This window comes from Ornithorhynchus anatinus, unplaced genomic scaffold (genome assembly GCF_004115215.2).
Source record: "Ornithorhynchus anatinus isolate Pmale09 unplaced genomic scaffold, mOrnAna1.pri.v4 scaffold_77_arrow_ctg1, whole genome shotgun sequence".
In the NCBI taxonomy this organism is placed as follows: Eukaryota; Metazoa; Chordata; class Mammalia; order Monotremata; family Ornithorhynchidae; genus Ornithorhynchus; species Ornithorhynchus anatinus.
In genome coordinates, this window is record NW_024396934.1 from 851,600 (window position 1) to 985,268 (window position 133,669).

General features: G+C 46.8%; 3 protein-coding genes and 4 pseudogenes across 3 annotated transcripts; 2 read left to right on the forward strand and 5 right to left on the reverse strand.

The window, feature by feature from the left end:
- Window positions 1–2,001: 2,001 nt before the first annotated feature.
- LOC114808958 (olfactory receptor 14A16-like) lies at window positions 2,002–2,976 on the reverse strand. Its single transcript, XM_029057267.2, has one exon. The coding sequence runs from the start codon at window positions 2,974–2,976 to the stop codon at window positions 2,050–2,052; it is 927 nt and encodes a 308-aa protein (XP_028913100.1). The 3' UTR covers window positions 2,002–2,049.
- Window positions 2,977–26,151: 23,175 nt separating this feature from the next.
- Window positions 26,152–32,084, forward strand: LOC100085008 (annotated as a pseudogene).
- Window positions 32,085–35,481: 3,397 nt separating this feature from the next.
- LOC114808954 (olfactory receptor 14A16-like) lies at window positions 35,482–45,906 on the reverse strand. The gene is made up of 4 exons (XM_029057263.1): window positions 45,895–45,906; window positions 42,660–43,574; window positions 35,792–35,855; window positions 35,482–35,588 (listed from the first exon to the last, which is right to left on the reverse strand). Exons 1-4 carry the CDS (start codon window positions 45,904–45,906, stop codon window positions 35,482–35,484), a joined length of 1,098 nt encoding a protein of 365 aa, XP_028913096.1.
- Window positions 45,907–57,407: 11,501 nt separating this feature from the next.
- ORNANAV1R-PS3217 lies at window positions 57,408–63,529 on the reverse strand (annotated as a pseudogene).
- ORNANAV1R-PS3216 (vomeronasal 1 receptor ornAnaV1R-ps3216 pseudogene) lies at window positions 67,058–67,914 on the reverse strand (annotated as a pseudogene).
- Window positions 82,720–83,676, forward strand: ORNANAV1R-PS3114 (annotated as a pseudogene).
- A 10,209-nt stretch (window positions 83,677–93,885) lies between these two features.
- On the reverse strand, window positions 93,886–113,513 carry LOC114808955 (vomeronasal type-2 receptor 26-like). Its single transcript, XM_029057264.1, has 3 exons — window positions 112,785–113,513; window positions 106,429–106,530; window positions 93,886–93,972 (listed from the first exon to the last, which is right to left on the reverse strand). The coding sequence occupies exons 1-3, from the start codon at window positions 113,511–113,513 to the stop codon at window positions 93,886–93,888; spliced, it is 918 nt and encodes a 305-aa protein (XP_028913097.1).
- Between the last annotated feature and the right edge of the window lie 20,156 nt (window positions 113,514–133,669).

Here is a 133,669-nt window from a genome sequence, read left to right on the forward strand (position 1 = left end):
CCTACTTAGACTGTAAGCCCCATTCATTCATAATTCATATCTACCCTAATGTTTAGAACAGTGTTTGACACATAACAATTGCCTACCAAATACCATAAAGGAACAATTGATGCTCAAGAGTTGATCCACACTTCTGCTTTCTTTTCCTCTTCAGGGAGAGATTCAGATCTCCAAGGAAATGAGCAATCACACGACAGTGACGGAATTCCTCCTTCTGGGGTTCTTGGAGGTCCGGGAGCTGCAGCTGGTCCATGCCACCCTGTTCCTCCTGAACTACCTGGTGGCCCTGATGGGAAATCTCCTCATCATCACCGTCACTGCCATTGACCAGCACCTCCACACCCCCATGTACTTCTTCCTCAGGAACCTGTCCGTCCTCGATCTCATCATCATTCATTCATTCATTCAATAGTATTTATTGAGCGCTTACTATGTGCAGAGCACTGTACTAAGCACTTGGGATGAACAAGTCGTCAACAGATAGAGACGGTCCCTGCCATTTGACGGGCTTACGGTCTAATCGGGGGAGACGGACAGACAAGAACAATGGCAATAAACAGAGTCAAGGGGAAGAACATCTCGTAAAAACAATGGCAACTAAATAGAATCAAGGCGATGTATAATTCATTAACAAAATAAATAGGGTAACGAAAATATATACAGTTGAGCAGACGAGTACAGTGCTGTGGGGATGGGAAGGGAGAGGTGGAGGAGCAGAGGGAAAAGGGGAAAAAGAGGGTTAAGCTGCGGAGAGGTAAAGGGGGGGTGGCAGAGGGAGTAGAGGGAGAAGAGGAGCTCAGTCTGGGAACGCCTCTTGGAGGAGGTGAGTTTTAAGTAGGGTTTTGAAGAGGGAAAGAGAATCAGTTTGGCGGAGGTGAGGAGGGAGGGCATTCCAGGACCGCGGGAGGACGTGACCCAGGGGTCGACGGCGGGATGAGCGAGACCGAGGGACGGTGAGGAGGTGGGCGGCGGAGGAGCGGAGCGTGCGGGGTGGGCGGTAGAAAGAGAGAAGGGAGGAGAGGTAGGAAGGGGCAAGGTGATGGAGAGCCTTGAAGCCTAGAGTGAGGAGTTTTTGTTTGGAGCGGAGGTTGATAGGCAACCACTGGAGTTGTTTAAGAAGGGGAGTGACATGCCCAGATCGTTTCTGCAGGAAGATGAGCCGGGCAGCGGAGTGAAGAATAGACTGGAGCGGGGCGAGAGAGGAGGAAGGGAGGTCAGAGAGGAAGGGAGGTCAGAGAGAATGTCCTGAATGTTTTTGTAGAAAAATGATCCAGCAGAGTGAACTATGGACTGGAGTGGGGAGGGACAGGAGATTGGGAGGTCAGCAAGGAGACTGATGCAGTAATCCAGGCATGATAGGATGAGTGATTGTATTAATGTGGTAGTGGTTTTGGATGGGGAGGAAAACGTGGATTTTAGGGATGTTGTGAAGGTGGGAGCTCGTTGCGGACAGGGATTGTCACTGTTTATTGTTGTATCGTACTTTCCCAAGTGCTTAGTAGAGCGCTCTGGAGATAAATATGATTGAATGAATGAATGAATGAATGAATGAATGAATGACAGGATTTAGTGATGGATTGAATATGTGGGTTGAGTGAGAAAGAGGAGTCAAGGATAATGACAAGGGTATGGGCTTGTGAGACAGGAAGGATGGTGGTGCCATCTACAATGATGAGGAAGTCATGGGGAGGACAGGGTTTGGGTGGGAAGATGAGTTCAGTTTAGGACATGTTAAGCTTGAGGTGACAGGAGGACATCCAAGTAGAGATCTCTTAAAGGCAAGAGGAAGAAGTTACAATGTGTCAACCACTGATCTAAGTGCTGGGGTAGACACAAGTTAATCAGGTCAGACAGAGTCCCTACCCCACATGGGACTCACAGTCTAAGTAGGAGGGAGAACAGGTATGGAATCCCCATTTTACAGTTGAGGAAACTGAGGCCCTGAGAAATGTCCAAGGTCACACAGCAAGCAGTTGGCAGAGCTGGGATTAGAATCCCAGGTCCTCTGACACCCAGGTCTGAGTTCTATCCATTAGGCCACCTTGCTTTTCAGGGAAGTTTCCCCTTGAGGACCCTGCCCAGGGCGGCCTTCATGTCTTTGTTCCTCAGGCTGTAGATGAGGGGGTTCAGGGCAGGGGGCAATACCGTGTAGAACACGGATACAAGCAGGTCCAGCTCTGAAGGAGAGTCAGAGGGCATTTTTAAGTGGGCAATAAATCCACAGGAGAAAAATATGGCTATCACAGCGAGATGGGGCAGGCAGGTGGAGAAGGCTTTGGTTCTGGCCTGCACAGACGGGATCCTCAGTACAGTGGACAAGATGTGGAAATAGGAAACCCCCATGAACAGGAAGCAGCCGAAATCCAACATGATGCTAACGCCTATCAGAACCAACTCCGGCACAATGGAGGGTGAGCAGGACAGGGTTAATAGCTGGGGGATGTCACAGAAGTACTGGTGGATCACGTTGGAGTCACAAAAAGGCAAGAGAAAGATGTTGACGGTATGCACGAGACCAGAGAGAGCTCCGCTGAGCCAGGAGGTGGCGGCCATCTTCCCACAGGCCCCTCCGTCCATAATGATGTCATAGCGCAGCGGGTGGCAAATGGCCACGTAGCGATCGTAGGACATCACCGTGAGCAGGGCGATCTCCAGTGAAGCAAAACAAGCAAAGAAATAGAGTTGGGCAGCACAGCCCAGGAAGGAGATGGATCTACGGTCAGTCAGGGAATTGTGGATGGAGTGGGGGACAGTGACGGAGATGTAGCAGAGGTCAAGGATGGACAGGTGCCTGAGGAAGAAGTACATGGGGGTGTGGAGGCGTCGGTCGAGGACGGTGATGGCAACGATGAGGAGATTCCCCAACAGGGCCGCCAAGTAGACCAGGAGGAACAGCGCGGCGTGGACCAGCTGTAGCTCCCGAACCTCCGAGAACCCCAGCAGGAAGAATTCCATCACAAATGTATGATTGGCCATTTCTCTAGAGGTTCCGTCGCTTGCCTAGAGAAGAAGAAACAATGGAAGAAAATGGAGGCAATGTTGACACTAAGGAGGAGGATGAAAGAGGCGTCCACATTTCCAGCATTGCCTGAGGGCAGTCACCCCCAGCATAGGGGAGAAGCAGTGTGGCCCATTGGCTAGAGCTCAGTCCTGGGAGTCAGAAAGACCTGGGTTCTAATCCTGCCTCTGCACCTTTCCTGCTATGTGACATTAGGCAACTCACTCAACATCTCTGGGCCTCAGTTACCTCATCGGTAAAATAAGGATTAAGACTGTGAGCTGCATGTGGGATATAGACTGTGTCCAACCTGATTATCTTGTATCAACCTCCTCGCTTAATACAGTGCCTGGCACATAGTCAGTGTTTAACAAATACTACAATTTTCATTATTATCATCATTAGTACATGGGATATCCCGCTCCTTTGAAATGAAAGGAAAGAGAGTACGTACAGGGGAAGAAAGAAAGCCATCATATAATGGAATAAACATATGGTCCTGGGATTTAGGAGAGCCACAGTCTAATCCCAGCTTTGCCAATGGCCTGCTGTGTGCTCTTGGATAGAACCTCTCTGGGCCTCAGTTTTCTCATCCTTAAAATGGGGATAAGAAACCTGTTCTCCCATCATCTTAGCCTGGCATCCCCATGTGATACAGGGACTGTGTCAGATAGGAGTATCTTGCAACTAATCCAATGCTCTGGCACTTATTCAGAATTTTAATAAATGCCATCATTACTGGAGCTGTGATTGGACCATGGGTGCAGTGAAGAGCGGTATGACCTAGTGGAAAGAGCTCAGCCCTGGGAGCCAAGGTCTTGGGTTCTAGTCCCGGCCCCACTTCTTGCCTGCTGTGAGCTTGGGCATGTCACTTCCCTTCTCTCTGCCTCAGTTCCCTCATCTGTAAAATAGGGATTCAATGGCTGTTCTCCCTTCTACTTAGACTGTGAGCCCCTTGTGGGACCTGATTAGCTTGTATCTACCCCAGTACTTAGTTCAGTGCTTGGAACATAGTAAACACTTAAAAATATCACAATTATTATTATTATCATTCTTACAGGGGACATATACAAGACGTGGGGGGGGGGGGCATAGGGAGGATCAGGAGTAACCAGAATGGTCTCTGGAAAATTGATTTGACACTTGCCCTTTTGTGGTCAGGGCTTCTAATCCCGGCTCCACCACTTGTCTGCTGTGTGACCTTGGGCAAGTTACTTAACTTCTCTGGGCCTCTGTTATCTCATATGTAAAATGGGGATTGAAACTGTGAGCCCCCTGTGAGACAGGGACTGTGTCCAACCCGATTTGCTTGTGTCCACCCCAGCACTTAGTATAATGCCTGGCATATAGTAAGTGCTTAACCAATACCTTTATTATTATTATCATTATTATTATCATTATTATTATCATTATTCTCTCTCTCACTGCAAAATAGAGAGGCTGGTGCAAGAAAGGTATATGGAAGGGCACTGTCTTATGCTCCAGATGGCACCCTGCTCACACTGCCCAGTTCCCAGGGAATTGGCATGGTGGAGAGGGTGAAGGGGTACCAAGATGCCATCATGCCTATCACGACCCAGGTAGCAAGAAGGCAGAGCAGGAGATGGAGAGGAGGCACAGTGGCATTAAACAGGTCTACCATCTCTTTTGTAATGTAATCTCTGAGGTGCTTAGTACGGTGCTCTGCATGCAGTAACTGCTCAACAGATGCCATTAATGATGATGATTTACTGTATGCCTATTGAGGGCTTCTCACTGAAATAAATACTTGATATATACAGCAGTAACAAGATACACATTTTCTGCCCTCAAGGAACTTACCATCTAACAGAGAAGATGCACAGACAAAAATAATTCACAACAGTGAAAGCTGGACAAAAAACAAAGATGAGGCGGGAGGCAGCCCCCCAAAAAACTTCAAGAGGAAACAGCTGATGCATTCAGATTAATAGATACATAAAATATTCAAAAAATAAATATGTATGTAGAAAAGTGTTGAATCTTGTCTCTTTCTCTTTTCTTTCCTTGCATCCTCATTTTCCTACACACTCACCTCCCCTCCTCTCATCGTTCTTGCCCTCTCCTCTCTTCTTCTTAGCTCCTTGCCTTCTCTCCCCTCTTCTTCCCTTCCTTCCCTGGCTTCTGTCCCCTTCACTCCACAGAAACTGCCCTCTCAAAGGTCTCCAATGACCTCCTTCTTGCCAAATCCAATGTCCACTACTCTATTCTAATCCTCCTCTACGTCTAGGCTGCCTTAGACACTGTGGACCATCCCCTTCTCCTGGAAATGTTATCCAACCTTAACTTCACTGACTCTGTTCTCTCCTGGTTCTCCTCATCTCTCTGGCTGTTCATTCTCGGTCTTTGTGGGCTCCTCCTCTGCCTCCCACCCCCTTACTATAGGGGTCCCTACTATAGGGGTCCCTCATGGTTCAATTCTGGAACCTCTTCTCTTCTCCATCCACACCCACTTTCTTGGAAAACTCATTCTCTCTCATGGCTTCAACTACCACCTCAATGCAGATGATGCCCCAGTCTACATCCCAAGCCCTGATCTACCTCCCTCTCTTCAGTCTGGCATTTCCTCTTGCCTTCAAGACATCTCTACTTGGATGTCCTCCCATCACCTCAAGCTTAACATATCCCAAACAGAACTCCTTATCTTCCCACCCATACCCTGTTCTCCCTGTGACTCATCATTGTAGATGGCACCCCCATCCTTCCTGTCTCACAAGCCCATACCCTTGGCATTATCCTTTACTCCTCTTTCTCACTCAACTTACATATTCAATTCACTAAATCCTGTCGGTCCCACCTTCACAACATCGCTAAAATCCACTCTTTCCTCTCCATCCATACTGCTACCATATTAATACAATCACTCATCCTATACTGCCTGGATTACTGCTTTAGCCTCCTTGCTGACCTCCCAACCTCCTATCTTTCCACACCCCAGACCCTACTTTACTCTGCTGCCCAAATCATTTTTCTGCAAAAACATTCAGGACATGCCACCTCATTCCTCAGAGAACACCAGTGGTTGTCCATCCATCTCTGCATCAAACAAAAAGTCCTCACCATTGGCTTTAAAGCACTCAGTCACCATGCTCCCTCCTACCTCACCTTGCTACTCTCCTACTACTACCCAGCCCACACGTATAGCTCCTCTAATTCTAACTTTCTCACTGTACCTCAATCTCATCTATTTTGCCACTAATCCCTCGCCCTCATCCTGCCTCTGGCCTGGAACGCCCTCCCTCCTCAAATCCAACAGACAATTACTCTCCTCGCCTTGAAAGCCTTATTGAAGGCACATCTCCTCCAAGAGGCCTTCCCTGACTAAGCACTCCCCACTTCATCTTCTGCCACTCCCTTCTGCATCATCCTGACTTTCTCCCTTTATTCTTCCCCCTTCCCAGCCCCCACAGCACTTTTGCACATATATGTAATTCATTTATTTATATTAATGTCTGTCCCCATTCTAGACTGTAAGCTTGTTATGGGCAGGGAATGTGTCTGTTTATTGTTGTACTCTCCCAAGAGCTTAGAAAAGTGCTCTGCACACAGTAAGTGCTCAATAAATACGATTGAACTGAATTGAATTCCATCTCCTCCCCTTCTCTCCTTTCCTCTTCCCTCCCCTCTCCTCTCTCCTCTTATCCTTGCCTTCTCTCCTCTTCTCCCCTTCCCTCTCCTCCCCTATTCTCTCTTTTTTCTTCTCTCCCCTCTCCTCTTCTTTCCTCTCCCCTCTCCTTTCCTCCCTTCCTTTCCTCTCCTCTCCTCTTCCCTCCTTCTCTACTCTCTTCTCCTCACCTCCTCTCCTATCTTCTCCCCTCTCCTGCCTCCACTCCCCCACCCCTCTTCTCTCCTCCTCTTCTGCCCTCATTTCCTCTCCTCTTATCCTTACCTCTTCTCCTCTTTCCCCTTCCCTCTCTCCTCTCCTCTTTCCTCCTCTCTCCTCTTGTCCCCTCCCTTCCCATCTCCTCCCCTTCTCTTCTTTCCTCCCTCTCCTCCCCCGATTTCCCTTCTTTCCTCTCCTCCTCTCCTTGGTTCTCATTCATTCATTTATTCAATCATATTTACTGAACACTTACTGTGTTCAGAGCACTGTACTAAGTGCTTGGAAAGTACAATTCGGCAACAAATAACAATTCTCCTCAACTCCTCTCCTATCTTCTCCTCTCCCCTCTCCTTCACTCTGCCCTCCTCTTCTCCCCTCCTGTCCTCTCCTCTCTCCTCTCCTCCTCTTCTCTTTTCCTCTCTCTGCCCCTCACCTCCATTTACTCTCCTCCTCTTTCCTCTCCTCTCCTCGTTTTCCCTCCTCTCCCCTCTCCCCATTGACACCTTCTTCCACAGCTAAAACAAAACTGTGCCTCTGCCCAGGTAGTGTTACCTCCCCACACCATCCCCTCTCCCCCCACGCTGCTCTTGGGCCTTGACCCCAGCCTCATGCCTCTAGCCAGTCCAGGGGGAAAGCTCCAGTCAGTGACCCTGTCCACAGACCTCTCCTGGATGGCAAGGGCAGACCTGAAGGTCATGCATGCAGTGATGTAGCTGCAGCAACAGCAGCTGCAGGAACTGGTCAAAGGGATGGCATCTAGCTCTGGACATTCCTCTCTGGCTGGTCTTGCTGCTGTCTCCCACCCAGGACTCCTGGACACCCTGCAGAGATGGGGCTGGAGTTCCAGAGGCAGGCGAGGATGTTGTCTGGGAGCCGGAAAGCCAAGCTGCACCCCAGATAAGATAAGGTAACTGAGGCACAGAGAAGTTAAGTGACTTACCCAAGGTCACACAACTGACAAGTGGCGGAGTTGGGATTAGAACCCACGACTTCTGACTCCCAACCCCGTGCTCTTTCCACTAAGCCACATGTCAAGCACTGTTTTAAGCACTGGGGAAGATACAAGTTTATCAGGTCGGATACAGTTCCTGTCCCACATGGGGCTCACAGTCTAAGCGTTTCACCCCCTTTTTAGGGTTGAGGAAATTGAGACACAGAGAAGTTACATGATTCATCCAAGGTAACCCAGCAGACAAATGAAAGACCTGGGTTAAGAACCCAGGTCCTTCTGACTCCCACGCCTATGCTCTATCAACTAGGCCACACTGCTTGGTAGATACATTCTCTGCCCACTAAACTAGAGTAATCAGTCAAACAATTAAGGTATTTATTGAGCACCTGCTCTGTGCAGAGCACTGTACTAAGTGCTTGGGAGAGTACAGTATAACAGAACTGGGAGACACGTTCCCTTCCACAAGGAGCTTACAGTCTGGAGGAGGAGATAGCCATCAATCCAGCAATCAATCAGTGGTATTTATTGAGTGCTTACTGTATGCAGGGCCCTGTATTTAGCACTCCTGAATACTCAGTACTCATAAGCTTGTTGCGGGCAGGAAATGTGTCTGTTTATTGTTATATTAGTACTCAGTATAGTGCTCTGCACATAGGAAGGGCTCAATAAATACAATTGAATGCTTGAATGACATACCATAAAAATGCAGTAGTAATATAGTAGCAGCAGCAGCAGTAGTAATAGTGATAGCCTAGTAGTAGCAACAGTAGAACAGCAGTAGTAGCGACAGTATTAGTAGTATACTACTAGTAGTAGCAGCAGTAGTGGTAGTGATAGTAGTAGTAATCAATCAATTGTATTTATTGCTCTCTTACTGTGTGTTCAGAACAATGTTTGGGAGAGTACTGTATATAACAGAGCTCCCTGCCCACAAGGAGCTTACAGTCCAGAAGAGAGGACAGACATTAATATGAATAAATTGTGGATATGTACATTACTGTTTCGGGGCTAAGGGTGGGGTCAATAAAAGGTGCAAATCCAAGTAATAATAGTAGTAATAATGATAGTAATAGTTGTAGTAGTAATAGTATAGTAGTAATAGTAGTAGTAGTAATAGCAGCAGCAGTAGCAGTAGTAGTCATAGAAATGGTAGTAGTAGTAGCAGAATTCTTCTTCAATAGTTGTCAAATTGTTTCTGACCCAAAGAGACTCCTTGGACACACCTGCTCCAAAGCATCCCACCTTCTGCCATAAAGGTAACATGTATCCATAGAATTTTATTGGTAAAGATACGGAAGTGGTTTACCATTTCCTTCTTCTACACAGTTAAAGCTTCAGTCTCTGCCGTCAACTTTGTTCAACGTTCTGATAACTCGATCATCTGCTTTTGACTCTTTCCCATGCCACTGCTGCCCAGCACAGGTGACTTGACTTTGATGCCCCGGCTCCAACTTTTCCATTATGGGTAACCTCCTATGGCATAGCTCTAAGCTTCATCAGCTCACGCAAACTCTTCTGCCACCATAAGGTGTCTAGTCAGAGGAGAGAGTAGTAGCAGCAGCAACATTTATTAAGTGTGGATTTGGTGTGGGGAAATGCATTATGCACTTGGGAAGTAGAAGAAAAAAGTGGTGCCCTTCCTGCCGACAGGAAGGTTACATTTTGAAAGTTGAGATTAATATAAGAATACTTACAGCAATGTTAAAATAAAATGAATTCTTATGAATATAAGAATATTTACAGCAATCTAATCGGGGGAGACAGAAAGACAAGAACAATAGCAATAAATAGGATCAAGGGGATGAACATCTCATTAAAACAATAGCAAATAGGTAGAATCAAGGTGATGTACATCTCATTAACAAAATAAATAGGGTAATGAAAATATACACAGTTGAGCGGACGAGTACAGTGCTGAGGGGATGGGAAAGGAGAGGGGGAGGAGCAGAGGGAAAGGGGGGGAAAGAGGGCTTAGCTGAGAAGCGGTGAAGGGAGGTGTAATAATAATAATTATTATTATTATTATTATTAGAGGGAGCAGAGGTCAGGGAACGGGTCTACCATGTCTGTTGTACTGTACCCTCCCTGAGCACTTAGTACAGTGCTCTGCACAAAGTCAGCGCTCCATAAATACCACTGATGAAGAGGATGAAATAACCACCTCAAAGAAAAGGTCTTAGATTTTCCTTAGAAGAGATCTCTTTACCTTGGAGATAGCATGGGTTAGTTGTAAGACTAAAGGACCTGGGTTCTGGTCCCAGCTCTGCCAGTGGCAGTCTTTGGATGACTCACTTAACTCTCTGGGCCTCAATTTCCTTCTCTGTAGAATGGGGATAGAGCCCCTGCTCTTTCCCTTTCACTTAGCTCTTGAGCCCTGATTGGCACAAGGTCTGTTCTGATGATCCTGTATCTGCCCCAACCATTGGCTCATAGTAAACCCTTAATAAATGTGCCAACAAAAATATCACTTTGAGGTGAAGAAATTGGACAGATTAATTTTCTCATCTGTTTTTGCCGCCAGTCTCCCCGCTTCAACTCACTGGAACCATCTAGGGTTAGGGGTCCCTACTGATTCTGGATGCTTACCTCTCCTTGTCTTCTCTTGCACAGTGGTGGCTGTGACAGGAAAAGCACTTTGAGGTAACCTGTCCTTAATGGTCCCCCGATGACCCCGCAGTGCCCTTAAAGCAGCCACTGTTCCAGGCAGGGTGGGGGTGGGGGGAGGACCAACTCTGAACTCTGCCTGAGAGATCTCGTTACCTGGAGACTCCGGAGCCTGTTGGTGACATCATCCCTGAAATTCTTCTGGGCTCAGACTGTACCACTTGTGATACCTCTGCACCCATGTGGTCCTAGAGGATGATTTGACACTGAACAGTCTGGGTTTCCCCTAGTCTGTGTGCAGTCTGGTGTTTTTATTTTGAATGCCAGGCTCCCCTCTCTGCTCCAAACTTGGTAACTGCTGATGGGGGACATTGCCCAGAAGCCACATGTGTGCTTAGGGGAAGCATACCAGTTTTGGAGGAATGGAGGTGGTCAGAGACCTCAATGGGAATATGTTTTGATTTGGGGTCCTTAAGTTATGTTGCATTCTGATTATATAACACACTCGGTCACATATGTTTGTGTATCCAGTAATTATGTGTGCCCTTGGTTGGCCAACCTGAATTTGCCTGAACACTGTTCTATACCAGCATAAATACCCCAGGGTATGACCTAGGCTTTGGTCATTGGTTTTATTGTTCGTTTTTTTGCTTATTCCGTATTTCCTTTACCCAAAGCAAAGATAGCCTGATTTTTATCTCAAAGATCCACTTTTAATCCACTCCCAGAAAGTAAGAATGCAAGAGTCAGTCACTCCTGTTGACTAATGCTCAGTGTTGTCCACAACCATCAGCCCTCCTTCAGCCCCACTCTTTTCTACCCCTTGTTTTGCTCTCTGCTGCCTCGAGCACTTTCATCCACCTCTCAAAGCCCTTTGCTTCACCATCCAATCGCCCTGACTCCCCAGACAGGGCTAGATTCAGGTGGTTGGGGTCAGTGTTAGAGTGGGTCGGGGAGCCACACAAAGGAGGAAATTGTGGTATTTGTTAAGCACTTACTGTGTGGCTCATTGGAAAGAGCACGGGCTTGGGAGTCGGAGATCATGGGTTCAAATCCAGCTGTGTGGCTTAGGGCAAGTCACTTAACTTCTCGGTGCTTCAGTTACCACATCTGTAAAATGGGGATTAAGTCTGTGAGTCCCACGTGGGACAACCTGATCACCTTGTATCCTCTCCAGTGCTTAGAACAGTGCTTTGCACATAGTAAACATTTAACAAGTTCCATTGTTATTATTATTATTACTATGTGCCAAGAACTACTCTAAGTACTGGGGTAAACATAAGGTAATCAAGTTGTCCCACGTGCGGCTCACAGTCCTAATCCCCATTTTACAGTTGAGGTAACTGAGGCATAGAGAAGTTAAGTGGTTTGCCCAAGGTCACACGATGATGGGGTGTTTGATAAGGAACAGTCTTCCTTGGTCTGGTGGCTTACAATCTCCCTCTCCAATATCCCAGGTCCTCTCTCTTGCCCATCCCCATTAAGACATCTCCATCTCCCTCACCATTGTCTCCGCACCAGACAGGGGCTGGACTAGACTGTAAAATCATTTCTAGATTGTAAATTCGTTGTGGGCAGGGAGTTAGGAAGGCAACATGGCTTAGTGGAAAGAGCATGGACTTGGGAGACAGGACGTGGGTTCTAATCCTGACTCTGTCACTTGTCTGCTATTTAACCTTGGGCAAGCTACTTAACTTATCTGTGACTCAGTTACCTCGTCTGTAAAATGGGGATTAAGACTATTAGTCCTATATGGGACAACCTGATTGTCTTGTATCTACTCCATTGTTCAGAACAGTGCTTGGCACATAGTAAGCATTTAACAAAAACCACCATAATAATTGTTATTATCATTGTCAACACTCTTTTATGGTACTCTTCCAAGAACTTCAAAAAATGTTCTGCACACAGTTAGTGCTCAACAAATACCACTGATTGATTAATAAATTAATGCCTGTCTCCCTCTCTACCACAAGCTCGCTATTGGCAGGGAATGTGTCTACCAACTCTGTTGTATTGTACTCTTCTAAGCTCTTTATACAGTGTTCTGCACACAGTAAGCCCCCAATAAATGCCATTGATTGATAATATATGTCTCCCCCAACTCTCCTATCTTATTGTGGCAGGAGAGTTTGTGTTGGCTGATGAAGCTTAGAGCTATGCCATATAGGGTTATCCATAATGGAAAGGTCTAAGACAAAGCAACAAAGTCGCTTCACCTGTGCTAAGCAGCAGTGACGTGGGAAAGAGTCAAAGGCGGATGATCAAGTGATTAAAGCGTTGATCAAAGACAACGCAGAGACTCAAGCTTTTACTGTGTGCTAGAAGGCAATTGGAAACCACTTCCATATCTTCACCAAGTTAACTCTAGGGATAGATGTAACCAGAATGATCTTATGACAGACAATTCCATGGAATTTGAAGAGAAGTTTCCCCCTATAGACTGTAAGCTCACTGTAGGCAGGAGTGTATCTACCAACTCTGTTGTATTGTACTCTTCCAAGTGCTTCATACAGTGCTCTGCGCACAGTAAGCACTCATTGAATACCATTGATGATAGTAATGATAACTGCATGAGATCCACACTGTTCAGTTGGAAATAGGACAGATGGCCAGCATAGTCAGGGAAGTCGGTGGAGGGGAAATGAGAGAAAGGAAAGGGAAGACTGGCCACCAGGGAAGGCAAAAAAAAATCACCTAATCAATCACTGGTCTTTATGGGGCACTTACTGGGTGCAGAACACTGTACTAAGCCCTTGAGGGAGTACAGTATACCAGAGTTGGGGAGAGTGATCATATGTCATATATGAAGGTAGAGGACATTCCAGGCCAGAGGCAGGATGTGTGTGTGCAAGGCGTCAGCAGAGAGAACCCAGGTCCTTCTGACTCCCAAGCCCATGCAGCATGAGAATTAGCATAGCCTAGTGGAAAAAGAGCGTGGGCCTGGGAACCAGAAGGACCTGGGTTCTAATTCCGACTCCATCACTTGTCTGCTGTATGACCTTGGGTAAGTCACATAACTTCTCTGTGCCTTAGTTCCCTCATCTGTAAAAAGAGGATTAAGACCGTGAGCCCTATGTGGGACGGGGACTATGTCCATCCCGATTATCTTGTCTCTACCCCAGTGCTTAGTACAGTGCCTTGCACATAGTAAGCACTTAACAAATACCATTATTATTATTAATAAATTGAGAAGCAGTGTGGCCTTGTCCCTAGAGCCTGGGCCTGGGAGTCAGAATGAACTAGGTTCTAATCTGGATCTGCCATTTGTCTATTGTGTGACCCTGGGCAAGTCACTTCACTTCTCTGGGCCTCAGTTCCCTCATCTGTAAAAATGGGGATTAAGACTGTGAGCCCTATGTGGGACAGGGACTATGTCCAACCTGAGTAGCTTATATTTACCCTAGTGTTTAGAACAGTGCCTGGCACATTATAAATGTTCAACAAACATTATTGTTATTATTATACAGTGCCTGGCATGTAGGGAAAGCTAAACAAAGATTATTATTATTATCGTGATTACTAGTAATGATAATAATAATAAATGCCATTGATTGATTGAAATGGAGGTTCAGAGACATTAAGTGAGTTGCTCAAGGTCCCCAAGGCAACAAAAGGCAGAGGTGGGACTAGAACAGTTCTGCCTCTTGACATTAGGCCATTATGTCAGCTCACTGGGGTGGATTAGCAGACCCCAGGAGGAAATCACTTGGGGAAGAACAATTATTCCATGTGGAGCCTCAGGAGACACAGGGCAAGAAAGCACTGGAGACACCGGGGTACTCAGCTCATTCTGCAACACAATGACTGCTTTTCTTTAGGGAAAAATGGAGATATCTTGGCAAGGTATCCTGGGAAACTTGTCCTCATGAAGAAGCTTTTCCAGCTTCTCCTGGAACTCCAACACATTGATGAGCAAAAGGAGGCATCCTAGACGAGTGGAGGTTGTCCCCTTCAAACCTGGGACTGATGCAGTTCATCTTGATGTTGCAGGGGTTTGGAGGAGAGATGGTTAACTGGGTCCAGGGAATCCAGAGAAAGAGGAGGAAAATAGTTCCAGTCCTGGCATCACTACTTGCTGCATAAATCTCTCCCCCGCAAGCTTCTCTGCCTTGCTTGATGAAGAAATCCAGCAAGATATTTATTGAATTGAATGTTCTCTGTGTGCAGAGAACTGTACTGAGTGCCTGGGAGACTACAACAATGTAGAGTGGGTGGATAAGATCCTTGCCCACAGTGAGCCTGCAGTCTTTTCTGGCTGTTTCATTTATTTATTTATTTTTGGTTGGGAGGTGGTTATGGCATTTGTTAAGCTCTTACTATGTGCAAGGAACTGTACTAAGCTCTGGGGCAGATACAAGCTAGTCCTAAACGAGGCACACAGCTTTAACTGAGTCCCAGAGAAGTTAAGTGGTTTGCCCGAGGTTACACAACAGACAAGTGGTGGAGCTGGGATTAGAGCCCAGGTCCTTTGTTTCTTAGACTCGTAATCTATCCACTAGACCATGCTGCTTCTCAAGTTCAAGAAGCCATGGAATGAGGAAGCTGGGAGCGCTAGGAAAGATGGTCAGGGGATGAGAGAGAGAGGGAAACAAGCTAGAAGAACTGAGAGGACCAGAAAAGCAATAGTTCAGTTATTTAGTTAGATATTGTATTTATTAACCACTTACTCTGCACCAGTGTTAAGTGCTGAAGTAGATTTGAGATTATGTCAGGAAACAGTCAGATATGGAAGTAGGGTGGCTAAAGATGAGCTTACAGTCTAGATGGTTGATCAATCAATCAATCAATCAGTGAATGGTATTTATCGAGAACTTACTGTGTGCAGAGCATGGTACTAAGCTCTTGGGAGAGTACAATACAACAGTCAGCCAGTCCATCATATTTATTGAGTGCTTACTGTGTGCAGAGCACTGTACTGTACTGGGAACAGTACAATATAACAATAAACAGATACATTTCTTTCCCACAAGGAGCTTACACTCTACAGAAGGAGGCAGATATTAATATGAATAAATTACGATTATGAACATAATTCATGTGGGGCTGAAGGTGGGGTGTATACAGGGTACAAATCCAAGTGCGAGGGTGACTCAAAAGGGAGTGGAAATCAGGTGAAAGAGGGCTTAATTGGACTAGGCCTTTTGGAGGAGATGTGTTCTTAAATAAGACTTTGAAATTGGGGAGAATAGTGGTGAGGTGTATATGCAGGAGAAGCAGCATGGTGTAGTGAATAGAGCACGAGCCTGGGAGTCAAAAGGTCATAGGTGTTAATCTGGCTCCACCACTTGTCTGCTGTGTGACCTTGGGCAAATCACTTCACTTCTCTGTTCCTCAGTTACCTCATCTGTAAAAATTGGGGATTAAGAGTGTGAACCTCTGGGGGACAGGGATTGTGTCCAACCTTGTTAATTTGTTAACCCCAGAGTTTAGAACAGTGCTTAGCACATAGTAAGCTCTTAACTAGTATTATTATCATTATTATTATAATTATTGAGGGGGAGGAAATTCCAAGCCAGAGAGGGAGGACAAAGGAAAGGAAAAAGAGTAGGAGAAACCAATTTAGCATAAGGGGAAAGTGACAGATAGGGAGAGAGCCCGGGAGATTTTCTGGATTGGGGAAGGAGAGTGACAAACCCTTAGACTACCTGGGTGGAAAATCCAGGATGGATCAATAATAACAGTATTGTTTCTACTGCAATGGTATTTATTCTGTGCCTTCTGAGTACACAGTAGTTCCCTCTCTTTATAGGGACAATAGGATCAGTTTGGTGAGCAGAGGACTTAACCCTACATCTGAGAGGAGAAACCAAGCAATAATAATCATAATTATTATTATCATGGTAAGTGCTCACCATGTGCACTTACAATACATGTGCATCATGTGCACTTACATGTGCACCATATGCACTTACCATGTGCACTTACAATACAGGAAAACTAGGTAGGACACAGTCCCTGTCCCACGAGGGGTTAACAGTCTAAGTAGGAGGGAGAATGGGTATTGAATCCCTATTGTATACATGAGGAAACGGAGGCACAGAAAAACTGAGTGACTTGTTCAAAGTCACAAACTAAGCAAATGGTGGAGCCAGGATTAGAACCCAGGTCCTCTGACTCCCAGGTTCATGCTCTTTCCATTGCTTCTGCTTCCTATTTCACCTGCCTAGAATGCCTTCCCCACATATATCTTTTCTCCCTGCCTTCAGAGCCTTCCTCAAATCCTACTTTTTTTTAAAAAAAGGATTTTGTTAAGCACTTACTCTATGTCAAGCACAGTTCTAAGCATTGGAGTAGATTCAACTTTATCAGGTTGGACTCAATCCCCATCCCAAGTCATTTCACTTTTCTGTGCCTCAGTTACCTCACCTGTAAAATGGGGATTAAGAGTAGCAGAGCTGGGCATTTAGTAAAGGCTTAACAAATACCATTAAAAAAAGAAGAAACTGAACTCCTCATCTTCCCTCCCAGATCATCTCCTCCACCCAGCTTTCCCAGCACAGTTGACAACAATCCCTTCCTTCCTGTCTCAGAAGACTGCAACCTTGACATTATATTTGATTTCTCCCTCTTCAAATCTCGCATCCCAGCCACTGTCATAACCAGTAGGTTTTTCCTCCCCAATATTTCCTAGATCCACCCCTTACTTCCCATCCAAATGGTCACCACCCAGATCTGGACACTAGCCATACCCCAGCGAGAATACTGTATCAGTTTTCTACTTAGTCTGAAATTGTTCAATCTCCCCTGTTACTGCGTAACTCAGCTGCTCAGATCATCTTTTTATAGCATCTTTCTGCATATATTGCACCTCCTCCTTAATGGTGACTCACACACCTCCAAATCCAGCAGAAATTCCTGACTTTTGATTTAAGTTACTCCATCATTCTTTTCCCTCTTACCTATCCACCCTGTTCTCCCACCTCACCTTAATTAATACTCCCAAGTGCTTAGTAGAGTGTTCAGCACAAAATAAGTACTTTATAACTAATGTGGAATAGTGGTAAGAGCACGGGCTTGGGAGTCAGAGGAACTGGATTCTATTCCTCACCCGCCCCCCCAGCATTCCCTTATTACCCACCTCTAGACCCTAAGCTCATTGTGGGCAGGGAATGTGTCTGTTACACTGTTATATTGTACTCTCCCAAGTGCTTAGTACAGTGTTCTGCACACAGTAAGTGCTCAATAAATATGATTGACTGATGGACTACTCCTGGCTCTGCCACTTACCTGCTCTGTGATGTTGGGCAAGTCACTTCACTTCCTCTGTGCCTCAGTTCCCTTATTGGCGAAATGGGGATTCAATATCTATACTCCATCCTACTTAAAATGTGAGCCCCATATGGGACCTGATTATCTTGTTTGGAATCATCATGGCCTAGTGGAAAGAGCATGGTCCTGGGAGTAAGGGGATCTACGTTCTACTCTGAGCTCCACCACTTGTCTGCTGTGTGTCCTTGGGTAAGTCACTTAAATTCTCTGTTCCTCATTTACCTCACCTGTAAAATGGGGATTAAGAATGTGAGCCCCATGTGGAACCATATTCCATATTCCACTGAGTCCAATCTGATTAGCTTGTATCTACCCCAGAGAATTGTACAGTGCCTAGCACATAGAAAGTGCTTAACAAATGCCATAAAAAATAAAAGTAAAAATAAATACCACTGATTGATTGATTGATTGATTGATCCCACTACCTCCAGGAGTCTTTCCCCAATTAATCTCTAATCTTCCCATCTTGTATCAGTGCCTGCAACCTCAGCCCTTCCACTCCACCTAAGGAATTGCCACAGGTCCCGCGAAACTTATTCATATCTTATATACCCTATTACTCCTGCTATCTGTAATTGATTTAGGCATTTGTCTTCTCTGCTAGACTTCAAGATCAGGGACCATATCTTAAAACGTTTTGCATTCTTCCAAGAGCTTAATAGAATGTTCTGAATGAAGTGTTTGCCCAATACATGTTATTAATGATGATGATGATGAAGTGAGGGAAGGTGTAAAACAGCTGTCCTGGTAAATATCTCAAAGTGGGAGCAAACCATCGAGTCTGTGATTTTTCATAGGAAGCATGGGACTGGGAGTCAGGGGATCTAGGTTCCAAACCGACCTCTGCCACTTACTTTCTGAGTGACCTTCTGAGCAAGTCGCTTCTCTGTACCTCAGTTCTCTCATCTGCAAAAATGGAAATTCAATATTTATTCTCTCTACTACTTAGACTGTGAGCCCCATGTGGGATTGAATCATCTTTTATATAACCCAACGCTCAATACATTGCTCAGCACATAGTAAGCGCTTTACAAGTACCACAGTTATTATTAGTGGGTAGACCAGATATGTGAGAGTGAGGTATATTCTATGGTTCTCAGAGATCCCATCTTGTGAGATGTTCTGATGGAGATGGTTCCCTTCTCTGTGTCTGGGTAACATTGGCAGATCATGGTCAACCACACCACAGTGATGGAATTCCTTCTCCTGGGGTTCTCAGAGGTCCGGGAGCTGCAGCTGGTCCATGCCGTGCTGTTCCTCCTGCTCTACCTGGTTGCCCTGACGGGGAATGTCCTCATCGTTGCCATCACCATCCTTGACTGGCACCTCCACACCCCCATGTACTTTTTCCTCAGGCACCTGTCCATCCTGGACCTCATCTCCGTCACCCTCCCCAAGTCCATCCTGGTCTCTCTGACCACCTGCCACTCCATCTCCTTCCTGGATTGTTGTTTGCAAGTCCTTCTGGTGCTTTTGTTTGCCACTTCAGAGCTGTTCATCCTCACGGCCATGTCCTACGACCGTTACACCACCATCTGCCACCCTCTGCGCTAAGAGGTCATCATGGCCCAAGGAGCCTGTGGGAAGATGGCGGCCACTTCCTGGCTCAGCAGATGCCTCCTTGGAGCATCCCTCTCAGCTGGTGCATTATCTTTGCCTATCTGTGGGCCCCGTGAGATCCAACAGATCTTCTGTGACATCCCCTCCTTGCTGAAGATCTCTTGTTCGGAAGAACACACAACCCTCGATTTAACTGTAGCCATTGGATTCTGTTTGACTTTGTTCTGCTTTGTTTCCATAGTTGTCTCTTATATGCACATCTTCTCCACTCTGCTGAGTATCCAGTCTGCAGAGGGACAGTCCAAAACCTTCTCCACCTGCCTGCCCCATCTCACCATTACCTCTGCTTTTTTCACTACTGGTTCCTTCCCTTATTTAGCACCCACCTCAGATTCCCCCTTGGCCCTGGACCTGTTGGTATCCGTGTTTTACATGATGGTGCCCCCAGCCCTGAACCCCCTCATCTACATCCTGAGGAACAGGGACATAAAGACCTCCCTGGGGAGGGTCCTACAGGGGTAAATTAATCTCTGAGAAGAGGAGGACCCTCCTCTTTGCATGATTTACCACAACCTCACAACCGATGAGTTTCATTCAGTCGATCACTGGCATTTATAGAGTGCTTATTATGTGCAGAAAACTGTACTAAGCACTTGGAAGATTACAACAGAGTTGAACTTAGATTTGCTCCCTCAGACCACAACACTTATGTCGATATTTGTAATTTATTTATTTATATTAACATCTGTCTCCCCCTATATATTTTAAGCTCATTGTAGGCAGGGAACATGTCTACCAACTCTATGATATTGTCCTCTCCCAAGCACTTAGTATGGTGCTCTGCACACAGTAAACACTCAAAAAATACAATTGATTGATTGATTGGTAGACACCATTCCTTCCCACAAGGACCTTACAGTCCACAGGGAGATCTCCAGCGAAGGTCATTCTGTTCTCTTCCAGTCTCTTTACCCCCAGTTTTTACTGGCTGAATAGATTCCCAACCCAATTCCCCACCATACGCACTAGAGCCTCTACTCTTTCTATTCTGATAATGTCCATAAATGACAAATCAATTGTGTGGTACTCCACTCTTATGATATAGCTCCTCTGTCCGATTTTCACTTACTCTAATTCCAGCACTAATGATCTTTGGAAGGACAAGGCTCAACATGCCCACTCTTCCCCATTGGTTTGGCCCTTAGCCCTTCACGATCTCATACCACTAACCCAGAGCCCTGGGTCACCGGCACAGTCTGCCTCCTTTGCTCTTGCGAACGAGAAGCAGAGAGCTACAGTGGGAAATCTAAATATCAGGCCGGTTTCGTCCACTTCAAGTTTATCCTTGAGTGCTTTAACACTGCCCTCTTCTCCACCCATACTGACACCTGTGTCCATCACCCTCTCCAGTTGTTCCAGACATTTCACTCCCTCTTCTGGCCCCCGACCCCCTGCCTCCCCCATCCCTTGCCCCCAAAGACCTGGCCACCTACTTTATTAAGAAAATTGACATTATCTGGTGTGATCTCCCTAAAATCTCCCCTGTCCCTCCTTAGTCCCTCCAACCTCCTGCCCCCTCTTCAACTCTCCCATCTTTTTCAGCAGTATCTCTAGAGGAAATCTCCTGCCTTCTCTCAAATCCACCTCCACCTGCACATCTGACACCATTTCTTTGCACCTTATCAAAACTCATCTTCTCTCCCTTCCTCCATCCCTAACAGCCATCTTCATCTGTTTGCTGTAAAATGGCTTTGTCCCTTGACTTTGGGCAAGTCACTTAACTTCTCGGTGCCTCAGTTACCTCATCTGTAAAATGGGGATTAAGACTGTGAGCCCCGCGTGGGACAACCTGATTCCCCTGTGTCTACCCCAGCGCTTAGAACAGTGCTCGGCACATAGTAAGCGCTTAACAAATACCAACATTATTATTATTATTATTATGAAAGTAGTAATAATAATAATAATAATGTTGGTATTTGTTAAGCGCTTACTATGTGCCGAGCACTGTTCTAAGCGCTTTCAAATATGCCCAAGTCTCCCCTATCCTAAAAAACCACAGCTCCCTCATTATCGCCACATCTCCTTCCTACCATTGCTTTCCAAACTCCAAGAGCAAGTTGTCTAAACCCAATCTCTCAAATTCCTCTCCTCCAATTCTCTCCTCAGCCCCCTCCACTCCACGGAAACCTTCCATCCCCTTCACTTCACAGAAACTGCCCTCTCAAAGGTCACCAGTGATGTCCTTCTTGCCATATCCAGCAGCCTCTAATCCATCCTAATCCTCCTCGACCTCTCGGCTGCCTTCAGCACTGTCGACCACGCCCTACCCCTGGAAACATTATCCAACCTTGGCTTCACTGACACTGTCCTCTCCTGGTTCCCCTCTTGTCTTTCTGGCCACTCAGTCTCAGTCTCCTTTATGGGCTCCTCCTCAGCCTCCCACCCCCTACCTGTGGTGGTCCCTCAGGTTTTAGGTCTGGGTCCCCTTCTATTCTCCACCTACACCCACTCCCTTGGAGAACTCATTTGCTCCTATAGCTCCAAATACCACCTCTATAAGGATGATACCCAAATCTACATCTCCAGCCCCTATCTGAGTCCCTCTCTGCAGTATCACATTTACTCCAGCCTTCAAGACATCTCTACTTGGATGTCTTCCCATTACCTCAAACTTAACATGTCCAAGGCAGAACTCCTTATCATCCCACCCAAACCCCTTCCTCCCAATGATTTTCCCATCACTGTAGATGGCACCACCATCCTTCCTGTCTCACAAGCCCAAAACATTGGCATTATCCTTGACTCCGTTTTTTTATTCAACCCACATATTCAATCCATCACTAAATCCTGTCGGTCCCACCTTCATAACATTGCTAAAATTGACCCTTTCCACTCCATCTAAACTGCTACCACGTTAATGCAATCATTCATCCAATCCCACCCGGATTTCTGCATCAGCCTCCTTGCTGACCTCCCAGCCTCCTGTCTGTCCCCACTCCAGTCCGTACATCACTCTGCTGCCTGGATCATTTTTCTACAGAAACGTTCAGAACATGTTTCTGCACTCCTCAAAAAACTCCAGTGGTTCCCCATCCACCTCTGCATCACACAAAAACTCCACACAATTGTCTTTAAAAGACTCAGTCACCTTGCCTTCTCCTACCTCACCTTGCTACTCTCCTACTACAACCCAGCCCACACACTTTGCTCCTCTAAAGCCAACCTTCTCACTGTACCTTGATCTCATTTAACTTTCTGCCAGCCCGTCATACACATCCTACCTCTGGCCTGGGATGCCCTCCTTCGTCAAATCCAACAGCCAGTTACTCTCCCCCCATTCAAAGCCTTATTGAAGGCACCTCTCCTCCAAAAGGTCTTAACCAGACTAAGCCCTGCTTTCTGCTTCTCCTACTCTCTTCTACGTCACCCTGACTTTGTTCATCTGCCCACCCAGACCTTACAGTACTTATGTGCATATATGTGATTTATTTGCTTATATTAATGCCTGTCTCTCCCGATTAGACTGTAAGGTTGTTGTAGGCATAGTATGTATTAGTTCATTCTTGTACTGTACTCTCCCAAGTGCTCTGTACATGGTAAGCATTCAATAAATACGATTTAATTAATTAATTAATTAATTAATTTGAGAGAGCTCTCCAGTAGACAGTCCTCAACTTTTTTTTCCAAATGGTATTTCATTCATTCATTCATTCATTCATTCATTCAATCGTATTTATTGAGCACTTACTGTGCGCAGAGCACTGTACTAAGCATTTAGAAAGTACAATTAGCATTTGTTTAAGTACTTATTTTGTGCCAGGTACTATACTAACTGTTGGGGTAGATACAACTTACTCAGGTTGGAGACAGTCCCTGTTGCACCCAGGGCTCACATTTATATTTAATCCTCATTTTATGTGAAAGAAATGTATCAGAATACATTTGGACCAAGATGGGAAATCAAAGGTGGGGGGAGCAAACCTGGAATGAGAAGGGCTTGGGGCCTGGGCCTGGAAGGCAAAGGCGGAGAGGGGTCCAACCTGCCAGACAAAGGCAGGTGGGCCCAACCTGGAATGCAAAGGCCTCGGTGCCAGGCCAGGATGGCATAGGTTAGGCAAGATAGGTTAGGCAGGAGAGGAAGGATGTGGTGAGCAGGGGTCCTGAAGGCACTGAAAAGTTTAGGCACTGTACTAAGCATGTGAGAGAGTCCAATACAACAGACTTAGTAGCCACATTCCCTACACACAATCAATCTGTGGCATTTACCGAGTGTTTACTGTGTGCGGAGCACTGTATTAAGCACTGGGGAAAGTACAGTACAACAGAATTGGTTGACCCGTTCCCTGTCCACAATGAATCCATGGTATTTATTGAGTGTTTGCTGCCTGCAGAGCACTCTACTAAGTACCTGGGAGAAAACAATTCAACAGAGTTGGTAAACACTTTCCCTGCCCATAAGAAGTTTGCAGTCCAGTGGAATTGGTTAATCAATGACATTTATTGAACACATCATATGCAGAACACTGTACTAAGTGTTTGGGACAGTACAACAAAACGGAGTAGGGAGGTACATTTCCACTTGTTTGTCCAGTGATCATGAGTACACAGGTGCAGCAAACAAGGTTGCTATTCCTCAGTGATGGTGATTTCACCCTCTCTGGGAGTGGGGTAGAGGCCAGGAGAGAGAGGAGGAAGAGGATTCTCAGGTCACTTACACCACCGAAAACAAAGATCATAAGTGCCACCTAAGTGCCAGGCACTATACTAAGCACTGGAGTTGAGTCAAGTTAATCAGGTTGGACACAATTCATGTCCCCCAAGGGGCTCACAGTCTTAATCCCCATTTCACAGATGAGGGAACTGAGGCACAGAGACATGAAGTGACTCGTTCAGGGTCACACAGCAGGCAAGTGGTGGTGGCGGGATTAGAACTCAGGTCCTTCCAACCCCCAGGCCTGAGCTCTTTTTGCTATGCCCCTTTGATTCTGTGCCATCTCCCTTCCTTCCCATTACACATACTTCACCAAACACTACCAGCATCTCATGGCCCTGGTGTTTGCTGTGGAGGGGATCAACAAGGACCCCATCCTGTTACCCAATATTTCCCTGGGCTTCCACCTCTTCAACGTCCACTTCCTGGACATGATCACGGCTCAGAGTTCCATGGCTCTGATCTCAGGAAGAGCCACAACTGGCTCCAGCTATAGCTGTGACCCGGAGCAGCGGGACAAACTGCTGGCTGTCATAGGAGGGGCTATCGTTGGCAGTGTCCACTACTGGCTCCTGGCTGCTGGGACTCTATAAGCTCCCCCAGGTGAGGACTCGCAACGGCAAGGGGTAGACAAGCATTAGTTTGTTGTTGCTGTCATTGTTGTTGTCACTGTTGTTGTTTTATGGTATTTGTTAAGCACTTATTATGTGCCAGGCCCTGCGCAAGGGCTGTCCCATGGACAGTCCAAGACTAAGAAATTCCCCCTTTTTCTCTGCTCCTCCTCCCCTCCCCATCGCCCTGACTCCCTCTGTTCTACCCCATCCCTGCCCCACAGGGCTTGTGTATATATGTGCATATTTATTACTCTATTCATTTTATGAATGATGTGTATGTATCTGTAATTCTATTTATTTATAGTGATGCTATTGATGCCTGTCTTCTTGTTTTGTTGTCTGTCTCCCCCCTTCTAGACTGTGAGCCCAGTGTTGAGTAGGTATTGTCTCTATTTGTTACCAAATTGTACTTTTCAAGCACTTAGTACAATGCTCTGCACACAGTAAGCATTCAATAATTATGACTGAATGAATGAATGAGCCCAAAGTCAATGTAATGGACTTGTGTCTTTGCCTGGAATGAAAGATACTGACCCCCTGGAGACTGTAAGCCTCTCGTGGGCAGTGAGCCTGTCTGCCAGCTATAATGTATTCCCCCAAGCATGTAGTACAGGTCCTCTACACCTAGAAAGTGGTCAGTAAACACCATGGACTGATTGATTGAATTGGGAATATGGCGTGATTCAGTGATTCATTGATTGATTGATTCATTCATTCAACCAATTGTATTTATGGAGTGTTTACTTTGTGCAGAGCACTTGGAAGAGGACAATGCAACAATAAACAGATACATTCCCTACACGCAACGAGCTTACAGTTAAGAGGTGGGGAGACAGACATGAATACAAATAAATAAAATTACAGCTTTGTACATAAGTGCTGTGGGGCTGGGAGGAGGGAAGAGCAAAAGGAGCAAGTCTGAGCAACACAGAAGGGAGTGGGAGATGAGGGAAGGTAGGGCTTAATTTGGGAAGGCCTTTTGGAGATGTGCCTTCAATATGACTTTGAAGTGGTCGAGAGTAATTGTCTGTGGGATTTGAGAAGGGAGGGCCTTCCAGGCCAGATGCAGGATGTGGGCTAGGGGTCGGTGGTGAGATAGCTGAGATCGAAACGCAGTGAGAAGGTTAGCACTAGAAGAGCAAAGTATGAGGGCTGGGTTGTAGAAGGAGAGAAGCGAGATGAGGTCAGAGGGGGCAAGGTGGTGGAGTGTTTTAAAGCCAATGGTGAGGAGTTGTTGTTTCATGTGGAGATGGATGGGCAACCATTCGAGTTTTTTGAGGAGCAGGGTGACATATCCTGAGTGTTTTTGTAGAAGAATGATCTGGGCAGCTGAGTGAAGTATGGACTGGAGTGGAGAGAGGACAGGAGGTTGGGAGGTCATCAAGGAGGCTGATGCAGTAATCCAGGAGGGATAGGATGAGTGATTGTATTAGTGTGGTGATGTCTGTCTGTCCATATATCCACTCTGGAGTCCCCTCTTCCCCTGCTCTGTCTCCCATGTAGATCTGCTACGACCCAGAGGACCCCACTCTCAGAGGTAAGGCCCAGTTCCATTCTCTCTATCAAATCTCTGTGAGTTCCCCACATCTGCCTTTGGGGATGATCACTCTTATGAAACATTTCCACTGGGTCTGGATCGGCCTCCTGGTTACCGATGACATTCGAGGGGAGACGTTTGCTACGGCCCTAACAGAGGAGAATGCCAAGAATGGCATCTGTGTGGCTCATGTTGAAAGAATCCATGAGTATTTTACCAAATATACATATAGGATTGGCTCTCACTACAAACAAATTATGACATCACCAGCGAATGTAGTTGCTGCCTGTGGAGATACGTACTCTTTACTGTCATTTGTTTTTAATCTGCATAACGTTCCTATTCTCGGGAAGGTTTGGGTCACCACATCCGATTTAGGATTTTACAGCAATTTCTTATATCAGAAATAACACCTTTTCCCAAGGCTCCTTGTCATTTTCAGTTCATAGGAAGGGGATTCCGGGTTTCAGGGATTTCAAACGGACCCTGAACCCTCAGAAATATCCTCAGGACATGTTTCTTCCATCATTCTGGCGGTGGACCTTTGATTCTCCATTTGTAGAAGATTTGGATAGACTTGATTCTCTGGGACTGTGTGATTTAAATGATATACTGGAGAGTAGGTCCTTGGACTTCTGAGACATGAACCTGTCTCCCCAAAGTTACAGGGTGTACAGCACTGTATAGGTCATCGCTCACACACTCCACCAAGAGATTTGGGCTGCCAAGGACATGGAGACATTGGGAGATGGACCAAACTGGATCCCTCATCCATGGCAGGTAATTCTCCCCTCCCTCTGTCCACTATGGTACTCTGCTACTTTGGTGACTTGAGTCACTGGTGTCTCCTTCTCCCTCCAGCTCCACTCGCCTCTGAAGAACGCTCGGATCCACACTGGCGCTGGTGAGTGGGTCCGTTTGGATGACCTCAGCTGGGCGACCAGTAGGTTTGATATCCTGAACTATCAGATTTTACAGAATGGAACCAAAGTCTACATCAAAGTGGGAGAGTTCATCCCCCTGGCCCCAGCTGGCCAAGATTTCATCATCAGTGAGGAGAAGATAACATGGGAATGGTCTATTTTCTCAGGTAATAAATAAGGAGGAGGAGCAGGAGGAGGAGGATGAGATGACCTGCGTGACAAACGGCCTCTGGAGTCATCTTCTCCCTGGCCATTTCCACTGTGATGGCCAAGATGGTCATCATGGTCCTGGCATTCAGGGCCACTGGGCTGAGGAGCAGAATGAGAACATGGCTGGGGCCCATGGTGCCTTCCTTCATCATCTGCATCTGCTCCCTCGTCCAAGTGGGCATCTGCACGGTCTGGTTGGGGACCTCACCTCCATTCTCCCACCTGGATGTGGCATCTGAGGTCGGGGTCATCATCATCCAATGTACTGAGGGTTTCGCCACTGCTTTCTACTGTGTCCCAGGCTACATGGGACTCCTGGCCATGGTCAAGTTAATGGTGGCCTTCCTGGCCAGGAAGCTGCTGTACAGTTTCACCCCACACTCAGTCCCACGGTCTTTCTGTCAGTCAGTTAGTCAGTCAATCGTAATCACTGAGTGCTTACAGTGGGCAGAGCGCTATACTTAGCCCTTGGGAGAGTGCAGTGTAACTGTAACAAACACATTCCGGGCCCACAACGTCCATATCCGTAGTTTACTTTAATGTCTGTCTCCTCTTCTGGCCTGGATGCTCCATGTGTACAGGGAACGTGTCTTCCAACTCTTATACTGTACTCTGCAAAGTGCTTAATACAGTGCTTTATACAGTGCAAATGCTCACTAAATGCCACTGATTGATCGGTTGATTGAGGAGGCGTTATTGGATGAGATCCCAGATTGTCATCTTGGACTGGAAGCCGGTAGAGCTGGAAAATTGGATGAAATAAAATGAGAAGACTCCTTACTACTGGCTTTAAAGCCCTCAGTCAACTCCCTCCCTCCTACCTTACCTCACTGATCTCCTATTACAGTCCGGCCCCCACACTCTGCTCCTCTAGCATCAGCTACTTGCTGTACCTCAATCTCCTCAAGTTTGCTACCTACCCCTACCCCATGTCCTCCCTCTGACCTGGAACTCCCTTCTCTTCCATAAATGCCAGACCACCACTCTCCCCACGTTCAAAGTCTTATTAAAGCCACACATCCTGCAAGAAGCCTTCCCTGATTAAACCCAATTTTCCCCTAGCATTGTCTTCCTTCTGTGTCATCTAAGTGCTTGGATCTGTGCCCTTTGGGCATTTGATATTTGTCCTACAGCACTTAAGTACATATCCACGAGTTATATATTAAAATTAATTAATTTTTTTATCTTGATGCCGGTCTCCCCATCTAGACTGTAAGCTTGTTGTGCGCAGGTAACATATACACCAACCTTGTTGCATTTTACTCTCCCAAACACTTAATACAGTGCTCTGCACACATTAAGTGCTCAATACATGCCACTGATGTTTTGATTGACTGATTGATTGCTCTCTAAAATACCTAGTGCAGCATTGAGCACAAAGTAACTGCTCAATAGATCCCACTGATGATGATGATTGTTCCCAGCTTTGATTGAACTCATAGTCTCCCACCCCTTTGTAAGGAGTAGAACGTTGCCCTGGGATTTCTATATCTTTTCCTGTCTTCCCCCATGCCTCTGAGTTCCAGGGAGGAATGGCTCAATGTCCTGCCCATTTCTCTCTTCCCATCCTCACACAGAACCTCCGCTCCATGTGTAGCGAGAGCTGCTGGCCGGAATTCAGGAAAACAGCTCAGGAAAGGAAAGCTGCCTGCTGCTACAACTGTGTTCCTTGTGTCGAGGGGGAGATCAACAATCGAACGGGTAGGTGTCTGCGGAGAATCGTGCTTCCCAGTCAAACAGCGGTGGGCTGGGCAGGACATTCCCGGAGAGCTTTCTGAGAGTGAGAAATAACATGATAATAACAACAGACTGTGATGTTCGTTAAGTGCTTCCTAGGTGTCTAGAGAAGCAACATGGCCTAGTTGATAGAGCACTAGCTGGGGCATAAGAACCTGGGTTCTAATCCCAGCTCTGCCATTTGTCTGTTGTTGTGAACTTGGATAAGTCACTTCATTTCTCTGTGCCTCAGTTCCTTCATCTGCAAAATGGGGATTCAGTACAAGTTCTCCCTCCCACCTGATGATCTTGTATCTACTCCAGGGCTTAGTACAGTGCTGAGCACATAGTAAGCACTTAACAAATACCCCGACTATTATCTGTGCCTCAGTCTCTGACAGAGGCACCAAGATGCTTAGAGGGTTTTTTTATGGTTTCTACACTAAGTGCTAGGGTAGATACAAGCTAATCAGGTTGGACACAGTTCATGTAATAATAATAATGATAACTGTAGCATTTAAGCGCTTACTATATGCCAAGCACTGTACTAAGTGCTGAGGGGAATACAAGCAAATGGGGTGAACACAGTCCCTGTCCGACACAAGGTTTATAACTCCCAATCCTCATTATACAGATGAGATAACTGAGGCACAGAGAAGTGAAGTGACTTGTCATACAGCAGACATGTGGCAGAGCCAGGATTAGAACCCATGACCTCCTTACTCCCAGGCCCATTCCCTATCCATTACACCATGCTGCTCCAAATGGGGCTTATAGTTTTCATCCTTTCTTTATGAAAAAAAACCTTTATGAAAGCTTTCTTTGCTGCTTTTCTAGAGAAGCAGCATGGCTCAGTGGAAAGAGCCCAGGCTTGGGAGTCAGAGGTCATGGGTTCTAATCTCAACTCCGCCACTTGTCAGCTGGGTGACTTGGGGCAAATCACTTCACTTCTCTGTGCCTCAGTTACCTCATCTGTACAATGGGGATTAAGACTGTGAGCCCCACGTAGGACAACCTCATCACCTTGTATCCCTCCAGTGCTTAGAACAGTGCTTTGCACTTAACAAGTGCTTAACAAATACCATCATTATTATTATTATTATTCATCCCCATTTTACAACTGAGGTAACTGAGGCAAAGAGAAGTGAACTGATTTTCCCAAGGTCATACAGCAGGCATTTAGCAGACATGTGGCCGAGCCAGGATTAGAACCCAGGTCCTTCTGACTCCTGGGCCCCAGCTCCATCCAATAGACCAGGCTGGAGGTGGGGGGTGGGGGGCAGTTGGGACCCCCAGTCTCCTCTGTGCCCTATTGTCTCATCGAGGTTGGATTCTGTGCCTGGTCCAAAGCCTTTGCAATTTGGGATGCTTCCCTCATCCACCTGTCATCAGTCAGTCAATCAGTGTTTTTAATTGAGCACCTACCATGGGTGGAGCACTGTTCTAAGCACTTGGGAGAGTACAAGACAGAGCTGTTAGACATGTTCGTCACCCTCAATCAATCACCTGAGTGCTTACTGTGTGCAGAGCACTGTACTGAGTGCTTGGGAGAGTATGATATAATAGTTGGTAGGTATCTTCCCTGCCCTCAGGGAGCTTACAGTCCAGAGGGAGAGACAGATATTAAAATAAATTAAGGGTATGGACTGTGAGGCTGAGCAGGGTGTAGGTGAATACATGATAAAAATCCAAGTGCAAATGTAACTGGGCAGACTGAACCAAACTTATCGTTCCAGTCAATCAGTGGCATTTATTGGGTGCTTATAATGTGTAGAGCACTGTATACTAAGCACTTGGAAGAGTATCGTATAACAGAGTTGGTAGACAAGTCCCAGTCCTTCGAAAGCAGCTTCTCCATTCATCTTATTCTCCTGGTTGCTCTTCTTTGCCTTCCTTTGCACCAGTATTGTGAACTTCTCTTGCCCAGGGACCAGAAATGCACGCCACATCCCAGGTGAGCAGGGAAATCCCATTTATTCCTTTAAGATACGGATCAATGCATATTGAGAAGCAGCGTGGCTCAGTGGAAAGAGCCCGGGCTTGGGAGTCAGAGGTAATGGGGTTCGAATCCCGGCTCTGCCACTTGTCAGCTGTGTGACTGTGGGCAAGTCAATTAACTTCTCTGTGCCTCAGTTACCTCATCTGTAAAATGAGAATTAACTGTGAGCATCATATGGGACAACCTGATTACCCTGTATCTATCCCAGAGCTTAGAACAGTGCTCTGCACATAGTAAGCGCTTAACAAATACAAACATTAGCATTATTATTATTATTAATGCAAGTGCCCTGAAGATGAATTTCCAAATCCTCAAAGAGATCAGTGTAACCTGAAAGCGATGATCTTCCTTTCCTACGAGGAACCTCTGGGGATGGTTCTGGTGTCCTTAGCCCTCTGTTTCTCTCTCCTAACCGCTCTGGTTTTAGGGGTCTTTATCCACCACCGGGACACCTCCATAGTGAAAGCTAACAACCACAGTCTCAGTTACACACTCCTTACTGCCCTCCTGCTCTGCTTCCTGTCCTCCTTGACCTTTGTTGGCCATCCCAGCCCGGCCACCTGCCTCCTGCAACAGATGAATTTCAGAGTCATCTTCTCAGTGGCCATTGCTACCGTGTTGGCTAAGACAGTCACTGTGATCCTGGCCTTCAAAGCTACCGGGCCGGGGAGCAGAATGAGGACGTGGCTGGGGCCCAAGGCATCTTCCTCCATCATCTGCATCTGCTCTCTCATTCAAGTGGCCATCTGCACAGTCTGGCTGGGGATCTCCCCCCGATTCCCTGACGTGGACGTGACGTCTGAAGCTGGGGTTATCATCGTCCAGTGCAACGAGGGCTCCCCCACCGCCTTCTACTGCATCCTGGGCTACATGGGGCTCCTGGCCCTAGTAAGCCAGGAAGCTGCCAGACAGCTTCAGTGAGGCCAAGTTCATCACGTTCAGCATGCTGGTGTACTGCAGGATCTGGGTCTCCTTCCTGCCCATATACTTGAGCACCAAGGGCAAGGCCATGGTGGCCGTGGAAGTCTTCTCCATCCTGTCCTCCAGCACCGGGATCCTCGGCTTTGGGCCCAAGGTCTATGTGATCCTGCTGAGGCCAGACAGGATCACCAGAGGGCAGCTTCTGGAGAGGCAGGGGAATCCATAAACGGGGCACAATCAGGCGAGACCCCCAAGGGCTAGGCTCAGGGAAGTGGGCACTCGAAGGTGAGGGTTCAAATGCAGCCCTTCCCCATGAACACAAGACGCCATGGGCATCCCCCAGAGGGTATTATTTCTCCTGAGGTGATTTCCCAGATCGGCTACCAAATCCTTCACGTTCCTCCCTTCCCTTCAGCTCCCAACCTCCCATCCATGATTGATCATGAGGGCATGAGTTCGGTGAAGCAACACACCAATCTCTGTCCCCAGGAGGAGGCCGAAGGCAGCACCTCCCACAGGCAGAGAAAGAGGAAGATCCCAACATGTCCATCCTGAGTCTCTGGGAAAGTCCTAGTTGAGTGGTATGGGGCACATCAATCCTGAATCAGTCCCCACTCTGGAACTCTGATCCTGGTCCTTCCAGCTCTGCACTCTTCCCACCTCCCTCATCCAATCAGTCAGTCAACCAATAGTATTTATTGAGCACTTATGGTGTACAGAGCATTGTACTAAGCCCTTGGGAGAGTATAACAGTATAACAGACACATTTCCTGCCCACGGTGTGTTTACAGTCTAGAGGGGAAGACAGGCATTAATTTAAATAAATAAATTACAGCTGTGTAATTCCACTCCCACTCTCTTTTGCTAGGTCGTTTGGCCTTCCATTAGCCACAGCTTGTGAACATCACTTTTCCCATTTCATTTCTCATCTTTGTGTCACCAAAGAAATGTGACAAATAAAATTATTAGAACAATCATTCAGTGGCATTTATTGAATGCTTACTATGTGCAGATCACTGAACTAAGTGGTTGAGAAAGTACTATATAACAGAATTAGTAGATGCAACCCCACGTGGGACAACCTGATTCCCCTGTGTCTACCCCAGCGCTTAGAACAGTGCTCTGCACATAATAAGCGCTTAACAAATACCAACATTATTAATACCTGCCCAGAGGGAGTTTACGGTATACAGGGGGAGGTAGAAATTGAAATAAATTATAGATAGAAAAAGTACTAGAGTATAAGGATATGCACATAAATGGTGTGAGGCTGGAGTGAATATCAAAGTGAGTAGATTTTCTCATAGAATTACATGTTATAAATTAGAATATGTGCCAGAAGCTATGGAATAAGAAAATGAAATTCCATTTTGTGCTATATTCCTTAACAATGAATGTCCTTAAACTACTGTTTAATCTTTATTAAAGTATCTCACCGTATGATGAGTTATATTATTGAGTCCCATCATGGCCTAGTGGAAAGAGTTTGGGCCTGAAAGTCAGATGTCCTGGGTTCTAATTCCTTGCTCCACCATTTATCTCCTGTCTGACTTTGGGCAGTTACTTTACCTCCTCCTCTTTTCCTTTTCCTCTCAATAAATCAACCAATCAATCAGTGGTATTTATTGAGCACTTACTGTGTATAGAGCACTGTGCTAAATGCTTGGGTAAGTACAATGTAACTGAGTTGGTAGACACATTGTCTGTCCACAGCGACCTTTCAGTCTAAAGAGTGAGGTTACAGTCTAGAACTTCCAGGCTAGAATCAACAGTGTTTTCCTCTTCTATCTATGGGGCCTACCACTCCCCGAACTTTGTTCAGGATGTAGAAATCTGGGAAAGATGATTTATGACCATCAGCTCCAAAATGATGACTTCATGTCCTCCAGCTCCCTGTTCTTTCCACCCGACAGAGCTGCAATCTCTTTAAAAATCTTAAAAAAATTTAAAAAATCTTTATTTTTTTTCATTTTTAGCATTCTGATCTGTGACCTTTCTGGAATAGTGGATGGGCAGAGCAGGAAGCAACCACAGTAACTCTCCTGGACTCCAAACTCCCCTTAGGCTCCAAACAGGTGAATGTCTAAATGAGTTTGCCCAACCCTAGGGGCATAGAGTGGGGAAGCAGAATCTCTTCAGATTCTGAGGACCTGGTTTCAAATCCCAGCTCTGCCACGCCACTTGTCTGTTGTGTGAACTTCGGCAAGTTGCTTTAACGTCTGTGCACCTCAGTTCTCTCAGCTACAAAATGGGGATTGAGCAACTTTTAATAATAATAAAATAATGATGGCATTTGTTAAGTGCTTACTATGTGCCAAGGACTGTTCTAAGTGCTTGGGGTAGATACAGAGTAATCAGGTTGTCCCACGTGGGGCTCACAATTTTACTCTCCATTTTTCAGATGAGGTAACTAAGGCATAGAGAAGTTAAGTGGCTTGCCCAAGGTCATACAGCAGACAAGGGGCAGAGCCAGGATTTTCCTCTGAACCCATTTCCTCTGACTCCTAAGCCCATGCTTTATTGTTATACTGTACTCTCCCAAACGCTTAGTACAGTGCTCTGCACACAGTAAATATGACTGACTGACAGACTGACTGAAAGAGCCATGGAGCAAACCTCCCAGTAAGGCCCTGAGGAGGGCCTGACCTAGAATGGCAGAGGGCATATCCATGTCCATGGCACATGGCTCCAGGAACATAGAGAGAGGACACTAGTAGGGGCAACCTTTAGTAGGGAGGCATCCCTTCTAGAGGTAAGAGACAGACTGAGAAGATGGGGAAAGGCAGACTGAGGAAGTTGGGGAGATGTAGGAAGGAGGAACAGAAAGAGACAGAGAGAGATGGGGGAGACAGAGGGAAACAGACCAGACCTAGGGACAAGGGGAAGGAGGCAGAGAAGAGGGAGACAAGCCAGCGGCAGAGAAGAAAAAGACAAATTGATGAGGAAACAGAGATGGGAGAGATAGACTGTAAGCTCTCTGTGGGCAGGGAATGTGTCTAATCAACTCTTCTATATTGGACCTCTTCCAAGCGCTTAGTAAATACCATTGATGATCCTTTCCTCCAACCTGAGCAAAATCACTGCATCTGTAACCTTTAACATCTTGATATTCACCCCACTCCAGGCTTTACAGCACTTATATACATCAATCAATCAATTAATCATTCAGTTGTATTATTTGAATGCTTTACTGTGTTGCAGAGCATGGACTAACTGCTGGGGTACATACAAGGATAATCAGGTTGGGAACACTCTATGTCCCAAATGGGGCCTCATGTCAATCTCCATTTTATAGATGAAATAACTGAGGAGGCACAGACGTTAAGGGGCATGCCTAAGGTCACCAGAGCAGATAAGTGCTCAGAACCAGGATCAGAGAACCCAAGGTTCTCTGACTCCCAGACCCTGTGCCTCTAACCACTAGACCACGCCATTTCTGCTTTCTGCATGAATGTATTGTATATATGTATATATGTAAGCCCACTGAAGTTTTATTTCAATTATAATTGCAACATTCTTCCCTCATCTCCACTTGGCAGGTCCAGTGAGACGCCATCTGATAAATGGGAAAACAGATATTGAAAAGCAAATCACATTCCATTCTAAGTTGAACTTCTCCCTTCCTATGATCCTTCTTCAGGGCAGCCTTCATGTTCCTTATTCCTCAGGCTGTAGATGAGGGGGTTCAGTGTAGGGGGACACCCCGTGTAGAACACGGACACCAGCAGGTCTTGAAATGAGGGAGAGTCAGAGGGCGGTTTCAGAATAAGCGAAGGAAACCGGTGGAGAAGAAGAAAGCGACAACGACGAGGTGGGGCAGACAGATGGAGAAGGCTTTGTTCTTGGCCTTCTGAGGACCGTAGCCTCAGCACAGCTGAGAAGATGCAAGACATAGGAGATGATCATGGGGACAAAACAGATTGAAGGCAAGACATGCAATGAGGGCTGAAATGTCCATCTCTGCCATGATCCAGTCAGAACCAGAGAGTTTCAGGAGCTGGGGGATATCACGAAAGAACTGGTGGATCTCATTGGACCCACGGAAGGGTAGAGAGAAGGTCACTGCTGTTTTGCATAAGTCCAGAAAGACTCCCACTGAACCAGGAAGAAGCCGCCATTCTTCCCACAGGCCCCTCGGCTAATGACAACTCGTAGCGCAGGGGGAGGCATATGGCCAACGTAAGCGGTTGAAGGACATCACAGTGAGCAAGGCCATTTTGGTAGATGCCAAAGATATGAAGACAAACACTTGGAAGACACAGCCCAGGAAAGAAATTTCTCTACAGTCACTCAGGGAGTTGACAATGGATTTGGGGGACAGTGGTGGAGATGTAACAGAGGTCGAGGATAGACAGGTGCCTGAGGAAGAAAGTACTTGGAGGTGTGGAGTCTCCAGTAGAGGGTCGTGACAGCAACGATGAGGAGATTTCCGCTCCTCTGTTGCCCACCTCCTCACCGTCCCTCGGTCTCGCCTATCCCGCCGTCGACCCTGGGCCACGTCCTCCCGCGGTCCTGGAATACCCTCCCTCCTCACCTCCGCCAAACTGATTCTCTTTCCCTCTTCAAAACCCTACTTAAAACTCACCTCCTCCAAGAGGCCTTCCCAGACTGAGCTCCTCTTCTCCTCTACTCCCTCTGCCACCCCCCTTTACCTCTCCGCAGCTAAACCCTCTTTTCCCCTTTCCCTCTGCTCCTCCACCTCTCCCTTCCCCATCCCCACAGCACTGTACTCGTCCGCTCAACTGTATATATTTCATTACCCTATTTATTTTGTTAATGAATTGTACATCGCCTTGATTCTATTTAGTTGCCATTGTTTTTACGAGATGTTCTTCCCCTTGACGCTATTTATTGCCATTGTTCTTGTCTGTCCATCGCCCCGATTAGACTGTAAGCCCGTCAAACGGCAGGGACTGTCTCTATCTGTTGCCGACTTGTTCATCCCAAGCGCTTAGTACAGTGCTCTGCACATAGTAAGCGCTCAATAAATACTATTGAATGAATGAATGAATGAAGATTTCCTGTCAAGGCCTCCAGGTACAGCAGGAGGAACAGCACGGTGTGGACCAGCTGCTGCTCCCGTACCTCCGAGAACCCAGGAGGAGGAATTCCATCATGGTGGTGACATTGGCCATTTTCTCCCCAGAGATATTTCAGGTATCCTTTGGGGACTCTGAAAGTGAAAAATGAGAAGGAAAAGGCAGTTTTCCACTGTAATGTTCTGAGGCCACTTGATACCTGATTTTTTATGGTATTTATTAAGTGCTTATTATGTGCCAGGTACTGTACTAAGCCCTGGAGTAGATACAAGCTAATCAGTTGGAGCACAGTCCCTGTATACATGGCGCTCACAGTATTAATCCCATTTTACAGATGAGGTAACTAAGGCACATAGAAGTTAAGTGACTTGCTCAAATCACTGGTGAACATATACAGAATGTTTTGTTCCTTATCGGAGAAACCTTTGACTGCAAATTCAGGATCATAACCCTGTTCAGTTTGAGTTGGCCTACGGATGGAAATGTTGGAGGCTTTGATGATTATGGTTTTTTGTTAAGCACTTATGAGTCAAGCATTGTTCTCAGCACTGAAGTAGACACAAGTTAATCAGGTTGGATACAGTCCATGTCCAACATAGGACTCACAGTCTAAGTGGGAAAGAGAATGGATATTGAATCCCCATTTTACAGTTTAGGAAACTGAAGCACGGAAAGGTTAAGTGGCATGTCCCAGCTAACACAGCAGGCAAGTGATGGAGCCGTGATTAGAACCCAGGTTCAATGACTCCCAGGCCTGTGTTCTTTCCACTAAGTCATAATACTTTGGCTCCTTTAGTTGTGAAAAAGGGAGAATCATGATTTCGTTGTATGCGTGATATGGAATTAATGTGAAAGAAATGTATCAGAATACAAAGAATTGGCTGAGTGAGTTGGGATAAAATCAGGATTTCTTAGGAAACTGGTTCAGTGAAAAAGTCTGGAATAGGATACAGTCAGGAATTCCTAGGAAAACCACAATCATTGGAAGGTCTGGTAATTTCTTCAGAGCAGGCTGCCATTTGGAATGTCTATTTGGATCTAGAATAACAAAAGAAAGGCAGTCCTGAGAAGTAGCCTTCCCTCATCCCGAGAAATCTGAATACTGCACATTCACTTTTTTTCAATTGTATTTGTTAAGTGCTTACTACATGGCAGGCACTCTACTAAGTGCTGGGAATATACAAGATAATTGGGTTGGACACAGTCGCTATCCCTCATGGGGCTCTCAGTCTTAATCTCCATTTTACAGTTGGGGTAACTAAGGCACAGAGAAGTGACTTGCCCAAGGACACGCAGCAGACAAATGGCAGAGCTGGGATTAGAAGCCGGGTTCTTCTGACTCCCAGGCCTGGACTCTAGCCTCTAGGCCACACTGCTTTTCCCTGGCAGTCCCTAGAGGGTGAACAGCATTCTTCTGGGCTTTCCTCCTGTAATTCTATAACTGGAGTAGGTACAAGTCTGATCTAATTAAGCAAGTCTGATTAATTAAGCGAGTCTAATTAAAAAAGTCTGATCTGTGAACTTGGGGCTCACAGTTGAAGTAGAAAGAAAAGCATATTTAATCCCCATTTCACAGTTGAAGAAACTGAGGCACAGAGAAGTGCAGTGACTTGCCCAAGGTGACACAGCAAGCAATTGGCAGAGCTGGAATTAGAACCCAGGTCCTCTGACTCCCAGGCCCATGTTCTTTCCACTAGGCCACTCTGCTTCTCGCAATTGAACTGGGATAATATCTGTTTAGGCCAGAGTATCACTTACCCAGACCTTGACAACATCTATTCCTCCCTTCAGTATGGCTCTCAACCCTCATTATAATAATCATGATAATCATCAATCAATCAAGCAATCAATCAGATTTATTGAGTGCTTACTGTGTGCAGAGCACTGTAATAAGCACTTAGGAAAGTACAAATACAGCAATAAAGCAAGACAATCCCTGTCTACAACGAGTCACAGTCTAGAGGACGGGAGACAGACACCAATATAAGTAGACATCAGTCTAAATAAATACAATTATAGATATATAGATGATATCATAATGATACTAGTGTTATTATGGAGAGCCTTCTGAATGTGAAGCACTACACAAATCAGTCAGTGGTATTTATCAAGCACTTACTGTGTACAGAGAACGGTACCAATTGCTTGGGAAAGTACAGTGGATTTGGTACACAAATTCCCTGCCCACAAGGAGCTTACAGTTTAGAGGAATCAGTCAATAAATCTATGGTATTTATTGAACGCTTGCTGTGTGCAGAGCACTGTACTAAGAACTTGGGAGAGTACAATAGAGTTGGTAGACAAAACCACTGCCCACAGGGAGCTTACAGTCCAGAGGGGGAAAGAGAAAAATTTCAGACAGGGGAAATTGCAGAGTGTAAGGATATGTACATAAATGCTCTGGGATTGAAGGTGGGTGATTTCAATGAAGTTGGAGTGCATGAACGATGCAGAAGAGAGAGTGGGGAGGGGAAATGAGAGCTTAGTCAGGGATGATGAAGAAAATTAATGATGTAGAGGAGTAAGAGAAGCTGTTAGAAAGCACACACTTAAATGTTTTTCAACATTCAGTTGAAAGTTCAGGGGTTCAGGAAAGCAACTATAATACTTGTTCTCCCAAGATCCTTTTGCACTACTAGAGACAAAAAACAGAGTTTTGAGATCAGCATGTCTTAGTGGAAAGAGCTCAGGCCCTGGGAGTCAGAGGACTTGGGTTCTAATCCTGCCTTTGCCAATTGCTTGTTTTGTGACCCTAGGCAAGTCATTTAACTTCTCTGTGCCTCAGTTTCCTCAAATGTAAAATGCAGAGTAAATATCTGTTCTCCTTGTACTTAAACTGTGAGCCCCATGTGGGACAGGGACTGCGTCCAGCTGGATAAACTTGTACCTAATCCAGCTCTTAGAAACAGTGCTTAACACGCAGTAAGTGCTTTAACAAATGTAGTAACAACAATAATAGTAATAATAATAATAATGATTGGGGCTGGGATGAACTACTGATGATATTACGCGTCATCTTACATATGCCTATATCTTCAAAACTGTGTCTAACTGGTCCTCCCTCTCATGCTCCTCTGGTGCTAACTTTCTCACTGTACCTTGATCTTGTCTATTCTCGCTGCTGAACCCTCACCCACATCCTCCTCTGTCCTGGAGCACCCTCCCTCCTCATATTCCAACAATTTCTCTCCCTTCAAACATCTTATCGAAGGAATACCTCCTCCAAGAGGCCTTCCCTGAGTAAACCCTCCTTTTCTCTTCTCCCACTCTCTTCTGTGTCACCTTGACTTGCTCCCTTTATTCATCCCCCTCCCAGCCCCACACACTTATGTATATTAGCTGCATTTATTTATTTTAATTCTTGTTTCCCCTCTAATAATAATAATTGTGGTATTTGGTAAGCGCTTACTGTATGCCAGGCGCTATACTAAGCTCTGGGGTAGATATAAGCAAATCAGGTTGGACGTAGTCCCTGTCCCACATGGGGCTCACACTCTTAATCCCCATTTTTACAGATGAGGAAACTGAGGCCTATAGAAGTGAAGTAATTTGCCCAAGGTTACACAGCAGACATGTGGTGGAGCCGGGATTAGAACCCACAATCTTCTGACTCCCAGGCCCGTGCTTTATCCACTAAGCCATGCTGTAAGCTCGTTATGGGTAGAGAATATGACTGTTTATTTTTATATTGTACTCTCCCAAGAGCTTAGTACAGTACTCTGTACAGTATATATATATATAACTAATAATACATTATCTACTCTAATACAGTATATATTTTTATTATCCTATTTAATTTTGTTTTGAGATGTACATCCCCTTGATTCTATTTATTGCTATTGTTTTTGTCTGTCTGTCTCCCCCGATTCGACTGTAGCCCCATCAGTGGACAGGGATTGTCTCTATCTGTTGCCGAATTGTACATTCCAAGTACTTAGTACAGTGCTCTGCACATAGTAAGCGCTCAATAAATATATTGAATGAATGAATGAATGAATGAATACTCTGCACACAGTAAGTGCTCATAAAGTACTACTGTTTGATTAACTGACTCCTGAGCATGGCATTTCCCAGAGAAAGGGTTCTACAATGCCTACTTTGCGCTCTTCCAGCCTCTAAATAACCAGTTCTGCACCAGAAAACAGCCAAGGTGAACTTACCCCACAGTAGGTACAGATGTCCGCGGATTTAGAAAACAGGTAACTGCGATAAGTCTAACCAGCTCTGTGTTGTACTCTCCCAAGTGCTTAGTACGGTGGTTTCCACACATTAAGCACTCAATAAATGCCATTGATTTATTGATTGGGTCCTTGTTTTACCAATCAATGGGTCCCTTCCCTGCCTACTAGCCCAGTGATCCCAACTGAAGAATAAGGAAAATAGATATGGAAGCCAAAAATGAATTTAAGTCTCTCTGGTGCAGGAGGGTTGAAATTCCATGGAAAGGGAGGCTACTTTCTTCCATTCTCTTACTATCATGTCAAAACACGGCTCCAGGATGCAGATCAAGCTCCATCCTTGGTCTTGGAAGCTCACTCAATAAGTAGACTGAGAATCTGATGATCAGACCTATTTCATGGTGTTTGCTGAGACTGTTGTCCCAAGCGTTCCCTGAGGAACAGATTGGGAAATTCAGAGTCTAATTAACCCCATTAGACAGGTCAGCGGAATCATTTTTTCTGCACCCTGGATTCAGGGAATGATGAAAATATGAGAAGAAAGAGTTACCATGATATTAGGGTCTGGGAGCCCAGAGGTTCAGTTAGACAGCAAAGCCAAGCAAGGGCAAAAGGAGGATGGAAATGTATTATTCATCCAGGATTTTCTCAGACATTTGATTCCATCACATAATGGTATCATATGACCAAACCCTTATACTATTGCTTCTCTTGTCTTATGCCATCGAGTCATTTCCGACCATAGCCAAGTCACGGACACATTTCTCCAGAACGCCCTCTACCTCTATTGCAATCATTCTGGTAGTGTATCCATAGAGCTACAGAAGTAGTTTACCACTGGCTCCTTCCATGCAATAAACTTGAATCTCCACCCTCGACTCTCTCCCATGCCCCTGCTGCCCAGCATGGGTGAGTGTTGATTGTAGCAGGTTGCCTTCCCTCACTAACCCTTGCCCAAGCTAGGAGTGGAATGGGTAGACCTCTGCTTGACTCTCCCTCCCATAGCCTAGACTTGGTATAGTACTGGAAACTCTCCAGGTGCAACCCTAAGAGGGGTTACTTCCCTTACCTGTAATTTATCTTCACGTCTATATTCCCCATTAGGCTGTGAGCTCCTTGAGGGTAGGTATGGTGTCTACCAACTGAACTGTACTGTACTCTCCCAAGCACACAGTAAGCACTCAATGAATACCATCGATTGAGTGACTGATTCCTCTAGACTGCAAGATCCCTGAGGTCAGGGATTGGGTTTACCAACTTTACTGTGCTGTACTCTCCCAAGTGCTTAATAAGTGCTCTACACACAATAAGCACTCAATAAATACCATTGATTGAATGACTCCTCTAGACTACAAACTCCTTGAGGATAGGGATTGTATCTTCCAACTCTAATGTACTGTGCTCTCTCATGTGCTTAGTATAGTGCTCTGCATACAAGTGCTCAGTAGGTATTATTGATGCTTAACTCTCTGCATCATGGCTGAACAACTCCACCACAAACTGCCACCTCCCCTACAGTCTAAAGGACTAATGAAAGAGCAAAGAGTTGGACACTGTCCCACATAACATCCTTTGCAGACCGACCTTCAGCTCTCTGTTCCTGAGGCTATAGATAATGGGGTTCATGGCCGGAGGCACTATGGAATAGAACATGGACAGAAACAGATCCACCCCTGAAGGACCATTTGACTTGGATTTTAGATATGCAAAGGCCCCCGCAGAGAGGAAAAGAATGACAACGACCAGGTGGGGCAGGCAGGTGGAGAAGGCTTTGGATCGGCCCTCTACCGATGGTATCTTCAGCACAATGGAGAAGATACGGATGTAAGAGATGATGATAGAAATGAAGCAAAGAAAGGAGAGGCTTGCAGTAAAGATCGTGACTTTGACTTCTCTAAGGATTACAGTGGAGCCAGCTTGGGCCAGGAGGTGGGGAGCCTCACAGAAGAAATGGTGGATCACGTGGGATCCACAGAAGGGCTCAGAGAAGGTGGTGGCCATGTGCATGAGGCCGGAGAGGCCCCCGCTGAGCCAGGAGGCGGCCGCCATCTTCCCACAAGCCCCTCTGTTCATGACGACCTCATAGCGCAAGGGGTGGCAGATGGCGGTATAGCGGTCGTGGGACATCACAGTGAGCAAGATCATTTCAGTGGATGCCAAAGATATGAAAAATAAAACTTGCAAAACACATCCCAGGAAAGAGATGGATCTGTTGTTGGTCAGGGAGTTGACGACAGACTTGGGGACTGTGACGGAGATGAGACAGAGGTCAATGAGGGCCAGGTTGCTGAGAAAGAAATACATAGGGGTGTGGAGGCGCTCATCGAGGGCAGTGACAGTGACAATGAGGAGATTCCCCATCAGGGCCGCCAGGTAGACCAGGAGGAACATCATGCCGTGGACCAGCTGCAGCTCCCGGACTTCTGAAAACCCCAGGAGGAGGAATTCCGTCCCAGTGGTGATGTTGAACATTCCTTCTCCAGTGATGCTGTAGGCACCCTGGGGAATAAGAGATTGGAAATGAGAAATGGAAAGGCAATGCTTTTCTATATGAATTCTGGAGTTACTGGACGCTGAAGAAAATAAGAAGAATGTTCATTCCCTCAGAGAACACCTCACTTGTCCTAATAATAATAATAATAATTGTGGTATTTGTAAGTGCTTTCTATGTGGTAAGCACTTTACTACATGCTGTGGTAGATACAAGATAATCAGGTCCCACACTGGGCTCACGGTCTAAGTAGGAGGGAGAATAGGTGTTTAATCCCCATTTTGCAAACGAGGGAATGGAGGCACAGAGAAGTAAAGTGACTTGGCCTAAGTCACCCAGCAGACAAGTGGTAGAGCCAGAATTAGATCCCAGGTTCCCTGAGTCCCAAACAGCATGGCTCAGTGGAAAGAGCCTGAGTTTAAGAGTCAGAGGTCATGGGTTCTAATCCTAGCTCTGCTGCTTGTCAGCTGTGTGACTTTGGGCAAGTCACTTCACTTCTCGGTGCCTCAGTTACCTCATCTGTAAAATGGGTATGAAGCCTGTGAGCTCCACGTGGGACAACCTGATTACATTGTATCCCCCAGTGCTGGAGCAGTTTTGCACATAGTAAGAGCTTAACAAATACCATTATTATTATTATTATTATTATTATTATCATACCACTATACCACTCTGCTCTCGCTTGTCCCATTCCCTTTAGACTGAAAGCTTCTTGTGTGCAGGGAGCATGTCTACCAACTCTGTTGCATTGTCCTCTCCCAAGCGTTTAGTACAGTGCTCTGCACACAGTAATTGCTCAATAAATACCATTGACTGTACATCCAATCATTAATTTTTACTGTCCTAGTTCTAAATATGTTTATGCCGCCCTCGTGATTTAGAGTGTAAGACTTTATGGACATGTCCATTCATTCATTCATTCATTCATGTATTTATTGAGCACTTACTATGCACAGAGCACTAAACTAAGTGGTTGGGGGAGTGCAATATAACAGAGTTGAGAGACACATTCCCTGCCCACAACTAGTTTACAGTCCATATGTGTGCTTTGTGGAGAATGATCTCACTTTTGCTATGAAAGAGCAAACAAATGTGAGCGTGAACCTCACAGACTACCCAGAAAGGTCAGATGAGTAGAGATGAATAATTGGAGTATTTGTTTAGCACTTACAATTTGTCAAGCATTTTTTTAAACTCTGGGGAAGATACAAGGTAATCATATCAGATTATTTTTTATAGTATTTGTTAAGCACTTACTATTTTCCAGGCACTGCATTTTTCTTTGAGATAGATGCAAGCCAATCAGAATGGACCTAATCTATATCCCACATGGGGCTCATGGTCTTAATCCCCATTTTACAGGTGAGGTAACAGGCACAGAGAATATAAATAACTGGCTCAAAGATACAGAGCAGACCAGTGGTGGAGGTGGGAGTAGAACTTAGATCCCCTGACTTTCAGGACCATGTTCTTTCAATTAGGCCATGATGATTGCAAACAAGATAATCTGGTCCCACATGGGGTTCGCAGACTATTTAGGAGGAAAAACAGGTATTACATCCCCACTTTTGCAGATGAGGGAACTGAAGCACAGAGAAGTTAAGCGACTTGCCCACAGGCACGTGGATTAGAACCCAGACCTCCAGGACCATGCTCTTTCCACTAAACCATGCTGCTCCTCATAAGTCCTGGTGTTCCTAGAAAACCCATGGAGAGTCTTATAGTACAAAGGGTCTTCCCTGGAATAGTCAGTTCTGAGCATGTCTGTTAGGATCCTGAACAAGGAAAGAAATTGGTATTGAGCAGCAACCTTGGACTCACCCAGAGGAACCCAGTACGTGCACATTTAGATGAAACAGCTTGGCACAGTGGATAGAGCATGGGCCTGGGAGTCAGACGGTCATAGGTTCTAATCCTAGCTCTGCCACTGGTCTGCTGTGTGACCTTGGGCAATTCACTTCACTTCTCTGGGCCTCAGTTACCTTATCTGTAAAATTGGGTTTGAGTCCGTGAGCTCTATGAAGAACAAAGACTGTGTCCAAACTGATTTGCTTGTATCCACCCCAGGGCTCAGTACAGTGCCTGGCACATAGTAAATGCTCAACAAATACCACAGTTATTATCAATGTTATTCACTCTTATTCTCTTGCAGCTCAGGAGGGTGAAGCAACTTCATCGTCTCTGCTTCTTTCCTTCATTCATTCAATAGTATTTATTGAGCATTTACTATGTGCAGAGCACTGTACTAAGCGCTTGGAATGTACAATTTGGCAACAGATAGAGACAATCCCTGCCCATTGATGGGCTTACATTCTAATCAGGACTTACCATATTTGTCATTTGAACTAAGCTAACACCTAGCTCAGTGTGCATAGGAGCATAGCCTAATGGGTCCTGTGAGTCAGAGATGCTGGATTCCAATCCCAGCTCCATCACTTGCCTATTGTGTGACCTTGGACAATTCACTTCACTTCTCTGTGCCTCAGATCCCTCAATTGCAAAATGGAGAGTCGATGCCTGTTCTCCCTCCTACTTAGTCTATGAGCCCTATGTGGGATAGGAACTGTGTCCAACCTGATTAATTTGTGTCTACCCCAGGATACACAGTGCTTTTCAGATAGTAAATGCCATTTAAAAAAAATGCTAAATCAGAACATCAGCCTTGAAGACACTTCTGCATAGCAAGTCTCTTGACCTATGGGGACTGGCCAAAGAAGAGTAGCAGCAACTCACCTCCTCCAAGAGGTCTTCCCAAACTGAGCTTCCCCTTTTCCCTCTGCTCCCTCTGCTGCCTCTCTGCCCCCACTTCACCTCCCCTCAGCTAAGCCCTCTTTCCCCCCTTTCCCTCTACTCCTCCCCTCTCCCTTCCCTCCCCTCAACACTGTGCTCATTTGCTCATTTGTATATATTTTTATTACCCTATTTATTTTGTTAATGAGGTGTACATCCCCTTGATTCTATTTATTGCTATTGATTTTGTCTGTCTGTCTCCCCGATTAGACTGTAAACCCATCAATGGGCAGGGATTGTCTCTATCTGTTGCTGAATTGTACATTCCAAGTGCTTAGCACAGTGCTCTGCACATAGTAAGTGCTCAATAAATACTATTGAATGAATGAATGAACTACCCTCCTGCCCTCTGGAATTACTCAGGACATAATAGTGATCAAAATGAATTCATTCATTTGATTCATTTAATCGTATTTACTGAGTGCTTACTATGTGCAGAGCACTGTACTAAGCAGTTGGGAGAGTATAATGCAACAGTAAACACATTCCTTGTTCACAGTGAGCTTATAGTAATAATAATAATAATGTTGGTATTTGTTAAGCGCTTACTATGTGCAGAGCACTGTTCTAAGCGCTGGGGTAGATACAGGGTGATCAGGTTGTCCCACGTGGGGCTCACAGTTTTAATCCCCATTTTACAGATGAGGTAACTGAGGCACAGAGAAGTTAAGTGACTTGCCCACAGTCACACAGCTGACAAGTGGCAGAGCTGGGATTAGAACCCATGACCTCTGACTCCCAAGCCCGTGCTCTTCCCACTGAGCCATGCTGCCTCTCTTAGTCTATTGGGGGTGACAGTCCTTAATATAAATAAATAAATTACATAAATTAAAGATATGTATATATGTACTGTAGGGCAGGGACAGGGGAAGAACAAAGAGAGCAAGTCAGGGTGACTCAGAAGGGAGTGGGAGAAGCGGAAAAGGGGGCTTAGTCAAGGAAAGGCCTCTTGGAGGACATGTGCCTTCAATAAGGCTTTGAAGGAGATAAGAGTAATTGCCTGTCAGATTTGAGGAGGGAGGGAATTCCAGGCCAGAGGCAGAACATGGGCTGGGGTTGGCGGTGAGATAGATGAGATGGCACCACAGTGAAAAGGTTGGCGTTAGAGTAGTGAAGTGTGTGGGCTGATTTGGAGTAGGAGAGTAGCGAGGTGATTGAATGCTTTAAAGTCATTGGTGAGGAGTGTTTGTTTGATGCAGGGGTGGATTCATTCATTCATTCATTCAATAGTATTTGTTGAGCGCTTACTAGGTGCAGAGCACTGCACTAAGCGCTTGGAATGAACAAGTCGGCAACAGATAGAGACAGTCCCTGCCGTTTGACGGGCTTACAGTCTAATCGGGGGAGACGGACAGACAAGAACAATGGCAATAAATAGAGTCAAGGGGAAGAACATCTTGTAAAAACAATGGCAACTAAATAGAATCAAGGCGATGTACATTTCATTAACAAAATAAATAGGGTAATGAAAATATATACAGTTGAGCAGAAGAGTACAGTGCTGAGGGGATGGGAAGGGAGAAGGGGAGGAGCAGAGGGAAATGGGGGGAAAAGAGGGTTAAGCTGCGGATAGGTGAAAGGGGGCCGGTAGAGGGAGAAGGGGAGCTCAGTCTGGGAAGGCCTCTTGGAGGAAGTGAGTTTTAAGTAGGGTTTTGAAGAGGGGAAGAGAATTAGTTTGGCGGGGGTGAGGAGGGAGAGCATTCCAGGACCGCGGGAGGACGTGGCCCAGAGGTCAACAGCGGGATAGGCGAGACCGAGGGACGGTGAGGAGGTGGGTGGCAGAGGAGCGGAGTGTGTGGGGTGGGCAGTAGAAAGAGAGAAGGCAGGAGAGGTAGGACGGGGCAAGGTGATGGAGAGCCTTGAAGCCTAGAGTAAGGAGTTTTTGTTTGGAGCGGAGGTTGATAGGCAACCAGTGGAGGTGTTTAAGAAGAGCAGTGACATGCCCAGATCATTTCTGCAGGAAGATGAGCCGGGCAGCGGAGTGAAGAATAGACTGGAGCGGGGCGAGAGAGGAGGAAGGGAGGTCAGAGAGAAGGCTGACACAGTAGTCTAGCCGGGATATAACAAGAGCCCGTAGCAGTAAGGTAGCCGTTTGGGTGGAGAGGAAAGGGCGGATCTTGGCGATATTGTAGAGGTGAAACCGGCAGGTCTTGGTAACAGATAGGATGTAAGGGGTGAACGAGAGAGACGAGTCAAAGATGACACCGAGATTGCGGGCCTGAGAGACGGGAAGGATGGTCGTGCCATCCACGGTGATAGGGAAGTCTGGGAGAGGACCGGGCATGGGAGGGAAGATGAGGAGCTCAGTCTTGCTCATGTTGAGTTTTAGGGGGCAGGCCAACCTCCAGGTAGAGACATCCTGGAGGCAGGAGGAGATGCAAGCCTGAAGGGAGGGGGAGAGGACAGGGGCAGAGATGTAGATCTGCGTGTCATCTGCATAGAGATGGTAGTCAAAGCCGTGAGAGCCAATGAGTTCACCAAGGGAGTGAATGTAAATGGAGAACAGAACAGGCCCAAGAACTGACCCTTGAGGAACTCCAACAGTTAAAGGATGGGAGGGGGAGGAGGCACCTGCGAAGGAGACCGAGAATGACCGGCCAGAGAGATAAGAGGAGAACCAGGAGATGACGGAGTCCGTGAAGCCAAGGTGAGATAAGGTGTGGAGGAGGAGGGGATGGTTGACAGTGTCAAAGGCAGCAGAGAGGTCAAGGAGGATTAGAATGGAGTAGGAGCCATTGGATTTGTCAAGAAGGAGGTCACGGGTGACCTTAGAGAGAGCAGTCTCAGTAGAGTGGAGGGGATGGAAGCCAGATTGGAGGGGCTCCAGGAGAGAATGGGAGTTAAGGAATTCTAAGCAGCGATTCTAGACGACTCGTTCTAGGATTTTGGAAAGGAAGGGTAGTAGGGAAATAGGACGATAACTGGAAGGGGAAGTGGGGTCGAGAGCGGGTTTTTTTAGGAAGGGGTAGACGTGGGCATGTTTGAAGGCAGAGGGGAAAGAGCCATTGGAGATTGGTTAAAAATAGAAGTTAAGGAAGGGAGGACGGCAGGGGCGATGTTTTTTATAAGGTGAGTGGGAATGGGGTCCGAGGCGCAGGTGGAGGGCGTGGCACAGGCGAGGAGGGAGGTGCTCTTCTCTGAGGATACTGCAGAGAAGGATGGGAAAGTAGGGGAGAGGGTTGGTGGGGGGGAGGGGCGAGGGGGAGGGGTGACTTTGGGGAGCTCAGACCTGATTGTTTGATTTTTGTGATGAAGTAGGTGGCCAGATCATTGGGGGTGAGAGATGGGGGAGGGGGAGGAACAGGGGGCCTAAGGAGAGAGAGTTAAAGGTCCGGAACAATCGGCGGGGGTGACGGGCATGGGTGTCGATGAGGGAGGAGAAGAAGTTTTGCCTGGCGGAGGAGAGGGCAGAGTTAAGGCAGGAAAGGATAAATTTGAAGTGTGTGAGGTCGGCTTGGTGCTTGGACTTTCGCCAGCAGCGCTCAGCAGCTCGAGCATAGGAGCGTAGGAGGCGGATAGAGGAGGTGATCCAGGGCTGTGGGTTAGTGGAGCGAGAGCGGCGGAGGGAAAGGGGGGCGAGAGAGTTGAGATGAGTAGAGAGGGTGGAGTTGAGAGCGGTAACCTGATCATAGAGAGTGGGAAGAGAGAATAGGGAGGCAAGGTGGGGAGAGATGCTTTTGGAAAGACGGATGGGATCAAGAGAGCGGAGGTCTCTGTGGAGGAGTAATACAGATGTGCAGGGGCGAGAGTGTGAGAGAGGAGGCAGGTGAGAAGGCTATGGTCTGAGAGGGATTTCAGAGTTGGTGAGGGAGGAGATAGTGCAGCGGTAGGAGATGACGAGATAGAGGATGTGACCAAGTTGGTGAGTGGGCAAGGTGTGGTGGAGCAGGAGGTTGGCAGAGTCAAGGAGGGATAGCAGGCGGGTGGCAGAGGAGTCACCGGGTACATCCATGTGGATGTTGAAGTCTCCAAGGATCAGAGTGGGCAGAGAGAAGGAGAGAAGGAAGGTGAGAAAGGGGTCAAGGTGGTTGAAGAAGTCGGAAGTGGGACCAGGAGGGTGGTAGATGACAGCTACAAGAACCTGGAGGGGGTGGTAGAGGCGAATGATATGGGCTTCAAAGGAGGGGAGGAGAGGAAAGGCGTAGAAGGGATAGTGCGGAAAGCGACACTGGAGTGAGAGAAGGAAACCGACGCCTCCTCCCTTTCCGGTGAGTCTTGGGGAGTGGAAGAAAGAGAGGCCTCCGCTGGAGAGAGCAGCGGTGGAGACAGTGTCTTCAGGAGTGAGCCAGGTCTCCGTAAGGGCGAGAAGGAGGAGAGAGTGGGAAAGGAAAAGGTCAAGGATGAAAAGTAGTTTATCCGTAATGGAGCGGGGATTCCAAAGGCCACACTTGACAGTAGCTGTAGGTGCAGCGGAGGGAGGAGAGAGGGGGCGGGGGGGAGGGGAGGGTTTGGATGGGAATGAGATGGCGGGGCCCTGGACGGTGAGCGGGGAATGAGAGGTGGCGGTGGGACAGGATGACTGGGATGGGGCGTGGGTGGGGTAGAGGGAAGAGGGGAGGGTGGGAGGAGGGGATTTGGTGGGGAGGAGCATAGGGGGCGGGGGAAGAAGGGTGGCGCTGGTAAAGTAAGGTTCTAGAGTGGAGGAGGGGAGGAGGGGAGAAGGCAGAGGAGAGAGCGGGAAAGAGCTGGGCAAGAGAGGGGAAGGGGAAGGAGAGGATTGGGAGGGGCAAATGGGAGGAGGGGGGTGGAAGGACATGGTGAGGTCAGAGAGATAGGTGGCAGCAGTGAGAACAGCTAACAATAACATGTGAAAGTGGTAATATAGAAACATGATACAATAAGATATTATTAATAAGCGGGTGATGATCAGGGTTGGGTGTTGACTAGGTGGATGGATAACCACTGGAGTTTTTTGAGGAGTGGGATGGCATGTCCTGAATGTTTTTGTAGAAAAATGATCTGGGCAGCAGAGTGAAATATGAACTGGAGTGGGGAGAGACAGGAGGTTGGGAGGTTAGCAAGGAGGCTGATGCAGTAATCCAAGCGGGGTAGGATGAGTGATTGTCTTAACATGGTAGCAGTTTGGATGGAAACAAAAGGGCAAATTTTAGCAATGCTGTGAAGTTGGGACCGACAGGATTTAGTGATGGATTGACTATGTGGGTAGAACGAGAGAGAGGAGTCGATGATAATGCCAAGGTTACAGGCTTGTGAGACAGGAAGGATGATGGTACCATCTATGGTGATGGGAAAGTCAGGGGGAGGAAGGGGTTTGGGTGGAAGATAAGGAGCTCTGTTTGGTATTTGGTTTACTAATTGCTTACTACTATGTGTCAAGCATTTAGATACAAGTTAATCAGGTCAAACACAGTCCCTGTCCCCCATGGACTCACAGTCTAAGTAGGATGATGGACGGTCAATGAATCCCCATTTTACAGATGAGAAAATTGAGGTGCAGGGAAGTTAAATGACTTGCCCAAGGTCACAGCAGATAAGTGACAGAATCAGGATTAGAACTCAGGTCCTCTGACTCCCAGGTCCTGACTTCACACTAGGCTATGCTTCTTCCACTATCCTAAGTGTAGGATAGAGGCCAGAAGGTCCACGTTCCTGTTGGTCCTCAAAGTGGGTTGTTGCTGCATCCACTGAAAGTAATGTGGTTTAGTTGAAAGACCATGGGCCTGGAACTCAGAGGCACCACTTGTCTGCTCTATGACCTTGGGCCAGCCATTTCACTTCTCTGTGCCTCAGTTACCTCTTCTGTACAATGGGGATTAAGACTGTGAGCCCATGTGGGACCTGGACTATGACCAATGTGATTTAGCTTGTGTCTACCCCAGCACTTAGTATTGGGCCTGGCACAAAGTAAGTGCTTAACAAAGGGCTCTTCACATAATAAGCACTCAATAAATACCACTGATAGATTGATTAACAAAATGCTAAAAAAAAAAAGACACATAAATCTGGGCTGGATGGGCAATCCTCTGAGTCAGTGATGTCACTTCTTATGGACTCATGTCTCCCTAGGCCTTCATCCTTGGATCTGAAAGACTCTCTGGACCACGACACAACCAAACAAATCATCGGGAAATTTATTGTTTTGTTCCCCACCTGTCTGCACATCAACAAGCCCCAACAGGAAACAAGAAGTGGTGAGCTTATCTGACAGGACATGCTGACATCTACAGCTCTAGGAAACCAGTAGCAGTGGTGAACTCAAGTCTTTTTCTTACCCCCTTTTACCTTCCTGGGTATTAAGTTCTTCAACTCACAAGTCCCTTCCTCTCCCGTTCCCTCAGTGACCCCATCAGCATCATCGAGATAATGGACGTGGAGCCTGGAAAATTTAGTTGATTCAAAGCCATCAGTGCAGGGAGGATGGATATCAATGGGAATGGAGGCCGGCCTTCTCCATCATCTTGCTAAGACAAAAACACTCCCAAGACCTGGATGACTTGTCCAGGCTACAGACAAACCTACTTGTTTGGTCTTTGAAGCCCTCTGAGAGAGAAGATTTTAGTGGCTGAGGATCAGACCTCTTACTTAGTGTTTCTGGAGACTTTAGTCCCAGGGCTCCAAGAAAATAGCCCTAGGGATGGCCTTGGGTTTTCAGAGTCTAATTAATCCCACTGGACAAGACAGTGGGATTTGCCTTTCTGGGAACTTGTTTTCAGGGAAGGATAGAGATAAGAGATAGGATGGAGGTAAGGAGAGTTAGAGTGTCAGCTCAGAGCCCAGAATCAATCAACCAATGAGATTTCTTGAGCGCTTGCTATGTGCAGAGCATTGTACTAAAGCACTTGGGAGAGTACAACACAACAGAGTTGGTAGACATGTTCCCTGCTCTCAGTGGCTTACAGTCCAGAGATGGGAGACAAACATTGATGTAAAGAAATCATTTATAACATATAATTTAAAGATATGTACAAACGTGCTGTGGGGTTGACGGTGGGACAAATGTAAAATGCCCAAAGGTAACAAATTCATGTGCATAGGGGATGAAGAAGGGAGAGGGAGCTGGGGAAAAGAAGGTTTAATAGGGAAAGGCCTCTGAAAAGCCAGGAGGTTCAATTGGGCAGCAGAGCATAGCCAGGGGAAGAGGAAGGTAAGATAATAAATAGTTCATCAAGGATTTCCTCAGCCCTTTGATTCCTCACATCCTCCCTGACAAGCTGGAAAGTTTGGCACCTTTCACTCTACTACTTAGAGGATACCCAACTGGACTGAGGACTACCATCACCAACAACTGGGCATCAACCTGAGAATTATAATGATTATAATAAAAAAAAATAATAATTTTGGTTAAGTGCTTACTGTGGGTCAAGCACTGTATTAAGTGCTGGGGAAGATAGAAACTAATCAGATCCCACATGGGGCTCACAGTTTAAGTAATAATAATGTTAATGACAATATTAACAATAATAGTTTTTTAAACACTAAGTGTTAGGTACTATACTACACACTGAGGATGATACAAGATAATCAGGTCCCACATGGGGATCACAGACTAAGTACAAGGAAAGCAGCCTAACTCAGGCTAGGGTAGTGAAGATTGATTGATATTTATGCCCCAAAGATTGGTCCTGGAGGTTGATTAATTAATAAATTGTGGTATTTGCTCAGCCTGGAAAAAGTCATTCATTCATTCATTCTATCATATTTATTGAGCACTTACTCTGTGCAGAACACTGTACTAAGTGCATGCAGAACACTGTACTAAGTGCTTTGAAAGTACACTTCAGCAGTAAAGAGACAATCCCTGTCCAAACTGGGCTTACGGTCTAGAGGAGGGGAGATAGACATCAAAACAAGTACACAGACTTCAATATGAATAAATAAATTATAGATATATACATATAGATGTATAAGTGCTGCGGGGTGGGGAGGGGGGAAAGAGCAAAGGGAGGGAGTTGAAGTGATGCGGGGGGGGATGAGGAAAAGGGGGGCTTAGTCTGGGAAGGCCTCTTGGAGGAGTGTGCCTTCAGTAGGGCTTTGAGTGATTACTTGGCAGATTTGAGGAGGGAGGGCGTTCCAGGCCGGACGTAGGATTTGGGCCAGAGGTCAATGGGGACAGGTGAGAATAAGGAACAGTGAGAAGGTAAGCACCAGAGGAGTGGAGTGTGCAGGCTGGGATGCAGAAGGAGAGACGGGAGGTGACATAAGAAGGGGTGAGGTGATGGAGAGCTTTGAAGCCAATAGTGAGGAATTTTTGTTTGATAAGTCATAAAATGTGCTGATGTAACCATTTCCACAAAAATACAAATTGTCAATTCTATGCTGTTTCCAGTGACAGTGTATGGATCTGAAAGCTGGACAGTGAAAAAACAGGATAGAAAAATCACTTCAGCCCTACCTTCCCCTGCCAACAATTTCAGCCTCACCCTGTCCTCAGTTAAGCAAGTTGGAGTCACACTTGATTGGATTCTGTTGTTGTGTGGAGAACACAATGCCCACCTTTTGGGAATGAGGTTGCATCCACTTTTTGAGGCACGGATTCAGTCTGTCCTCACCCTTACAGATCTTTATTAGATATTGCAATACCCACCCCCCCCTTTTGCTGTGTTGCTGCGGCTTGATTTTTTTTGTTAGACTGGACATCTGGGGGCTCGTCCAGGATCCACATGAGTTCATGGGAAAAGCCTGCTTGGGACCTGCTGGACCGAGGACTCTGCAACGCAACCCTGGGCAACGTAGCCTACTGGATAATGTATTAGCTGGAATAGCAAGCAAGACCCAGGTTTGAATACCACTGGCCTACTGTGTGATTTGACCAAGTCACTTAATCTCTCTGGGCCTTGGGTTCCTTATCTGTAAAATCAACTGAAAGGTTTTGTAGAAAAAAGATCCATGCAGCTGAGTGAAGTATGGACTGGTGATGAGAGAGACAGGAGGCCCGGACCTCAATGAGGAGGCTGTTGTAGTAGTCAAGGCCCGACAGAATAAGTGCTTGGTTAGATCATTGTAGTAGTAGTTTGGATGGAGAGGAAAGGGAGGATTTTAGCAATACTGTGAAGGTAGAACTGACAGGATTTCGTGACAGATTGTACATGTGGGTTGTATGAGATAGATGAATCAAGGGCAATGCCAAGGTTATAGGATTGTGAGATAGGGAGGATAGTGCGATTTCTTCAGCGACGGGATAGACAGGAGGAGGACAGGATTTGGGCAGATGAGGAGTTCTGTTTGGACATATTTAGTTTGAAATGTTGGCAGGACATCTAGGTAGCGATGTTCTGAAGGCAGGAGGAAATGTGAGATGGCAGAGGAGTGAGTTCAGGGCTGGGGATGTAGATTTGGGAATCATCCACATAGCAATGGTAGTTGAAGCCGTGGGACTGAGTAAATTCTCCTAGGGAGTGGGTAGATGGAGAATAGAAGGGGACTGAGAACTGATTCTTGCAGGACCCTCACTGTGAGAGGAAGAGAGACAGAGGAGGCCAGACTACAAAAGAAACTGAGGAGTAGCCAGAGAGAGTGGAAGAAGAGGAAATGAGGGCTTATTCAGAGAAGGCTTCTTGGAAGAGATGTGTCTTCAATAAAGCTTTGAAGGTGGAGAAAATAATTGTCCATCAGATGTTAAGAGGAAGGGGCGTTCCAGGACGGAGACAGGGTGTCAGGGAGACGTAGGTGGTGGGATAGATGAGATCGAGGTACAGTGAAAAGCTTGGGGTTAGAGGAGTGGAGTGTGCAGGCTGGGTTGTAGTAGGAGAGCAGTGAGATAAGATAGGAAGGGAGAAGGTGAGTGAGAACTTTAGAACTGATAATAAGGAGTTTTGGTTTGTTGCAGAGTGGATAGGCAACCACTGGAGCTTCTTGAGAAGTGGAGAAACATGGACTGGCGTTTCTATAGAAAAATGAGTAAAATATGGACTGGGGTGGGGAGAGACAGGAGGCAGGGAGGTCAGCAAGGAGGCTCAATCTGTCAATCAATTGAACTTAGAGTTTGGGAGAGCACAATGCAACAGGCTCATAGGCACCTTCCATGCCCACAACAAGCTTACAGTCTAGAGGAGGAGACAGACACTGATACAAATAATTAAATTATGGATATGTACTTAAGTGCAGAGGGCCTGAGGATGGAGTGATTAAGGGTGCAAATCCAAGAGCGAGGGCGATGAAGAAGGGGATGTGAGAATAGGAAATCAAGGCTCTGTCGAGAAAGTTCTCTTGGAGGGGATGGGATTTTAATATCCTATTCCTACTCCCCCCAAGACAGAATCTTTCCAAAGTTTCTGAGTTTCCCATACACAGATTACATAGGCACTTCTGCTTATGAGAAGGTAAATGGGGTTTACTTAGTAAAATATTTTAGCATTAAACAGCAATGGCATTTATTTTAAATATTATAGTATTATAGTATTATAGTAAAATATTTTAGCATTAAACAGCAACACAACAGTTACTTGTTGTGAAGTATTTATCTACATCTTAAAGAGCCCTTAACATTTAGCACAGAAGTTACCAAGAAGAGAACTGTGCACTGGAGGAAGAAAATTTTAAATGAAGAGTGGAGATATCTAGCCATCCAATATCTTGAGCTAACAACTCCCCACCAATTTATATAACATAATTACACCCTTACTTATCCTAGTGGAAAGAGCACAGGCCTTGGAGTCTGATGACATGGGTTCTAATCCCCCCTCTGCCACTTTTCTGCTGTGTGACCTTGGGTGAGCCACTTAATTTTGATATTACAGATGAGGTAAGTGGGGCACAGAGAAGTGAAGTGACTTCCCCAAGTAACTGATGAACATAAGCAGAATGTTTTTTATTTATCAGAGAAAGCTTTATTAGTAGACTGACCGGGTTTCAGAAATTCACTGTCTGTGATCTGGTCTTGCCATTTGCCACTGAACCTGGCCTGTAAGTGAAAGTGATGTAAGGTTTCAGGGAGCCGGATATGGATCCTGTTGGGTGTTTCACCAGGAGGCACCAAACAGGCAAAAAAAGAGAGGTGATTATGACCACATGGGTCAACTCGGGGCCATTCCAACTTGAAGGTGCCTCCCTTTAATCTTCCTGGAGACCCGAAGGGAAAGCATGTAGCCACCCTAGGGATCCTTGTTTAAAAAAGGAGAGTCCCTTTTCCACAATGCCCTTATTCTCCGGTCGCTGGAAATCATCAGGAACGGACTCACAGTTGAGAAGGTGACTGAAAAAGCCACATGGCTATTCACCAACCATGGAGAATTCTCTTTCCTGTTTAACAAAACACTGAACATGATCGTCTGTCGTCCATACAGCAGGACGTAGACATACCAGGATGATGACCTCTTGCTGCCCTGACCTCGGGCATCGCTCCAGGGGAAGTCCAGGTGCATGGAGGTGTCGGACCCGCCGGTGGTGTCTGTGCAGGACAATCACCATGTAGCCACTGGCCATGCTCATGACAACCACGAAGGAGAGATCTCTCAGAGAGGTAACAATTGCATTTCTAAGAGTGGTTGCTGTACTGACAGGTACTTCTGTGCAATATTTAAAATCCAGCGTGATTCGAACCCTGGAACCATTCCGGGAACCTGCCACAAACCTCAGTGCACCAAAATCTAAGAGAAGAGTGAAGATCCAGAAGAGGAGATAGAGGAGAAGATGAACTTGGATAACCTCAACTTAAGTCCCGTCCACCTGGGGTCCCGGGGCTGATGGTGATGGCCTGGTAGATGCTCAGGAAGCAGGTGCTGAAGATGGACAGGCCACGGGCCACTCGATAGAAGTACATGACCATTTTGCATTCGACATCATCTAGGAAATTTTCAAGGCTCCAAATTTCCAGTGCATTTAAGACTCCCCAGTGAGAAGGACGATGGTGTTGGCCAAGGTCAGGTGAGCAAGGATGAAGTCAGAGGAGCTTAACTGGTAGCTGCCACAGATCTTGTGGATATAAAACAGGAAGAGGAATCCATTTGCTGAAATCCCAGTGCCAACCTGTATCAGAATCACAATGCCAAAGGTGATGTCATTCACCCCAATTCTCAGGCAGAATTAGAGAAGACCTCCTGAAAGGCAGCTTTGGGAGAGAGAATGACTTAGGAGTGAGACACACAGGGAGAAAGAGAGAGTGTGTGTGTGTGTCCTACGGCATCCAGGAGACCTAAAGACATACCTGCACCCCTTAAATTTGACTGGCAGTCAAAAAAATAAAAAATAAATGAATTGTGGCATTTGTTAAGCGCTTACTATGTGCAAAGCACTGTTCTAAGCGCTGGGGGATACAGGGTGATCAGGTTGTCCCACGCGGGCTCACAGTTTTAATCCCCATTTGACAGATGAGGTAACTGAGGCACAGAGAAGTTAAGTGACTTGCCCAAGGTCACACAGCTGACCAGCGGCAGAGCCGGAATTAGAACCCGTGACCTCTGAGTCCCAAGCCCGCTCTTTCCACTGAGCCATGCTGCTTCTCTAAAAAAGAAATTTACATGCTCTTTGTTTCTTCGGTCATTGAGTCAGAAGGACTTGGGTTCTAATCCGGCTCTACACATGTCCACTTTGTGGACAAGTCATTTAACATCTCTGGGCCTCAGTTACCTCATCTGTAAAATGGGGATTAAGAGTGTGAGCCTCATGTGGGACAGAGACTGTTTCCAACCTGATTAACTTGTATCTACCCAGAGCTTAGAACAGTGTTTAGCACATAGTAATCACTTAACAAGTATAATAATAATAATGATAATTATTATTATTATCATTATTACATTGGATTTTGGATACTCTCCCCTCAACCCCACAGTGCTTACTTAGATATCTTTAAATTATGTATTATAAATGACCTATTCATTCATATGCATTCCTATAAGCTTGTTGTGGGCTGTGGACTTGTCTGCTACTTCTGTTTATGGCACTCTCCCAAGTGCTTAATGCAGTACTCTGCACATAGTAAGTGCTTAATCAATTACAATGATTCATTGATTCTTAATATTCCTGATAAAATACCATCATTATTCCCAATTCTGCCAAGAAGAGATGGAAAACACTAGTTTGAGGCTCAGCAATGAAGGCAGCTTTGTGATAAGATTGCTTCCTTCTGTGAGCCTTCTGATAGGTCGAAAGGTATTAATTCCACTAGGCAAGCAGTGTTGCCTAATGGAAAGAGCATGAGCCTGATAGTCAGAGGACCTGGTGTCTAAACCCTAGTCCGCCACTTGTCTGTTCTGTGACTTTGGCCAGTCACTTAACTTCTGTGTGTCTCATTTCCATCCTCTGCAAAATTTGGATTCAATACCTGTTCTCCCTCCAACTTAGACTGTAAGTCCCATGTGGGATCTGATTATCTGGTATGAACCCCAGCACTTAGTACGGTGCTTGGGACATAGTAAGTGCTTAACAAATACCACAACTATAAATTGTTGCCAGCTTTAAGTGTCTGTCTTCCCAGCTAGCTTGTAAGCTCTTTGAGGGTGGGATCGTGTCAATTAACTCTACTGTTCTTTTTCAAGGGCTTAAAACATTGCTCTGCACAAAGAAATCAGTAGGATTCCAATTAATCAATTGGTTTATTGATTGACAAAGGCTACAATGATCAGGCCCCTCTTAGGGTCGCATCTGTACAGTTTCCAGTACTCTACAAGTCTCTGCTATGGGAGGGAGAGTCAAGCAGAGGCCTACCCATTCCATTCTTAGCTTGGGCAGTGGCTAACAAATGGAAGGCAATCTGCTACAAGTCAAAACTCACCTGTGCTGGGCAGCAATGGCATGGGAGAGACTGAGGGCAGAGACTCAAGTTTACTGTGTGGAAGGAGGTGATGGTAAACCACTTTCATATTTTTACCAAGAAAACTCTACGGATACACTACCAGAACGATTGCAGATGGAGAGCGGGGAGTTCTGGAGAGATGTGTCAGTGGTGTCCCTGTGGGTCAGAAACAACTAGACGGCTTAAGACAAGACAATGCTCAAGACAACTGGGGTGTGTTCAAGGCTAATGTCCAGAACTTTCCAAATTTTATACCAGGCTAGGCCATCAGCCGAACTAGGCTTTTCCCGATCCGTTACCAAGACCTGCCAGTCTCACCTATACAATATCACCAAGATCCGCCCTTTCCTCTCCACCCAAACGGCTACCTTACTGCTACAGGCTCTCGTTATATCCCGGCTAGACTACTGTGTCAGCCTTCTCTATCTCCCTTCCTCCTCTCTCGCCCGCTCCAGTCTATTCTTCACTCTGCTGCCTGGCTCATCTTCCTGCAGAAATGTTCTGGGCATGTCACTCCCCTTCTTAAACACCTGCAGTGGTTGCCTATCAACCTCCGCTCCAAACAAAACTCCTCACTCTAGGCTTCAAGGTTCTCCATCACCTTGCCCTCCTACTATTTTCCTCCCTTCTCTCTTTCTACTGCCCACCCACACGCTCCGCTCCTCTGCCGCCCACCTCCTCACCGTCCCTTGGTCTCGCCTATCCTGCCGTCGACCCCTGGGCCACGTCCTCCCGCGGTCCTGGAATGCCCTCCCTCCTCACCTCCGACAATCTAATTCTTCTCCCTCTTCAAATCCCTACTTAAAGCTCACCTCCCCCAAGAGGCCTTCCCAGACTGAGCTCCCCCGTTTTTCCCTCTGCTCCCTCTACCCCCACATCACCGCTCCGCAGCTAAACCCTCTTCTCCCTCTTTCTCCTCCTCCCCCTCTCCCGTCCCATCCCAGCACTGTACTTGTCCGCTCAACTGTATATATCTTCATCACCCCATTTATTTTGTTTAGTGAGAGTACATCACCTTGATTCTATTTATTTGCCATTGTTTTTATGAGATGTTCTTCCCCTTGACTCTATTTATTGCCATTATTCTTGTCTACCTGTCTCCCCCGATTAGACTGTAAGCCCCTCAAAGGGCAGGAACTGTCTCTATCTGTTGGATTTGTACATTCCAAGCACTTAGTACAGTGCTCTGCACATAGTAAGCGCTCAATAAATACTATTGAATGAATTGAATGAATGAATTTATTGATTGACAAAGGCTACAAAGATCAGGCCCCTCTTAGGGTCGCATCTGGAGAGTTTCCAGTACTCTACAAGTCTCTGCTATGGGAGGGAGAGCCAAGCAGAGGCCTACCTTCCATTCCTAGCTTGGGCAGTGGCTTACAAGTGGAAGGCAATCTGCTACAAGTCAAAACTCACCTGTGCTGGGCAGCAATGGCATGGGAGAGAGTGGAGGGCAGAGACTCGAGTTTACTGTGTGGAAGGAGGTGATGGTAAACCACTTTCATATTTTTACCAAGAAAACTCTATGGATACACTACCGAACGATTGCAGATGGAGAGCGGGGAGTTCTGGGAGAGATGTGTCAGTGTTGTTCCTGTGGGTCAGAAACAACTAGATGGTTTAAGACAAGACAATGCTCAAGACAACTGGGGTGTGTTCAAGGCTAATGTCCAGAACTTTCCAAATTTTATACCAGGCTAGGCCATCAGCCGAACTAGCTTTTCCTCAGATTTGTAAAGAAAAATTGCTTCTACCGAAACAAAAAACCAATTTACTTCATATTGATTTTGATTCTATTTTGGACCTTTTCTAACTTGTTCATATAGCAATGTGCTTGATGCTCAGCATCTCTGATGAGATGACCTGAAGAAACAACGTGCCTTTGTTTTTAATGATATTTAATTACTTACTATATGCCAGCATTCTATTAAGTACAAGATAATCAGGTTGGACATAGTCCCTGTCCCACATGGGGCTCACAGTCCTAATCCCTATTTTACATATAACTGAGGCCCAGAGAAGTTAAGTGAATTGTCCAAGGTCTCACAGTGGACAAGTGGCAGAGCCAGGATTAGAACCCAGGTCCTTCTGACTCCTAGGCCCATACTCTATCCACTAGGTCACGCAGCTTCTCTTAGCCTTTCAAGGCTAATCATGGGCCTCATTACTGACAATGACACTGATTCCTCAGATCCCAGCATCCAGAGTCTGAGGAATCATTTCCTGGAGACAATGGGAGATGCTATCCTTTGAGAAGGCATCCTTGTGAGAGTGGACCATGGCTAGTGGAGAAGAGATGTAGTCTAGGAATATTCTTATGCCAATCATCAAGAAAGCTTGGATTAATCAATGATATTTATTGAAAGTTTACAGTGGCAGAGCACTGACTAAGTGCTTGAGAGAAAACAATACATCAGAGTTTGTATTCCCTGCCCATAAGGAGTTTACAGTCTAGAGGGTAAGGCAGACATTAAAATTACAGATATGACCATGAGTGCTGTGGGGCTGAAAGTGCTTTAAAGGTATGGATAAAAATGCATAAGTGATGCTTAAGGGAGAGGAAGTAGAGGAAAAGAAAACTTAATCAGGAAGGCCTCTTGTTTGACAATCACATGAAAAATTCCCGGATCAACCTGATTTCTTAGTCACTATCTGTGCTCTGGAGATTGCACTCTGGGGAGCTTTACTAAATATATATACACACACATATATATATATACATACACATATATACATAAATATAATGTATTTGGAAGATTGAGGTGCAAAGGGAATAGCTAGAAATTGAAGTAGAGAGGGAATCTGGAGGGGTAATGGATGTGACTGGGGACCCAAACATATAAGTTACTCCCTCAATCAAGTCAGCCTCATTGATAAAAATAATCATAATCTTGGTGTTGGTTAATAACGTAGATGCCAAGCATTGTGCTAATTGCTGGGCTAGATGCAAGACCATCTGATCAGACTAAGTCCCTCATAGGGCTCACAGTCTAAGGGGGAGAATAGGTATCAATCCTCATTTTACTGATGTGGAAAGTGAGGCAAGAGAAGTTAAGTTGCTTGATCAAGCTCACACAGCATGCAAATGTTGGAACTGAGTGGAAAACTCCAGTCTTCTGACTCGCAGTCTTTTGCTCTTTCCAATAAAGGACTACCCAGAAATTCATTAGAAAAGGGAGCTGAGGCATATGTTTTCTTGTCCTAAACCCTCCTGTTTTGTCCCTCATTCTCATCCCTCTTAACCTCTCCAAGCAATCATGGTCTGGAGACACAAAAGCCTTGCAAACCTCTGTCATTCCAATGTCCATCCTTTCTCAAACACACCAGGCCCAGCACACAGTTTCAGACACTGGGGGAATCTTTCCCTTCCAGGCTTCTGACCCAGTAACCCCATCAACAGAAAAAAAGATGATTCTGTCCTACTCACCTGCCTCCATTTCCTCCATGGATGAAGAGGCTGGCTCTCTCACAATCCGACTCCATTGCAACAAGGAGGAGGAAAGCATTTATCAACGGTTTTCCTCATCACTGCTCTCCCTCTGGAGGTGATTAGTGTGTGGGGTTCAGTGAGTTTGTCACTGAGCATTATCTGCTCTGACATTCTGCCTGGGAAATCTCTGGTGATGGTTTCCCTCCCTGCTGCCCTCCGCCACCAATCTGAAACTTGATGATCCCGGAGCTTTTTGAACAATGCAGCAAGGTTAGTTGGCCAAAATAATATAATAATAATAGTATTGGTATTTTTTAAGCACTTACTATGTGCCAAGCACTGTTCTAAGCTCTGGGGTAGATACAGGTTAATCAGATTGTCCCATGTGAGACTCACAGTCTTAATCCCCATTTTACAGATGAGGTATTGAGGCTTATGAGACACATCCTGGAAGAGACAGGACATGAATGGCCTAATCCTGCAGGACCTAGGAGTGATTTGAATTTTAAAAAATCAAAACTGCCTAACCGCTAGTAGCAGCTAGAAACAGTATGAATGTCTAGCATGATCTAGATAGTTGATTTTTGACTGACTGTCCTTGGATAGTTTGGAGAGGAGATTCATTCATTCATTCATGCAATGGTATTTATCGAGTGTTTACTCTATGCAAGCACTGTACTAAATACTTGGAAAGTACAGTACAGCAATAAAGAGAGACAATCCCTTCCCACAATGGGCTCACTCTCTAGAAGTGGGGGAGACAGACATCAATACAAGTAAACAGACATCAATATAAATAAACAGAATTATTGATGTATACACATATACATAAGTGCTGTGGGGTGGGGAGAGGAGAGAAGAGCCAAGGGAGCAAGTTGTGGTGACAGGGAAGGGAGTGGGAGCTGAGGAAAAGTGGTCTCAGTCTGGGAAGACCTCTTGGACCCCTCCTTCAAAACCTTCAAGTAGGGCTTTGAAGGGGGGAAGAGTGATTTGCTGACAGATCTGAGGAGGGAGGGTGTTCCAGGACAGAGGTATGAGATGGGCCATGGGTCGGCAGCGAGACAGGCGAGACTGAAGCGCAGTGAGAAGGTTAGCACCAGAGGAGCAGAGTGTGCAGACTGGGATGCAAAAGGAGAGAAGGGAGGTGAGGTATGAGGGGGCAAAATGGTGGAGAACTTTAAAGCCAATAGTTAGGAATTTGTGTTTGACATGGAGTTGGATAGGCAACCACTGGAAATTTTTGCCGGGGGGGTTGGGGGCAGGAGGTGACATGTCCTGAACGTTTCTGTAGAAAGATAATCCAGGCAGTGGAGTGAAGTATGGACTGAAGTGGGGAGAGGCAGGAGGTTGGGAGGTGAGAAAGGAGGCTGATGTAGTAATCCAGGTGGAGAGGATCAGTGACTGTACTAACATGATAGCAGTTTGTGCTCTTTCCCAATAAAGGGCTACCCAAAAATTCATTACAAGAAGAAGCTGAAGCATATGTTTTCCTGACCTAAACCTGACCTGATGAAGAGGAAAGGGTGGATCTTGGTGATGTTGTGGAGGGGAGATCGACAAGATATGGTGACAGATTGGATATGTGTGTTGAATGCGAGAGCAGAGTCAAGGATAACAGCAAGGTTATGGGCTTGTGAGGCGGGAAGGATGGTTGTGCCCTCTACACAGATGGGAAAGTTTGGGAGAGGACAGGGTTTGGGAGGGAAGATAAGGAGCTCTCTCTTGGACATGTTGAGTTTGAGGTGGCGGGAGGACATCCAAGTAGAGATGTCCTGAAAGCTGGAGGAGATGCAAGCCTGGAGGGGGGGGAGAGAGACAGAGGAGATGTAGTTTTGGGTATCATCTGCATAGAGATGGTATTTGAAGCTGTGGGAGAGAATGAGTTCTCCAAGGGAGTGAATGTAGGCAGAGAATAGAAGTGGACCAAGAACTGAACCTTGAGTGACCCCCTACAGTTAGGGGATGGGAGCGGGAGGAGGAGCCCACAAAGAAGACTGAGAATGAATGGCCAGAGCGATAAGAGGAGAACCAGGAGAGGACAGAGTCAGTGAAGCCAGGTTTGGATAATGTATTGACAAGGGGATGGTCCACAGTTTCAAAGGCAGAGGAGATGGCAATAAGTGTTTGTGGGTCTCACCTTACTACTGTGAGGTAGAAACAACGTAGCTTAGTAGAAAAAGCACAGACCCGGGTTCTAATCTTGGCCACTCTGCTACTTGCCTGCTGTGTGACCTTGGGTGTATGGCATTTATGAAACACTTACTATGTGCAAAGCACTGTTCTAAGCGCTGGGAGGGATACAAGGTGATCAAGATGTCCCACGTGGGGCTGACAGTCTTCATCTCCATTTTACAGATGAGGTAACTGAGGCACAGAGAAGTGAAGTGACTTGGCCAAGGTCATACAGCTGACAAGTGGCAGAGCCAGTATTAGAACCCGTGACCTCTGACTCCCAAGCCTGTGCTCTTTCCACTGAGCCATGCTACTTCACTTCTCAGAGCCTCAGTTTCCTCATCTGTAAAAAGTGGATTAGATACCTCTTCTATCTGCCCATTAAACTGTGACCCCCCCCACACGTGGGAAAGGGACTGAGTCTGGCCTGATTACCTTATAACTACCCCAGTGCTTAGTAAAGTGCTTGACACAGAATAAGCACTTAACAAATACCATAATTGTTATTATTATGTTCATGACCAACTAAATACTTCTGTGGTCCTGACCATGACCAGTTCCTTCTCTTCAGTCCTATGGATGGGCATGTGAATTAATTGATCAGACAGTCAATTTTTTTATTGAGCACCTACTGTGTGCTCTATTCTAGTGCTTGTTAGAGTACAGTGTAACAATGTAACTGTCACATTCTCTGCCCACAGTGAGCTTTCAGTCTACAGGGGGAGACAGACATTTATATAAAGAAATAAATTACAGATATGTACAAAGTGCTATGGGGCTGGGTGGGGATTAGGGGATGAAGAAAGGGAGCAAGTCAGGGCGACGCAGATTACATTGTCCTCTCTTGGTTCTATCTTTCTGGCCACTCATTCTCAGTCTCTTTTGCGGGCTCCTCCTCTGCCTCCCATCCCCTAACTGTGGGGGTTCCTCAATGTTCAGTTCTGTGTCCCCTTCTATTTTCTATCTACACCTACTCCCTTGGAGAACTCATTCACTACCATGGCTTCAACTACCACCTCTATGGGGATGATGCCTTTAAGACATCTCAACTTGGATATCCTCTCATCACCGCAAACTTAACATGTCTAAAACAGAACTCCTTATCTTCCCACACAAACCTTGTCCTCCTTGACTTTCCCATTACTGAGGATGGTTCCACCATCCTTCCTGTCTCTCAAGTCCGTAACCTTGGCTTTATCCTACACCCCTCTCTGTATCTGCCCCAGCATTTAGAACAGTGCTTGACACATTAGCGCTTAAGAAGTACCACAATTATTATTATTGGTAGTAGTAGTAATAGTAGTAGTAGTAAAATACCACAAAGTTAGTAGACATGTTCCCGGCCCACATTGAGCTTTCAGTCTAGAGGGATGCCGGGGATCCCTGGATTGAGAGGGACTTTTCACCTTCTCAAGGACACAATTGGAGCCTGGGACTTGTGGATCTCTGCTGATCAGCATCAAGGGGGCAAGTGATGGGAAACACATCATCAGGTAAGCTGTGATATTCTGAAGCTCCGTGTCATTTCCCTTTGCAAAAGACAAATTGAAAGTGATGCTGTTGTTGATCCAATAAAAGAACTCAAAGCAGCTGATGAGGCAGAGGATAATGTGAATGGCTCTGGTCTACAAGGAGGTTTTCAGGGACTTGCTGGTGCTGTGGATGTGCTGGTCTCGTTTGTGGTGTTGGTGTAATATGATCACCATGTAGTCGCTGGCCCTCATGAGAAACAGAGAGAAGGTCTTGGAGAGTTGAGGCTATTAATGAGACAAAGACAGTAACACAATTTTTCTTGGGTCTAGAATAACAATATTTGGAAATAATTGTGTGTTCTGTGAGGGTGAAATTATTGATGACTTTAGTTGTAATGAGTAAATTGATGGAGATTAACAAGTTAATGTTCCAAAAGAAGAGGAAGGAGGGATGATGTAATGGGGTGCGGGGTTCTGGGCTTGAAGGTGCTGGAACAGATGGTGATGTTCTGGAACACACTCAGGAGACAGGTGATGCAGTTAGGGCCTGGGCACTCTCTTCATGTGCAGTACAAACTTGCACTCAATGTCACTCAGGATATTCTTCGTCTTCCCAAAGGCCACCAGCACCTCTGGAATGGCCCACATGAGAAGGATCACTGTGTTGGTCACGGTCAGGTGTGAAGATTAGGTCTGCTGGAGCTGAACAACAAAGATGTGGATGTACACCAAGAACATCACTGTGTTCTCCAACACTCCAACCACAGTCTGAGAAAGGAAGGAAATTCTCATATCGGTCATTGGGTTGGTCTTGATGTCTTCAGGACTGCAGAATCCTGGTAATTCAAAAAGGGATCAACAGTGACAGAGCCTTGAAATATGGATTTCGAGAAACAAAGGACAAGTGTCAGCAGGCTTCCTCTACTCAGGAGAATGGACTCATTTCTGAGAAATTTGGCCACCAGATGAAACATCCAATGACCATGACTTTGGGGAATTGTTTATATTCCTTGTAATAATGCTGTGGATTAGATATAAATTGGAAATTGAGTGGGCTCAGCTGCTAGCCCTGCCTGACCCTTTTGGATTGGAGTTGGATTGTCCTTTCTCAAAAGGGTGAAAAAAATCCCAAGATTTTCAACTAGGAAAGCTCCTGTGATAAATTATATTTATTGAGTGCTTACTATGCACAGAGCACTGTACTAAGTGCTCAGGAGAGTGCAATACTACAGAGTTGGTAGGGGAAAGATTTTGAGTTGATTGGTGACCTTGTATGTTTCATCACTACAATCTAAAGAAAAGTCTCCCTACAATGGATAGACCCCATTAGCTTCAAGGTCATTTGACTCTTCCTCCAATGGATTTCCTGATTACCAGGGTAAACCAGTAAGGACAAATCAATCAATCAATGGTATCTATTGAGTGCATACTGTGTGCAGAATGCTGTACTAAATGCTTGGGAGAGTACAATACAGCAGAGTTGGTAGACATGTCCTTTGCCCACAAGGAGGTTACAGTCTAGAGAGAGAATCAATCAGTCAAAGATATTTACTGAGTGCTTACTGTGTGCAGAGCACTGTATTAAGGGTTTGGGCACTGATCACTCCGTAGACCAAGTTTTCGACCCATTCTAGTGTTCATTAACAATCAATCAATCAATTGTATTCACTGAGTACTTATAGTGTGGTGCATTGTACTAGCATTTGGGAGAGGACAATAAAACAAAGTTGGTAGACACATTCCTTGCCCACAGCGAGCTTACAATGTTGAGTAACCTTGGGTTTTGTTTAACTTTAGGTCTACCATAAGTTTGTCAGAAAAACAGACAATTGAAATACATTTCCTCCCCTTTGCTGGGCAGAGAAGAGGGAGAGTATTAGATTAATCATACCTTGTAACATGGGGAACAATTGGAAAAAACAGAACAAAAATAGAAATGAATAGAAAACACTACCGTAATCTAAGCCATTCATAAGTGGAGTTAAGGAAAAGGATGAGGGAGTTAGCTGGAGAAGTGCAGCAATTTTCAGGGTTAGTTGGAGTCATTTAATCAGTGGTATTTATTAAGTGCTTACTCTGTGCGGAACACTCTACTAAGCACTGGAGGACGATGTAGTCGTTAGACACAATCACTACTTTCAAAGGCTTACAGTCTGAAAAGGATAAAAGAGGATTATCCCCCTCCCAACCCCAAACACTTATGTACATATCCATAAATTATTTATTTATATTAAACCCTGCCTCCCTCTCTAGACCGTAAGCTAGTGGGGGCAGGGACTGTGCCTCTTATATTGTCATATTGTTTTCTCTCAAGTGCTCACTGCAGTACTCTACACACATTAAGAGCTCAATAAATACTACTGATTAATTGATTGATTGATTGGAAAGACCCCAGAAAGAATAAGCCTAAAAATGGGGTACTCCAAAAGACCTATGATAAACAGGGGGAATGGACCAAGCAGCCTTTCAAGAAAGATGAAGGACTTGGCGGAAAGGTGTCACCCTCTTTCTTTTGTGAATGCTGTTTTGGGAACATCTATGTAGAATGTCTGGGACTATTGAAGTCATAATTTGATATTTTGCAGAAGATAAATGATCTCCAAAGGAGACAAAATTCTAAGTTTTGTTAAAAAATCTGTTATGATGCCTAGCTACTAGAATTCTATGTGTTGGGGGCGGGAGGTGGGGGGATGGGAGAAACATTACTGGAAGCCAGAACTGGTAAAAGGAAAGAGGAATTTATTCAAGCCCCACTGCAATCCTCCTCCAAAATCAGCCCTCTGGAAGCAGGATGGCTAGTTGGACCCCTAGATGATTCCTTTGCTGTCTTGGGGAAAAGCTTTGCTGGGGGTCTCTCATCTGTGCCCCTAAAACAGGAGTATAGCCTAGTGGAAAGATTGCTGTGAGCCCATGTGGGACAGGGACTGTGTCCAACCTGATTAGCTTGTATCTACCCCAGTAGTAAGGGCTTAACAAATGCCTTTAAAAAATAAACAAAAAAAAAGAAGAAAAAAAACCTACCTAGGCAAAGAAAATAACTGAAGGAAGCAGCATGGCATAGTCAATAAAACACTAGCCTGAGAGCCAGAGCATCTGCCTCCTGTGTGATCTTGGGCAAGTCACTTAACATCTCTGTGCCTCACCTACAAAATGAGAATTTAACACCTGTTCTCTCCTCCTACTTGACTGTGAACCCCATGAGAAGCAGCATGGCTCAGTGGAAAGAGCATGGGCTTGGGAGCCAGAGGTCATGGGTTTGAATCCCAGCTCTGCCACTTGTCAGCTGTGTGGCTGTGGGCAAGTCACTTAACTTCTCTGTGCCTCAGTTACCTCATCTGTAAAATGGGGATGACGATTGTGAGCCTCATGTGGGACAACCTGATTACCTTGTATACCCCAGCACTTAGAACAGTGCTCTGCACATAGTAAGCGCTTAACAAATACCAACATTATTATGTGGAACAGGGACTGTCTCCGGCCTGATTAGCTTGTATCTACCCCAGAACTTAGAATGGTGCTTGACACATAGAAAGCACTCAACTAATAACATTTTTTTAAAGTAGGACTCCAACTATTCGTCTGTGTGTCTTGCTTCTTAAAAGTGGTTCTGAGGATTATTTTTAGACATCTGGTTAATATGGGGATGTCAGTGGGAATGGCTTCCTCTATCACTCCTTCCTTGTTATCTACCCAGAGTGCTTTTCTACATATGGGTCTTCCTTTTAAACCCAACTTTGCATGTTTTCATTTTAATAGATTTTTCTTTTACTTTCAGTCAGTCAATAGAATTTATTGAGCACGTACTTTATGCAAGAATCTGTACTGAGCTCTTGGTTGAGTACAATAGAATTAGTATTCTTGATCCCTATTCTTAAGGAACATTCAATGTAAAGGGGGCCACATAAGTGCATTGGTGGGGTGTGAATGCTTAGGGGAAACTGAAGTGGGAATTGATTGGAGAGTGGGAGGGAGATATAGGGCAAGGAATTGAGAAGTTAATCAGAGAAGCAGTGTGGCCTAGTGGAAAGGGTTTGGAAGTCAGAGGATCAGGGTTCTAATCCCAGTTCTGCCACATGATCATCTCATACCAGAGTCTCTGAACTCAGATTCTGTTCTACAAACTTTGCCAGCCAGGAAAAGGATCTATGAAACACCCTCCTGGCCTTAGAGCCAAAACCATCAGGAAAAGCAGTGTGGGATAGTTTCTCCAATGGAAAAACTAATTTTCCTCCCCACTGCAAGTTGTCTTAATTAGCAGGTTGCTGTGACTTTTGAATTAATTAAAGGAGCAATTAATCAGCAGTGTGGCCTAGTGGAAACAGCCTGTGCCTGGAACTCAGAGGACCCAGGTTCTGATCCCAGCTCTGCCAATTACTTCCTGTGTGACCCTGGGCAAGTCACTTAACTTCTCCGTGCCTCAGTTTCCTCAACTGTAAAATGGGGATTCAATTTGTGTTCTCCCTACTACTTAGACTGGGAACCACTCGTGGGACAGGGATTGTGTCCTACCTAATTAACCTAACCCAGTGGCTCAGAACAGTGTTTGACACAATAGTAAACGCTTAACAAAAAACTATAAAAAAAAGAGAAGACACTCACCTGAGCTAGTCTGTGTAGTTCTTGTGCTGCAGGGTGAAGCCCTTTTTTCATGTGAATCTGGAGGGACTGAGGGGGCACCAGTTATACTATGAAGGATGTGTGACCTCATGTCACCTAGGGCTATGATTACCATGTCTTTTGCCATTTTAGTGAATCTGAAGGGAATCTGAAATTCAATGGAGAAACTAATTTCCCTCCCCACTGCAAGTCGTCTTTATTAGTCGGTCCCTCGACTGTTAAATGAATGAAATGAACAATTAATCGGCAGCGTGTCCTAGTGGAAAGAGCACGGGCCAGAGAGTGAGAGGACCTGGGTTCTAATCCTGACTCTGCCAATTGTTAGCTGTGTGTGCGACTTGGAAAAGACATTTCACTTCTCTGTGCCTCAGTTCTCCTGATCTTCCTCCTATTTAGACTTTGAGCCCCAGCAATATAAGGGATTGTGTCCAACCTAATTAACTTGTATCTACCCCAGCACTTAGAACAGCGTTTAACACATAGTAAGCACTTAACAAGTACCATTAAAAAGGAAAAAAAATTATGTAGTGGACTCAAAGTTGCCATCTGGGAGTGAAATCTATTGAGTGTTGAGCAGTGTAACACAGATGTACCACAGACAGCCCTAAGGGGTGGGTGTTGTCTTTGAATCCGAAGAGGAAAGGAATGGCCCCAACTCAAGGAAGGAATCTCAAACAAAGGGAAGGGTCCATAGACACCAATCAACACCAGTCAACAGAAGCAGCGTGGCCTAGAGGAAAGAGCATGGACCTGGGACTCAGAGGAACTGGGTTCCAATCCCAGCTCTGCCACTTGTCAGCTGTGTGAACTTGGGCAAGTCATTTCACTTCTCTGTGCCTCAGTTCCCTTGTCTGTAAACTGGAGATTATGACTTTGAGCCCTTTGTGGGACAGGGATTGTGTGTCCAATCTGATTAGCTTGTATCTACCCCAGTTCTTAGTTCAATGCCATAATAAAAACCAAAAACACACACATACAAATGCGCACACACACACACACACACACACACACACCAAATTTTGAATGTCTCCTGGATCTCAGTTTCAACCATCAGCACTTCAAAGGAAACAATCCACCCACGCTCAGTATTTGTGGTTGGGATTGAAGCAAAAGGCTGAGGAGGGTCAAACAATGGACAACAGCAGTGGTTAATTGAGAGAGTATTGCAAAAGTACAGACAAGTTTCGTAAGAGAGGATTTTTTTTCGAATAAAGCATCTGGTGAGACAGGAGTTACTTTTTTTCATAAAGCCTTTGCAAAGAGCAGAATACCAAGAAACAGACTTATGCATGATGACTGTTTTAGCATAATGTTATCTTTATGTGGAAGTGATATAGAAAGCTTGGCAGTTTTTCCCTTTACCAAGTAGTTGAGCATCAGACCATCAGTTAGTCAAATGTATTTATTGAGCGCTTAGTGTGTGCAGAGCACTGTACCAATCGCTTGGGAGAGTACAGTGTATCAGTAAACAATAAACTCTCATTCCTCAGTGTACATGGAGGGCTATGGACAGATATTGGGTCAACTAACTCTCTTTCATTGTAGTCTCCCAAGTACTTAACAGTAAGCACTCAACAAATACCATTAATTAAATAAATAAATGATTGATTGGTTGAAAGTACCCTCAATCACAGGACCATCTTTTCACTTCCCTGCCTCCTGTCTCTCCCCACTTGAGTACATACTTCATTCACTTGCCCAGATCAATTTTCTACAAATATATTCAGTCCACATCTCCGCACTCCTCAAGAACCTCTGATGGTTGCCCCTCTACACCCACATCAAACAGAAACTCCTTACTATCTTTTTTAAAGCACTCAATTACCTTGCTCCTTCCCACCTTACCTCATTGATTTCCTACTGGTAACCAGCTCACACCTTTTGCTCTGCTAACGCCAACTTCCTCATGGTACCTAGATCCTGTCTATCTCGCCCCCCACCTCTCGCCTATGTCCTCCTGCCTCTGGCCTGGAACGCCCTCCCTCTTCATATCCAACAGATGACACTATCCCCTCTTACAGAGCCTTATTAAAATCACATCTCCTCCAAGAGGTTTTCCCTGATTAAGGCCTCATTTTCTCTCCCTTCTGCATCATCCTTGCACTTGGATTTGCACCCTGTATTCATCCCACTCTCAGCCCCACAGTACTTATGTACATATCTACAATTTATTTATTTATAGCAATGTCTGTCTCCCTCTCTATACTGTAAGCTCACTGTGGGCAGGGAGCACGGGGGCAGGGAACATGAGAAACAGCATGGCTTAGTGAAAGAGCCCGGGTTTGGGAGCCAGAGGTCGTTAGTTCTAATCCCGGCTCTGCCACTTGTCCCCTGTGTGACTTTGGGCAAGTGACAACTTCTCTGTGCCTCAGTTACCTCATATGTAAAATGGGGATGAAGACTGTGAGCCCCACATGGGACAACCCGATTACCTTGTATTTACCCCAGCACTTAGAACAGTGCTTGGCACATAGTAAGCACTTAACAAATGCCATTATTATTATTATAGTAAGCACTTAACAAATACCATTATTATTATTATGTCTACCAACTCGATTATACTGTACTCTACCAAGCCCTTACTAAAGTGCTCTGTACACAGTAAACACTAAGTAAATACAACTGATCATTTGATTCATTTTCATTCATTCATTCATTCAATAGTATTATTAAGTGCTTATTGTTTGCAAAGCACTTACTAAGCACTTGGGAGAGTACAATACAGCAATAAAGAGTGACAATCTCTGCCCAGAATGAGCTCACAGTCTAGACCGGGGAGAAAGACATCAATACAAATGAACAGACATCAATATAAATTAAATAAAATTACAGATATAATAATTATGGTATTTGTTAAGCATTTACTATGTGCCAAGCACTCTTCTAAGTGTAGGGGTAGACAAAAAGTAATCAGCTTGTCCCAAATGGGGCTAACAGTCTTAATCCCCATTTTCCAGATGAGGTAACTGAGGCACAGAGAAGTTTAGTGCCTTGACCAAGATCACACAGCACACAGGTGGCGGAGACGGGATTAGAATCCATGTCCTCTGACTCCCAAGCCTGTGCTCTTGCCACTAAGCCACGCTGCTTCTTTACATAAATGCTGGAGGGCTGGTGGCTGGAGGTGAGGGAGAGCAAAGGGAGCAAGTCACGGTGATGCAGAAGGGAGTGGGAGATGAGGAAAAGTGGGGCTTAGACTGGGAAGGCCTTTTCCCAGACATAAAATAGTTTCATAAAATAAAATATTTTAGCTATAAAGTCAGATACTACTATTGGCCTGTAGATGTGGGGCTTTGTCTGAATCTTGCTATCAGATTAACATGACCCTCGGAGACTCAGAAAGATATACAAATCATTCTAATTTGATTTCTTTTTAAATTTTAATGGTATTTGTTAAGCATTTACTACGTGCCAAGCACTGTACTAAGATAGAAACAAGTTTGCGAGGTTGGACACAGTTCTGTCCCACAGGGGGTTCACAGTCTTAATCCCATTTTACAGATGAGGGAACTGAGGCCCAGAGATGTGAAGTGACTTGGCCAAGGTCACACAGCAAACAGGTAGAGGAGACTGGATTAGTACTCAGGTGCTTCTGAGTCCCAGGCCCATGTTCTATCACTAGGACATGCTGCGACTCAACAAGATTCCTTATCAGGTTGCCTTAGTTTGCACTACTGGGCAGTGAATTCCAAATCAACACTGAGAACCTACCTTAGCTACCTCATCAGTTAAATTGGGATTAAGACTTTGAGCCCTTACTAAGGGCTCAATGGCTCAGTCTGATGGTCCACCTGGAGAGATTTGCTGATTCTGAGAAGTAGTTTGTAATCATCTGGAGTTTGCTTTCTACTTCCCTTGAAGTGGAAATTTGAGCATTTCATATTTCAAATTTCTTTGTAGCTTACAAACTCTAAATTTTGTCCTGTCTCTCCCTTTTTATTTGTGGTATTTTCTAAGTGCTTACTATGTGCCGAGAACTGTGCTAAGCACTGGGATAGATAAAAAGATCATTGAATCCCACTTGGGGCTCACTGTCTAAGTAGGAGGGAGGACAGGTATTTTGCAGAAAAGGGAACTGTGGCACAGAGAAATTAAGTGACTTGACCAAGGAAATCCCTTTCTTGGTTCAACCTACCTCTCTCTGAAATTGATACCACACACAAACTTTAATAATAATTGTGGTATTTGTTAAGTGAGTACTTGGTGCCAAGCATTGTAATAAGTGCTGGAGTAGATACAAGATAATTAGGCCAGACATAGTCCCTTTCCACATAGGGCTCACAGTTTAAGGGGAGGGAGAACAGGTATTGAATCTCCATTTTACAGATGAGGAAACTGAGGCACAAATAATTTAAATGACTTGCCCACGGTCACACAGCAGGAAAAAGGCAGAACCAGGATTAGTACTCAGGTCCTCTGTCTCCCAGGCTTAAGCTCTTTCCATTAATCAATCAATCAATCAATCAATCAAATTTATGGAGTGCTTATTGTGTGCAGAGCACTGTACTAAGCACTTGGGAGAATACAATATAACAATATAACAGATACATTCCTTGCCCATAACAAGCTTACAGTCTAGAGGACTGCCATTAAGCCATGCTGCTTCCCTGTCTTAAAATGAGATGTCCTCATTTTTAGGGTTCTCCTCATAGTACTGATTCCTCAGGATTACCATCTTTTCCATATAACCTAACCTCTTTCCCATTTCTTCTCCTTCTGCTTGTGTTGCAGGGACCAGAACTGGGTGAGGAGTTTGATCAGGTCTGAAGAGTGTTGAGAGGAAATGGTAGAAAGACTCAGTGTTTTTGCCTGCTAAACCTTTTTATGCATCCCATAACCTCAATGGAACAAAAGCAAGTCATCGACAACTGAAAAATCTAATGCTCGGTTGTTGACAACCCATTCTTTCAAGAAAAACTAATCAATGTCCTGTTCCGTGGATTTTGTTTTGGGAAATGGTGGTGGTTGAAATTGGTCATCCCAGGGACTTCCGACATTTGGTCTGTGTTGCCTGGTCCCTTCCCTTAGTTGAGATCCTGTGAGGGAGGAGCCTGGAGGTTGTAGCTCCCCTCCTTTAAATGGTAAGCTTCTTGTGGACAGGGCCTATGTCTACCAACTCTTGTAATAATAATAATTATGGTGTCTGTTAAGCACTTACTATGTGCCAGGCACTGTACTAAGTGCTGGGGAGGAGTACAAGCAAATCCGGTTACGCACAGTCCTTGTCCTACATGGGGCTCACAGTCTTAATCTCCATTTTCCAGAGGAGGTAACTGAGGCACAGAGAAGTGAAGTGACTTGCCCAAGGCCACACAGCAGGCAAGTGGCAAAGCCAGGATTAGAACCCATGAACTTCTGACTCCCAGGCCTGTGCTCTATCCACTATGCCATGCTGCTTCTCTATTTTCCCAAGCTGTCAGTGCAGTGCTCTGAACACTGTAAGCGCTCAATAAATACCACTGAATGATGGAGGACTGGAGAACTGTCTGAAAATAGTCATCGCTGAAGGGTATCTGGATTACACCACTCAAGATTTGAGAGTTTCACTCCCAGGCGGCAATTTTGCAGCCAAATTGTTGATTGAATAATTGCTCCTTTAATGCATTAAGCAGTTGCTAGATCCTAACAAGGAGGATTGGCAGTGGGAAGGTTAGGTGGCTTCTCCATTGGAGTCATCTCGAATTCTCCTTCCAGATGTCACTTGCACAGCGAGTGACATGGTAATCACAGCCTGTGGGAGATGAGGTCACAACCCCCTCAATCCTATAAACAGGTGTCTGATCAACCTCTCCAGATTCAGATGGACCAAGAGGCTTCCCTCTGCAGCCTAAGCAGCAGCCCAGATCAGCCCAGGTGAGTGTCTTCTTATACAGGCAAGGAGGGTGTGGGACACAGTTTACTCATGGAGAAGGAGGTTGGACAATGCCTGGACTCAGGAATGGACTTAGTAGAAAGAGCACATGCCTGGGGATGGAGAATCTGGCTTCTCTTCCCGGCTCCACTGCTTCTCTGCTGTGTGGACCTTGGGCAAGTCACTTTACATCTTGGTGCCTCCATTTCCTCAATGATTGTTACTTACCTAAGTATTCAGTACAGTGCACTGCACACAATAAGCACTCAATAAATACCAACTGATTGTTGATAAAAAGCATATTAAAGCTGTGAGCCCTAAGAGGGACATGGACTGTGTCCAGTTTGATTATCTTGTATCTACCCTAGCACTTAGTACAGTCCCCTGGCACGGAGGAAGCACTTAACAAATACCATTGAAAAAATGGAGTCTCCTTGTGGGCAGGGAACAAGTCTACCAACTCTCTTATAGTGTACTCTCCCAAGTGCTTAGGACAGTGCTTGGCATGCAGTAAGCATTAATAAATGCAATTAATTGATTGATTGGGTACCACTGAGTTCTCAGCATCTCTCTCTCCACTGCACCTGAACCCAAGGAAAATGTTAAGGAAACTGTTTTATTTTGGTCAGGGACTTGGTTTGACCTGATTATTGCTGATGTACCCCAGTTGCTTAGAACAGTGGCTTGACATAGTAAGCACTTAATAAATACCATAAATTATACTCATTATTCTCAGTGGTGACCCTTTGGCTGGAAATCATCTACTTACAATTTTTAAGGCCCTTTCTCTTCTCCTAGAGCAGAGTCAACTGACCCTCTATCTCCGTACATGGTTGAAGGGGGACTGAGGTAAGGTGGATAACCTGGAAAGCATGTGAAGAAGCAGCATAGTGTAGTGTAAAAGAACAAGGGCCTAGGAAATCAAGAGGACCTGGGTTAAAAATCCCAGCTCCACCTCTTCTCTGCATTATGGCACTGGGCAAGTCACTTTCACTTCTCTGTACTTCTGTTGCCTCATCTTGCAAAATGGGGATTCAATGTTTGTTCTCCCTCCTGCTTTGGACTGTGAGCCCCATGCAGGATCTACCCCAGTGGATTAGTGCTTGGCTCAGAGTAAGTGCTTCATAAATACCATAAAAAAAGGACAAAGGACAGGAATGACTCTCTGATCTCAACTCCTTCCAACTTAAACGCATCTGTGATAATGGTTGGTATGATGATGAAAACAAATTGATGATCCGGTGATCTTGATCCAAAACAGATCCAGGAGCCAGTTTGTTTCAAAACTGTCTTTCATAACTAATAATCAATCTTTTCATAACTAATGATGCAATTATGATGGACATTAATATTATAAAAATATCAGAAAGTAAGAAGAAATTTACAGACTCTAAGGTGATCTCTTGCAATACAAATTATTTGGTTATAGTAAGCAGTAATTTGCATACAATCCAGGAACATAGTAAACACAATATACCACAAAAAATATTTAGTTAAAATCTCACTACATCTGAGTTTGCTGAATCATGCTGAAATGCTAGTCAGATTTCACAGATCCATTTAGGATGAAATGATCCATACAGTTCTCACTCCAATATTATAATTATTGAGATATTTTGTTAAGTTTCTGGGGTACATACAAGATCATCAGGTCCCACCCTGGGACTCACAGTCTAAGTAGGAATAAGAAGAGGTTTTGAATTCCCCATTCGTAAATGAGGGAACTGAGACGATGAGAAGGTCACCCAGAGGGCAAGGGGTGGGGTCAGGATTAGAACCCAGGTCTTCTGACTCCCAGACCCGGCTCTTTCCTCTAGGCCATGCTGCTTCTCTAAGTCACAACCTCAAATGATTATAAATGATGGAAGTAAAAATACTAGCATTTATAAATGTTTATGATTTGTAAATCACCCCAGTTTACTATGGAGTAAAAACAAAGTAAACAAATTAGACATAGACCAACAATCCTAGATGAGAATTGTGAAACAAAGTAGCTAAACTCTAGACTGTGAGCTGGTTGAGGTCAGGCAAACGTGTCTTCCAACTCAGTTGCATTGTACTTTCCCAAGTGCCTTAGTAAAGTGCTTCTGCACACAGTAAGTGCTCAGTAAATGGTATTGATTGTTTGACTGATTGACTGTCCCATGGGAGCCAAGATTGGGCAACTGGCAAAACAGCCACTTTAAGTCAACCCATTGTCGATGCAAAACTTGCTACTTCCCCCTAGACCAATGTATGAGCCATGCCTACCTGAGACTTTTATGAAACTGGGGAGGATGTGGGGGTTTGTAAACACACACTCCACCTGGAGCCCTAAGAAGAGTGCTAGAGCACTGAACTAAGCACTGTAAGCTGGTTGTAGTCAGGTAATGTCTCTACCAACTCTGTTTTGGACTCTCCCAAAGTGCTCTACACACAATAACACTCAATAAATACCACTTCATGATTGATTGAATAAGCAGTTCTTGAGAGAATTAGTCCTCACCTCTTCTTTGGGCTCCAGGTGGAGTGTGTGTTTACAAAGCCCCACATCCTCCCCCAGTTCATAGAGGTGTCAGGTAGGCATGGGTCACCATTGGTCTAGGAGAAGGTAGCAAGTTTGCATCATGAGTTTGTTGTGGGCAGATTGTTGTTGTTTTGTATTCTTCCAAGTGTTCGGTACACTGCTTTGCACACAGTAAGCGCTCAATGAATTATAACTGAATGAAATTAAAAAGGGGTGACTTTGAGTGGGTGTTTTGCCAGTGCCCAATCTTGCTTCCACAAGGACAATCAATCAATCAATCACTGCCATTTACTGAGCAACTTACTATGTGCAGAGCACTGTAATAAGGGCTTTGGAGAGTATAATGCAACAATGTTGGTATACCCGTTCCCTGCCCACAGCTATCCATCCCATTAGTAGTCTGAGAGTGAATAGAAAAGCTGGATATAGTATATGGCCATTTGTTAAGCATTTTACTATGAGTCAAGCACTGGTCTAGATAAAAGCTGATCAGGATAAAACACAGATCCTGTTCCCACATTAGGGCTCACAGCCCAAGTATGAAGGAGAACAGGTACTTGAATCCTCATTTTACAGTTGAGGAAGCTGAAGCACAGAGGAGTTAAGTGACTCACCCAAGGTCTCATAGCAAGCATATGCAGAGCTAGATTAGAGCCCAGGTCTTCTAACTCCCAGGCCTGTGCTCTTTGCATTAGGACACTGCTTCTCATTTACTTCTTGATTTCTCTCACTTTCACTCATTTAATCAATTAATTAATTTCAGTCGATCATTTATTGAGCACTTACTGTGTGCAGAGCTTAGTTTTAAGCGCTTGGAAGAGTACAGTTATAACATAAACAGACACGCCCCTAGCTCACCCTGAACACACCCTCCTGCCTGGAATCCCTTCTCCCTTCATACATGCTCAGACCACCACACACTTCCCAATTTTCAAAGCCGTACTGTAATCACATCTCACTCCAGGAAGCCTTCCCTGACTAATTTCTCTCTCCCCTCCAAATTTTCCCTCCTCTACCTCACTCATGCATTCAGTTCATACCCCCAAGCACTTAAATAATCAATCAATCAATCAATGTATTTATTGAGTGCTCACTCTATGCAGAAGCACTGTACTAAGCACTTAGAAAAGTACAGTTAGAGTAAGTAGACCAGAGAATTGAGTGTGGCCTAGTAGGATAGAGCATGGGCCTGGGAGTCAGAAGGTCTTGGGTTCTAATCCCAGCTCTGCTACCTGTCTGCTGTGAGACATTGGGCAAGTCACTTCACTTCTTTATGGCTCCGGCACCTCATCTGTAAAATATAGATTAAGACTGTGAGCCCCATGTGGACAGGGATTGTGTCCAACCTGATACACTTGTATCTACCCCAGCGCTTAGTATAGTGCCTGGCACATAGTAAGGTCTTAACAAATACCCTAAGTAATAAGTATGCGGGACAGGGACTGTGTCAATCTGATTCCTTGTATTCACCCTAGTACTTGTATATAGTAAGTGCTTAACAAATACCAAAATTATTAAATATTATTTTTAGATATAATCCTTAAGAAGGTGATGGCACATCAGGGAAATCACACTATAAGAAATAACAGTTATGGAAGGCATCTAAACATGAGGATATGGACATAAAGGTGGAAGAGGTGGAGTGAAATGAGTATCTAAAAGTTTAGAGGGTGGAACCAAAAGATAAAGTTTTCCTTAACCAAACCATCTACATTTCATATTTTATAACATGGATGTTTAACAATTCTGCCCTAGTTATTTTCATTTTCCCTCAGTGTAATTAATAATGATAAATGTGGCATTTGGTAAGGCATTCTCTAAGTACCTAGCACTGTACTAAGTGCTGGTGTAGATTCCAAAGAATCATGTCCCACATGGGGATCACGGTCTAAGTAGGAGGGGAGAACAGTGAGAAGCAGCATAGAATAGCTGATTAACTTGTATCTAGCCCAGGGCTTGGAACTGTGCTTGGCACATAGTAACTGTTTAACAAGTACCATAATTAACTTCTCGGTGCCTCAGTTACTTCATCTGTAAAATGGGAATTAACACTATGAGCCTCATGTGGGACAACCTGATTACCCTTTATCTACCCCAGTGCTTTAGAACAGTGCTTGGCACATAGTAAGCACTTAACAAATACCGACATTATTATTATTATAATTATTAATTAGTATTATTAGATATCGAGTCCCCATTTTACAGTTGAGAAAACTGAGGCACAGTGTATTTAAGAGGTTTACCCAAGGCCACACAGGAGGTAAATGGCAGAACTGGATTAAAATGCAGGTCCTTCTGATTCTCAGGCCCATGCTCTTTCCACTAGGCCATACTGTTCCTACAGTGTTCTGGTATCCTGGAATTCCCTGTCCCTAATCTATTTCTGCATACAGTAACTGCTGAATAAATACAAAGAAAAAAACTTGTCCTATATTTCTCAGTCACTTAGTGCTTGTGAGAGAACAATACAACAGATTTGTTAGACATGTTCCCTGCCCACAAGGAGCTCGCAGTCTGGAGTTTCTCACTTTCCATCTTTCCATAAGTTGTCATTGGTGATGCCTTCTGGTTTTTATGTCAAAATTTCAGGATCCTGCTGTAATGAAGACATCAGGAGGAGTGCTTTTGAGTGACCAATTTTTGGGGCATTTCCTTCCTCTCTCAGACTGTGGTTGGTGTGCTGGGGAACACAGCAATGTTCTTGGTGTACGTCCACATCTTCATGGCTCAGCCCCAGCAGAAGAAGCCCACGGACATGAATCCTCACCCATCTGACCGTAACCAATACGGTGACCCTCCTCAATACGGTGACCCTCCTCACACGGGGCGTTCCAGAGATGATGGTGGCCTTTGGGATGAAAAATATCCTGGGTGACGTTGGGTGCAAGATTTTGATGTACCTGAGGAGAGTGGCCCGGGGCCTGTCCATCTGCACCACCTGTCTCCTGAGTGTGTTCCAGGCCATCACCATCAGTTCCAGCACCTCCTGGTGGTCCCAGTTCAAGCCCAGAGTCCCCCATTACATCCTCCCTTCCTTTGTCTTCTTCTGGAACATTAACTTGTTAATCTCCATCAATTTACTCATAACAGCTAAAGCCACCAATAACGTCACCCTCACAGAACACACCTATGTCTCCAAATACCTGTTCTACTATCCCCAAGAGCAGTGACTTCTAGTTACATCGTAACCTATAACTGCCACGGACTCTCGAGATCTCATCTTCCTATTTCTCATGAGCTGGGCCAGCGGCTACATGGTGATCTTGTTACATGGACACCGCAGATGAGTCCAGCACATCCACAGCACCAGCCGCTCCCTGAAATCCTCCACGGAGACCAGAGCCATTCACACCATCCTGCTCCTCGTCACCTGCTTCATTTGCTTTTATTGGATCGACTGCATCATAATGCTTTATCTAAGTTTTGCCAAGGGATACCATAGTGAGTTGCAGAGTGTCATCGCCTTTCTGTCCACCATGCTTTCCTTCACTCTCACCCTTGGTGCTGTTCAGTAGGGACCCCCGCGTACTTAGGCCCGCTCGAGTGTTTGAGAACATGAGAAGGTCCATTCATATGTTGTAGGAGAGCAGTGTAGTCTAGTGGATAGAGACCAGGCCTGGGCAGTCAGAAGGTATTTGTTAAGCCCTTACTATGTTCCAGGCACTGTACTAAGCACTGAGGTAGATACAAGCTAATCAGTTGAATGCAGTATGTGTCCCATGGGGCGGGGGGGTTCATGGTCTTAATCTCACGGTCTTAATTTTACAGATGAGGGAACAGAGGCCCAGAGAAGTGAAGTGACCTGCCCAAGGTCACATAGAAGATAAGTGGCAAAGTCAGGATTAGAACCCAGGTCCTTCTGATTCCCAGGGCCATGCTCTAGCCACTAGGCCATGCTGCTTCCAAAAGCCCTATGCCTTATTGTGCTGTCATGCTTAATGTTACTGAGCCTGGCCTATTTTCTTTTTTGATTCCTTGTCTCTCCTTCCTCATGAAGGTTTTGCTTGAAAAGAACTCTTCCTTCAGTACTCTGCAATAAGTGCTCAATAAATAAGATTGATTGATTGCAATTGCCTCTAGCTTTCAGATGGGTTGGAGCATTGTCTGAGGCTTTGTTTCACCATGTCCATAAAACTTACTTCTGACCTCCTTGTTTTTAGTGTCCCAATTTCAGCACCTGTTAGGGAAACCTCCTGTTGTTTATGTCCATTTCTGCTCTTTGATTTTGTCTCGCCCATCCTTTCCCTAGAATGGAGAACCTACCAGTCAAATTTGTTATTCAAGTGGACCAGGAGTTTGACACCCAGTCCTCAAAACCCCTGCCCTCTTCATTCAGTCCAGTGATTAACTCCTCCATTCTCCTCCATTACTGAAAAGAAGCATGGCTTAGTGGAGAGAGCACAGGCCTGGAGGTCAGAAGGGTGTGAAGTCTAATTCTGGCTCATGCTGTGTGACTTGGGGCATGTCATCTCACTTCTCTTGGTCCTCAGTTCCCTCATCTGTAAAATGGGATTAAAACTGTGAGCCCCATGTGGGACATGGACTGTGTCCAACCGGATTAGCTTCTATCTACCCAGTGTTTAGTACAGTAACTGAGATGTAGTAAGCACTTAACAAATGCCATTTAAAAAGTTGGTTGAATTTTAATCTGTTTCCTTGCTGACTGGATTCAATTCCTAGAGGCCTATGGGGCCTCCCTCCCCAATTTAGATTGAGATACTTAGGTCCTTCCTGAGTTTAACGGAGGCTAGATCGGAACGTAAGACCTGGAACACATTGACGTCTTGTGTAGGCAGTTCCTCAGTCCCTGATTCCATCAGCTGTTTCCTGGGCTATAAAGGATCAGTTCTAGGAGGGGTTGAGCATTAGATATACAGGAAGGAACGGAGCTGGGAGAAGAGCTGACTGGAGCCAGGAAATCCACTGGGTCCCCTGAGTCATGACCAGTTCCTTGATAGAATGAGCCATGAGAAGGTAAGCAACAGTGTGGCTGCCCTTCAGAGCACTCTTTTTTTTTTAATGGTAAACACTTACCATGTGGCAGGCACAGTACTAAGCTCTAGGGGTAGATACAAAGCAGTCAGGTTGCACCCAATTATTGTCCCACGTGGGGCACCCAGTCTTATTCCTGTTTATAGATGAGGGAACTGAGGCCCAGAGAAGTGAAGTGAGTTATCCAAAGTCACACACAGAAAAGTGAAAGAGACAGGATTAGAACCCAGGTCCTTCTGATTCCCAAGTCAATGCTCTACTCACTAGACCACGCTGCTCATTCTGTCTCGACCTCTAGAAAGAAAGCTCATTGTGTGCAGGGAACATGTCTGTACGTTGTATTCTACCAAGCACTTAGTACAGTGTTCTGCACACAGTAAGCACTCAATAAATACTATTGCCTGCCTGACAATTTGTCACCGTAATGCCCATTTGCTCTACCTTAAGCTTCAGAACTCCTAATGTGAGGAAAAGGAAAAAAAAAAAGAGAGAAATCCCCGGTGGAAAGTAAAAGTTGCCCTTTGCTTAGAAAATTTTTGCTCCAAGCTGCCATCGTGCTCTGGGGTCAGAGCCAACCAATCAGTGAATCATATTTATTGAGCGCCAACTGTGTGCACAGTGCTGTACTGAGCGCTTGGGAGAGAACAATATAGACAATTATTTGTCTAACAAAGGAGCAGCATGACTTAATGGAAAGAACACAGGCTTGGGAGTCAGAGGACATGGGTTCCAATCCCAGCTCTGCCATTTTTATCCTGTGTGACCTTGTCACACAGTCACTTCACTTCTTTGTGCCTCTTGGTAAAATCAGGATTTAATACCTGTTCCCCTTCTGTCACCCGTCACCCGGGGATGGGTTCATTGGGGAGTTGGTGCAGCAAGAGACATGGGAGACAGAAAGCCTGAGTTTTATACAAAATTTATTCTATGAGGTGAAATGAATCATTTGATTATTTTGGATGCAGCGAATTGAACTTCCCTTTTGGGAGGCCCCTATCAGGAGGAATATGATTATTTAATGATATTAGAGCTTTCCTATTGTGAGGAATATATTTATGTGTTACTCACGTGTGGCAAAACACCCAGTTCCCACCCAGGAGGAATTCACTTATGCTTTGTTCGCACATGGTGAGATGGCTAGCTCCCACCCAAGAACGATTCCCACTTGGGAGGAATCCATTTATGTGTTACCCACCCATGGCAAAGAGCCCAGCTTCCAGTGCCATGAGGGTTCAGCGGGACACTCACTCACCCATCCCACGGCTCCTCACTTGGCGGAGGCAGAGCGGGCATCCCACACTCTGGGCAGAGGTGACCTGCAGCTGGCTGCTGTGAGCCTCGATGCACTACCCAGAAGGTCAGAGGCCAGAGGTATTTAATACTTGTGCTCCTAGGCCATTCCAGCTTCCTGACTCAGTTATTTGAATCTCCACCCTCTACCCTCCTCCATACCTAATTTGATTGGCATGGGGCTAGGGACACCTTCTGTATTCCCCACTTGGCCTGTCAACATAGCAGTTTTGGTTGTGGGGCGGTATCCCACCTAAACTTCTGATTTCACCTTGCTAGCTCAGGCAGTCACAAGATAGCATTTGACCTTGAAATGGTGGATACCACGGTTCACCTTGGAACACCCTCCTTCTTAGTTTGTGAGCCCTATGTGGGAGAGGGTTATGTCTGACCTAATTACCTTGTTTCTTAACCAGCGCTTAGAACAGTGTTTGATGCCACCTTTTTTATGGTATTTTTTAAATGCTTACTATCCAGTGCTCAGCACAGTGCCTGGTACATAATAAGTGCTTAACAAATGCTATTATTATTATTATGTGCCAGGCACTGTACTAAACACTGGTGTGTATACTAGCTAATTAGGTTGGACATAGTCCCTCCCCCAAATGGGGATTACTGTCTTAATTCCCATTTTACCAATTAGGGAAGTGAGACACAGAGAAGTGAAGTGACTTGCCCAGGGTCACATAACAAAGTGGCAGAGCCGGGACTAGAATGCAGGTCCTTCTGACTCCCAGGCCCATGCTTAATCCACTAGACCACGCTTCTTCAGAATCCTTCTTCAGACTTCTTCCTCCACCACAACATCCTGGATTCCCCAACCCTTACACTCAGCTACCTGTCCTCTCCTTTCTCCTTCCTTATTTGGTGACTTCCGTTGTCCTTTTATTTTCCCCCTACCTCTTAGCAGTTCTAGCTCCTCTTAGGGAACACATACACTCTCTTGTTGTGGGCAAGAACTGTGTCTACCAACTCAGTTATGCAGTAGTCTCCCAACTGCTTAGTACAGTACTCTGAACACAGTAAGCACTCGGTAAATACCACTCGTTGCTTAACACATTGCTCAGCACACAGTAAGCATTCAGAAACAGCGTGGGCTAGTGGATGAAAAGCAGTATGGCCAAGTGGAGGAAAAACAGCTTGCTCTAGTGGATAGACCATGTGCCTGGAAGTCAGAAGGACCTGGGTTCTAATCTCACCTCCACCACTTGTGCTCTGTATGACCTTGGGCAAGTCTCTTTCTTTCTCTGTGCCTTAGTAATTTCATCTGTAAAATGACAACTTAGCCCATGGCCCACATGGAGCTCCCAGTCTGTGTCCAACCTAAATAACTTGCATCTATCCCAGCGCTTAGTGCTGTGCCTGGCACATAGCAAATAATAAATACCATAAAAAATGACATTGATTGATTGATTGATTATTGTCTTGTCTCCTCCTCTAGACTGTGAGTTGCCTGTGGGCAGGGAACATGCCTACCAATTCGGTTATATGGTACTCTTCCAAATGCTTCGTATAGTTTTCTGCACACAGGAAGTGCTCAATAAATGCCATGACTTCAGTGATTTATTGATACACTCTCCCCTTCCAACAGCAGCTCCTGTTCCAGAGTCTATTCTGTTCTGAGTACCCCTCCTTCGGACCCTAGCTCCCCACCTCACCCTTGTCACAATCCCAACCCTCGACTCTGGTTTGAAGAAGATCACCATGTTCAACCAGCCCGGGTTCCGGAGGCTCAGTGTAGAGTTTGCCTTCAAGATCCCGAACTGTGTCTTCGACAAGGCCATCTCCTCCCTGAAGATGATCAGTCAGCCCTGGCTGGGGTTCAACCACATGGCCTTTGGGGAGCAGCGTCCTGGCTTTCAAGGAGGAGCAGTACAGGAGCGTCAGCCTGGACAACCAGAGCTCCTCCCTCCAGCTGGTGAGGAAAGATTTGGAGGACCCCCAGATCACACTCTTTGATCTGTGAAGACACCGAGCTCCTCGTCCCTCTGCTTCCCATAAAGAAGGAAGACAACATCTCCCACAAGGGCTTTGGGAAGGTGTCTGGTCACTCTGTCCAGAGAGGTGCCTGGCTCCTGTGCTTCAAGGAAGAGAGGGGAGGGGGCTACTTCGTGTCCCGGGATGGAGACAAGTGTCCGGCACCCTCTCCTCTGTGGGGAGAAGTGTCCCGACTGTACCTCGACACTGTCTGGAAGACATGGCTCCAATGCATGCAGCCCCTGAGGCCCGGCCAGCCTGTGATCATCACCAAGTTCTTGCAGGAGAAGAGGAAGGTGGAGAGGGACAAGAGTCAGGTTGTGGATTGGATGGTGGGAATCAACTTCACCGCCGGTGGCACAGACGTACATCAGAACTTCAGGAAAGAGCTGGAGGTCTGCACCACACACACTTTCAACTTCAAGGACTCCGGAAGCTCACGGTGGGCCACACAGTTCCATGGTCATGGCAGAGACCTCGTTGAATGTGACCATGGAGCTGACCTTCGACTGAACGGGGAGTTGGGCTCCATGTTCAGAGTGTACCAGCAGATGTCTGGACACTGCAATCCATGCCACATTCAAGGGGAAAGAGCTGGTCCTGTTGGGCCTGAGGTGCCCGATCCTTTCCCCATCCTGGAAGCTGCTTGACCCTGCCTGTGGACAGTGTGGAGGAGAGAACCGAGGAGGGTCCTGCTGGTCACTGAGGAGACATTGGCCCTGATCCCAGCCTAGACACATATCAGTCATCCCCTCCTGCCCCACTGGAGCCTCCCTCTGGGGAGAGAGGGCTTTCCAGACTCCTGATTCCCCAAGTCCCAGAATCCAATCTCCTTAGCCTGGGAGGAAGACCAATGTCCCTGCAGGACCTCTTAGGGATGCGTGCGGCCTCACTCACTAAATAAAGGTCCAGGCGGTGTCTCCTCAGTCTCTAGGAATTGTTTTCCAGGGAATTCACCCTTGTCTCCAGCTTGACTCAATCTGTGGCGAGGAGTTAAAATAATCTGGTTGGACACAGTATGTGTTCCACTTGGAACTCCTAGTCTAAATTGCCATTTTACAGATAAGGGAACTGAGGCACAGAGAAGTGAAGTGATTTGCTCAAGGTCACAGAGAAAAAAAAGTTGTGGACCCAGGTTGAGAACCCAGGTCCTTCTGACTCCCAGGCCATGCTCTAATAGGCCAGACTGCTTGTCATACAACAGATAGTGCTTGTCAATGATAACCTCTTTCTGCTCTGGGGCCACAACCAAAGACCACTGGTGTCAGTGGGAAGTAGGAGAAGAATCAGTCAGTCAATCAATCAGTGGTTCTACTGAGCACTTCTTGTGTACAGAGTGCTATACTAAGCCCTTGGGAGAGTACAACAAGGTTGGCAACCATGGTCTCTGCCCAAAAGGAGCTTACAGTCTAGAGGATCTTTATTTTAAATTTGACAGGAAGCCTCCATTTCCCCACATTCCCATGACAACCACTCCCCGATTTCCCTGCCAAAAGAAAAAAATTATTCTCAAATGATATGACTTCTTTTCTTCCTTTCTTTAAGCTCTCCTCCTACTTCCTCGTGCCTGAGTGAGGAGGTCTGGGGTGGGCTCCCCTCACTCAGGGAAGGCAGCTGGGTTGAGGACCAAGGGCCTTGGGGACACACGGTGCAGGTGGCAGGGCCATGACAAACCCGGGCTCCCCAAAGGCAAAGCAGAATAGGCAGCCGAGGACAGGGGGAGGCAGAGATGCATTTTGTCCTCAGTGTCTGGGGCTGGGAGAAGCTGGGAGACTCAGGCCGGAGGGCACCTATGGGGCAGAGAGGACCACGCATTTCCCTACCCTGGCTCATTTTTATTTTGTCATGGTATCTGTCAGGTGTTTCCTATGTGTTAGGTGCTGTTCTGAGGGCTGGGGCTGACACAAGACCATCAGGTGGGACCTAGTTCCTGTCCCACATAGGGCTCACAGTCTTAATCCCCATTTTACAGATGAGAGAACTGAGACTCAGAGAAGAGAGGTGACTTGCCTGAGTTCACCCGACAGGCAAGTGGCAGAGCCAGAATTAGAAACTAGGCCCTCTGACTCTGATGCCGGTGCTCTTTCCATTAGACCACACTGCTTCTGATTAGGACACAGTACTTCTCAGTGCATGGGCTCCCACAGAGAGGAGTGAGGGGGTAGCCAGGAACTCAGCCTTTGCCCAGACTACTGGGACCAGAGCCCACTACCCATGTAGATTGAACTCGGCCTTTGGGCCTTTGGGCCCTGGCCAAGAGGAGTCAGAAAGGAAAGAGCAGGGCAGGAAGCTCATTGAGGGCAGGGAGTGTGTCTACCAGTTTTTACATTGTACTCTCCCAAGTGCTTAATATAGTGCTCTGCACGAAGTAAGCACTCAATTAATATGACAGATCGGTTCACTGTTCAAGACAGGGACTGAGGGAAGCTGGGAACCCAAGGAAGAAGTGGAGATGAGTGAGCTGCAGAATGCATTCACTTATTCAATAGTATTTGTTGAGCGCTTACTAGGTGCAGAGCACTGCACTAAGCGCTTGGAATGAACAAGTCGGCAACAGATAGAGACAGTCCCTGCCGTTTGACGGGCTTACAGTCTAATCGGGGGAGACGGACAGACAAGAACAATGGCAATAAATAGAGTCAAGGGGAAGAACATCTTGTAAAAACAATGGCAACTAAATAGAATCAAGGCGATGTACATTTCATTAACAAAATAAATAGGGTAATGAAAATATATACAGTTGAGCAGAAGAGTACAGTGCTGAGGGGATGGGAAGGGAGAAGGGGAGGAGCAGAGGGAAATGGGGGGAAAAGAGGGTTAAGCTGCGGACAGGTGAAAGGGGGCCGGTAGAGGGAGAAGGGGAGCTCAGTCTGGGAAGGCCTCTTGGAGGAAGTGAGTTTTAAGTAGGGTTTTGAAGAGGGGAAGAGAATTAGTTTGGCGGGGGTGAGGAGGGAGAGCATTCCAGGACCGCGGGAGGACGTGGCCCAGAGGTCAACAGCGGGATAGGCGAGACCGAGGGACGGTGAGGAGGTGGGTGGCAGAGGAGCGGAGTGTGCGGGGTGGGCAGTAGAAAGAGAGAAGGCAGGAGAGGTAGGACGGGGCAAGGTGATGGAGAGCCTTGAAGCCTAGAGTAAGGAGTTTTTATTTGGAGCGGAGGTTGATAGGCAACCAGTGGAGGTGTTTAAGAAGAGCAGTGACATGCCCAGATCATTTCTGCAGGAAGATGAGCCGGGCAGCGGAGTGAAGAATAGACTGGAGCGGGGCGAGAGAGGAGGAAGGGAGGTCAGAGAGAAGGCTGACACAGTAGTCTAGCCGGGATATAACAAGAGCCCGTAGCAGTAAGGTAGCCGTTTGGGTGGAGAGGAAAGGGCGGATCTTGGCGATATTGTAAAGGTGAAACCGGCAGGTCTTGGTAACAGATAGGATGTAGGGGTGAACGAGAGAGACGAGTCAAAGATGACACCGAGATTGCGGGCCTGAGAGACAGGAAGGATGGTCGTGCCATCCACGGTGATAGGGAAGTCTGGGAGAGGACCGGGCTTGGGAGGGAAGATGAGGAGCTCAGTCTTGCTCATGTTGAGTTTTAGGGGGCGGGCCAACCTCCAGGTAGAGACATCCTGGAGGCAGGAGGAGATGCAAGCCTGAAGCAGGGGGAGAGGACAGGGGCAGAGATGTAGATCTGCGTGTCATCTGCATAGAGATGGTAGTCAAAGCCGTGAGAGCCAATGAGTTCACCAAGGGAGTGAATGTAAATGGAGAACAGAAGAGGGACAAGAACTGACCCTTGAGGAACTCCAACAGTTAAAGGATGGGAGGGGGAGGAGGCACCTGCGAAGGAGACCAAGAATGACCGGCCAGAGAGATAAGAGGAGAACCAGGAGATGACGGAGTCCGTGAAGCCAAGGTGAGATAAGGTGTGGAGGAGGAGGGGATGGTTGACAGTGTCAAAGGCAGCAGAGAGGTCAAGGAGGATTAGAATGGAGTAGGAGCCATTGGATTTGGCAAGAAGGAGGTCATGGGTGACCTTAGAGAGAGCAGTCTCGGTAGAGTGGAGGGGATGGAAGCCAGATTGGAAGGGGTCCAGGAGAGAATGGGAGTTAAGGAATTCTAAGCAGCGATTCTAGACGACTCGTTCTAGGATTTTGGAAAGGAAGGGTAGTAGGGAAATAGGGCGATAACTGGAAGGGGAAGTGGGGTCGAGAGCGGGTTTTTTTAGGAAGGGGTAGACGTGGGCATGTTTGAAGGCAGAGGGGAAAGAGCCATTGGAGATTGAGTGGTTAAAAATAGAAGTTAAGGAAGGGAGGACGGCAGGGGCGATGTTTTTTATAAGGTGAGTGGGAATGGGGTCCGAGGCGCAGGTGGAGGGCGTGGCACAGGCGAGGAGGGAGGTGCTCTTCTCTGAGGATACTGCAGAGAAGGATGGGAAAGTAGGGGAGAGGGTTGGTGGGGGGGAAGGGCGAGGGGGAGGGGTGACTTTGGGGAGCTCAGACCTGATTGTGTTGATTTTTGTGATGAAGTAGGTGGCCAGATCATTGGGGGTGAGAGATGGGGGAGGGGGAGGAACAGGGGGCCTAAGGAGAGAGAGTTAAAGGTCCGGAACAATCGGCGGGGGTGATGGGCATGGGTGTCGATGAGGGAGGAGAAGAAGTTTTGCCTGGCGGAGGAGAGGGCAGAGTTAAGGCAGGAAAGGATAAATTTGAAGTGTGTGAGGTCGGTTTGGTGCTTGGACCTTCGCCAGCAGCGCTCGGCAGGTCGGGCGTAGGAGATGGATAGAGGCAGTGACCCAGGGCTGTGGGTTAGTGGAGCAAGAGAGGAGGAGGGAAAGGGGGGCGACAGAGTTGAGATGAGTAGAGAGGATGAAGTTGAGAGCAGTGACCTGATCATCGAGAGTGGGAAGAGAGGACGGCGGGCAAGGTGGGGAGAGATGCTTTTGGAGAGATGGATGGGATCAAGAGAGCGGAGGTCTCTGTGGGGGATTAGTACAGATTTGCAGGGGGAGAGAGTGTGAGAGAGGAGGTAGGTGAGAAGGTTATGGTCTGAGAGAGGGATTTCAGAGTTGGTGAGGAAGGAGATAGTGCAGTGGTAGGAGATGACGAGATCGAGGGTGTGACCAAGTTGGTGAGTGGGCGAGGTATGGTGGAGCAGGAGGTTGGCAGAGTCGAGGAGCGACAGCAGGCGGGCGGCAGAGGAGTCACCAGGTACATCCATGTGGATGTTGAAGTCTCCGAGGATCAGAGTGGGCAGAGAGAAGGCGAGAAGGAAGGTAAGAAAGAGGTCAAGGTGGTGGAAGAAGTTGGTGGTGGGACCAGGAGGGCAGTAGATGATGGCTACTAGTATCTGGAGGGAGTGGTAGAGGCGAATGAAATGGACTTCAAAGGAAGGGAAGGAGAGGGAAGGGGGAGGAGGGATAGTGTGGTCGTGTTGGGTGCAAAGGAGAGGGGTGAGGGAGGTAGAAAAAGGACAGAGCTGGGAGAGACAGAATAAACCTAGAATGGGGACTGATTCAGAATTGATGTTCCCCATCCCACTCAACTAGGGCTCTCCTGGAGACCCAAGGTACACCTGAAGGGATCGGCCTTTTCCTCTCCACCTGTGGGAGAGGGTATCCTCGGCCTCCATCTGGGAACAGAGAATGGAGCTCCGCTCAACCGAGTTCACACCCTTGTGACAAACCTGGGCCAGGTCTTCACATTCTGTGAAGGTAACTTGCATGAAACCCCTCTTGGATGAAATACTATATAGGAGCTTCCAGAAATACCAACTATTCAAGTCCATGCAAAATAGTAAATACGGTGAGAGAAGATGCCCACATCGATCCTTGCACTACAGTTGCACCCGTTTGCCACCCATGACGAGTTCTGTGTGATGTGTGTATCATTTTTCTTCTAGCCCACAAAGTAGACCAGTTAGATAAGAAAGTTGACTGAACATGTGTTTCTCTCTGTCCTGTCAAAACCACGTGCATTGAAAATCTGTGTGGCATGAAATGTTACATGAACTTTTCTTGGACGTTCAAATGTTCATTTCCAAGAAATGTACCAGTGAGGTAATAGATGATATCTACACTGATCCTTACCAGGCAGTGTTCATTCCATCAGGAAGTTAGGCTTCTGTATGAATCATTTTTCTTCTAGCCTTCTAAGAAAGGGTGAATGTGAGGAGTGATTGTGCCTTTTCTCCATTCTGTAAAAGCCTCTTGCTTTGAAACCCCTCTGGGATGAAATACTAAATGGGCACTTTATGAAATTTCAACTCTTCAGTTCCATGTAAAATAGTATGAACTGATAGAGAAGGTCCCTACCCCTATCCTTCCTCTGCAGTAGGCAGCCCCTTAAGAATCTCACTTTCTGCGTGATCATTTTTCTTTGCATATTTCTAGGTACGCTAACTTGCATTCAGACATTGGATTGATTTCGTTGGTCTCTCAATCCTAACAAACCACTTATGGTGAAACCAGTATGGCACGAAAAGCCGTAAGACACATATTGAAATGTCAAATGTTCAGTTCATCTATAATAGTAATACAGAAATAGAGATATCCACACTGATCCTTGGCATACAGTGCACAGCCCATCAGAAGGCTAGTCTTCTGCAGGAATCATTTTTACTTCTCACCTGCTAAGTAAGAGAGAATGAATTGAGTGAATGGGCGGTTTCCTTATTCTGTGAAAAATCACCTTAGGTTGACACCCTTCTGGCAAGGAATGCTAAAGGGGAACTTCATGAAATTTCAACTGTTCAGAGAGATGTAAAATATAAGACAGGAACCCAAAGATACCTACACCAATCCTTGCACTGCAGGATGCCAACCCATTCAAGTTTAGTGCTCTGTGTCTACCGTTTTTCTTTCCTCCAACTAAATGGCCAGTTAAATGAGAAAGTTGATGAATTAGTGTTTCTCTACATCCTAATAAAGTCACTAACGTTGAAACCTGTTTGTCACCAAATGCCATATGAACTCAACTTAGACATTTTACAAATATTCAGTTCATATTCAGAAGTAAAGTAACAGAGGACCTCAGCACGATCCTTGCACTGCATGTACAGCTGTTAAGGAGCCTGCACAATATGTCAAGCCAGCAGAGATGGGTTTGGCCAAGGTCCTGTGTAGTGGAACCTCAGGAAGGGAAGCTTCTTGCTCAGCATGGCAGGTAGAATTCATAGGGCCCCTTCCCGAGAGTTAGAAAAGGATGGAGCTCTATCTTTACCATTAATTAATTAATTAATTCAATTCAATTGTATTTAATGAGAGCCTTACTATGTGCAGAGCACTATACTAAGCACTTGGAATGTACAATTCCGCGCAACAGATAGAGACAATCCCCTGCCCAACAAACGGTTCACAGGCTAAATGGGGAAGACAGAAAACCAAACAAAACCAGTAGTCAGGCATCAATACCATCAGATAAATAGAATCATAGATATATATATATACATCTTGTTCATCCCAAGCGCTTAGTACAGTGCTCTGCACATAGTAAAGCGCTCAATAAATACTATTGAATGAATACAATCATTAATAAATAGAGTAATAAATAATATATACAAATATGCACAAGTACTGTTGGGGAGGGGAAGGGGGAAGAGAAGAGGGAGGGAATAGGAGTAATGGGGAGGGGGAGGAGGGGAGGAGGGGCAGAGGGAAAGGGAGGGCTCAGTCTGGGAAGGTCTCCTGGAGGAGGTGAGCTCTCAGTAGAGCTTTGAAGAGGGGAAGACAGCTAATTTGGGGGATGCAAGGAAGGAGGGCATTCCAGGTCAGTGGTAGGATGCGGGCCAGGGGTCAATGGTGGGTCAGGCGAGAATGAGCATCGTGAGGGAGGTGAGCAGCAGAGGAGTGGAGTGTACAGGGTGGGCTGTAGAAGGAGAGAAGGGAGGTGAGGTAGGAGGGGCCAAGGTGACGGAGAGCTCTGAAGCCAAGACTGAGGAGTTTTTGTTTTATGTGAAGGTTGATAGGCAACCACTGAAGGTTTTTGAGGAGGGGAGTGATATGCCCAGAGTGTTTCTTTAGAAAGACAATCCGGGCAGCAGAGTGAAGAATAGACTGGAGTGGGGAGAGACAGGAGGAAGGGAGATGAGAGAGAAAGCTGACACAATAATCCAGTCGGGATATTATGAGAGCTTGTTCCAGTATGATAGCCGTTTGGATGGAGAGGAAAGGGAGGGTCCTGGCGATATTGTGAAGGTGAGACCGGCAGGTGTTGGTGATGGATTGGGTGTGTGGGGTGAATGAGAGAGCAGAGTCAAGGATAACACCAAGCTTGCGGGCCTGTGAGACGGGAAGGATGGTCGTGCTGTCCGCAGTGACAGGAAAGTCACTAGATGGAGAACAGAAGGGGGCAAGAACTGACCCTTGAGGAACCCTTACAGTTAGTGGATGTGAGGGGAAGGATGAGCCCACGGAGGAGACGGAGAATGAACTGCCAGAGAGATAAGAGGAGAACCAGGAGAGGATGGAGTCTGTGAATCCTAGGTTGGATGGGAGAAGGGGTGGTCGACAGTGTCAAAGGAAGCTGACCCTTCTAAAATGTTCAAACTCAAAGCAGACAGAAAATAATAATAATGATAAACAACAATTGATGGTATGTTAAATGCTTACTTATGAGCCAAGCACTGTACTAAGCACTTGGGTTGATCCAAGATAATCAGGTCCCACGTGGGATTTAGTGTAGGTGGGAGGGAGTAGGATTGACTTCCCTTTTTACAGATTAGGAAACTAAGGCACAGAAGTGAAGGAATTTACCCAAGGTCACATAGCAGACAAGTGGCAGAGTAGAGAACATCAGTGGCTTAGGTATGGGGTACCCTTGTCCAACCGCCACCACCCGGTTGGATTTTCCCACCTACCCACGCCGAATAAAGTGTAGTCAGACAAAGGCTCACATTTGTCTAATCAGCGGTAGTAACCCAGTGAGCAGAAGATTAGGGGAATTAGGTGGGTCCTCCATGTCCCTTATCACCCTCAGTGCAATGGAATGGCGGTGGAAAGGTGGAAAGATACACTTAAAGGCAAGATGTGGGTGGAGCAGGCCAACCCCAGCAAACGGAGGTTCTGGGGACCCATTTTGCATAGAGAGGTTTGGGCACTCAGCATCCAGGAGACGCAACAGGGGAGTCCAATGTGGTCCACCTTTGAGACAGATAGTCAAAGTGATTAGTAGTAGGGTTGGGCAAGAACCACCCTGTGATGAGAGGAACCTCTCTGCAGGGTGGGGATGGGTCATCCATCCTATGGTGAAGTTTGGAGGGAGGGGGCTCTTAGTCCAGGCCCCCTCCAAGAGAACATGGAGAGTCCGGGGGAAGGTTCCCTGACCATTTGGTCAGTTCGGAATGGATTCAAACCCCAAGGGGGTGGAAGAGGGTGCGCGGGGGTTACATTGTCCAGGTCTTGTTTCTTCCCCGCAGGAATCCGATAATCTGCTGCTGAGAGAGAATGGGACCTGGGATCCCTGCTGGTATGGCTGGCCTGCCTGGGTCAGGCCATGCACGGATGGAGAAGACCGCCCAGTCACTTGCTGAGACAATTCACCTGGCATACTTACCCCAGTAACATCAACAGTGGCTCAGCATGCTGAGTCTGACCTGCACCTTCACAGTGTGCCCAGTTTTTGGCCTTTCCCTTCACGTTGGAGGAGGAGACAGTGGGGGTGGAGCAACATTACGGATATTCTCGTCGGACTTCACAGGGGATGCTTGGTGGGATTTGGAGGTAACAGAACCCCTCTAGATGTACCACTGTGTTTAACATCACAAAGGGGTAACCTTTCGCTGGGACAGTTACAAACAGGTGCCACTACACCTTTACCCAGTGTGACCTGCAGGTATACTCAAATGTTGCGGTAACCCCCTGCTGGGAGCAGGGGAGGCTGTCAGAGCCCAAGAGACTTTTGAGCCTGACCAGAACAACCTCATAGTGATGGGATGGTTTCAAAATGTGACCAGCTGTGCCTTAGAAACTCTCAAACCAACAGCCTAGTCCAAGCTAACTTGCATTAAGATATTTGATTGATTCTGTGGCGGTCTCTCAATCCTAACAGACCCACTTGCATGGAAACCCCTGTGGCACAAAAAGCCATATGAACGTATATTAAAATTTGAATGTTCAGTTCCATCTATAATAGTAATACGGAAATAGAAGATATCCACACTGATCCTCGGCCTGCAGTGTACCATCCATCAGGAGGCTGTCCTCTGAGTGAGTCATTCTACTTCTCACCTGCTAAGTGAGAGTGAATGTGTTGAGTGAATGGGGTGGTTTCTCCATTCTGTGAACAAGTCACTTAGGTTGACTCTTATGGCAAGAAATGCAAATGGGAAGCTCATGAAATTTCAACTGTTCAGAGAGATGTAAAATATAACGCAGAAACAGAAGATGCCTACATGGATCCTTGCACTGCACTATGAAGCCCATCCGTAGTCTAGTGTTTTGTTTCCACCATTGTTCTTTCTTCCTGCTAAATAGGCCACTACCCCTAACTCTAATCCTAACCCTAACTCTAGTCCCAGCCCTTATCCTACCCTAACCGCAACCCTAATCCCACCCCAAACCCTAACCCTAACCTGAATCCTAATCTTAACCCTAACCTAAACCCCCACCAAAATCTTAATCCTAACCTGAATCTTCTCTCTAAACCCAGTCCTAACCCTTGTCCTAATCGTAGTCCCATCCTTAGCACTAATCCCAGATTTAGGCCTAGACTTAAAGCCTACCTCTACCTCAGATCTTAACCACAACGCTAGCCCTACCCTTAACCCTAATCCTCATCCCAAACCTCACAAAATCCTAATCCTAACCCTAATGGTCTCTCTAACTCTAATCCTAGCACTAGTCCTAATCCTAGCCCCATCCTTAACACCAACCCCAACCCTAGGCCCGCTCTTAAACTTATCACTAAATCAAACCATAGCCCCAACCCTGACCCTAACCCCAAGCATAACCATAATCCTAAACTGCCACTATCCCTAGCTCGGGCCTTAGCCCTAAGGCTAATACTAACCCTACCTGTGAACCTAACACTAACCCTAAGCCTAACCTTAAACTTAACCCTAACGCTAAGATTAGCCCCATAGCTAGACCTAACACTAACCTTATCCCTAACCCTAGCCCTAGCAAAATTACTAACCCTATCCATAACACAAAACCTCACCATAACCCAAACCCCAATCTTAAACCCTATCTTTCCACCTAATCCTAAATTTAGCTGGGTCCTAGCCCTAACCCAGAAATCATAACTCTAGCCCTAGGCCTAGCCTCAAGTGTACAACTAACCATAACACTGCCCTTAAACCCTACCCTTATCCCTAGCTCTAACTCTAGCCCTAAATCTAGCCCTAGCCCTAGACCTAACCCTAGCCATAACCCTAGCCCTAGGCTTAACTTCAAGTCTACAACTAACCATTAACACCAACCCTGGAGCTAGCTCTAACCCTCAACATAACTTAATCCCCAAGCCTAACCCTATCTCTATACCTCATCATAGCCTTAGGCTTAGCCCAAAACCTAACCATAACCCTAGCCCTAGGGCCAGCCTCAAATCTACAACTCACCAGAACATTAACCCTAATCCTAGGCCCAAGCCTAGACCAAACCCTAAACCGAACTTTACATGTAGCCCAACTGCTAACCCTAACCCTAACCCTAGCTCTAGACCTAATCCTAAACTTAGCTCTAGGTCTAGCCCTGATTAGTGTTAGCCATAGGTCTCACCTAACCCTAACCCTAATCCTAATCCTAATCTTAGACTTAGCTCTAGGTCTAGCCCTAATCCTAAGCATAGCTCTAGCCCTAGGCCTAGCCTTAAGTCTACAACTAACCATAACACTAACGCTAACCCTAACCCTAGCCCTTACCCTGAAAGTAAGCCCAAACCCAGACCTCATGCTAACCCTATCCCTAACGTAAGAACTAACCCGCCCCCTAGCCCTAGTAACCGTAATCATAAACCTCACATTAACCCTAACATCAACCCTCTCTTGAAGACTAGCCCTAGACTAGCCTTCAGCCTGCAACTAACCATAACTCACTCTAGGCTTCAAGGCTCTCCATCAACTTGCCCCCTCCTACCTCTCCTCCCTTATCTCTTTCCACTGCCCACCCCACACGCTGCGCTCCTCTGCTGCCCACTTCCTCACCATCCCCTGTTCTCGCCTATCTCGCCGTTGACCCCTGGGCCACGTCCTCCCGTGGTCCTGGAATACAATCCCTCCTCACCTGCGCCAAACTAATTCTCTTCCCCTCTTCAAAACCCTACTTAAAGCTCACCTCCTACAAGAGGCCTTCCCAGACTGAGCTCCCCTTCTCCCTCTGCTCCCTCTACCCGCCCCGTCACCTCTCCTCAGCTAAGCCCTCTTTTCCCCCTTTCCATCTGCTCCTCCCCCTCTCCTTTCCCATCCCCTCAGCACTGTACTCGTCCGCTCAACTGCATACATTTTCATTACCCTATTTATTTTGTTAATGAGATGTACATCACCTTGATTCTATTTATTTGCTATTGTTTTAATGAGATGTTCATCTTCTTGATCCTATTTATTACTATTGTTCTTGTCTGTCTGTCTCCCCCAATTAAGCCTGTCAAAGGGCAGGAACTGTCTCTATCTGTTACCAATTTGAACATTCCAAGCACTTAGTACAGTGCTCGGCACATAGTGAGCGCTCAATAAATGCTATTGAATGAATGAATATTGAATGAATAACACTAACCCTAAACTTAACCTTAAGTTTCTGTTAACCTTAACCTTCTGTTCTCCATCTACACTCACTCCCTTGGTGAACTCATTTGCTCTCACGGCTTCAACTATCATCTCTATGCAGATGACACACAAATCTACATCTCTGCTCCTGTCCTCCCCCTCCCTTCAGGCTCGTATCTCCTCCTGCCTCCAGGAAGTCTATACCTGGATGTTTGCCCACCTAAAACTCAACATGTCCAAAACTGAGCTCCTTATCTTCCCTCCCAAGCCTGCCCTCTTCCTGACTTCCCTATCACTGTGGATGGTACGACCATCCTTCCCATCTCTCAAGCCCGCAATCTCGGTGTCGTCTTTGACTCGGCTCTCTCATTCACCCCACACATCCAATCTGTCACCGAGACCTGCCGGTCTCACCTTTACAATATCGCCAAGATCCGCCCTTTCCTCTCCACCCAAATGGCTATCTTACTGGTACAGGCTCTCATAATATCCTGGCTGGATTATTGTATCAGCTTTCTCTCTGATCTCCCTTCCTCCTGTCTCTCCCCGCTCCAGTCTATTCTTCATTCCGCTGCTCGGCTCATCTTTCTGTATAAATGCTCTGGGCATGTCACTTCCCTTCTTAAAAACCTCCAGTGGTTGCCTATCAACCTCCACACGAAACTAAAACTTCTCACTCTAGGCTACAAGGCTCTCCATCCCCTTGCCCCCTCCTACCTCTCCTCCCTTCTCTCTTTCTACTGCTCACCCGCACGCTCCGCTCCTCTGCCGCCCACCTCCTCACCATCCCCCATTCTCGCCTATCCTGCCGTCGACCCCTGGGCCACGTCCTCCCGCTGTCCTGGAATGCCCTCCCCCCTCACCTCCGCCAAACTAATTTTCTTCCCCTCTTCAAAGCCCTGCTGAGAGCTCACCTCCTCCAAGAGGCCTTCCCAGTCTGAGCTTCGCCTTTTCCCTCTGCTCCCTCTGCTCCCCCTCTAGCCCCCCTTCACCTCCCCTCAGCTAAGCCCCATTTTCCCCCCCTTTCCCTCTGCTCCTCCCCCTCTCCCTTCCCCTCACCTCAGCACTGTGCTTGTCCGCTCATTTGTATATATTTTTATTACCTTATTTATTTTGTTAATGAGATGTACATCACCTTGCTATTTTTTAATGAGATGTACATCCCCTTCATTCAATTTATTGCTATTGTTTTGTCTGTCACCCCCGATTAGACTGTAAGCCCGTCAATGGGCAGGGACTGTCTCTATCTGTTGCCGACTTTCCAAGCGCTTAGTACAGTGCTCTGAACATAGTAAGTGCTCAATAAATACTATTGAATGAATGAATGAACCTTAACCCTAACTCTAACCCTAACCCTAAATCCAGCTCTTACCCTCACTCTTACCCTGGCCCTAGCCCTAACCCTCGAGCTAACTGTAAACCTAAACCTAGCCCGTAACCTATCCCTAATGCTTGACCTAACCCTAACCCAAACCCTAATCGTAACCCTAGTTCAAGTCCTAACCATAACCCTAGAGAAAACCCTAACCCTAGCCCTAGGAGTTGCCCTAGTTCTAAACCTAACCCTAATCCTAACCTTAACCCTATCCATAGCCCTCATCCAGGCCAAAGCTCTGCAATTCATTCATTCATTTATTCATTCATTCATTCAATAGGATTTATTGAGTGCTTACTATGTGCAGAGCAATGTGCTAAGCGCTTGGAATGTACAATTTGGCAACAGATAGAGGCAATCCCTGCCCAGTGACGGGCTCACAGTCTAATCAGGGGAGACAGACGCCAGAGCAAAACAGAAGGAAACAAAAACAAGGCAACATTATCCCGATTAATAGAATCAAGGGAATGTACACCGCATTAACAAAATAAATATGGTAATAAAAATATACACAAATGAGTACAGTGCAGAGAGGAGGGAAAGGGGGGAGGGGAGGAGCAGAGGGCACAGGGGGAGCAGAGGGGGAGCAGAGGAAAAAGGGGATAGCTCAGTCTGGGAAGGCTTCTTGGAGGAGGTGAGCTCTCAGTAGGGCTTTGAAGAGGGTAAGAGAGTTAGTTTGGCGAAGGTGAGGAGGGAGGGCATTCCAGGACAGCTGTAAGACGTGGGCCACAAGTTGATGGCAGGATAGGTGTGAACAGGGGACAGTGAGGAGGTGAGCGGCAGAGGAGCGGAGTGTACGGGGTGGGCAGTAGAAAGAGAGAAGGGAGATGAGGTAGGAGGGGGCAAGGTGATGGAGATCCTTGAAGCCAAAAGTGAGGAGTTTTTGTTTTGAGTGGAGATTGATAGGCAACCACTGGAGGTTTTTAAGGAGGGGAGTGACATGCCCAGAGCGTTTCTATAGGAAGATGATCTGGGCAGCGGAATGAAGAATAGACTGGAGTGGGGAGACAGGAGGAAAGGAGATCATAGAGAAGGCTGAACACAATAATCCAGTCGGGATATTATGAGAACTTGTACCAGCACGATAGCCGTTTGGATGGAGAGGAAAGGGCGGATCTTGGCAATATTATAAAGGTGAGACCGGCAGATGTTGGTTGATGGATTGGATGTGTGGGGTGAATGAGAGAGCTGAGTCAAGGATGACACCAAGGTTGCGGGCTTGTGAGATGGGAAGGATGGTAGTGACGTCCACTGTGACAGGGAAGTCAGGAAGAGGACAGGGTTTGGGAGGGAAGATAAGGAGCTCAGTTTTGGACATGTTGAGTTTTAGGTGGTGGGCAGACATCCAGGTGGAGACATCCTGGAGGCAGGAGGAGAGAACAGGGAGGATAATTCAGAAACCTGTGTTGAGGGGGTCATTCAGCCTTTAACCCTACAACTCTCTACAGTCAAAGCATTGTTCAAATCCCAAATATAGCCCTAACCCTAATGCCCAATCTGACCCAAACCAGAACCTTTAGCTGTGACTCTAGCATGAACCTTAAACTCACTTTAGCACTAAACCCTAATCCTAACCCTAACTCTAACCCTAACCCTATCACCATTCCCCTAACCATAGCCCTTAATCCTAACCCTAAACCTAACCCTATCCTTAGCCGTAATCTTAACTCTATACTAAATTTAACCCTAACCCTAACCTTAACCTAAAACGTATCCCCAAACTTAAGTCTCACCATAAACCTCTCCATAACCCTATAACCCTAACCCAAACCCCATCTATAACCCTAACTGTAGCCACAGCCCCATCTATAGCCCTAATCCTGTCCCCAGTCCTTGCCCTAACCCTAAACCTAAGCATAACCCTAACCCTTACCCTAAGCCTGTCCTTAACCATAACCTTAAACTTAAATCTGTCTCTAAGCAAAACCTTACACTAACCCTAAGCCTAATCGTAAACCTAGTATTAACCCTAAACCTCATCATAATCCTAATGCTAACCCTAACTGTAACCCTCAACCCAAACCAAGCCTTAACTGAAAACCTAAGCCCAACCGTAAGCCTATCCCTAGCACATCCAAGAGTCCTAGCCTTACACTGACCCAAACCCTAACACGACACTTAGCCCTAACCCTAACCCTCAGACAAACATTAAACCTAAACCCAACAGTAGCCCAATTAAATTCAATCTTAACCCCAACTCTAAACCTAAACTTAAGCCTACGCCTACCATTAATGCTAACCCTAACCCTAACCTTGGCACAAACCCTCATCCTAACTTTAACCATAATGTTAAACCTAACCCTAACCTTAACCCTAACCCTAACCCTAACCCCACCCCTATCCCTACCCTTTACCCTTACCTAACCTTGACCCAAACCCTAACTTTAACTCTTCAGGAGCCATATCCTTAAACTTAACCCAAACTGTAAATTTAACTGTAACCCATTCAGGAGCCCCAGCCTTAACCCTAACCCAAACCCAAACCCAAACCCTAACCCTAATATAACCCTAACCTTAACCTGCAAGCTAACCCTAAAACTCACTCCAAATCCAAACAGAAGTCTATGGCCTAGCCTAGCCTGATCCTACCCCTAACAGTAAACCTAAACTTAAATCCAATACTAACCATAATGCCAACCTTAACTCTGCCTTTAAACCTCACTTAACCCTAACTCTAGCCCAAACACCTGCCTTTAGCCACACTTAACCCTAAAAATAGTTGGTATCTGTTAAGCGCTTACTTTGTGCAGAGCACTGTTCTAAGCGCTGGGGTAGATATAGGGTAATCAGATTGTCCCTTGTGAGGCTCATAGTCTTAATCCCGATTTTACAGATGAGGTAATTGAGGCACAGAGAAGTTAAGTGACTTGCCCACAGTAACACAGCTGACAAGTGGCGGAGCCGGGATTCAAATCCATGACCTCTGACTCCCAAGCCCATGCTCTTTCCACTGAGCCACTCTGCTTCTCTAAGAAGTAACTCTCACGCTAACCCTAGCCTGAAGCCTAGACTTGAGCCTCCCACTAACCCTAACCCTACCTAATAATAATAATAAAAAAACAACTGTGGTATTTGTTCAGTACTTTCTAGGTGTCAAGCATTGTTCTAAGCACTGGGTTAGATACAAGGTCATCAGGTTGGACACAGTCAGTGTCTCACATGGAGATCACAGTTTTGATCATATTGATGAGAGAAGCAGCGTGGCTCAGTGGAAAGAGCACGGGCTTGGGAGTCAGAGGTCATGAGTTCGAATTCCGCCTCTGTCACTTGTCAGCTGTGTGACTGTGGGCAAGTCACTTAACTTCTCTGTGCCTCAGTTACCTCATATGGAAAATGGGGATTAAGTGTGAGTCTCACGTGGGACAACCCGATTACTCTGTATCTACCCCAGCGCTTAGAACAGTGCTCTGCACATAGTAAGCGCTTAACAAATACCAACATTATTATTATTATATTGAAGATGAGGTAATTGAGGTGCAGAGACACCAATCTTATCCCTACACTGAGCCTTAACCCGTGCACTAACTGTCACCCTAAGCCTAAACCTTGCCCTAAACATGGCCCTAGCTCTGTTGCTAAACCTAAACTTAACCCTAAATTTAGCTCTCACCCTAGTCGTAACCCAAACCTTAACCGCAAATCCTAGCCTTAGCTATAACCCAAAACCTAGTTGTAACCCTGAAGCTAACCCTAGCCCTAGGCCCAGCCCTAACCCTAATCCTTACCTTAACTCTAGCCCTGACACTAGCCATAAATCTAACGATAGCCCTAAATTTAACTCCAACCCTAACTAAGCCTGGTCATTGACATTGGCCTAGCCCTCACTCTTACCCTAACACTAACATTCCCCCTAACACTAATTACTAACCTTAATGCTAAGCCCTAACCCTAAACCAAACCTTTGCCCTATCCCTAATGCTTTCCCTAACCCTAGCCATAACCCTAACCCTAACCCCAACCCTATTCCTATCCCTAGCCCTAACCATAATCTTAGACCTAAACCTAACCCTAACACTCTGGAGGCTACAGAAAACTGTCTGAATGTGTGCGCCTGGCCTCTTCCAGCCCCAAATATGCTTTTCATAGTGCAACTCTCTCAAGGGCAATATACTGTGCTAGACCAAACATTGGACCTAACCTCAACCCTAAAACTAACTGTAACCCTAAACCTAAACCTTGCCTTAGCCCTTAACCCTATCCATAAACCCTAACCCTATTCCTAAACCTAATTATAAACCTAATCTTAAACTCTAGTCCTTAACCCTAAATCTAACGCTAACATTTCACCTCACAATAACCCTGACATATTCTCTAACACTACCTCTTACCCTAACCCAAGGCTTAGCCCCAGCTCTAACCCTAACTCTAAAACCGTGGACCTAACAATAACTCTAGGCCTACCCCAACCCTAACCCGAGTGCTAATCCTAAAACTAACTCTAATCCTTACAATAAACCTGACTCTGAACCCTAGGTTTAGCCCTAGCTTTAACCTTAAATAAAAAAAAAACCCTAAGCATAAATCTCACCTTCATTCTCCAAAGTCTCGGGGGTCCATGAGGTTGAGTTCTTCCAGGTCCTAAAACTATGCCAGGGCTACCAATTGCCCTAGCCCTAGCCCGAACCCTAACCCTAATCCTAGTCCTACCAAAAATACTAAACCTAGCCCAAACCTACATGTACGTCTACACCTACACCTAAGTCTAAACCTACACCTCACTCTACAGTTAACTAAGCCTAGCCCTAATCCTACCCTAAAACCCACGCTGTAACCCTAACTCCCAGAAGTGTGTCTGTGGGTCTACGGGAGTGGAAATTTTAAGCATCGAGTATGAAAATTGCCCTAACCCCACCCTTGGTCCTAAATCAAACCCTAACTCTACCCCTAACCCTAACCCTAAACTTCATCCTAACTCTCAACCTAATTCTCACTAACTCTAACTCTAAGCCCCAAACCTTAAAACTAACCCTAAATCCTCAGGAGTGTGGGAGCATTCTGGGAGCCTGGATCTGGGATGGGAGACTTTCAGCCTCAAGAATATTGCTCACCCTATAACTCTTCCAGGGCAACAAATTGCCCTGATGCTAACCCCGGCCCTAAACCTAACTCCAACTCTACTCCTACCCCTAACCTTAACCCTAACCCTCACCCTAATCCTAAATCTAACCATAACTCTAACCCCGACCTTAACCCTAACCCTCTCCCTAACCTTAAATTTAACCATAGCTTTATCCTAACCTTAACCCTAAACCCTCACCCTAACCATAGCTTAGACCTAACCCCACCCTAGTCATAAACCTAACTCTAAACCTAACCATAACCATGACCTTAGCACTATCATTAATCCTAGGTTTAGCCCTAACTCTAAACCTAATCCTAAACCTAGCACTAACCCTAATCAAAACACTAAACCTTACTGTGAACCTAGCCCTGGGCCTAGCCCTAGCCTAACCCTAACCTTAACCCTAGCCCTAACAATAACCCTAACCCACCTTGCTCTATCCTTAACCCTTACACTAACGGTCACCTTAATCCTCAACATGTGTCTAATCCCAACCCTAAACACTAACCCTAACTGTAAATTAAATTACTCTGAGGTTTCTTGAGCGAGAAACAGTGGTTCTGTGATGTCATCAAAAGTAACGAAATTATTCACCATCACATCCAGAGAGAGAAGTCTCTGATCACCATATCTATGTCCTGGTAGTAACTTGGAACAATTCCTCTTCAAGGTGCAGAGACTGTTGACCATCGTGCACTGGACAGCACAGAGCTGGGAGAACAGGATGGTCTACAGAAGACTGAACCTCATGGCCACAGTCCTAAAACACAGAGAGAAAACTCCTCACTGGAGTGACACGCTGATCCAGAGGCTGAGCATTTGAGATGAGAGAGCCATTCGGCATTTCCGGGTCCCCCGAAGATTTGTTTACACTCCGCTGCAGCGCCCGGATGGAGACGGTCCTCGCTCCAGGACGGCGAAGGGATTGGACGAAGGGGCATATTTATAGGGATGCTTTAGCCTGATGAGAGAGTTACTGGTTCCAGCTGATGATCTTTGTTTTCGGTGGCGTCAGTGACCTGCCACTCCTCTTCCTCCCCTGTCTCCTGGCCCCTACCCTGCTCCCCAAGAGGCTGCAATCAGTGTCGCTGAGGAAAACAGCCTTGTAAGCTGCACCTGCATGCCCCTGATTCCCGGACAAACAACTGTTGGAAATGTGTCTGCCAACTCTCTTGTAGGTTACTCTCCCAAGTGCGTGGGACATTGCTCAGTGCACAGTAAGCACTCAAAAAAGAACACTGATTGAGTGTGGGCAGGGAAGGGGCCTACCAACTCGGTTGTATTGTACTCTCCCAAGAGCTTAGTAAAGTACTCTGCCACAGACAGTGCTCATTGAATTCCGTGGAGTCATTGTAGGCAGGGAATTGTTGTATTGGACTCTCCCCACTGCTTAGCACAGTGCTCTGCACACAGTAAGTGCTCAGCAAATACCGTTGAGTTGATGAAATGTAGAACATCCAGAGGGAGCCTAGGAAACCGGAACCTCAGTGGAAACAGGTCTCTAAAAAGGACTTGATTCTTCTTCAAACATCAAACACCAACGTGTCCTCAGGCTGTGTGTCCCTTTGTCAACAAGCGCTTCTGGTCTCTGGAGCATCTCCAGTGTTACAGATTGAGCGGTGTGGCCTAATGGAAAGAGCAGGAGCCTGGGAGTCAGAGATCCTAAGAATAATAATTGTGGTATTGGTTCAGCACTTACCATGGGCCAAGCACAGGGGTAGATACAAGATCATCAGATTGGATGCAGTCCCTGGCCCTCATGAGTTTCACAGTTGAAGAAGGCAGAATAGGGGATTCAATTCGAAGGAGGGAACTGAGGCCCAGAGAAGTGAAATGATTGCCCTAGGTCACCCAGGACTTTGGTGATGGAGCTGGGATGAGAACCCAGATCTTTCCTTTAGGCCATGCTGCTTCTCTTCACCTTCTATGGTCAACCCTGCTGCTTGCCTGTTGTGTGAATTTGGACTTGTTGCTTCACTTCTTGGGGCCTCAGTTTCCTCCTCTGTAAAATGGGGGTGAAATATTTTTTCTCCTTCTCCCTCAAACTGGGAGCTCCATGTGGGGCAGGGACGATCCTGATTATCCTGTGTCCATTTCAGGACTTTTTCTCAGAGCTCTTTTTCCCAGTCTCTTGATTTCCACAGCCCAGGTGGACATAGTCTTCATGTTGGCTATACCTATTCCAGATGAACAGTGGTAGTGAGTCCACTGAATGGGAACCACTTTATTAATGAACTGCCCAGGACAGATATAAGGGTTATTGCTATTATTATCATTATTATTATTATCATGAGTTTTAATTGATGGAATCCTTTACAAGCTTACTCTACGCAAGGCACCATATTTAGTGGTAGGGTAGATGCAAGTTAATATGGGTTGGACACAGTCCCTGTCTGTCGTAAAACTCACAGTCTTAATCTCCATTTTCCAGATGAGATTATTGGGCCACAGAGAAGTTAAGGACTTCCCAAGGTCACACAGCAGATGAGTAGAGAAGCAGCATGGCCTAGTGGAAAGAACCCAGGCTTGGGAGTCAGAGGTCAGTGGTTCTAACCTTGGCTCTGCCATTTGTCAGCTGTGTGACTCTGGGCAAGTCACTTCACTTCTCTGGGCCTCAGTTACCTCATCTGTAAATTGGGGATTAAGGTTGTGAGCCCCACCTGGGACAACCTGATTACCTTGTATCTCCCCCAGCACGTAGACTAGGGCTTGGCACATAGTAAGGACTTAACATATACCATCATCATAATTATTATTATTATTGTTATAAGTGGCAGAGCTGGAGTTATAACCCAGGTCTTTTGGGCTTCCAGGCCTGTGTTCCATCTGCTGGGCAATGCTGCTTTATTATTTGATCGTGGTTATAGTTTGTTTAGTGCTTACTATGTGTGTCGAGGACTGTTTGAAGCATAGGGTAGATGAAAGTTAAACAGGTCAGACCTAGCCTCTGTCCCTCATGGGGCTCACAGTCTACCTAAGAGGGATAACATTTTTTGAATCTCCACTTTATAGGTGAGAAAACTGTGGCATGGAAAAGTAAAGAGACTTTCCTTAGATCCCACAGCAGACAAGTGGCAGAGAGGGGAGTGGAACGCAAGTCCTCAGACTCCAGGCCCGCGCTCCACTCACTAGGCGACACTGCTCTGTCCCTTTTGGCTAGAATTATCAACACCTTCAGTCAGGACTGAGGAGGAGCCTGTTTCCCGAACTCATCGCTCTCTTCAACTTTCCTCAGCCCGCCTCATCTATGAGTCCATCTTTTTGAGTCCAATCCCATCTCACCACTCCTGGTTCATCTGGGAGTTTTGCATTCCCGGTGATTTTTTTTCAGTTGGTATTTGTAAAGTGCTTCCTATGGGCCAGGCACTTTACTAGATGTTATACAAGCTTCTCAGGGTGGACATGGCCCATATCCCACAAGGAGCTCACAGTCTGAGCGGGAGGGAGAACAGGTATTGAATCTTCATTTTCCAGATGAGATAGATAACTGAGGCACAGAAAGTGAAGTGGCTCACCCAAGTTCAAAATGCAGACAGGCGGCAGAGCCGGTTTTAGAACCTAGGTTCCCTGGCTCACAGACCTGGGCTCTATCTATTCATTATCATTATGATTATTCTTATTTGTTAAGTGCTTTCTATGCATACTAGGTAACTGGGGAATAGAGAAGTTAAGCGACATGCCCAAGTCACCAACAGATAACTGCTTTTTTCTGGAATAATGATTTCATTAGCTGTTTACTAATCATGAATGATTATTTATAATTCACTATTAATTTTAGTCATTTAAGTTCTTACTCTATCCTCCTCGACATCCGTGCCCAACGCCCTCACCAGTTCTTCCAGACTGGGCAGGAAGTTTCTCTCCCAAGCGCTTAATACAGTGCTTTGCTCAATCATTATGATTGAATGATTGATCCATCAGGGTAGGCCCGAGGGAAATGGGGAATCCAGGAAAGAAGGTGGGGGGGGAACGCAGGGAGGAGTGTTGTTGTTATATTGTAGTCTTCCAAGTGGCAGTACTTTGTACACAGTAAGCACTCAGTGAATACGATTGATTGAATGAATGAATGAATGAATGGATTAATGAATGAATGAATGAGTGGGCTGCAGGCCGCAGTAGTGGGTAAGGGGGTGCTAAAAAGAGAGACATACAGCACTCAAGTATGTGGCCATAGCTCATTTATTGAAATTGATGTCTGTCTGCCCCATTAAATTGTAAACTTGTTGCAGGCAGGGCTTGCGTCCACCAGATCTGGATATCATACTCTCCCGGGCAGTTAGTACCGTACTCTATACTCAGTGCTCAGTAAATTAGGATAGATTGACTGATTGAATGAAGGAGGTGGGAAGAGGGCAGAGCTAGAAGGGATGAGATCAGAAGCCCAGAGTGGGGACTGATTCAGGATTGATGTGCCCCATCCCACTCAACTAGGGCTCTCCCGGAGCCCCAAGGTGGACATGAAGGGATTGGCTTCTTTCTCCCTGCGCCTATGGGAGGCACTCCCCTCGGCCTCCTCCCAGGGACAGAGATTGGCGCTCTGCTCAACCGAGCTCAGGCCCTCTGGACCGACCACTGACCGAAGTCGGGGGCCGAAGGGAAGGAATGAACATGGACAATTTGGGAGCCAAAGCGGGAAATCACCTCAGGTGAAACGGTAATAAAGATAATAGTAATAATGTTGGTATTTATTAAGCACTTACTATGTGCAGAGCACTGTTCTAAGCGCTGGGGTATACAGGGTACTTAGGTTGTCCCACATGAGGCTCACAGTCTTAATCCCCATTTTACAGATGAGGTAAATGAGGCATAGAGAAGTTAAGTGACTTGCCCACAGTCACACAGTTGACAAGTGGCAGAGCCGGGATTCGAACCCATGACCTCTGACTCCCAAGCCCATTCTCTTTCCACTGAGCCACGCTGCTTCTCTAATAATAATGTTGGTATTTGTTAAGCACTTACTATGTGCAAAGCGTTGTTCTAAGCGCTGGGGTGGATACAGGGTAATCAGGTTGTGCCATGCGAGGCTCACAGTCTTCATCCCCATTTTACAGATGAGGTAACTGAGGCACAGAGAAGTTAAGTGACTTTGCCCACAGTCACACAGCTGACAAGTGGCAGAGCTGGGATGGAATGTACCCCACAGGGGTACATTTGTGGAGTCACGTGTCAGTGGGCAGAGGCCTCGTCTGAACCCTCACCTTTGAGGGCCCACCCCAGGAGGCCAGACCTGGAGGTCTCGCCCGAAGGTGCCCAGCTTAAGTATTTTCCTGCCGGCCCAGGAGCCGCCCTCTGGTGTTCCTGTCCAGCCTTGGGCCCGAAGAGGCAACCGAGGAGCCCGGGGCCGGAGGCCAGGATGGAGAAGACCTCCAAGGCCACCATGGCCTTGCCCCTGGTGCTTAGGTAGGTGGGCAGGAAGGTGACCCAGATGCTGCAGAACACCAGCATGCTGAACGTGATGAACTTGGCCTCGTTGAAGCTGTCCGGCAGGTTCCGGGCCAGGAAGGCCACCGTGAAGCTGACCAGGGCCAGAAGCCCCTTGTAGCCCAGGATGTAGTAGAAGGCGATGGTGGAGCCCTCATTGAACTGGACGACGATGACCCCGGCCTCAGATGCCACATCCGCATTGGGGAACGGTGGGGAGGTCCCCAGCCAGACCATGCAGATGCCCACTTGGACCAGGAAGCAGACGCCGATGATGGCGCGAGGCACCCTGGGACCCAGCCATGTCCTCCCCCTGCTCCCCGGCCCGGTGGCCCTGAAGGCCAAGACCACGGTGACCGTCTTGGACAAAACATCCAAAATGGCCACGGAGAAGGCGACTCTGAAGGCCATCTGTCGCAGGAGGCAGGTGGCCGGGCCAACGTGGCTGACGAAGGTCAAGGAGGACAGGAAGCAGAGCAGGAGGGCGGTGAGAAGGGTGTAACTGAGACCGTGGTTGTTAGCTTTCACTATGGGGGGGTCCCGGTGGCAGATGAAGATCCCCCAAACCAGAGTGGTGAGGAGAGACAAACAAAGGGCTAAGGACGCCAGAACCATTCCCAGTGGCTCCCAGTGGGAAAGGAAGACCACAGCTTTTGGGATACACTGATCTCTTTGAGCAATTAGAAATTCATCTCTGGGGCACTTGATGTATTGATCCACATCTGAAAGGAATAAATGGAATTTTACACCTCCTTTGGGGAGAGGTGTGAAAATCCAGCCCCCAGGCGAGGGAAGTTGAAGATATAGTCGTATGGGTTTGGTTCAGTCTGCCCAGGTGTCCTTCCATTTGGATCTGACCCACGTGTTGACCTCTGCCCCGTTCAACTCCACAGCCCTCCTGCCCGTGTTCATGATTCATTTTAATGCCCACATCCACCTCTTGACAGTAAGCTCCTTGCGGGCAGGTTGCATGGCCAGGCAACCAACTGTTATATCGTACTCTCCCAAGCACTCACTACAGTGCTCTGCACACGGTAAGTGCTCCATTCATACCGTGGATTGATTGTGGGCGGGGAACGTGTCTACGAACTCCGCTGTACAGTACTCTCCCAAGTGCTTAGTAGAGTGCTCAGCACAGGGTGGGTGCTCAATCAATAGCATTGATTTATCAGTTGAAGGGAACATCAAGGAAGCCTCCCAAATTGCAAAGGCTGTTAACCAGGCAGAGCCAAATGTGGCCATTTATTGCCATATTATACTCTCCCAAGCACTTAAAACAGTGCTCCGCACACAGTCAGTGTTCAGTAAAAATGACGGAACCCCCAGCCTCCTTGTTGCCCTATTGTTCCACGGGGGTCCATTCATTCAATCATTCGTTCTAAGTGTCCCATACCCCCCACCTCCCGCCTGACCTAGTGGATAGAGCCTGGGCCTGGGAGTCAGAAGACCTGGGTTCTGATCGTGGATCCTCCACTTCTCTCTGGGTGAATTCAGAGCAAATCACTACTATTTGCCTCGTTTACCTCATCTGTATAAGGGGGGATTAAGATTGTGAGCCCCATTTCTGATGGGGACTGTGTCCAACCAGCTTAGCTGATATCCACCCTAAGAGAGTACAATGCCTGGAACATGGGAGACACTTAACAGAAACTAGAATAATATTGATACTAATAATAAATCTCCAAGTGTCTTGGTGCTTCTGTCAGAGACTGAGGCTCAGATCAGAATTACTGTGGCATTTGTTAATATTAAGCGCTTACTATGTGCCAAGAAGTGTTCTAAGTGCTGGAGTAGATACAAGATCATTAGATCCCAAACGGGGCTCACAGCCTAAGTGGGAGGAAGAACAGGGGTTGAATCCCCATTTGGCAGATGAAGGAACTGGGGCACAGAGAAGTGAAATGACTTGTCCAAGGTCACAGAGCAGACAGATGGTGGAGTCTAGGTGTGAACTCAGGTCCTCTGACTCCCAGGCCCGGTCTCCTTCCACTAGGCAGAAGAAGAAGCAGCATGGCATAGTGGATAGAGCATGAGACTGGGAGTCAGAAGGTCATGGGTTCTAATCACGGCTCTGCCACATACCTGTTGTGTGGCCTTGGGCAAGTCACTTTACTTCTCTGTGCTTCGTTTACCTCATCTGTAAAATGGGGATTGAGACTGTGAGACCCACGTGGGACTGGGACTATGTCCAATCCAGTTTGCTTATATCTATCTACCCCAGTGCCTTGCACATGCTAAGCGCTTAACAAATACCATAGTCGTAACCCACACCTTAACCATCATCCTAGCCTTAGCTATAATCCAAAACCTAACCATAACCCTGACCCTAACCCTAGCCCTAGGCCTAGTCCTAACCCCTATACCTAACCCTAACCCTAATTAGCCCTGACACTAGCCATAAATCTAACAATAGCACTAAAACTAACCTCTAACCCTAACAAAGCCTGGCCATTGACATTGGCCTAGCCCTCACCCTTACCCTAACATTAACATTCACGCTAACACTAATTACTAACCTTAATGCTAACCCTTAACCTAAGCCTAGCCCTAGCCCTAAACCAAACCCTTGCCCTATCCCTAATGCTTTCCCTAATCTTAGCCATTACCCTAACCTTAAACCCAACCCTATTCCTATCCCTAGCCCTAACCATAATCCTAGACCTAAACCTAACCCTAACACTCCGGGGGCTACAGAAAACTGTCTGGGGGCTGTGCGCCTGGCCTCTTCCAGCCCCGAATATGCTTTTCACAGTGCAACTTTCTCAAGGGCAACAAATTGTGCTACACCAAACACTAGACCTAACGTTAGCACTAGCCTCAACCCTAAAACTAACTGTAACCCTAAACTTAAACCTTGCCTTAGCCCTAACCCTATCCATAAACCCTAACCCTATTCCTAAACCTAATTCTAAGCCTAATCTTAAACCCTATTCCTTAACCCTAACTATAACACTAACACTAACCTTTAATCTCACCAAACCCTAACATATATTCTAACATTAACTCTTACCCTAATCTGAGAAGCAGCATGGCTCAGTGGAAAGAGCATGGGCTTTGGAGTCAGGGCTCATGAGTTCGAATCCCAGCTCTGCCACTTGTTGGCTGTGTGACTGTGGGCAAGTCACTTAACTTCTCTGTGCCTCAGTTCCCTCATCTGTAAAATGGGGATTAAGACTGTGAGCCCCACGTGGGACAACCTGATTCCCCTATGTCTACCCCAGCGCTTAGAACAGTGCTCGGCACATAGTAAGCGCTTAACAAATACCAACATTATTATTATTATTATTATCTGAGGCTTAGCCCCAGCTCTAACCCTAACCCTAAAAGCTGTGGACCTAACAATAACCCCAGGCCTACCCCAACCCTAACCCAAATGCTAATCCTAAAACTAACTCTAATCCTCACAATAAACCTTACTCTAAACCCTAGGATTAGGCCTAGCTTTAACCCTATATTAAAAAAAAAACCTAACCATGAATCTCACCTTAATTCCCCAAGGTCTCAGAAAAGCATAAGGTTGAGTTCTTCCAGCCCCCAAAACTATGCCAGGGCTAGAAATTGCCCTAAATCTAACCCTAGCCCTAATCCTAGTCCTCCAAAAAACCCTAAACCTAGCCCAAACCTACATCTAAGCCCAACCCTAACCCTCACTGTAACCCTAACTCCCAGAAGTGTGTCTGGGGGCGCATGGGCATGGAAATTTTCAGCCCCAAGTATGAAAATTACCATAACCCTACCCTTGGTCCTAAATCAAACCCCAAGGCTACCCCTAACCCTAACCCTAAACTTCATCCTATCTCTCAACCTTACCCTAACTAACTCTAAACTTAGCCCTAAACCTTAAAACTAACCCTAAATTCTCAGGGCTGTGGAAGCATGTCTGAGAGCCTGGGTTGGAAAGGGGGGGAGATAGTTCAACCCCAAGAATGTCACTCACCCTGTACCTCTTCCAGGGCAACAAATTGCCCTGATGCTAACTCTGGCCCTAAACCTAACTCCAACTCTACTCCTACCTCTAACCTTAACCCTAACCCTAACCCTAAATCTAACCCTAACTCTAACCCTAATCTTAGCCCTAAACCCTCACCCTAACCATAGCCTTAGACCTAACCCCACCCTAGTCATAAGCCTAACTCTAAACCTGACCTTAAACCACAACCTTAGCACTAGGCCTAATCCTATCATTAACCCTAGGTGTAGCCTTAACTCTAAACCTAATCCTAAACGTAACCCTAACCCCAATCCTAACACTAAGCCTAACTGTGAACCTAGCCCTACTCCTAGCCCTAACCCTAACCCTAACCTTAACCCTAGCCCTAACGTTAACCCTGAACCACCTTGCTCTATCCTTAACCCTTACACTAACAGTCACCTTAATCCTCAACATGAGTCTAATCCTAACCCTAAATATTAACCCTAACGGTAAGCCTAGCTCCAGCCCTAACCATAGTATTAGACCTATAAACCTGGCCCTATCCCTAACTGTAACTTCAACCCTAATCCTCATCCTAACCTTAACCATACTCCTAGCCCTAGCCTTAACCCTAACCCTAACCCAATCCTAACCTTAACCCTAACGTTAATGCTAGTCCTAAATAATAACTTCACCCTAATCTTAACTCTAACCCTAAACCTAACACTAACACTACTCCATACTATTCACCTAGCAATAGCCCAAATCCTAACCCTAATCCTAAACCCCATCCTAACCCTAGCCTTCCCAAAAGCTTCCCTAACACTAACCCTAGGCCTATCCCAATTCAAATCTGAACCCTAACCCTAGCCCTAAGAGCAGCCCTAGCCCTAACCCTATAACTTTCCCTAACTCTAACCCTAAATCCTAACCCTGACCCTAAATCTTCCCCTAATTCTAGCCATAACACTAGCCCTAGCCCTAGTCCTAACCATAATCCTAGCTCTATCCTTACACCTTACAGGAACCCCAGCATGAACCCTATTCCTAACTTTAAACTTAACCCTAACCCAAAATCTCAGTCTAAATTTAAGCCTAGCCCTAGCACTAACCTAGCCCTAACATTTACCCTAGCCCTAAGCGTAACCCTAATCGAACCTAAATCTAAACTTAATTTTAACCCTAAAACCTACCCCTACCCTAACTCAAAACCCTACCCATAACCTAACCCTAATAATTCCTCTAACCCTAACCCAAATTCCAACTCTAACCCTAGCACTAGCCTTAACCCTCACCCTAGCCCTAACCCTAATTCTAACTTTAACCGTAACCATAACCTGATCCCTAAGCCCTAACCCTAACCATACTCCAAAGCCTAGCTCAAGCCCTAACCCTAAGCCTCAAATTCACCATAACCCTGGGCCTAGTTGTAACTCCAACACTAACACAAGCCCTGGATTTAGCCCAGGTTTTAACCTTAATCCTCTCCCTCTCCCTAACTCTTGACCCTAAATTTAGCCCTAAGCCTCACTCTAACCCTAAACCTAATGTTACTCCTAGTGCTAACCCTAACACAAACCTTGATTTTAAGCCTAACACTATCTCTTACCCCTAGTTATAGCACTAGCCAAAACCCTAAACTGATTTCTAACCCTAAGTCTACCACTAACCTTTACCTTACCCATAGCCCTGACCGTAACCCTAACCCTAACCATATACCTAAATTTATCCCTAGCCCCAACCCTAAACCTAACCTTAACTCTAACCCTAACCCTAGCCCTAACCTTAATGCTAACCCTAACCGTAACTCTAACACAAACCAGCTTAGCCCTATCCTAGGCCTAGCCCTCACCCCAGTCATAACCCTGAATATAACACTGTCAGAGCCTTAACCGCAAACCGAGCCCTAGTCCTGATCCTAACATTAATCCTAAACCTCATCATAAACCTAAGACTAAAACTAAATGTTTTCCCCAAACCAAATACTAATGTTACCCCTAGGCCAAGCCCTAACCATAAACACGACACTAGCCTTAAGACTGAAGAACCCCTAAACCTGACCCTAATGCTAACCCAAACCCTAACCATAAACCTAGCCTTAACATTAGCTCTAACCCTAATCCTAACCATAAAGCTAACACTAATCCTAGACCTAATCCCAGCACTAACCCTAACCTGAACACTAAAATGAACCATAAACTTAACCTAATTCAGAGATGTATCCCTAACCCTAACCCTAATCCCAGCTCTAGTCCTAACCCTAACCCTAATCCCAGCTCTAGTCCTAACCCTTACCTTATCCTTTACCTTAATGTTAGCCATAACCTAACCCTAACCGTGGCATAGGACTAGATTTAACCCTAACCCCAACCCTACCTCTAACACTAATCTTAATGATTGCCTTAGGCATAGCCCTAACCCTAACCCTAACCCTAGGCCTAGCCCAAGGCCTAACTAATATACCCTAACCCTAACCTATCCTAACCCTAACCTTAAAAATAGCCCTAACCCTAACTCTAAGCCTAACTTTAACCTTAACCTTAACCATAGGTCCAGGCCTAGCCCTGAACCTTCCACTAACCCTAACCCTTACCTTTCCCTCACCCATATGGGAGCCCTAAATATAAGCCTAACCCTAACTCTAATATCAATCTTTACCCTAAACCAACCCTATCCTGGTCCTAGACAGAGCCCTAAAGCTAACCCTACTCTAACGCGAACCCAACCCCATGATGCCAAGGGGCTTCGATCATTAGAAGAACATATTCCAGCATCTGAGGTCTTGGGACAGGTCACAGAATATGACAAGGTTCAAGTATCCCTGACACTGCCCGAAAGAGATGTCTGAAGGATCCTAGCAGTTAGGTGCATTTCTATGCTCAGAATAGACATTCTTGCCCAGACCCAGATGAACCTCGATGCTGGAGTATGGACTCTGGTCTTCGACCTTGGGGAAATACCAGACTTGGAGGGAGTAGGGTGTTTACTGCTGGACAGAGCACCATTGCTGCCACCTCCACCATAACTGATAACTGCCAGGACCAAATTCCCAGCGGCTTGTGCTGCTGTGACAGGACTGTTGAAGGACTTGTTGGCCAGGGGATAGTGAGGCCAACACACTCTCCATTCAATTCCTGGGGTGGCCAGCCGGAAACCAGATGGAGCCTCCCTGGCGGCTGACGGTCCCGGAACACCAAGAACAGATCGTTGCATGCTGCTGTCCCTTCCAAAGCAGGCATCCTCAGTCTTGTCCACAACATGGATAACAGCCATCGATGTGAAAGACATGTTCTTCATGATCCCATGCCAGGACCAGTAACCAGTGTAGGTTGGCCATTACTTGGGAGAAGTGACAAAACATGTTTATGCACTTGCCCCAGGGATTCAAGCACAGCCCTACCATCACACATGAGGCACTGGCCCAAGAGATGTATCGGGTCAACCTGCCAGCTGGAGTTACCATCTCCAGTACATAGATGATATCCTGGTTGGGGGAAACATGACCAGATTGGTGGCAACAGCCTTAAAGCAATCATCAAACACTTGGAAGGGACCTGGAAATACCTCTCCTCCTCCCCCCACCCCCGCCGCCCTGCAGGGAAGATCCAAGTACCAGCCCCAACATGCCATCTTCCTGGGAATATTCATGGGGAAAGGGTCTGAGAAAGTAGTACCAGACATGAATAGGAGCAGACCTTGCAACCAAGCCTCACTCTAGGGCTTCAAGGCTCTCCATCACCTTGCCCCTTCCCTACCTCTCCTCCCTTTCTCTTTCTACCACCCATCCCGCACGCTCCGCTCCTCTGCCGCCCACCTCCTCACCGTCCTCCTGGTCTCGCCTATCCCGCGTCGACCCCTGGGTCACGTCCTCCCGTGGTCCTGGAACGCCCTCCCTCCTCACCTCCGCCAAACTGATTCTCTTTCCCTCTTCAAAACCCTACTTAAAACTCACCTCCTCCAAGAGGCTTCCCAGACTGAGCTCCTCTTCTCCTCTACTCCCTCTGCCATCCCCCCTTTACCTCTCCGCAGCTAAACCCTCTTTTTCCCCCTTTTCCCTCTGCTCCTCCACCTCTCCCTTCCCATCCCCACAGCACTGTACTCGTCCGCTCAACTGTAATATATTTTCATTACCCCTGATTTTATTTGTTAATGAATTGTACATCACCTTGATTCTATTTAGTTGCCATTGTTTTTACGAGATGTTCTTCCCCCGACTCTATTTATTGCCATTGTTCTGTCTGTCCGTCTCCCCCGATTAGACTGTTAAGCCCGTCAAATGGCAGGGACTGTCTCTATCTGTTGCCGACTTGTTCATCCAAGCGCTTTAGTACATGCTCTGCACATAGTAAGCGCTCAATAAATACTATTGAATGAACCATACCAAGTCCGTCCTTAAAAGATGACCTCCGGCCAGTCCTGGGAATGTTCTGGGCTTGGGAGTCAGAGGTCATGGGTTCTAATACCAGCTCTGCCACTTGTCAGCTCTGTGACTTTAGGCCAAGTCACTTCACTTCTCTGTGCCTCAGTTACCTCATTTATAAGATGGGGATAAGATTGTGAGCCCCACGTGGGTCAACCCTGATCACCATATATACCCGCCTTCCCCCGCGCTTAGAACAGTGCTTCAATACATAGTAAACACAGCGCATACCAACATTATCATTATCATTAAGTGAAGGGTCCGTCTACATGGCGGGAGTTATTAGCCTCTCCTGTTAGGGGGCCAGAGCTGGTGTGGCGGTTATCTACATGGACTCGTGTCCCCCCCAGTGGGAGCACCACGAATGCAGAGCCCAAGGTTGGGAAGGTCTGGGGAAAGGAGCTGAAGTGAGAGTTGCTGTAAATTGCATTCTCAGCCACTTTTTGGAGTCAGACACTAGGAATGCTCATGGCGGGGATTCTGACCGCACAGCAGTGCACTGGAACAAAGAAGTGGAACCCCTGCGCCGAATTACAGGTGGTTCCAGACCCCGAGACCAAAAACTGCTGGATCTGGATCGACCAAGAGACCACACCATGGTGGAGTGGAAGGGACTGGTGGGTCAGAGTCGATGTATGGGGATGGCTGGTCACATGAAAGCAAAGCATATCATTCATTCTATCTTGTCATTTCATCATTCAATTCATTCATTCCTTCATTCATCATATTTATAGAGCACCTTACTGCCGTTTAAAGAGCCTCTACTAAGTGCTTGGGAATGTATAATACACCCAAAAACAGTGACAATTCTCCTGCCCACAGTGATCTCACAGTCTAGAGTTAGGGAGACAGACGATACAACAAATAATATAAAATTTACAGATCTGTACATAAGTGCTTTGGGGCTGAGAGGGGAGGAAAAGCAAAGGAACCAAGTCGGGGTGGGCACAGCAAGGGGATGGAACTTGAGGAAAAAGTGGGGTTAGTCTGTGAAGGCCTCTTAGAGAAGATGTACTTCAGTAAGTCTTTTAAGCAGTGAGATGAATTGTCTGGTGGATTAGAGGAAGGAGGGCATTCCAGGGGCAGAGGCAGGACATGGGTTGCAGGTGGGAGGTGAGACAGGAGAGATCGATCACAATGAGAAGGTTTAGCACTAGAGAAGCAAAGTGTGCTGGCTTAGGATGTAGAAGGAGAAAAACAAGGTGAGGAAGGAGGGTGCAAGGTGATGGAGAGCTTTCAAGGCAATGGAGAGGAGTTTTTGTTGGATACAGTAGTGGATGGGCAACCACTGAGTTTTTTGAGGAGCAGAGTAATGTGTCCAGAGCGTTTTTGTAGAAAGAAATGATTCGGGCAACAAGAGGTATGGACGTGTATGGCATTGTCCGATCCTGCGCATTATGTCAAGCCAGGCAGGGAGATGGGTCAGCCAAGGTCCTGATGTAGTGGAACTTCGGGGAAGGGAAGCTTCTTTGGTCAGCATGACAGGTGAACTTCACCTTCTCCGGAGTAGGGAAGGATGGCCCTAGATCCTTACCAGTGTACAGATCATCAGTGATTTAGGGCATGGGTCACCCTTGTCCAAACCGCCACTACGAGAATGTCATCCATGGATGTTTTCTCACCTGACCCACGCTGAATAAAAGTGTAGTCAGACAAAGGCTGCACATTTTGCCAATCGGGTAGTAACCCAGCAGTCAGAGGTTTAGGGGAATTAGGTGGGTCTCCAAGTTCCCTACTACCCTCGGTCCAATGGAATGGCAGAAAGGTGGAAAGGTAGGCAAGATGGGGATGGTGCAGGCTAACACCGAGCAAATGGGGGTTCTGGGACTCATTTTGCGCATAGAGAGGTTTGGGCACTCAGCATCCAGGAGAAACAGCAGGAGAGCCTGATGTGGTCCGCCTTTGAGACAGAAAGTCAAAGGATTAGTAGTACGGTTGGGCAAGGGCCACCTCTGTGATGAGAGACCTCTCTGCAGGTGGGAATTGGGTCACCCATCCTATGGTGAAGTTTAGGAGGGGGGAGGGGGGTCTTAATCCAGGCCCCCTCCAAGGGAACATGGAGAGTCCAGGAGAATGGTTCCCCTGACCATGTGGTCAGTTCAAAATGGATTCAAACCCCGGGGGGGGGGGGGGGGGGGGGGGGGGGGGCACGTGCCGGGTCTTGTTTCTTCCCTGCATAAATCCGATAATCTGCTGCTGAGCGAGAATGGGACCCCATCAACCCAGGATCCCTGCTGGTATGGGCTGGCCTGCCTGGTCAGGACAATGCACGGATGGAGAAGATGGCCCTGTCGCTGGCTGAGACAATCACCCAGGAAAGCTTACCCAGTAACATCAACAACAGCTCAGCCTGCTGAGTCTGCTTGCACCTTCCTCATCACTATGGGCAATGGTTGCCAGGTTTCTGGCCATTCCCTTCACGTTGGAGGAGGGGACAACTGCGGGCAACATTATGGTATTCTCATCAGGACTTCACAAGGGGGATGCTTGTGTGGGGTTTGGAGGTAATGGCCCCACTAATGTTCCCTCTGTTTTAACATCACGAGGAGTAACCTTTGGCTGGGACAGTACGATAGGTGTCACTTCACGCATCACCCTGTGTGGACTGGCAGAATGTACTCCAAACGTTGAGGTACCCCCCATAGTGCCACTATGCCGGGGAGCGGGGGAGGCTGTCAGAGCCAAGATACTTTTGAGCCTGACCAGAGCAACCTCACAGTTTGTGTGCAAATTGATGGGATTCCTTCAAACTGAACATCTGGGCCTACCGGGACTCTCAACCAACCGCTTAGTCTCAAGGCAGCTGTTTAGGGAAGTTGGTCTCAATACCATCGTGGTTGAGGATGCCCTCACTACTGCCTTTTCTGGGTGGAAGGAGGATCCGGGATGGACCGGACCCCCCCAGCCTATTCCTAGTGTGAGGAACCCGTGCATACCTCTTCCTCCCTAACAGTGTAACAGGCATATGCTCCCTCACCTACCTTCGTCTCACTCTGTATCAGTCCCCCGGAATCTGGTGCAAGGCCAATGTTCCACAGGGGGAATCTTTTCAAACCCGTAGTGGCTGGGTGTCCTGAGGATCCTCTTTCCCATAGATCACTTTCCTAATTATGGGCAGAGTGAGTTAGACATGGCCTTGTGGAAACCTTAGAGACACCCTGATGCAGATGGCCAATGTGACCAAGGATGTGGTCATTGCCCTCTAAGAGGAAGTATAGAACCTAATAGCAGATCGCCCTCCAGAATAGGCTTGCTTTGGATGTACTCCTAGCCAGCCAGAGAGGTGTGAATGTTCTACTAAATGGATTGTGTTGCATATATGTGGACCAATCCGGGAAGGTGACTTGGGACACTGATCAACTCAGTCAGATAGTGCCTTTAGGCTAACAGTAACCCTATCCCTAACTCTTCCGGGTTGTGGAAGAATTTTTGGGAGCCTATGTGGATAGACAAACATATTCCAGAGTATTTCACTCATCCTGCAACTATCCCAAACCAACAGGTAGCCCCAACACTATCCCTAACCTTCATTCTTACCCAAAACCCAGCCCTAACACTAATTCTACCACTAACTATAACTCTAACACAAAGAATAACCCTAGCCTCAGACCTAACCTTAGCTCTACCTTTAGCCATAACCTTAACCATAACACTAACACTAATGCTAGCCCAAACATTAATACTAACCCCATCCCTAACTCCAACCCTAACCTTAACTGTATAGCTACCTCTAACACTAAGTCTAATTTTAACCCTAGCTCTAACCCTAACCCTAACCCTAACCTTAACCATAACCCTATCCTTAAACCTAGGCACAAATAAACAGACCTAGCAATAAACCCCATCCCTTGACCTAGCCCTAGCCCAATAGCTAGCACTAACCATAACACTAGACCTCACCATAACCCAAACCCTGACTCTAACGCTATCTCTACACCTAATCCTAAAGCTAGCCTTAGGTCTAGTCCTAACCCAACCATAACTCTAGCCCTAGGCCTAACCTTAAGTCTACAACTAACCATAACCTTAAGCCTAAACCATAGCCTAAGCCTAACCATAGCCCTTTACCCTAAAAGCAAGCCCAAACCTAGACCTAATCTTAACCCTATCCCTAACACAAGACCTAGCCCTAGCCCTAGTGATAATCCCAATATGTTAATCACCATAACTCAACACCAACCCTATACCAAATCCTAGCCCTAGTCCTAGCCTTAAGGCTGCAACTAACCATAACACATAAGCCTAGCACTAAGCCTAATCCTAACCTTAGGCCTGGCCCTAGCCCTAGAGCTAACTTTAAACTAAACCCTAACCCAAACCCTAAACCTAGCACTAACGTTTGACCTAACCCTAACCCAACCCTAGATTGAATCCTAACCATAACCCTAGGCCTTAACCTAACCCTAACCAAAACCCTAACCCTAGCCCTAACCCTAATTATATCCCTGACCCTAACCTTGACCCTAGCCCTAGAAATAACACTAACCCTCACTCCAACACTAACACTCTCTTTTAACTGAACCTAAACTCTAGAGGTAACCCTAACCCTAACCCAAGCCCTAGGCCCAGCCATAAGCCTCCCACTATCCCTAACCCTATATAAAAATAATATTAAATAATTGTGGTATTTGTTAAGCATTTACTATGTGCCAAGTACTGTTCTAAGCACCTGGGTAAGTACAGGTTCATCAGGGTGGACACAGTCCCTGTGTCATGTAGGACTCACAGTCTTGATCCCCATTTTACAGATGAGGTAACTGAGGCATAGAGTAGTTAAGTGACTTGCCTAAGGTCAAAGAGCAGGCACATGGCAGAGCTATCTCTGACACTAATTCTAACCTGAGACTGACTATCCCAAACACTAACTCTAACCCTAAGCCTAACCCTTCCCCTAAACTTAGCCCTAGTCTTATTGCTAACCCTAAACCTAACGGAGGAGGAGGGCCGGGACTATGCCAAAGATGAGAATCAGTACCAGGAGGAGGAGAAGGACCAGGCCGAGGAGGAGAGCCATGACCAAACAGAGGTGAATAGCCAGGGCCAGGTGGAGAAGGAGGGTCATTACCAGTCAGAGGAGGAGGACCAGGACTAGGTGGAGGAGGAGGGTCAGGGCCAGGCAGAGGAAGAGGTCCAGTACTACACCCTAGAGGAGGGTCAGGGCCAGGCAGGGAAGGAGGGCCAGGAACAGGCAGAAGACGAAGACCAGGAACAGGTGGAGGAGGAGGGCCAGGACCAGGTGAAGGAGGAGGGCCTGGACCAGGTGGAAGTGGATGACCAAGACCAGGCAGAGGAGGAGGGCCAGGACTGGGTGGGGGTGGAGGGTCAGGACCAGGGGGAGGAAGAAGAACAGGACCGGTGATGGAAGAGGGCCAGGACCATGTCAAGGAGGAGGGTCACGAACAGGCATAGGTGCATGGCCAAGATCAGGTGGAGAAGGAGAGCCAGGACAAGGCCGAAAAGGGGGATCAGGACCAGCTGGAGGAGGAGTGACTGAACTATGCAGAGGAGGAGGGCCTGGAATAGGTCGAAGAGGAGGGCAAGGGCTAGGTGGAGGGGGGAGGCCAGGATGAGACAGAGGAGTAGGGCCAGGACCAGGCTGAGGAGGAAAGCGAGGACCAGGCGGAGGAAGAGGGCCATGACCAGGCAGAGGAGGAGGACAAGGAAGAGGCAGAGGAGAAGGACCAGGATCAGGTGGAGTAGGAAGGCCAGGACCAAGTGAAGGAGGAGGGACAGGACCAGGAGGAGGAGGCCCAGGACCAGGCAGAGGAGGAGGCCCAGGACCAGGCAGAAGAGGAAGCCCAGGTCCAGACGAAGGAGATCCAGGCCAGGTGGGGAAGGAGACCAGGAAGAAGAGAGCCTGGCAAGACCTGGAAGAGGTGGAGGGACTGGACCAAATGGAGGAGGAGGGCCGGGACCTGGTGGAGGGGGGTGGCCAGGAACTGACAGAAGAGGATTATGGTAAGGAGAAGGATCAGGACAAGGTGGTAGAGGAGGGCTAGGACCAGATGGAGGTGGAAGTGGAGAAGGAGGATCAGGACCAGAGGAGGAGGACTAGGACTTGGCAGAGTAGGAACGCCAGGATGAGGCAGAGGAGGAGGGACTGGACCTGGAGGAGGAAGAGTGCCAGGACCAGTCAGAGGAGGAGGTCCAGGACTATGCCAAGGAGGAGGTCCAGGGGTAGGCAGAGAAGGAGGGAAAGGACCAGGCTGAGAAGGAGTACCAGGACCAGACAGAGGAGGAGGGTCATGAACAGGTGGAGGAAGAGGGCCAGGACCTGGCCAAGTAGGAGGAACAGGACCAGGCAGCGGAGGAGGAACAGAACCAATAGGAGGAGGAAGTCCAGGAACAGGCAGAGAAGGAGGGCTTAGGACGAGGCCCTAATTCAATCGTATTAACTGAGCGCTTACTGTGTGCAGAGCACTGTATTAAGCGGTTGGGAAGTACAATTTGGCAACAGATAGAGACAATCCCTACCCAACAATGGGCTCACAGTCTAGAAGGGGGAGACAGACAACAAAACAAAACAAGAAGACAGACATTACTGCCATCAAAATAGATAAATAGAACAATAGATAAACATCATTAATAAAATAGAGCAATGAATATGTACAAATATATACAAGTGCTGTGGGGAGGGAAAGGGGGTAGAGCAGAGGGAGTAGGGGCAATGGGCAGGGGAGGAGGAGCAGAGGGAAAGGGAGGGCTCAGGCTGGGAAGGCGTCCTGGAGGAGATGAGCTCTCAGTAGGGCTTTGAAGAGAGGAAGAGAGTTCGGAGGATGTGAGGGGGGAGGGCATTCCAGGTCAGAGGTAGGATGTGGGCCAGGGGTTGACGGTGGGACAGGTTGGGAAAGAGGCACAGTGAGGAGGTTAGTGGCAGAGGAGCAGAGTGTGCAAGCTGGGCTGTAGGTGGAGAAAAGGGAAGTGAAGTAGGAAGGGGCAAGGTGACGGAGAGCTTTGAAGCCAATAGTGAGGAGTTTTTGTTTCATGTGTAGGTTGATAGTCAACCACTGGAGATTTTTGAGGAGGGGCATGACATGCCCAGAGCATTTCTGTAGAAAGATAATCCAGGCATCGGAGTGAAGTATAGACTGAAGCGGGGAGAGACAGGAGGATAGGAGATCAGAAAGGAGGCTGATGCAGTAGTCCAGTCGGGATATTAAGAGAAATTGTACCAGCCAGGTAGCAGTTTGGGTGGAGAGGAAGGGGTGGATCTTGGCGATGTTGTGATGGTGAGACCGGCAGGTTTGGGTGATGGATTGGATGTGTGGGGTGAATGAGAGAGCAGAGTTAAGGATGTCACCAAGGTTGGGGGCTTGTGAGATAGGAAGGATGGTAGTGTTTGAGTTTTAAGTATCAGGTGGACATCCAGATGGAGATGTCCTGAAGGCAGGAGGACCATGACCAGGGGGAGAGGGATGACCAGGACTAGGCGGGGGAGGAAGGCAAGGATCTGGCGGGAGAAGAGGGCCAGAACCAGGCAGGGGAAGAGGGCCAGCAACAAGCAAAGAAGGAGGCCTAGGACAAGGCCGAAGAGGAGGACAAGGACCAGGTGGAGGGGGATCCAGGACCAGGCCCTTGAGTATAGTCAGGATCAGACAGAGGAGGTGGACCAGGACCAGGCAGAGGAGAAAGGCAAGGACCAGGCAAAGGAAGGGGGCCAGGACCAGGCAGAGGAAGGGACCAGGACCATGTTGAGTAGGAGGAACAAGACCAGGCAGAGAAGAAAGGCCAGGACCAGGCCAAGTAGTTGTTAAAGGACCAGGTGGGGGAGGAGGGTCAGGACCAGGCCGAGTGGGAGTAGCAGGACCAGGCTGAGGAGGAGGACCAGGACCAGAGGGAGGAGGAGGGCCAGTATCAGGAGGAGGAGAGCCAGGACCAGGCAGAGGAGGACCAGTACCAGGCAGAGGAGAGGGGCCAGGACTGGATGGAGGAGAAGGGCCATGACAAAGTGGCAGAAGAGAGCCAAGACCAGTCCAAGGAGGAGGACTAGGACCAGTCTGAGGAGTAGAGCCAGGACCAGGCAGAGGAGGAGGACCAGTAACAGGAGGAGGGTCATCATCCCTTAGGTGGAGGGTGATGATCAGGACCAGGCAGAGGTTGTGGGCCAGGACCAGGCAGGGGAGGATGACGAGGACCAGGAGGAGAAGGAGGATCAGGACCGGACAGAGGAGGAAGGCCAAAACAAGGTGGAGGAGGAGGGCCAGGACCAGGCGGAGGAGAAGAGCCAGCGCCTGGTGGAGGAGGAAATCCAGGACCTTGTGAAGGAGGAGGGCCCATTGTTAGGTGGGGATTGTTTAGGTAGAGATTTGTCTCTATATGTTGCCAAATTGTACTTTCCAAATGCTTAGTAAAGTGCTCTGCAAACAATAAGCACTCAATATATACGATTGAATGAATGAACCAGGTGGAGGAGGAGGCCTAGGACCAGGTGAAGGAGGGCCAGGATCAGGACCTAGAGGAGGTACAAGATGAGACCGAAGAGTTGGACCAGGATTAGGCAGAGGATGAGGGCTAAGACAAGTCAGTGAAGGGGGACCATGACCAGGCAGAGGAGAGGGGCCAGATCAGGTGGAGGATGAGGGCTAGAACCTAGCAGAAGAGGGCCAGGACCAGGCCGAAGGGGAGGATTAGGAATAGGCTGAAAAGGAGGATCAGGAGCACGCTGAGGAGGAGGGTCAGAACTAGGCAGAGGAGGAAGACATGTACCAGTCAGAGGAGAGGGCCAGGACCAGGCAGAGGAGAAGGGCTAGGATGAGGTGGAGAAGAGGTACAGGACCACGCACTGGAGGAGGTCGAGGACCAGGTGGACCGAAGAGGAGGAGGACAAGGACCAGGCGGAGGAGAAAGGCCAGGGCCAATCAGAGGAGGAAGACTAGGAACAGGCTGGGGAGAAGGGTCAGGACCAGGCTCTGGAGGAGGGTCAGAAGCAGGGCCTGGAGGAGGGTCAAGATGACGCCGAAGAGGAGGACCAGGACTAGGCAGAGGATGGGGGCCAGGACCAGTCTGAGGAGGAGCACTAGGACCGGGCTGAGGAGGAGGGCCAGTACTACACCCTGGAAGAGGTCCAGGGCCAGGCAGAGAAGGAAGACCAGGACTAGGCCAAGTAGGAGGAGCAGGAACGGGTGGAGGATGAGGGCCAGGACCAGAAGAAAAGGGCCAGAACCAGGTGGAGGAGGAGGGAGAGGTCCAGGTGGAGGAGGAAAGTCAGGACCTGGCAGATGTGGAGGGCCTGGACCTGAAGGAGGTGAAGAGCCAAGACCAGGTGGAGGTGGAGGGACACGACCAAGTGAAGGAGAGCCAGAATCTGGTGGAGATGGAGGGCCAGAACCAAGCAGAGGAGAAGGGCCTGGACCAGGGAGAGGAGAAGAGCCAAGACCAGGTGGCAGGGGAGAGCCAAGACAGGTGGAGAGGGACAGCCAGGACCAGACGGAGGAGTAGGGCCAGGATCACACAAAGGAGGAGGGCCAGGACAAGGCCGAGGAGGAGGGCCAGGACCAGGCTGGGAAGGACAGCCAGGTCCAGGACCGGTGGAGGGCCAAGATGTGGCCGAAAAGAAGGACCAGGACTAGGCAGAGGATGAGGAATAGGACCAGTCTGAGGAGGATGGCCAGGACCAGGTGCGGGAGAAGGGTGAGCACCAGGTGGAGGGGGATGGCCAGGACCATGCTGAGGTTGAGGGGCAGGACCAGGAGGGTGGGGGTGGGCAGGATCAGGTGGAGAATAAGGGGGGCCAGGATCGGGCAGAGGATGAGGGCCAGAACCTGGCAGAGTAGGAGGGCCAGGATCAGGCAGAGTAGGAGGAACAGGACCAGGTGGAAAAGGAGGACAAAGGCCAGCCAGAGGAGGGGGACCAGGACCAGGCGGAGGTGTAGGTCCAGGACCAGGTGGATTCAGAGAGCCATGATCAGGTGGAGGAGGAGGGCCAGGACCAGGCCAAAGAGAAGGATCAGGACCAGGCAGAGTAAGAGGGCCAGGATTAGGAAGAGGAGGTGGGCAGGTACCAGGTGGAGGAGAGGGCCAGGGCCAGGCATTCATTCATTCATTTATTCAATCGTATTTATTGAGCTCTTACTGTGTGCAGAGAACTGTACTAAACACTTGGAAAGTACAATTCAGCAACAAATAGAGACAATCCGAACCCAACAATGGGCTCACAGTCTAGAAGGTGGGAGACAGACAACAAAACAAGTAGACAGGCATTAATATAAATAAATGGAATTACAGATATATACACATCATTAATAAAATAAATAGAATAATAAATATGTACATATATATACAAATGCTCTGGGGTGGGGTGAGGGGTAGAGCAGAGGGAGGGAGTCGGGGTGATGGGGACGGGATGAGGAGCAGAGGAAAAAGGGGGCTCAGTCTGGGAAGGTCTCCTGGAGGAGGTGAGCTTTCAGTACGGATTTGAAGGGTGGAAGTGTGCTAGTTTGGTGGATGTGAAGGGGGAGGGCATTCCAGGCAAGAGGTATGACCTGGTCGGCGGTGATACAGAAGAGAACGAGGCACAGTGAAGAAGTTAGCATCAGAGGAGCAGAGTGTGCAGGTTGGGATGTAGAAGAAGAGAAGGGTGGTGAAGTAGGAGGGGGCAAGGTGATGGAGTGCTTTGAAGCCAGTAGTGAGGAGTTTTTGCTTGATACAAAGGTTGATAAGCAACCACTGCAGTTTTTTGAGGAGAGGGGCAACATGCCCAGAGCATTTCTGTATAAAGATAATCCAGGCAGCAGAGAGAAGTATAGACTGAGGCGGGGAGAGACAGAGGTTGGGAGATCAGAAAGGATGCTGATGCAGTAATCCAGTTGGGATATGATGAGTGACTGTACTAACAAGGTAGTGGTTTGGATAGAGAGGAAAGGGCAGATCTTGGCGATGTTGTGAAGGTGAGACCAGCAGGTTTTGGTGACGGAATGGATATATGGGGTGAATGAGAAATTGGAGTCAAGGATGACACCCAGGTTGCGAGCTTGGGAGACAGGAAGGATGTTAGTGCCATCCACAGTGACGGGAAAGTGAGGGAGAGGACAGGGTTTGGGAGGGAAGATAAAGAGCTCAGTCTTGGACATGTTGAGTCTTGGGTGGCGGGTGGACATCCAGGTGGAGATGTCCTGAAGGCAGGAGGACATGCGAGCCTGGAGGGAGGAAGAGAAAACAAGGGAGGAGATGTAGATTTGAATATCATCTGCATAGAGATGATTGGTGAAGCCATGGGCGAGAATGAGTTCACCAAGGGAGTGACTATAGATGGAGAATAGAAGGGGACCAAGAACTGACCCTTGAGGAACCCCTACAGTTAGGAGATGGGAGGGGGAAGATGAACCCACGAAAGAAACTGAGAATGAATGACCAGAGAGATAAGAGGAAAACTAGGAGAGGATAGAATCCATGAAGCCAAGGTTGGATAACATGTTAAGGAGAGGGGGTGATTAATAATAATAATAATAATGTTGGTATTTGTTAAGCGCTTACTATGTGCCAAGCACTGTTCTAAGCGCTGGGGTAGACATAGGGAATCAGGTTGTCCCACGTGGGGCTCACAGTCTTGATCCCCATTTTACAGATGAGGGAACTGAGGCACAGAGAAGTTAAGTGACTTGCCCACAGTCACACAGCCGACAAGTGGCAGAGCTGGGATTTGAACTCATGAGCCCTGACTCCAAAGCCCATGCTCTTTCCACTGAGCCAACAATGTCAGAGGCGGCTGAGAGGTCGAGAAGGATTAGGTTATAGAGGAGCCATTGTAATTGGCAAGAAGGAGATCATTGGTGGACAGTTTCAGTGGAGTGGAGGGAAGGAAGCCAGATATGAGGGAATCCAAAAGAGCGTTGGAGGAGAAGAATTTGAGACAGTGAGTGTAGATGGCTCACTCTAGGAGTTTGGATAGGAAGGGTAGAAGGGAGGTGGGGTGGTAACTGGAGAGGACGGGGTGGTCAAGGGAGGGGTTTTTTTTTGGAATGTGGGAGACGTGGGCATGTTTGAAGGCAGAGGGGAAGAAGCCATTGGAGAATGAGCGGTTGAAGATGGAAGTTAAGGAGGGAGGGGAAGGGGTGATAGCTAGGGCTAGGGTTAGGTTTAGGGATAGAGTTAAGGTTTGGATTATGTTTAGGGTTGGGGATAAGTATAGGCTTAGGGCTAGGGTCAAAGTTAGTAGCAGGGTTAGGTTTAGGGCTAGACTTAGGTTTAGAGTTAGGGTTAGAGTTAGGGTTAGGGTTAAGATTATAGCTAAGACTAGGGTTAGGGTTAGTTTTACACCTAGGTCTAGGCCTAGAGCTGGATTTTAGTTTAGAGTTAGAGTTAGGGTTAGATTTAGGGTTAGGGTTAAGGTCAGGTTTAGGGTTAGGGTTTGGGCCGGGTTTAGGGCTAGGGCTCCTGTAAATCTAGGTTCAGAGTTAAATGTTGGAATTTGGGTTACGGTTAGGGTTAGAGTTAGGGTTA

What these genes read in the sequence shown, in the direction of transcription:
- LOC114808958 (XM_029057267.2), bottom strand. Translation starts at nt 2,976, where the DNA reads ATGGCCAATCATACATTTGTGATGGAATTCTTCCTGCTGGGGTTCTCG.
- LOC114808955 (XM_029057264.1), bottom strand. Translation starts at nt 113,513, where the DNA reads ATGGTTCTGGCGTCCTTAGCCCTTTGTTTGTCTCTCCTCACCACTCTG. An exon ending in GTTGCCTCTTCGGGCCCAAG is followed by an intron (nt 106,531 to 112,784) that starts GCTGGACAGGAA and finishes TGTTTGGTCTAG; the next exon opens with CACAGTATATTGCCCTTGAG. An exon ending in TTTTCTGTAGCCTCCAGAGT is followed by an intron (nt 93,973 to 106,428) that starts GTTAGGGTTAGG and finishes CTCTGTTCCCAG; the next exon opens with ATGGAGGCCGAGGATACCCT.
- LOC114808954 (XM_029057263.1), bottom strand. An exon ending in TCAGGAACAGAGAGCTGAAG is followed by an intron (nt 35,856 to 42,659) that starts GTCGGTCTGCAA and finishes GATATCCCCCAG; the next exon opens with CTCCTGAAACTCTCTGGTTC. An exon ending in CATTTCAGCCCTCATTGCAT is followed by an intron (nt 35,589 to 35,791) that starts GTCTTGCCTTCA and finishes CCTCATTTCAAG; the next exon opens with ACCTGCTGGTGTCCGTGTTC.